General features: G+C 39.1%; 4 protein-coding genes across 5 annotated transcripts; 1 reads left to right on the top strand and 3 right to left on the bottom strand.

Annotated features, from left to right (window-relative positions):
* Positions 1-17412: 17412 nt before the first annotated feature.
* On the top strand, positions 17413-47221 carry slc1a2b (solute carrier family 1 member 2b). Its single transcript, XM_042412644.1, has 11 exons — positions 17413-17651; positions 36491-36630; positions 38354-38506; positions 38836-39086; positions 39439-39586; positions 39719-39845; positions 40096-40329; positions 40427-40621; positions 41577-41711; positions 41844-42108; positions 44049-47221. The coding sequence occupies exons 2-11, from the start codon at positions 36501-36503 to the stop codon at positions 44118-44120; spliced, it is 1710 nt and encodes a 569-aa protein (XP_042268578.1). The 5' UTR covers positions 17413-17651; positions 36491-36500; the 3' UTR covers positions 44121-47221.
* Positions 47222-50710: 3489 nt separating this feature from the next.
* Positions 50711-63551, bottom strand: cd44b (CD44 molecule (Indian blood group) b). The gene is made up of 8 exons (XM_042410588.1): positions 63319-63551; positions 55439-55604; positions 54720-54862; positions 54490-54555; positions 53128-53535; positions 52233-52313; positions 51966-52044; positions 50711-51765 (listed from the first exon to the last, which is right to left on the bottom strand). Exons 1-8 carry the CDS (start codon positions 63383-63385, stop codon positions 51552-51554), a joined length of 1224 nt encoding a protein of 407 aa, XP_042266522.1. The 5' UTR covers positions 63386-63551; the 3' UTR covers positions 50711-51551.
* A 7008-nt stretch (positions 63552-70559) lies between these two features.
* Positions 70560-102679, bottom strand: pdhx (pyruvate dehydrogenase complex component X). The gene is made up of 11 exons (XM_042412492.1): positions 102503-102679; positions 98273-98356; positions 95919-96019; positions 89631-89839; positions 88140-88238; positions 81191-81344; positions 80082-80229; positions 76326-76384; positions 74587-74745; positions 72363-72427; positions 70560-71477 (listed from the first exon to the last, which is right to left on the bottom strand). The coding sequence occupies exons 1-11, from the start codon at positions 102636-102638 to the stop codon at positions 71222-71224; spliced, it is 1470 nt and encodes a 489-aa protein (XP_042268426.1). The 5' UTR covers positions 102639-102679; the 3' UTR covers positions 70560-71221.
* Positions 102680-107784: 5105 nt separating this feature from the next.
* On the bottom strand, positions 107785-116282 carry ehf (ets homologous factor). 2 transcript variants are annotated; one of them, XM_042412494.1, is made up of 9 exons: positions 116236-116282; positions 113496-113634; positions 112783-113040; positions 111523-111567; positions 111336-111380; positions 111166-111228; positions 110957-111001; positions 110665-110860; positions 107785-108473 (listed from the first exon to the last, which is right to left on the bottom strand). In XM_042412494.1, exons 2-9 carry the CDS (start codon positions 113569-113571, stop codon positions 108374-108376), a joined length of 828 nt encoding a protein of 275 aa, XP_042268428.1. In that variant the 5' UTR covers positions 113572-113634; positions 116236-116282; the 3' UTR covers positions 107785-108373. The 2 variants fall into 2 exon arrangements, with proteins under 2 accessions (XP_042268428.1, XP_042268427.1); XM_042412493.1 differs by lacking the exon at positions 116236-116282 and having other exon boundaries at positions 113496-113691.
* Positions 116283-122367: the final 6085 nt, after the last annotated feature.

Raw genomic sequence — 122367 nt, 5'->3', positions numbered from 1 at the left:
ACAGATCAATTCCCTCCTCTGTGCTCAAATTAAATCAATTACTTCCATTCTGACCCTCCTCCATTATTCAGAAGAGAGTTTACATAGATGGAGGAGAAGCAGCTTAGTTTGCCCTCCAAAAGGGGGCAATAAAAAAAAATGCATTATTCTGTGTTCAGGAACAGCAAATGAAGAGCATGCCTGTGGTTGCTGGTTCATTTGGTAATTTCAAAATAATACTTTGAAGAAAATGAAATGAAAGAAAACACACAAGAAAATCCTTTTTTTTTTAAAAAAAAAAAGAAAAGAAAAGAAAAAAAGAAAGGCAATTTTAACGATGTGAGTGAGTCTACAAGCCTCAGGCAGGAAGTTCCAGAGCTGAGGGGCCCTGACTGAAAGCCTGTTCATTTAGTCTTGAACTGGGCTTTAAGGTAAATGAGAGCAGAGTTTGTGTTACAGAAAATCAAAAGAAGGAGCTGCAATGACTAAAAAGAGAGAGACTAACTGCAGAGCAGGTGCAGCATTGAAATCAACTCTGAAACTTATTTGTAATCAGTGAAGAGAGGCAAGTACATGGGTGAAAGGATCTACTGCAGTATGTTTGATTTATTTTTTATTTTTTATTTTTTATTTCTATTTACTTTTTTACAGCCTAGTAGGCAGCTACATATCGGCTTAAGGCTGAAAGATAATCTTTGGTTTAACCTTGAATATAAGGGATTGCAATAATCTGAGTGTGATAACATGAAAGCATGTACTGTATGACTTTTAAAGGTCTTAAACTGAAAAGACCTAATTTTTAAGATATTTTTTAGATTTAGGAAACATCAGATGAGTGGTCACTGTGAAAAATTATATTATGTTTCTGGCTGCAGGTTTGAGACATGCAGACAGGGAGAAAAGACTGTTCTGTGGAGTGGATACAGATTCCGGATGAAAAAAAGAACCAAATAAAGTGCTGTAAGGAAGAAAATAGAAGGAAGTGGTTGTTAAGAAACCCATGATAGTACCGTAAATGATGGAGAAGCCAACAAAAATAGCAGTTTTCTAGGGGAAGCATAAGACGGTTGGGGCTTCATCTCGGTGCATGTAAAGGGGTTGCAAAATATTGTAGTGATAGACTGCAATTTTTGTATCAAAATTCACTGTCTTGTGTTGGTCACATATTTTGTCATAACTGGTGGAGCTGCTCGTCAAAATCACTGCTGCTTCTGCCCTGCATCTTGATTCATAAAATGACCACCAGTGGATGTAACAATTTTCAAATCCTTCTTCTTTGAGCAGTATTATTAAACAAACTCAGATTTTAATCTGCTGGCACCAAACACTGTTGGTGTGAAAATTTTTAAAACTCATTACAGTTAGCATGCATTTCCCCTTGTCTTTTTTTAAAGATGGGTTGTGCTTAGACTCCAACTAAAGCTTTTAGTCTTAAGTAATGTCTGGAAGTGCTCTCTGTCCATATCAGTTTATCCTCTAGGATTCTCTAGGGATAAACTCCTTTACAATTTATTCCTTGATTCTCAAAACTGGAAAGAAACATCACTAATCATAGTCACATGATAATATAGAACAGCAAATATAAAGTACACTGAGGTTATGAGGTTATCTATCAGACACTTGTCTTTCACTGACACAGTAAAGATTACCTTTGTTTCTTTTACTGCAATTCCTTCTTTTTCTGCCCAACCAGTCTGTAACAAAGCTGCCAGACTTGAAAAGTGCTAAAAAGGGATTGCATAACACCTGTCTTGGCTTTATTTTACTCTCATAAATATTCTACTCAATTTCAAATTTTTGTTTATTACTTTAAAGTATGATTTGGACTGGGTCCAGAATATATAATAGATTTTCCAACACCTTATGAGCCTGAACATAGCCTGAGGTCATCAGAGCAATTTTGCTTCTTATTCTTCCCAGGTCTAATTTTCTGACCGGAGGCAGTCTGTGCTGTCAGGGCCATAAATCTGCAGTGTAGGGGGAATATGTAATGACTCAGATTTTAGGATGGGACTCTGTAATGATTTATTAGTTTTTATTTTCTTTCCTCCAATCTATCATTGTTATTTTATCATTGTTATAAAGCTGATAATATTGTTATATACTACTATAATTTTTTAGTGCTGTTTCGAAAAGTACCTTACAATATACTTCTTTGTTTTTCTTTGTCTTCCTATTATTGAAAATAATATATATTAACCAATTCATAACACTTTATACACTTTATATTAATAAGATCATAATTGGAATGCAAAGCTGCTACAGTGCCCTTTTTTCACTCCACATGAACAACATCAATAAAAGACTTCCTGTCTTTCTTCCACCCATTTACTGAAGTTGAACAACAGCTTAGTATAGTCCCATGTTTCCCAGAGGAGAGTCCTGTCCACTTGGGGCTGGGAGACAGTCTGTTCACAGGCCCTGGTTAGCTCACAGGGCATCATCAATAGAACCATGGGCAACACTTAACCAAAACCTGACTGGCCTGGGAACAGAGATGTAACCCTGCGCAAAGTGCCTGGATAATAATAAAAAAAAATGCTACCATGAGAACTCCATAGTTAACAGTGGAGAGGCGGAGGGGCAAAATACTTAACACCAGACTTACACAAAATGTTTAAATTTCAGTCCAGTTTCCCAGTTAGGCTGGTAGGCCCCCTGTGCTTTGCTCTCAGCATGAGGAGAGGAACCCTTTGAAATGAAATATTTTGGCACTAAAGGTCCACACACAGCTCTGTTGTTAGTATTCTAGTCAAACGCAACAATGTGGGAATGCTAATGTCCTTTCATTTACATTTAAGGGATAAGTTTGGCTCTATTTTCTTCTTATTGTCAGCAACTTCCACGAAAGACCAAAGCCAACTATCCATTAGTCTGTCTCTCAATAGATTTCTGACTTCTATATCCTTTTTGTATCACTCAGCCCTAAGCCTCTTCGTTCCTCTAACTCTTCAAAAGTGGTCACAAATGTATAAGTAAATTGGACATGGTAGTTTTCAGTAAATGTTACTCAAACAGGAGTAAATGCTGCATTTGCTGAAGAATGTTTTCACCCATGGTTTGAGACGTACTATATGTTTCACTAGTGAGTACTTACAGCACCAGAACAGGATTAACTCAATATAAACTGCATTCCCCATATTCATTGCAATGGATAAACATGTCACCCACTACAACAGTGTGCTTATTTGTGTTTTTAATGAAGGTGTATGGAGCAGATTAATAAACTATGGCTAAATTTATATTAAAGACCTTAATGCTCAAATCCGATTTTATCGTCAGATCTGATCTTTCTGTGTTGATGGTTCACATTCATGTTTGTTAGTGACATGTATCCGGCTCTGGTGTGAACACTGAGGTCCTAAACTGCCACACATGTGCAGATTTAACTGAAATGTGAGCTGCAAGCGTACAAGAATAACAACAATAATGTCATTTATGCAACAGTGAAATCATAAACATGGATGATATGGCTGTGCTAGTATTCGGTTACAAATTTGGCTAAGTTCCTTCCAGTTTGGCTTGAACAGAAGCTTCTCCATACATGTCCAATGAATTTGGAACTTCCTCGTCTCTCCATTGACCCCCATCGCTGTTGTTGCTATCCTCCATGTTTATTTTTAGCGGGCTGTGAAGTGCCGACACTGAATGATAACGATAGTCGGATAGTCAGAGATAGGATATGATCTAGGACCACATATGCAAGTGGCCCACATCTGATATGAAAAAATCAGATTGGGTTTGTTCATACTTCCGTAAAAAATCAAATCTGAGTCACTTGGAGGCAAAAAAAAATTGGATTTGGGCCACTTCTGCATGTAATGTGAATGTAGCCTTTATCAGACTTTGGCCGTACTGCTTGTTGGTAGGATCAATTCATTGCTGGTTTTGGTCTTAAGAAATAAGAAAGATATAGAGGACAACTAGCACTATTCCTTGAGCAGTAATGTATTTACTGCCCTCTGCTATTATGCCTCTACCATTTTCTCCCCATGCCCTGAGCAACTCATCATGCTACTCACAGAGCCATTGCTATTCTATCCCCCTCTGCCCTCTAATACACAGTATGAACCAATGATCAAAGAATTATTCCTTCATTACCTGCCATATATGGCTCTATAAAATGGAGGATAACTATTCATTCAACAGCCCTGAATAAATATACAACACACTCGTATTTCAACACACAAAGCAATTTTGTGGTACTGATGTAAAGCCCTGGCTCTATTTTCATCCATATGCAGGTGTGTGACTGAATTGCACAGCCAGAAGTGGCAATATGATTTATTATAGCTCTGATTGTTTGACTCCTACAGCGGCTGCAGAAAGGCTGCATGAATTCTGGCTGCTGCTACTGAACTGAGAAAGTGTGCGAGAGATAGGGAAGGCAGAGAAGGAGAAAGTGAATACAGAGATAGCAAGATATACATATATACTGTATATATACAGTATGTATATATGAGGACAGGTATGGTTCCTTTGTTCGGGGGGGCCATGACATTCTTTTGGTTTAGCTGTTCTTGTAAACATTTATCCCGTTCACCACCACTGAAGACAATCTTTCAAATTTACAAGGCTTAGCACACGGTTCAATACTTGCATTAACCTCTTCCCCCAAGGACCCTCCCCACCTCCCTGGGGTATCTCTGAAGACCTGCTGGCTTTATTACCCTCAGACATCCTGGTACCACTTTTTGAGGTTCTCTGATTGCTCCTGAGAGGCCATCACCACTAGCCTATGCCCTTTAGGGTTAGTGTAGCTTTTAAACTAGGGCAGGCCAAAATTATATACAGAATGCTGTATATAATTGTATCTTACCTAAACAGATTTTAAAAGATAAATCATACTGTTGTATTGTTAGGTAGTATAGTTTCATGAAAATCTCCACCATTATTTATGAGCAGTTCCCAAATTATAGTATCTGTACAGAGAGGACAGACTGAGGTGAAAATGGGCCTGAATGGCAGAAATTTATAAATCCTATGAATGGCATTGAGCATGTTGGTTGATTTGGGCCATTTGCTGCCCAATTCTTATCTGTGGCTTTTGGCATTATTGGGAAGGCATAGATAATGAGAAGTTGAAATAAATCCCTGTCTGAAGATCAGTAACATCTTTTAAATGACTTGCTAAAACTCACATCTGTACAAATGCTCTCTGTACATTTATTTGCTGTATTTATTTAATTTTAGTGCTGATTTGTTTCAAAATTGTTTTCCTATGTAAAGCACTTTGTAACTCTGCTGTAACGGCTCTGAAAGGTGCTAGGGTGCTATATAAATAATGTTTATTATTATTCAGCTTACTTTAGTCATAACAAGAAGTTGTATCTTTGGCATCATTGTTTGTTTTCTATTAGCCGACATTGCTGAGAAAATTACAGTAATTGCAAAATAGGTGGGGAATAAATACCCAGATGGGTTCCCTGCTGCTTTGTATATAGAAGAAAATCCTGGCATGTCCATGTTTATCCTTTACAGTGCAGTCTGGTATAATGAACTTGGGGCCCAGATGATTGTCCTTGTCTCATGGGCAAGCCAAATCCAAGGCATGGTTGGCTATTCCCTTGAACTCTAAGGAGGGCTTAATTGCAGCAGTGTGTAGCCAATGACCCAGTGCAACAGTCCTAGCCATAGTGCACAGTTCCTGCTACCTAGAAAATTGTACCAAGGATCAAAGTAATTGTAAAACAATTAACAAATTATGACTAATGCCATGCTCAATATCTTATATAATAATTGTATTCAAATCCAAACAATATCCACATATAAACTGTTGGTGCCAAAGGTGTGACTGTGCAATTATGTGACCCTCTTGTCATCCTACTGCCCTACACAACAGAAATGATATATTTTACATACATCACATGTGGGAAGTGCCTCTATCTTCAAAGGGAAGATGCAATGCCCAACAGCAGTCTAAATCAGTTTGCTGGTGTCATGCCAGATGCATCAGAATCAATTTCACTGGGTGATACTGGCTAGTCCAAGTGCAAAGCAGAGCTGGTGCTCAAATGAATTGAAAACCGCTTATTTTTAGGAGAGATTAGCACAAAAAACTAATCACTCCCAAAAGTGAGCCAAATCTGGAAGCCATATACAGATGGGGCTAGACCTACAGTAGCTCACATTTGATCTTCCAGTACTGAAACACACTGGAGCGCACCAACATTGAGCCGCAATATAGGCATAACTTAACAGGCTGCCTTGGGCAACATACTGCACAGGACTGAACAAGCAAAGAATGTTATTTGAATATTGTCTTTTGTCACCTAGAATACTTGCTACAATACTTGTTGTGATTTTGTTCATTCCTGTTATTTTATCTTAGAGCATGGAGGGTTTTTTTTTGATAAAGTACTGCAAAAAAACCTAACAATACCTGACATGAACAATAGACTACACTTAGCATTAAAATGAGACAATATTACAGGGATCAGGAGATAAACACAAGAGGCCACAGTCACAGTACTGCTGTGAGGTAACATGCATTTTGTAGGACTCTTTTGACAGACAGAAGAACCAACAGACCACAGAAGAAAATTGATTTGAAGCCTAATAAGATGTTTCAGGTTGCACTTAAAGTGTAAGTGAACTGCAACTTGTTATGCAGCCTGTGTAACTAGCTGTAAGCTTCTGTCAAAGAGCAGGTTTCTTCTATGTGTTTACTAAAAGTATGAATGTTAAATTGAATGTACTTTTGCATTTTAAGTTTACTTCATTTTTTGGTAGGTTCCCCAAAACACCCATATCCTATCACAAATTCTCTCAAATCACACTCAAAGTATGGGCTAAGGTAACAGGTTTTAATGGAGATACTGTAAGTAAAGACCCCCCTACACAGTGCAGAACATCTTGTCAGCCGGGAGGAAGCTAGAGAGGGAGTTACAGTATGGTTAGGAGACACCGCTATATCAATGGGATTCACTTCTGTAGCCTACCTGGGTTATTTTGGTATATAAAATCACATGTAACAATTGCAGGGAACACTTCATCAAGGACCTTGGACAAGACACTGAATGAACACCTGAAACACACACCGTGAACATGAGAGCAACTAAACCAAATGGAACCATATCAATTAGAACATGCTCATCATTTACATATGTATGAGGGTTTGTATTTTCAGTACTTCATCTGAGGAGAGAGGAGAAAAAGAGTAAGAGTAAGCAAAAGAATGACAAGGCAGGGGCTATCAGAGGGAAAGATTTTCACATCATCATCATCATTCCTCTGAAAGTAAGTGACTATGTTAAATTGGAGCCATAGGCACCTGTTATGTATTAAAATGGAGGAGCAAACTTGATGCATAATTGGTGGGGATGTCTGGGGGTCCTCCCCCAGAAAAAAAAGTAATTTAAAACACATTTCCTGCATTATTACACCACCTAACCTCTTGGATTCAAGAAAGTGAAGAAACAGCCATCTGCATTAGTCTAGATTGGTTAGATTGAGGGTGCTATGAAAACCAGGAATGCATCAAGAACAGTGTATAATCGGGTGGATCAGGGCAGGAAATGATTATTAGAAGAATGACTATTTCATATTTGAAATTATGTTCATAAAAACACTGTGTAGACTAAAATGGTAGTAGGTTGCAGGCTACTAGGCCATCTTCAAAGTTAAACAAGGACAATTTATAAAAATGAAATAGTCTTACAACACATCACAATATGATTTGTATAATTAAACCTGGTTAAACAATGTTAAACCTGAGGGTTGCTGTTCTCGATACTCACGAGACATCTTCAAAGTCTAACAACTGCAACAACATACAAACAATTTGGATGAATGAAATGGCCTCAAAACAACTATCTAATTCCAATTCCAGACACAGGTTCTAGTGGTAGCTATTAGCACCACTAGCTGGTGTACTTGTAATGTTATTCAGGAATGAATAATCATAACTTCAAAAGCAGTTTACTTAAACCTACATTATCTCAAATCAAGGACTATTTTAATGCACAGCTCAGAGGGTGATTTTTGCTCCTCAAGACTTAAAAGGGCCATTTTAGTTGAGGACTAAACCTTACTTCCCCTTAGAGTAAACTTGCAGCTCTCATTTACCCTGTATGAGAAAATGAGAGAATAATCATAATGAAAGCACAGGGCAGAGCAGCCGGATGAGAGATCATTACATGGAGCGATGTGTCATCATATTAAAAAATAATTCCATCCAAAGTCTGACTAAAACCGAAACTGAAGCAGAGTGCTCTGTTGAAGTATAAACAAGTACTTTCCACCACTGAACATTTGACTGTTTGTTAATTCAGACACTTTGGAGCTGTGAGGGAAAGCTCTGCTCTGTCTGTCTGTCTGTCTGTCTGTCTGTATATCTGTCTGTATGTCTGTCTGTCTCTCACGATGAGTTGGACTGAACCAACTCAAAGGATAGTCCGAAAACATCAGATTTTTTTATTACTTGTTTTTGTCAGTTGTTGAAAATTGGAAAATGATCATTGATATAACTGCTAAAATATAAACACCTGATTGCGGGGACTGTAAGATGATAAGTTTATTTTTAACAAGACAAAAAACGGGGTAGCAAAACCACAACTTTGCTCCCCCTAATTGAATAATGGGGATGCATTTGCTCCACTTGCTCCATTGCTCAGATGCCTATGACGGGAGCTACAAAAGTTCTTAAAGGAAAATTCCGGTTTATTTCAACCTGATGAAATTAACAGGAACTTTCCTTTATAGTCAAATTTCATAAACACTTACAAGAAAGATGCCTGCAACACCAGCTACGGTAACTTGAACCAGTTTAGCTGACTAGTACAGCTCAGTTAAAGTGAAATGATGTAACTTCTGTTTTGGCCGATACAGTTTACTTTTAAATGGTTGGGTGCGACCAGATGTCCTGGCTGAAAGTACGATCACACCTGTTCCTAAGAAACATGGAGTAAACAAAGATTCTGGGGGAAAAGCCAAGACACCAATGACACATTGCATAGCAGAGGATGGCTGAAGTGCATCACTTCACTGTTTGCCAGCCACCATAAAACATTATAAGATCAGGAAGGTAGGAAACCACAACAAACATTTTATAGGAACTGCAACAGCCCATCTACCGTAACTGACTGTTACAAAGCAGAAGAAAGTATTTATGGCAGAGGGTCAGCAGACCAAAAAGGAAGTGACAAAGGATGGATTAAGACAAGATTAATCCTTGGTCCAACAATGACATGATGGAAAGAAGAAAAGAAACAACGGCATTTCCAAACTGACTCAAAGATCTCATCTGTTTTACTCATCCAGTAATTTCAAACATAGGCTTCTGTTGTCTGTGGTTACTATGTTTAAGTTGCAGTTTTGTGTGGGGATATAATTTCTCTGTTATTACTGTTTGTCGCTGTGATTTAATATCCTAACGCTAATTTTAGGAAGGTGACGACTACAAAGTAAACTAATAGAGTTATTTCTTTATCAGAGAAACATAGGTGACACTAAATTACATAAACCACCTCTTATTCGAGCATAATTGGGTTTATTTTAGTCATAATGTTACCACTGATAGCAATGCACACATTGCCAAAAGCATTCAAGTAGTTTTCATTAATTTAGCAGCCCTTCAGTAAATTTCGGTTGTTCATTACTTATCAGCCATTGATGGCTGGTAGTACGTCAGAAGGTGTCTAGGTTTAGGTGGGGTGTCCTGTGTTTTAGTGTCCTAATAAAAACATGTAGTGATGGTTTAAAGTGATCATAATTTAAAAAATCCAACATACAACTTTATAAAAGATAATGATAAATGAAAAGACACCTGCAAGCTATTCCAGTCAGACAACTTATCTTTTCCTGGTGTCATGTTTCCCTCTTGTGGGAGTTCCTCCCTAATAGGACAGCTTCTGTATCATCCTGTCCATACCTGCTCATTCTGCTCCATCCAAGACTCCTGCTCAGTCACTGCCCACTACAAGCATTTTCCTTGTCTGCTCAATCTTGTCAACGTAATGTCTCTCAACATCTCAGTATCAGACAGAGATGTAGGTATCCTTGGAGAGACTCATTCCTGTATCTGATGGGAATGCAGCTGCTGCAGGAGCTGTTACTTTAATGGCCTTGTAAAACAATTTTCTAATGTGTGCTGAATTTACCACTAGATCACTATTCTTTTTAATCCACAGCTTGACCTGTATCTAGAGGTAAGTTTTTCATTTGAACCACTCAAGATTGATATATTAAACAGATGTAGTCAATAAAACTTTCTTTCTGTGATGTCACTTTACATACCTGCAATTATAGCCTTTACTTTCCCCTGTTCCTCGTTGATGGTGGCAAGGCTGCAACTAGAATTGGTAAAGCCTTTAATTAGTGTGGTTCACAAATACTGCCACACAGCCGTCAGTGCAGCCTGTAAGTGCACCGAACCATTCACCCAAGTGTTAGAACAGTTGGGTTTGATCCAAAGATGCAAACTTAGTGGAATATAAACTCAGTTGAATAGGTGCTCCACCATTCACTTGGCTTAGTTAGTGTCTGACTCTACGTCTTGGAGCAGTTGCTGTTATTACTCTCCATCCACTAATTCGCTTCCCAATATGCTTCAAAGGCATACAGAGCACTGACTTTAACATAACTGCAATAACAATAAAGTTTTACCTACTCTTGTGAGTGGTCTGATGAGCTATACTTGCAATATAGTGAAGGTGGGTGACCTGGAGTGCTGCTACATCACTATCAGGTGAAGTCTCCCCCACTCAAAAGAGCTCTTTCCTAACACATCAGTTTATGGGTTTTGGGAAGTTGGTTTCTTTGAGACAAAACATTGAAAACAGCAGTCTCCCATGGCAATGTCACAATATTTGATGACAAATCCATTCACTCTGACCACTCCCTTTGAGGTTTTGTGGATCTGTGACAATGTTAATACAGACCAGCTTGGAACAAACTGTTTGCAGAATGAGTTGTCTGACCACATCTGAAAGCGAAAGTGTTTCTTGCTGTTCAGAATGGCCACATTTGAAGGTGAGGTGAAAAGGCTGTCGTTATGCAGTAGATGGGGCGAGGCACAACAGTCGTTCAAATGGTAGTAATGGTGCACAATTGTTGACAGTCCCCAATAATCATCAAAAACATGAATGGTTTTACATTTGGTTGTAAACATAAGAAGTGATGGAAATAATGTGAAGAAGGAAAAGAGACCTGAAGAGAAATGTTCACATTCTGCCTACATTGTCGGGTTTGAGCCAAAAAGCACCTTGGATGAGGCACACTGACCCTGACAGACAACTGTCAAGATTCACACATCCACTAGAGGTCTTTATCAAGTTAATGGAAACTGTATACTGTAGTTGTTTTAGGTATTTGAACAAACAACAGATGCCATTATTTTTCTTGTGAGAACAGTGACCAGGGTCACCTTCAAGTGACAAAATATCCCTCCATCTGGTAAAATTAATTGTCAACCAGGCAGTATCGCTCAGCATCTTAGAAATATCACCCTGTCTCTGGAAAAATGACCCGCCAACCTGCCATCTTATACTTTTGTTCTGTCCTTCCCTTTTTCCTTTTGTCATTCTGATGATTGATATAAAACTATGTGCATGAATCTAAATTTCAGCTGTTGTTGATATATTTCAGTGTTTTACATTAGCAACTCTGAATTTTGAAGTTGGTGTCTCCATTGCTTTCCAAATAGGGGTCTTACACCACCTCATAAGCATTATAAATGGTTTAAAATCTATAAATATATAATATTATCACCAACAAGACTACCAAGAAACAGCAGGACTGTCCTGTCTGTCAGGTAATAAATAGTAGTAGTCTTCCCTGGAACTCTGTTGGTGCAAAGCCTAAGAGTAAATAATTTCCCTGGGAAATGGGAGGAAGAGTGACAGTCAGAGCACAGCGCTCTGAGATTTGTGATGCTACTGGCTGACCTGCATTACCATCCAGGCAGAGTGCTTCATCAACCCCTGTGTGTAGTAGGAAACAGCCGTGGGCAGCTGCACAAGGGAGAACTGGCAACAAACCTCTACAACAACCAAGTACACAACTTGAAAACAGATTTGCTCCACTGTTTCAGGACCCCCGGTCTCCATCAGATGTCCTGGATAACCTCTCATCTTTACACAGCAATGTGAGGACAGACAGTAAGTCTGAGAGAGAAAAGGCTACAGAGAAAGCTAATAACTGGGCCTCAAACTCTGATTGTGGGTGACTTTGTTGTAAAAGATGTTAGAGGCATGAGCAGTAACACGAAAATATACTGCTTTTCCAAGGATATGGTCTCTGACAAGACAGAAAGAATCCCACTTTGATTCAACTGATTTGTTGAACTCTTAGTTCCGCAGATACTGAAGCAGTTATCAGTGACCCTCTACCATCAGTCAGAAGAAGAGTTGAGAGATTCAGATTAACAAGTTAGGAGTAAAATTTGTTTAACCTATTTTACTTTCTCTGTCACCTGTCTGTTCCTTCTGCCAAGGAGAAGAGACAAGTGGAACCAAAACAACAAGAACACATGACACAATACAGCAGAAACCTTGAAAGAGAATCACCTCACTCCCTGTCTGAAGAAAGCTTAAAACATGAGGGACATCAGAACCAAGAAGAAGATTCTCCACCCTACATGGCAACTACTGTACTACCTGTGAGGATTCACCTTCTTCACCACCCCAAACCCTATCCAGGTGACCATCTTCTCCAGTCACCCTCCTACCACCTCGTGGACTTCACTGACCAGATTAAAGAGCTGGTTACTCCTAGGACCAAACTTCCCCCCTTCCCCCACTCATTCCCATTTTCTCTCGCCTTGGCACCCACCTCCACCATAGATATGTGGTCACATTAAATTTCCGTCTCATGAAACTCTTGAGACAGAAAAATCTAGACACCTCACTAATGAACTGATTATAGGCCCATATCAAACCTCCCATTTTACGTGAAATTATTGAGAAGGCTGTTTTTTCTTGGCACTGAAAAAACGTTTTCCAGTCAGGATTCCAATCACACCACAGTACTCAGTCTGCTCTTGTTAAGGTCATAAATGACTTGCACTTAAACACACACAGTGGCAAAATTTCAGTCTCGGTATTATTGGATCTCAATGCTGCATTTGACACAGTCAACCATAACAAATGGCTAGACAGACTGGTAAACTGGGTGGGACTTTCTGGCAGTGTTAAACTGCACAGTGCTAAACTGGTTTGAAGCCTATTTAAAGGACAGGGACTACTTTCTATATATCTGAGTGTACAAAAATTACATATGGAGTTCCCTAAGAATCCATTCTGCAATGTTAAATATTTTTCCATCAAAAAACAACAAATAACTGGCAGCAGAGTTGCCAGCAAGTTTCTGTAAAAGTAACTGTGTCTTGCTGTTGCTAGAATTAACAGTTTGCTACTGCTTTTATAAATACAGCATGAAACTATTTTTTTCTACTTTTATACTACCAAAAGGGTTAGCAGTTTATTACTGTTAATTTGTGCTTTTTTCACAAGAGGTATACTTACAGACTTTTACTGTAAGATGCAATACATACTGCTACACCACTGTGTAATTGACTAACAATGAGGACGACATGGAGTTTTGTTAATTAAAAAAAAATATCTGAACCTTTTGACTTCATAAATTACTCTTTGACTGTGTTGCCATCGAAACAACAGTAAATAAACATAGCCATTGGAAATGTGACTCAAAATGTTAAGAGAAATGATGCTCCAAAGCAGCTGAAGGCTTTGGTCAAACCATGTCTCACTTTATTAACATTTTGACTGAAGTTGCTCAAAACATTTGTACAAAATTAGAAAGTAATAGAAAAAACAAAGCATAGAGCTCGTTCAGGTAATTCAACTTAAAATTCAGTCATTTTAAAAGTAAATACTTAAACAAGTAGTGCAGTCTATTTAAACATTGCACACAACTAAAGACATAAAACATTATCAAAATACTGATGTGCTCCTCTAATGCATACTGTAACCAAACTGTCCAAGTTATAAGTGTGTATGACTGAGAAGTGAATGACTGAGGAAGTGACTGAGTGAGTGACAGTCACTCTGAGTGAATGAGTTAATGAGTTAGTTGGTTCACTGACTTATATGAAGTCCCACTCAAAGTCCATCAGTTTCTTAGTGGACTGGAGACACGAGGATTGACTGATGTCATCTTTTTCTGGGTGACTATCTTGGTCTTCTGTTACAGGACTTTGTCCCGTCCTGCTGTGGTGCTTCTTGCAGAGTTTATCCTTATGAACTACCTGAAAAACAAGAGTGTGAAAAATGTTTATTCATTAAGATAATATTAATAATACTTAATTTATGTATCATATCCATCCTTCAGTGTTGCATCCATCCAGGGATGCAAAAGACTAAGTTAGGGATATTTCTGTGAATTCTCATGTGTTTCACATAGGCCACTGTAGTGTTAGATTGATGTCCACATACTGTATCTGACATGGAAACATGCTGACAGGCATGAAAGAAAACAATCTCAGCAGCAACAGAGTGGTACACACTACTACACAGACAGCAATGGGATGTTATTTAAATAAATTTAAGTCACTTGGAGACATTAGCATAGTAGTAGATAAGGTAGGTAAAATGAAACTCATCATGTAATTTGGAGCATCAGAATCAGAAGTCCAGCTCCACTATGTGGTGTTAAACATGTTGTCTTGCCACTGATATGAGAGTTAAAAAATAAATAATAAAATAACAGTAATTGTTAAAAATGAAAATAACTTTATTGTGCAAATTTGAACAATGGATTGTTTGTGCAATAGTCAGTGCCTGCCACGGTGTCATACATCCATGCACAAGACATACTTGTACAGCATAGATGTAGGTAGCTGACAAGACTTAATTCAAGTCCCACGCGTTTCACATTCAGTCAGAATACAATGCATTTCAAGAAAACTTTGAGTAAATTTGAGCAAAGACAATCCAAAACATCAAGATAAAAATAAGTGTAAGTCAGAGAGAATCTCAAAGAATCTTGATAGAAAAATATACAAGTAAAATATTATTTTCTTGGATGTTGTCATCAGATCGGAAAAGTATCCAATCATTATCATATAGTACACTTCAAGTTGATTGGAAATGTAATGTATTTTGTTACCAAGAAAAGCAAAAAGGAACTCACCTATTAATTTGCTGGATGAAAATGGGTGACAAACTCCACTGTGAAGTCACATGTGTGCCGCCTTTCTGCTGTTAAGTACTTTCTTTCCTCCAAACACTCAATACTGTGAAACACCGTCATCTTTCAAATGAGCCATTTTATCGACCTGAATTAATGGTAATGTACTGCATTTAAAGATAACAGGATTATACTGTTGACATTTCGATGTAAAATAACAGCAATTTCTTACTCTTCTTTCTAACATCCACATGCTAAACTGAAGAAAGCATCTCAGGTGACATTTTTCAGAGTGTGATAGCTTTTTGACTTTTGATTGTTTCCCTTGCGGAGCGCACCTGACAAGTACCTGAAGAGTAAGCGCGTCGAACAAATCAATTTCCTAAACAAAGATAAGACAGAGATAATGTTTTCGGAGCTGAAAAAGAACAACTTAAAGTCAGTGCTCAGCTTTAATTGGTAATGTTAAAACCAAGCCAGAAATCTTGGTTTAGTCATAGAATATATCGAGAATTAAAGGGCTTGAGCCTGTGCTTCCAAGAAAAACGACCCTATAGCGCGTAAATTCAGTTGCCAGAAACAACCTATAGTCACGTTTAAGTGACAGATGCCATTTAGTGACTATAGTAGTTATGACTCAGAGAAGTAACGCAGTTCAGATGATGTCTGTATAAGGTGACTTCCTTATTAGGAGGTGGATGGTGGGTTGAGTGGATGAGTATATAGTTAGCAACAAAATGTGGACATTGCTGCAAGAGACCAGTGTTCGCTTTCTATTTCCGACTGTGAGTCGGGGCATTTTTTTAAAAAACGAAACATGGTGTGTACTGTTGTCATGATGACAAAGGTTGCATGACTTTAAGGAAGCAGTAACCACATTTCAAGTGAACATTTTAACCGAAACCATGATCTTTCCCAACCTCAACCAAGTGGTTTTCGTGCCTAAATCTAACCAGACCTTAATCACAGTGTTGTCACATTATAAAACATAATTATTTTCTTTAACAGTGATTTGTAATGGTTTTGGAAAAGCGGAAAGTGGCATATTACACTGCAGTGGGTCATTCTGAAAACACTTCAGTCGGTTGTTCTGGAGTACAGGTACAAACGACCTACAGTGGTCTTTTAATTTGGAGGACTTGTTTTTTACAGGATTCTGTAAAAAGTCGATCAGACATCTGACATTTGCAGCTGATGCATAACGCTGCTGCTTGTGTCCCCACCAAGAAAGTGGATCAGTTCTCCGATCTTTGCACTAGCTTCCTGTGTGTTAAAGAATTGATTTTAAAATATAGTAGCCACTGTTGGTTTATAAAGCATTGAATGGTTTAGGACCAAAATACATTTCTGATCTGCTGCTATATAATGAAACGTCTAGACCTCTCAGGTTGTCTGGAACAGGTCTTCTTTCTGTCCCCTGAGTTAAAACTAGACATGGATAAGTGGAAACACATATCTGGAGAACTTCTTTTAAATCAAGGCTTGAGATTTTTCTGTTTGCCTCTCCCTTTTATTAAATTTTCTTTTGGACTGTTTATTCATATCTCACACTGCACTGTAGCTACACTGTCATTTTTATTCTCCTGTTTAATCTGTTTTATTCTATTTTACCTTATTTATCTTCTATTTTATTTAACTGCTTTTAAATCCTATTTTATGTCTTTTTTTATATTGCATCGTGTTTCTTTTCTTAATGCCTTTTATGTTTTATGTAAAGCGCTTTGAATTGCCTTGTTGCTGAAATGTGCCATACAAATAAACTTGTCTTGCCTTTCATTCACTCATGACGTTTTACAGGGATTGACAGAGGCTATGGCAAGTGAAATGAAATGTAAAAATTCTCAAAGAAATTTGTACTTCAGTATAAGATGTGATTTTCTGTAGAACTGCACTGATAAAAGTTATGCCTGCAGTACAGGATATACTGATTAGAGATACTGGATGCTATTCAAGACATGAAAATGAAATGAAATCAGTTGAAGAAGGCTACACAAACCTATCAACTCCAAATTGGAAAATAAGGGAAACGGTTCAGAGGCTCAGAGAACCGGCAGTAACCCATTTGCATGTTAATTGCATGGTTTAGTTCATAGTTTCGTATTTTGTTATGGCGTCGTGCAACTGGGTAAATATTTCAGAAAAGAAAGGGCATAGCTCTATGGCGCTGCACCTCCTTATGGACAGATTTTGTGTCAACTTTGACGGTATTTGCAAACCAGGGTGTGTGAAAGAAAGGGTGAGAGAGAGAGAGAAAAGGGGAGGTAGGTGTAGGCTGCATCTTCAACCAACGGGGGTTGGCATTCCCATGCAGAGGAGACAAAGAAGGGGGAGCAGGCGGAGGTGGGTGGGGGAGTAGAGCTCCGAAGAGTGAGGTGAGGCAGAGCTCATTCAGTGGGATCGTTGAGCTGCGGAGCTCCTCGGATTTTACTAACAGAAAATCCCTCCGTTTGGTCTGTGAAGCGCTCCTGTCCTGGACCGCAGTGCGCTCTGCAGCTCGCTGTGGCTGAGCCTCTCTGAAGCGGATGAGACAAGACCCTGCAAAGGGACAGCACCAAAAACTTTTTTCATCGTGGTTTGGAACAAAGGTAAGATGCGGTTTTGTTTTTATTTTAACTTGCAAACAGGATAAACAGCCTACACGCGCAAACGGTGGAGATGATGTGCAGATAGACGGTGTGTCTTGATCATGACGTGGTTTAATTTGTTCTTTATCCCAACAAGTTACAGGTAGCCTAAATTAAAATAATTGCTATCATCGAGAAATGACTGCAGGTGCACCTGGAGTGAATATTTGTAAGCAAACTATTTCAAATACAAATTGAAAACAGCAGTTTGTTGATCTCCCTTAAATACAATTTTAGTTTATTCTTTGTGCAATATTCACATCCCATAGATACACACATAGATTAAAATGAGTGACAACCTGCAGCGAAAAGTCCCGGAGAGTAGACGATCAACAATGAGCTCGCGCTGCACATTACATTACACGGTTGAACAAAAGAGCTGCATTCTCTCACATCTTTCTTTTCACAAATTATGCTTATGTACTTAGACATGCGTGCATCAAGTTAAAGTCATTTGCTGTTCATTTAATGATGCAAGTCAACCTTAATGCCCCGTCAGATCACATCATGGGGAACAATCAAAATGCGTCTCTGTGCACATTTGTAGAGACAGCTGCCCTAGGCAACACTTTGGTGTCAGTATTGTAGATGTAAACTCCGGGAGAAACATTTTCTTCTCTGGTTGTTGTGTGTTTAATCGTGCCTAAAGCAGCCTTCTCTAAACCCTTTGCTTTGGTTGAGCGCAACGGTCCCTTTCTCTTCCAAGTGTTGGCTGTTTCAATGAAAAGAAAAGTTGCTTTGAGCTTAATTCGTTTAGCCTGTGGTGTTCAACTTTAGGAACCTATCCATGGGAAAAATTTGGTTATCAGCTCAATTGCTCAATTTAAAAATAGCCATTGTCTTTTCGTGGCAACACAATGAGTGTAATAAATCTTGGCAGCCAGGTGCGACTGTGTGTTAATTGCTTAACAGTTACCACCTGCTTCTGCATATAGTGATTTTGATGATAAATTAGTCAACAAGTTGCTTAGAGGTCACAAAGTGGCTTTGCTTTGATAAATTTGTTTGGGGCTTGCTCTGACAAATTCATTATGTAGATACATGATTATACTTGCTTACTCTGATTACTCTGTTACTTGCAGTGTTTTCTTTAGTTTATTTTCAGCATGTTGTATATCAAAGTGAGAGCGAATAATCCGTGGCACCACTATGTGTCCATAACACCCCCCCACACACATGAAAGCTTTACATCAGGGAAGCATTTTACTTTTGTACAGAATGAGAAAATGCTCCCGGAAGGAAAAACTGAATGCTTATTACCTTACTATCACCACCCACCTCTTGAGCCAATCGTTGCAGCCCTTTCCCTCTTTCATATTGAGCACACGCACACAGAAACACACACATACACACATTTTCCCAATAGCTCCATCAATGTCACCATGGAAACCAACTCTCTTGGCACCCACAGTTGATCGCCTTCAGCACTACTCTTGGCTTGTCATTTGAAAAAAAACGTGTAGCTACAGGGTGTGTTTGTGGATGCTTCTGTCAACAGCATGTTGATGGATGCAACCTGGTGAGGAGGAGGCAGTGCTTCTCCTGGACATGTTATCTTCCTCTGGTGGTCCTGGTGAGAGAAACTGGCTGTCCCATGTACATTGTGTCACACGGATGGGATCTGAAGAGGGCTTGGCCTTCAGTGTAATTGCTGGGAGAATCTGTAAAGGAAAGTGTCCATGCAGCTAATGCGTTTTGTCCTTTTCCCAGAGGCTGCTCTCCAAACTACTGTACTGTGGCATTCACTGCCTTACATGAATGAACACAACAGACATTCAAGGCAAGCTCACAATGCTGAAAGGCAGGATGAGTCATTTAATATATAATTGTATGTCCTGAATTTGTAGGGGGGGGGTTGGAATTTTTTTTTTTTTTTTTTTTTTTTTTATGAGCGTATATGTTTATTATGTGAGAGGTTACATGCTGTGAAAGGCAACCATAACAACCAATTCACTTAATGAGATTTCACATCGACATCAATGGAAGTCTGTTTGGGCACATTATGCATATATTTAGCATTTGTTTACAGAGAATAACATCATCAGTGTAAGAGAATTTATGCAGTGGGTTTAATCCGGGGTAGCTCCATTAATCCTTCTTACCTGCATTTGTTATAAAATAACATAAAACAAATGATTTCCACTGTGTTTATGTTTTTTTCCATATGCTATTCTAGGAAATATATTCTATTCAACATTCTCTTTTTGATTTTATGTAGTGATCAGCTCAAATAAGTTCAAAGATTTCAAGTTCATGCTGTTTATTAAATGGACTGGATCAATCTAAATAAATGCAAAATTATACTGAATTCTGTCTTAATAGACATAATAAGACATCTAAGTCTTTAAATAAAGTCTTTTAAATTAATTGTGTGATATCAGCATTTATTTACATTTGTTACAGCAAGATTAATACAGATGACAGTTTTTTTCTTTTTTTACTGTTTTTTGAATAAACAAGACTCAATGATCAGAAATGTACCAACCCCTCTGAGCAAAAATACATCCAAGTAGTTAATGCATACATACATGCACACCATACAGAGGCACTCACATGCCCAGACAAGACCCTGCAGCATCGCTGATCTCCTACTCGAAGTGAAACGAGTCAAAATTGTATTTCTCAGAAACTGTCATGCTAACCATCTGTGAAGATGCTGCTTTAATTAGGGTAGACATTGCTCAGGGTTCTCAGGGCAGAGTAGATGTTCACATGAACATGTGTGTTTGTGAGTGTGCTTTTGCTGTTCTACTGTAAGGGACACACACAAATAGGGGGAGGGTAGTTCTTGAGGTATGCAAGCCAGGGGTAAATAATATGGAAAGGAAATGGAAGTAACAGCACACTGGTAAAAAGAAAAAAATCAATATGCCCACTAACTGATAGCTTCTTCATTGACTGTGCTCTACTGGGGAAATTAAATTTGACCAATTGATCTCAACAGTTTTATGGATTGATCATAGTAATCTGTTGTGCTTGAGAATGATTAAAAGAAGAATCCACTGGATGGATTTGACTGGAATTGGTTGCCTTGGAATGGTAGGCCAGACGGCAAATGAGCCATCACCAGTGAGCTGGCATGAACTGATTGAAAGAAAATTACATTGACACTGCAGAATAAGCCGAAAGATTAATTGAATCCTATAAGAAGTTCAAATGTGTAATAGATAGAATGCGATAATATGGCCTTGTTTATATTGTGAGAAATACTTTTTAAAAAAACTCTATTTTTATGCAACCGGACAATGTAGAAAGCAGACAGTGTTTTCCCTCCTTTCTTCATAATTTGTACACTGCTCCATACTGTTCTTCAGTAAAGTTTAGCATCTGAGAAAAATAATAAAACCAAAGAACAATGTGGAAACACTTTTGTTTCTGCCAGACAAACTGAGATTTTACACTGCCAGAGGTGCAAGATAGAGTGGGAGAGTAACTTTAATATGTGGGAGTGACAGAAATAGAAAAAAAGGCAGTAAATTATAGAACTCTCTCTTTAGTTGAAACGAGATAAATGGCCAAAGGATGGAGTGAGTGAGCAGGTTAGAAGGTGAGGTTGTTTCCCCTCCCTGTCATTTTTCTGTGTACAGAGAGCTCTGCCCATGAAGAAGCAAAAGGGCCGCACAAGCAGACTGAAGATGCAGCATATGTTACCTGCCTGTGGCTTGCCAAGTCCAGCCTCTACTCTCACTGCTGCTTGAAAAGCCTGCAGAGTGAATAAGAGAGAAAGTGATGAAGACAGAGAGTGAGAGTGAGAAAAGGGAGGTGGAGAACAAGCTGGGAAAAGTAAAGGAATATGTAAAAAGAAGAGAAATGGACAGTAGATCTAGATAAAAGAGGGAGGAGAGGAAACAGGTGAAATAGACACCGGAATACAGCAATGACACATCTACAGAGACGTGTGTCCATGTGTGTGTGTATCCATTCATGGAGCTTCTCTGTGGTCTTGCTGGCAGTCTGTGGCATCTAGTGCTTGAGTAATCCTCCTGGGAACATGCTGAAGCTGCCAAAGTGCCATCCAGCTCCTCTTTTCACTCTTTACCACCCTCATGCTCGTCTATCTCTGTCTTTCTTTTTCTCACTTTCTCAATACTCCTCTTTTTCTTCCCTTAGCTGTTCCTTTCATTTAAGTCCCTCTTAATTACCTTAATATCACCCAATTTGTTTCTGCACTTGATTTTTTCCTGCATTCCTTTGCCTGTTCTTTGCTTTCGGGGCCTTAAATTGCGATTCATCTTCTCATCAACTGTATTACTGGTGTGAATCTTCCCAATATGAGGGATTCATGCCCTCTTTTTCGCTCTTGTAGTCCTGCCTATAGAATCAGTGTTTCGGTTCTCAGAGAGCTGAACAGAGTGAGGCCTTTCCCATGGGTTGACCAAACAAAGAGCCTGGCTCTCTTCACTTCTGTATGACTGCACAGGAACAGAAACACAAGCATTCACCAGCGAGTCTGCTGTTAGGCGGCAAAACGATAGATCTCCACTGACCATGGTCAAGGCACTTCTTCAGTTTTGCTATGAGATAGCAGCAACCATTAAACCGCCCAAATACTATGTGTTGATGTGTAAGGAAAGGAATATAAACCCCATTGATTCCTAGGTTGTCGCTTTTCAGTAACAACTTGTTTGCTTAAGATGAAGATTAATCCCATTTTCAACTTGTATTTCATCTGAGAATTATCCTGCATGCTGTGGAAATTTGATTTTCTATTATTTCCCCACAGCACAAGTAAAGAAAGCCACCTGGCAGCTGTCATGTGACAAAACTACAGTGAATAGAGATGAACATCCAGTTGAGCTGAGTTAACTTTATTGCCGTAACAACAAATGTTAAGAAGTCTTGTAGTCTCGTAGTGCCTGGCAGACATGACATCATCTAACACAGCATACTAATAAAACCGATTATATGAATAAAATATACTGAAAAACACAAAACTACTATACACTCAAAACAAAATAGACATTAAAGGTCCAAAGTTTTACAATTCAAGAGTTGAATAAACATATTATAAAGTGCAAAATACCATAAACAATTACAAAGAAGGCAATAAGCTAAAAACAAAATGTACCTAAAGTTCTTGATTGTCATTTGCCATGTTTGTAAGTTGTCAGATTCCATTACATTTATTCTTGTGACTAAAAATTTTCTGAATTTCAAAAAACAAAATTTTCTGTAATAAGATGTGATTTCTACTAGTTTTCGTGTGAAACCGAAGCAGCACATGTAACAGTGTAAGCACAACAAGAGATTACAAATAACTGTAAGGCCAGTGCAAAGACCATGTGGGAAGTTTTAGTTTGGTCTCATCTGGTAGACACAGGTCAGGATTCTCACACGCTTACTGATAGCCTGCCAAATACAGTACACAACCTGGATAAATTGCCATAGCTAAGCAAAGGAAGATAAGGGGGTTATAGGCCAAAACATCCTGAAATATAGATTCTACATAGACATACTGTACGGTTTCTCTTCTTAAATCTATAGATTTCATTCAAACTTTTCAATATGACTCAACAGAATCTCATAATTAATATCAAACATTAACAATTGCATTCTGGGTGGAAGGCCACAGAGAGGGTTGAGTCAGTGTTTACTGTGGTACAGTGAGGGCCCCATCCCACCCACCACTTCACCACTGTCCTCCTCCCCAAAACCCCCTGAGCCACCCACATCCCATTGGCACCTGCTCCATCAGAATTCAGGTCAGCAGGGGTAGTCACGAAATTGCTCAGAGAGTGATTGGTAAAGGGAAGGGGGCTGGACAGGGGGGGTCTTGTTTTGTGTTTTTCTCTTGGCACCAGAGACCATGCCACTGAGAACAATCAGCCCATTGTGCAGCAACAAAAGAATCATAATTAAAGCACATTAAGTGATTCGCTCAAAACAAATAGAAGACTTCATCTGAACAATTGCCCCAAGATGCAGTCTGACAGATTCACACTGGTGGTCAGATGGAGATATCTTTGGTTTATGTCACTGCTCTGTGAACTTTGTTTTAACACACAGACACAAATATAAAACAATATAACAATAAAATACTTACACTAGAATTTGAGGGAGATAATTCAATAAAAATAAAAAAAATGTAGATGTTTGACAGTTTTAAATACGGGACCATGTGGCCTCACTGGATCAAAAGAGCATTCAAAACATACTTAAAATATGTAAATAAGGATAGTGTCTGTTTTAACCTCTTTTGAGCTTTTTGAAAAAATAATTGTATCCTGCAGGAGTTGCTCTTGCTGCTTTTCTCCTCATGTCCTTTTCTAGAGTATTGCTTTTATGACCATTTCATAATGAGGATAATGCGAGGATCAGCGAATGGGGAATAAAGAGGAAGGGGATAAATAGAGAGAAAAAAAAGGATTTGATGATGCCTAGAGTTTCCATATGGTGACAGAGATGTGGCTAGATATCTTTTTCACATTTGATTCTCCTGCTGCTTCAGCTGAGGTCTAAGCTGACTGGTAACACAGAAAAAAATTAGAGACTGAAATAATATTTAAAATAGTTGAAATTTAAATAAACAAGTGTCATTGCCCACTTCATCCACTACCCCTCCCCGTCTCACCCACCTTCCTCTTCCTTTGCCCCCTTTTACTATTCCACAAATCCTCAATTAAGTGCGTAATGGGCCTCTGAGGCAGGTTTGTGTGCTTCTTTGTTCAGCCCTGGGGGATCGGCTGGCATTAATGTTCCTCTTGAGTATGTAAATAGCCTTAGTTGTGGGAGCGCGGAGTGAAGCTGCCACTTGTCCGCTTAATCGCGGAGAGCTCCATCACTTTTGGACATTTTAGGGAGCCAAAACGGGACATGCATGAGAACTTCAGCACCAAATACAATGCCCACACTCGGAGGAGTAACCTCAGCGCCCATGTCCACCTCCCACCTCTTCCGGAATAACCCCCTTTTGCTCTCTCTCTCCTGATTCCCTCAGGGCCCTTTACCCTCACCCCTTCCACCCCACCGTTCTCTCCCTTCTCTCCACAGCGCCCGTCACCCCTCCTACTCCACAGATCAGTAACCAATCCTCCCTCTGCTTGTGTGCAGCTCCCCACTGCTCAACCTATCCCATCCGGACAAACCCAGCTGATAGACCATACAGTCAAGTTTTGTTTACCTCACCCACTTGTCCAGCGGAACACACAACAATCCCCTTCATTGCCTGTTTGTCAGCCCCCTTTTCAGAATTAAAAGAGGAGAGAGAGATGGGGGGGGGGGGTTACAAAAACAAAAACGAAGGAAACAATTAAATTGCCCCTCCTCCCCATGAACCCTGTGCTAGCGGTTTCCCAGCTCTAGATTCTGTGAACTAACTTGGAGGCCTGTAAAGTGGCCCATTATTCTAGTAGGGGTGGCGTGTTCCAAGAGCGGCTTGCCTCAATGGCCGATGAACACAGAGAGGGTTTTGTTAGAGAGTTTTGGCTCACTACATTATGCACTGGTTAATTAGGAGCTCTATCTATCTATCTATCTATCTATCTATCTATCTATCTATCTATCTATCTATCTATCTATCTATCTATCTATTTATCTATCTATCTATCCATCTATCCATCTATCTATCAAAATGCATAGTATACATTTAGTTATTTATTACATAATAGCTCATCCCTAATTGTTTCATTCATCCTATAGGATTCAAAAAGAGAAAAGGTTTCTGTCTGCTTAAATTAATTTACAGTACATTTATCAAATCAGTTTTATATGTTACACATTGTACAGTGTCTGGCTCATACAGATGGATACTGACATCACTGGGAATCCTGGTTCCTCTTATAGTAGGAGGATTACAGTGAACCAGGATTTCGGGGAATTTGTGTTGTATGCCTTGTATCTCGACTGAAGGGGGTTTTACCATCCACTGAGTGGGCTAAGATGAGTGTGCTCTGGGGATTTGGCCGTGACTGGGATCAAACAGTGAAAATGTTGTTGAAAATGCTTTCGCCCAGAGCTTCTGAGAATGATTGACTGGGACTATAGGCAGGCTGTCATAATTAGGCAGTGGAAAAAGCCTTAGCGAGTGTGTTCACTCTCAATGGCATTCCAGTGCTGTATGTGACTGAAGAAATATTTAGATAGTTTGACAAAGTATGCAGCGAATAATGACGTGGAAAGAACAACAATGAACTGAGGAGTAGCAGAGTCCCCTCATGGTGTTTTCATGTGTAACAGCAGTTAGTAAAAGGCAATGGTTAGGTCTTATTTCTACAGTGTTTCTGAAAGAACAGTGTCAGCAAAGTGGTCCTGAAAGGAAAGCAGGCTTGCAGTGTGTAGAGGCCTGCAGATACACTGCAGGGTTAAAAAACTAATAATATTTTTGATTTCATGCATCACTGAAAGTGTTGTCAAAACTTCTGTTTCCTGCTCTCAAACAGTTGGCCAACACTTGGGTTCACACCAGGTTTTTACACCCCACACATTTTTCTAGAATCCTGTGTACTAGTAGTGCCTAGAAACAAGCCCAAACATGCATGGTTCCAAATATCTGCCTCTGATTAACTTTCTTCCCGTCAGACATGCACAGCAAATGGGTCACTCTTTTAGTTGACACAATATGTTTCAATTACAATGATATGTTGTATATGTGTGAGAGAGAAAAGGACAAAGAAAATCAGAGAGAAAAAGAGGGAAAGAGAGAGTCTGAGAATATTGAGGAAGGGAGATGGAAACTGTAGATAACATACACTCAATGAGACAGAGAGAGTGAGAGACTGACAGCTCTGTCACACTTCCCTGATTTCCTGTTATGCTTCCCCATTGTATTGTGGTCATCCTTGATGTGATGTGTTCTCCTCAGTGCAGATTCCCAGACTGTGAGGGATGCGCTTTGGTAAAAATAATAATAATTTTTAAAGCAGTACTTGCACTAAAAAGGTCTTTTAAACTAGATAATGATCATACCTTATAGGAATGTGGGTATGATAACATCACCATAGGCCATGTCTACATATGTTTCAGCTTATGTTTACATTAATAAGCATAGCATGATATCCAGCCAGTAGATACCAAATGGTACATATCCAAAGTAATTGTACTCTATAGTACAATAGTTGTACTCCATATGTCTAGAAATTACTGCAGGTTATACAGAGAGCAGTTTGTGGTAATGGCTGAAGGATCTCAGTATATAGCTTCTATACTTTTGTTACTTTTTCTAGAGTTAACTATACTGAATATAGTACAAATATTACCATAACACTTAAAGATTTACATTCAAATGTGTGCTTGAAAACTGTAAAAGTTTTTTCATTTATTTAGAGGTATTTATCTTTAGAGGTAGGAATGTCCTCATGACATACAGTATTTTTGCCTTTTGAGAAACATGTTAAGCTAATTTTAACTAATATTTATGTTTTTAAAAAATATCAGCGTTTAATACTTGTTTTATTTTAGACAAGTTTTAGACATGATCAAACAAGCACCATGTGAGACACTAGAAACTATATATTGAATTTCAGCTTTTAGGATGAGTAATGCAGTAGAAATGTGTGTGTGTGTGTGTGTGTGTGTGTGTGTGTGTGTGTGTGTGTGTGTGTGTGTGTGTGTGTGTGTGTGTGTGTGTGTGTGTGTGTGTGTGTGTGGCCGTCCGGCTTAGCTGGCTGATGTAATGAGCTGTGTGTGTGTGTGTTGGTGTGCAGGAATGCCCTTTCTGTCAACACTGCGGGGTGGTGTGAGGAGAGCGGGGCATGGCCACTGCTGCAGGCTGTACTCAGTCCCTACAGACTCCAGTGTTTAATTAGTGAGAGAACATCCATCCTCCTTAGTCCTCTTATTGGCAAATCCTGAGTGAGACTGTAACCCCCTCACCCCGCCTCAGATACCACAGGACTGGACCAACAGAGATTTATGACCAAAGACTGTATTTTGTGTGTGTGTGAGTGTGTGTGTGTGTGTGTGTATGTGCCTGCAATTGCATGTACATGTGCAGTGTTCACACAAATTTGAGAAAGGGTTGGAAAGTGAGAGTAAGTACATGTATCGTCTGCATATATTTAAATTTTAGAGTGTGGCAGGTGAGTCTAGTGATGTATGAAATGTGATTTGTGCAGTAATCTCATTTCACAGGGCCAGCTGCCCAACACAGATGTCAGCGCTTCATGTATCCAAGATATCCATGATAACCTGATAACACAGAAGCACTTCATATAATGTATATGTAGAGACACGCTCCATCTCATCCTCCACTAAAGCTGATCGCTTTAATCTGACCTTCCTCCAACCCTCCCTCTCCACCTTCACTTATTTTCTCATCTGTTTGCTGTCCTATTCTTTTGTCTCAGTCCTTACCTTCATCAGCCACACCTTCCCTTTTCCACCCTCCCCCCTTTTCCCGTCACCCTTCCCCTATACATTGTTACACATCTATCTTTATATGGCATTCTCGCTATTTCACCCCTCCCACCCTCTCCTCTGTCTACACCTCTCTCCCTCTGCCTCAGTCATTCCCCTCTCAGCAATGTAGCGGGTATACCATCGTGGTGGTTGTAGTAGGGGGTGGGGTGGTCCTGCCTTACTGCCTGATTTAATGAGCTCCTGTGGGGATCGGACCGAAGCCATCAAAAGCTGCGTACTGCTTTATAGCCAGCTCTGTTAAACAGATGCGCCTTTGCTAATGATTGTAGCATCGCTTCATATCCAACCCACATGAACACAGGAGCAGTTATAGGAAGAGAGAAGAGAGAGAGAATGCGAGATGAGTGTGTCTGCAATAGGTGTGTAACCCCTCTACTGATAGAGGAGGCTGTAGGGAGGTGCAGCAGGAAAATCTCACATGACTATGGATGATCTTCTTTTCTCTGCTGACCTTTCATCTGTGCAGCTTTAGGCAAACGAGAGGGGGATGGGATACTGGACCATACAGTAACAAAATCCTTTTGGTTACAGATTTAATGGAAATCACTGAAAACAGTCCAGACTCCTTGAGAATTATGGAGGAAAGAGTGAGAGTTATACTAGCTGTGGCATGAACACAACAAAAAAGAGAAGAAAAAGAGTAAAGAAAGACTGGACAGGGAGAGAGAAAGACATGTGGGGATGAGTACTGGATTATATTTGAGTTCTCTACTGTAGCTCTGGCAGTGAAGTGGGTTGTGGTTGGATTAGATGCCATCAGACTGAGTCCCTCTGCAGATATTATCCAGATGAATGGGAATCGCCCAATTCAGTCTATGACAACCACTCCCCAGCATAATAGGCTGTTAGCGCATAATTATAGTGGAACTGGTCACATCTGAGAGACCTATGCAGACTACAACACTAGCCTCAGGATTCCCAGAGGCTCTCTCTAATGACTGCCTCATTATGGACACAAAGAGTTGTGCCAAACAAAGGGAAACCTTAGAGGATGCTGAGGGACAGGCACGTATTGTTCAATCATGCGTCGTCAGGATGCTGATGCACCCTGATTGTAAAAGAGAATGGTAAAAATGGAAAATGTGTTGAAAGCATGAAAACAGCTGCGATGACAGTGTTACAGCTGTTATATAAAACGTATTAGGCATTTTGCAAATTGCTGCGCTTGATGGACAGTAGCCACAAATGAGACTGGTGGTCTTCAGTAGAATTGATATAAAACAAACACAGACACAAAAATCTGCCACACAAGGAGGATTTGCATGTGTGAATTTATAAGAGAACTTTATCTCTATTTCAGAGTAGTTTTAAATGCTAACCTCATGATTAGTTGTGATAAAAGCATCTCCTTCAGCAATAAAGAGTGTCAGGTTGACCTGTGAGGCTGTGTCACTGACCGTGGTACTGAATTGCTGCCCTGCTACCCTATATCTGTTTGGCAGGCTCAACCCTTCAAGAACAGACGGTCCAAAAAGCTTCCAAGTTAGCCTTTTAAAATCCACCTAAGAATAAGTTATTAAACAGCTTTAAAAAAAAAATCTCTCTGGAGCCGCAAAACATATTTGAGCCTATAATGAAAGTACCGCAGCCTATTAAGTCTAAATTAGCCTATCAACATTACTAATAGGTCTAAATGAGCATTCATTAATATGTTTTACCACATGTGGCTGCAGTGGACTATTTGTAATTATTTGGTACTTTAACTTTGTATTTCCATTACAATAATACCATGTTTTTAATTATTTGTTGATGACTGTAAATGGCTTGATTCTTTAGGCGTGATTATACTGCAAAAAAGGTTTTTTTTCCCTGTTCTCATAGAATAACAAAACTCCAACAATATATCACTGATTACATACTTTGCCTTTATAAATATTGCCTTAGTTCTGCCTTATTATATTTCAAATTTACTCATTTATTGTACTGAAATTATACTGTACATGGACACATTGTTTGGCATTATAGGGTCATGTCCTTTAGAATTCATTATATCCTTTTCATTCAAACTTTTATGCAATACCGATATATTCAGACTTACTACTCGGTAAGATAACATAAACTTTTCAACTTGGTGCATTTGAACTAATGCAGCATTGATTAGCCTTTTCATTCAGTCCAAAAATAGTGAGTGCTGTCATGAACTTGAGTGAATATCAACAAAAACGTGCTTCATTCAATGAGCAGTTCCTTTGGCTTTTTGCCAGTCTTTGATCAGACTGTAATCTCACTCTGGGGTTCACTTGGAAGCAGTTGAAGACAAATGTCAGGTGGACCACCGAGTGACTTTGCACACCTAAATTTGATTGGAATCACCCTCCTAAATTAACCAAACATAGAGGATGAAGGTTAGGTTCACCCACACTAATATAGCCTGTAATAAGCTTAGACTGAGTATGTTGTGTGTTTTCACTGAGTAGATTCAGAACCAGCTGAGACACATGAATATATGCAGACAGTGGACAAACATTCACACACATCACATTATAGGATTGTTTTGCACATCAGAGACAGATATGAAACACAATGTAAAAACAGTTTTTTTCTTCGTCTCTAAAGGAATAATTGAGGGAGAAACCGGTAGATAAATTTCATTTCGGCAGTTGTTGGAAATGGGAAAGAGGCAGTGTTGATTTGGGTTTGATGTTTGGGGTTGAATGGATGCAACATTTTGAGGCCATTTCCACCCACTGGGAAAGTTTCTTTTGCCTCGGTCCCTCTACCTATAGGATATATTGTTTCCTAGCAAGCAGTGCTCTTAAGAGGGTCTTCTGTATTGTGTCGAGCATCTGAAGAACAGTAGGTTACACTACTGATGGAGTAAACCAGATTTGCATGATAGTCCACACATTTCTCTATCATTATCTATCACTGCATGCATTCATCCCGAGAACCATCTAGGGATACATAATTGAGAGGCGTACAGTGACAAAGCTTCCCTTTCTTCAGATTCTGGAATTTATCTCCCACTTCCTATGCACAGCACAACCTGAAGTGTTTGCTGAGAGCTTCATTTGGGGGGGCTTTTTCACAGCTCCTAGGCAGCCAGTATGTGTGAGCCCATTTCTTCCCACTGCATGGCAAGTGGCTGCGAGGCCCAGAGGGGCCAGATATATCCGGAGCCTGGCCCAGCTCCAGTTGTCTTTACCTCACAGTATATTGTGATACTCGAGTCATGAGAACAGGCATTGGGCCCCTCGAGAGACCAGTGGGAAACTTGTATTCTCATTTACATCTCCCTCTGCGCTATCGCATGGATCCCAACAACCTGATTAGACAAGTATAACCACACAGTCTGTCTGAAATGCAAACTTGCTAATTATTATGTAACACACAGCTACGTTGTGTATGGTGTTTTATAGCAGAATGTGTGACAGTAGCTCATTAGTTATGCAACTCAGATATCAAAGTAGCTCAATTAGAAAAAAATAAAATTGTCCTTTTAAAGCTTTATTACTTCTTGGTCTATGAAATGCAATTTCTTAGATGAGGTAAAGATATATTGTGTCTATCTGTTTGCTATCTATCAAGCTGTACCCCATCTTTACATGGTAGTAGCATGTGTGTGTGTGTGTTTGTAGGCTATGTGTTTGTGTGTTGGGTGTGTGTTTGTGTGGCAGTGAGCTTCCTCTCTCCCCTTTATCCGTTTCTCTCTAAGCCGCAGGGTGTTGCTAGGACAACCCCTCGTGGTCCTTGCTGCATCGCAGCGGTCCTCAATGCCACCACTCAGGGAACCTCCTCACACTGGGAAGGCAGCATAAAATCGGGATAATCGCCGTCGATTATGGTACACAATGGGCTGCCGCTTGTGAAAGATTCATTCATCCTGGAAAAAGAGACTGTGGAGGGGGAAAGAGAAAGGGGCGTCTTGGTCCCTCCGCTGCTCTCCCACGGTGGGCACAGGCATGACATCAGTGGCCTGAAAGAGCTGGCATTCTGGACATGCCCACTGCCCTCCCCTCTCGCTATACCCTTATACCCCCCCCCCCCCCCCTCACCAGTTCGAACCCCCTCCTTTCTTTTCCTTGCCCCTGCCAGTTTGGATGCAGCGCTTGGCCGGGCAAGTTGGGGCCACAGCCACTGTTTGCGTGTGAAACAAAGCCCCTCAGAAGGAAGAGAGAGGAAGCAGAGAGCTTCACATGGTACCAGCCAAGAGCAAGGATGGCTGCCTCAGCCTTCCCCTCATAGGCCCCTCTTTTGGCTGAGAGGTGCTGGTGTGACCCCAGTACCCCCTTCTCCCCTAGTGTCCCTTTTACTCCCCCCGTAACCCCTTCTTCTCTGTCCTTCTCCCTCGTTCTCATCTCAAAAATGCTCCTTTTTCCCTGAGAGAGCCCTTTGAGTGAGTATGACATGTCAGGGGATTTAGGATGAGTGATTTCTCATGACACAACCTTTGCTGACAGTGATGGCATTCCTCTTGCTTTTGTTGTCGTGTTGGTCATTTGTTTGAAGAGGAAATAGCTTTCCAACACATTTCCCTAATTAGAATAATGTGATACTGCTCAATACAATGTGAAGTCCCATGCTGCTGGGAGACTAGAGGGAAATCAGCATGACACCATCCTCACATGAATCACGTTAGTCATTTGTGCTTTGGGGTTCAGTGCTTTGAGGTTTTATTGAATAGTGGGGATATATAAATCTATATGGTGGTGGTGTGTGTGGACACTATTTTGATATTATACTTAAAGATTTTATTAATCTTCCTTTTTTAAAATTGCATTTTTGTATTTTGTTTTGAATCTGATATTTTGATGATTGCTCTTGTGATAATTTGCAGAGATCACCTGATAATATATACACTTTGCTTTTTCTTTAAGCTCTTGGACCACAGTGGCTCCAGAGTGACATAATATGTTGCAGCATAACTGCAGAGAACAGTAAACATTAACCTTTCATCTGCTGTCCATTAGGATGTCCTCAAAGTCCCAAAACGTGAACATTACTGAGGTTAAATCTTCTATTTGTCATTCCTTTGTCATGGGCTACTTACAAAGCACTACTGTCTGTATTGTGCCATTAGCAGGCATCATCATGCTCATCTCCAGCAGCCTGGCCTTTCTCTCGCTATCCCATGTAGCTGGATGAGTCTGGGAGCATGCTCTCTGGGGGGATTACAGTGTCCAGGGAATGGAGGGACTCTGAGGGATTTGACTCTTAAGCTCAGATATTGACTCCTCCCTCCACTTCTTCTTTTTAGTTATTTATTTATTTCTAGGTTTGTTGTGTGTGTGTGCTCTGTGTGTGTTTGTGTGTGCTCTGTGTGTGTGTATGTGTGTGTGTGTGTGTGTGTGTGTGTGTGTGTGTGTGTGTGTGTGTGTGTGTGTGTGTGTGTGTGTCTGTCTGTGTGTCTGTGTGTCTGTGTGAGTGTGTGTCTTGGTGTTTTAGCTGGCTGTGGGTGGTGGTGTTGGTGATGTTGGTGGTGGTGGTGGAGTCAGGGGGTGGGGGCTGAGGGGGGTTTGCAGACATCAGGATGGGGCAATTCATGTTGCTGTGGCTGTGACTCGGTCGTCTGGGCTGTGTTGACTCGCTCCTCTCTGGATGCCTTGGAAGAGCTGGTGGAAAGCTGAGAGCTGCTAGCTGTCAGCAGAGCTCTGTTGTTTTCAGCCTCCGGCTGTACCTGGGAACTTATCTGCTGACATCTGGCAACATTTTGGATGGAGCAGTCGTGATCCTAGTAACGATTTCTTGTGCTGATTCACTCTTGAATACCAAAGGCTGGAGACTTGATCCTGGTCAATGTATATAGCACTTACCTCTACTCCACCAGAAATGAAGTAAGTACTTTACATTCCATTAACTCAATGACACTCTAATTTATGTTAAAGTAAAGAGTAAGCAGGACTTGGAAACTTCTCTTTTTTTAACTGACAGATAAAATGCAATCTTGGTTAATTTTTAACATCTTTCACTTTAAATTGTATGTCACCTGGGTTGACATCAACACAAGATCTAGTTTTATTAGGACCTTCATTAATTCATCATGGCTTTACAGTCCTGTAATGCTATTAATCTGACTAAGCTCTCAGGCACGATTAACTGGTTTATAAAATGATCCCATTAGAGACTGAGGAGAGGAAACTTTGCATGAGTGTGTGCATCTTTGTGTGTCTGAATATGTATGTCATGACTTTTGAGGTTCTGAGTGAATTATGAGGTTCTGAGTGTGGCTGTTAACATCTTTGTGGCAATCTTCCCAGTTCCATTTAACCCCTTGGATGGTTAAAAACTCTGAAGCCTAATATCTCAGAATTATTCTGCAGGGCAGAGAGAATGAATTCCAAGCTCATGGCATATTAATCAAAGCTAAAATTGTGTACAGCAAAGAGAATTTATAACATACAATAACCATTGTTATTTCCTACTGCTGTGAAATGACTCTTTGCTATACATTTTCATATTCATCCATCATTAAATTTCACACTCAAACCCACTCTCTCATCTGTCTCTGACTTGGTGAGAGAAGCGCTAATGAGGGGATCATGACAGAATAATATCCGACCTTGGTGACGTCCAACGTCTGCTTCCTCTCTCTCTCAGTGCTAAAAATAATGAAATGGAGAGAAACGGGAAAAAATTCAATTAACAGCTCTCATCACTCTTATGAAATGGGATTGCATGGTAATGCTAATTTTTCAGCGTTTTATTTCTGGAGTTTTACTAATTCATCCAGCTTTTATCTGAAGTATGGAAAGACGGCGAGGTAATGGTGCCGACTGTTTGCCTGCTATTTGCATTTATTTTCTGTATGTCACACTTCACTTTGAAATTAATAAGAGGAGATAGAGCTGGTCCATCTGTGTGCCTGGAAGCTGACCAGGTGGTCTTCCTATAGCCAAGCTTACAACACAGCGATACACAAAGCTGGGGGAGGTGTGTATATGTGTGTGTGAGAGACTGTGTTGTGTGTGTTCATGTGGAATTATTAGCGACTACTTACACAACAACAATAACACCATTAAGAGCCTTTTTGTTGCGAGGAAGTTTTCCAAACGCGGTCTATTGATTTGAGCTCCCTGCCTTGCCTTTGATCAAGTTTCAGCTTGAAAACTTGACAACCAACATGATTAATATCTATGAAGTGTTCTCACTTCATAGTGGAATATGGGGGGGAGGTATGAGGACAAAAAAAATTAACTTCACTATTGAGGCTTCTATTTGTGAGTCTTAGGCCATGAACCCCAGGGGTGAGGTGAAAGGTCAGAGTCACATTGTTTCCTCTTTGCTTTTCTGTTGTAATTCATCACTGCAGACATTTTCATGGGCAACATAGAGACATTTCCATTTCCTCATGGACAAAAAAGATGTCAAACAGAGAAAGACAATTTGATAAATTACTCTTGTTGAGTAGATGGTGAATATATAGAATATATTTTTTCTCACTTTCTTTGACAGAGTTATTGAACACCTGGCTTACTGACATGTGACAGACACAGCTGTCTCTCTTCTCGCTAACAAACTCATTCACACCTCGATGGGACTGCAGGAAACTGCTCTGTGCTGCCTGTAATGAGAAATTAGTTTTCATTCAGTTAATTGGGCTGTGTGACTGCACCCCCTCATTGTACAATTCTATTCAGGGTTTGTATGATTCTAAATGTACTGTCACGCAATCATTAGAGGAAACTAAGGGGAGAAGAGAGAGTAGGTATGAGAGTCTGAAATGGGTGTATAAGTCTGAGCATGCAATATGCTTTATCTTTCAGTTATTAATCAAACCTGTCCTGTCAAGTTGGAATTTTGTTTATCTACACTTTGAACCACCTTGTCCAGGAAAAAACTAAAAAACATACACATGACATGGTATTTTATATCATAATATCTCAATTTAAGGAGATTTGACATTTGAATTTCTTACTACTTGTGAATGTAGTGTACATAGCAACAATACGTTAAGTTAATCCATTCTGAAAGTTACAAGTCAGTCATATTATGTTTTAAACAAGTCCAAAATTAATTACAGAATTATCTTACAAACTGCTACTAAAGAAAAATACATACTCAGTTTTTAATAAACTGACTCATCTCAAGTTTCGCCCCCAAGGACTGGAATTTTATAAGCAGCAGCTTGTCGTCACTATACCATCTGTTGGATGCTATAGTAACCATGAACAGTGTTGGAGTGACAGCTTGCCAGCACACTTGAATGCTTAACATTTTTCTCATCATTTACTGTTTGCTTTTTAGGTATATCATGTTTTTCAGAGATATTATGCACATCCTGATGATCTGATTTCTGTATAATGGTGCTGTATTTTGTTATAGCGTTAACATAATGCTTTGTTCTTTCTCAAAGTGACTGCACATGACAGAATGTGACCGCATGATGTGTAATGACGCATAATGCTGTATGGCCATGAGTGCATTTTCGAAAGGGGTTCAGCTTGATAGCTTTGCATTTAATAAACAGTCCTTTCATTTTTTCTGTCTCTCTCTCTCTGTCACAGTGCCAACAGTATGCCTAAACAAGTGGAGGTGAGGATGCACGAGAGTCACCTGGAGCCCATCGAGGCCAGGCCTCAGTCCAAATGTGCCAAAATCTGCTCCAAGCTGTTCAAGAACCTTCTGCTCACACTCACCGTCCTCGGTCAGTAACCTTCTCACTGGTGCATCTTTCTTTCCTCCTTTTTTAATTTTTTTTTACTTCTGCAGGACCAAATATAAAGCAAGGCAAGCTAAAGATGGGCACCGACCACTGCTGAGCTCAGTGATCTGTTAACTCATAGCTCGATTTATGCAGCTTGCTAGTAATAGGAGGAGGAGGTGCCATCTGTGCTTTTTCAGTACCAGACAGCAAGAAGGGTGTCCTGACCTTCCCCAGCTTTGTGCCACCTGTTGCTATCGAAAGCTCTGAGCTACATTGGTCACCCAAACAGCCTCTGGTGATGCATAAAAAATATTGTCATGATAGCTCACTGGCTCACTGCGCCACAGGGGAAGATTTAATGAAAAAAAGGAAAGAGCACTAAAGTAGTGATGCAATATCTGGCTATAGGCTTTTAATCAGATTGGTGTTCAACCAACACATATCATTCATACTTTGTTATGTCTGACGACTATTTGGTCCCTCACAATCATTACCATCTTAAACGCAAAGGCTGTGAGCTGGTGAAAAAGTTTCATTTAGACATGTGTGTATCTGTATGCTTGCTTGCATGGATGTGTGTTTGTGTGAGCATGTGTAATGTGTACATCTCACCCCACTTGGCAGGACTCTCGCAAAGCAAGTGAGCCAGCACGATCATTGATCATCTGTCACTTGGCAGATAAGAGCCTGAATGGGAACACGCAAATAGACCAAAGAGAAGGCACAGGAAATCAAGTGCCATCCAAAACCATTGGGTGTGCAGAGTCCACAGGATGCTGCTAGACTGGAGGATAGACTGAAGCACAGAGGACAGCTTACAAAATTAGAAAAAAAAAAAAAAAGCTGGAGGGCTTTTGATTCCAGAGTGTGTTATTAAACAACATCTCGGGCTGTGTGATCTTTGGCAGTGGTGTGGAAGCAGAGGAAGTGCAGCTCCAGGGGAGGGATGCTAGAGATTTGTCTGGCCTGAGATGCACAGACACAGAGGCCAACCATCCCTGGCCTGGAAGGCAAGGCTGCAGGGGGGTTTAGAGCACACAGAGGTCATATTTACTTCCGGTGTAGGAACAGTGTGTGGCAGGAAAAGATGTGTTAGTTGGAACACACATGTGGCTTTATTTGGGAGTGACTGAACTTTCAAATGTCACTGTTTTCAGGCTGATTTCAGAATGAATGGAAGCTAGAGGATAGGTAAAGGTAGCAAAAAAACCCAAAACAAAATAGCAGAATATCCTACTGAGAATATCCTACTGAGGCACAAAGTGAGCCTGAGATCAGGGTCAAAAAGTGAAAATTTCCTTGAAAACATTTAGGTTTTGCGGGGATTACAGATGCTTCACCAGGGAATCTGACATGCTGCCTCCTCCCCACTGCTTCAAAGAGATCTGATCTTAATCCTTCACCAGCTTTACTCTCTCTTAGCAGGTTTCGGTTTTATCCCATCAACCCACTGTCTTCCTAAGGCAGACAGCCTCTTGTACAGCTCCAAACAATAGAACTGATAAGGCAGGGGCCAGTTATTAAGGCTTCTTTAAGGAGAAAATTGTTATTTAATAGATTAAACCGAAGCTCTTCCCAGTAGCACAAGATAGACCCATCATTTATGTTTGTTAATGTTTTATTCAAATGTAATATCTGACTTATTTTCCTTCCTGATTTCCTTCTATTTAAGCATTAAACACTCCCGCACTTTGACTCACTCACACTCCTTCTTGCGTCTCAGGTGTGATCTTGGGAGCTGTATCGGGGATGTTACTTCGTGTTGCCTCTCCGATTCACCCAGATATCGTCATGGTGATTGCCTTTCCTGGAGATATCCTGATGAGGATGCTGAAGATGTTGATCCTGCCGCTCATCATCTCCAGTTTAATCACAGGTGCACTATTACATTTATATGACATATTTCAAATTTTTTTCTGACGTGTTTGTACTTTATCTTTACACAGTCGATACTAGGTGTGACACCTTTTACTGCTGTAATACGGCTAAAAATACACATATCGGAAAGCCCGTAACCCTGATTCTGAAATATCAGTCATTTAATTCATCATGACATGCATCATGCACATGATCAAACACAATTATGCAGTCACCTAAATGGTCTTTGCAATCAGCCCTCATGCCCCGCAGTATTAAGTCAACATTTCCATTCAATAAGACCAAGTAATTACCAGGTAAACATAATCATGCTGGTTTTGGCTGCAGGTCTGGCCGGTTTGGATGCCAAATCTAGCGGTCGCCTTGGCACCAGAGCTATGGTCTACTACATGTCCACCACTGTTATTGCTGCTATCTTGGGAGTCATCCTGGTATTAGTCATCCACCCTGGCAACCCCAAACTGAAGGAGGGTCTGGGCGAGGGCATGCAAAACGATGACGTGTCCAGCTTGGATGCCTTCTTTGATCTGATCAGGAACCTGTTCCCAGAGAATCTTGTGCAAGCTTGTTTCCAACAGGTATGGGAAGACAACAATAAGATGACACATCTAAATGCTGAGATTGGATTTTCAGTGCATGTACTAAATGCCCGAAAAGTCTGAGTTACTTTGAGTGTCAGATGAATGGCATCACTTAATATAATTATTATGTGTAGCTCAACATCAAGTTAGAAAGAATGTTAAACTTATAAGTCTGAAAATGGGTAAGCTTGTACAGATTGCCTAGCCGACAAAATCAAGACATATTAGATTATAAAGATACACCAGTTTGACTCTGCTATCTGTAAGTTTGGTATCATAGATAATATCATATCTGACCCAGCATCAATCATCCAGTTCATCACTTATATATTTTCCTCCTTTACTTCAGATCCAGACAGTCACGAAGAAGGTGGAGGTGGTTGTTCCAGAGGACGTCAATGCCACCACTATGGAGGGTCTGCTGGCTAATGTTACCAAGGAGCCTCAGTACATTATCAAAAAGTCCCTGCAGTTCAAAAGTGGCATGAATGTTCTGGGTATGTATTATTTTCAGTATTAAAGTTACAAAATCTGAAACCTCTCATCTCCTGATTCCCTCATGCAATAGTCATCTCACCTGTCCACACTTGTATTCAAAAGTTTGACACGCTTATGATTTTCCGTCACAGGTCTGATTGGTTTCTTTATTGCATTTGGCATCTGCATGGGCAAGATGGGAGAGAAGGCCAGACTCATGATTGAATTCTTCAACATCCTCAATGAGATCGTGATGAAACTTGTCATCATGATCATGTGGTTAGTATCACTTAAGATGCCATCGACTCATTTTTTAAACTCATTTTGTCAGACAGAAATAACTATAAATGTCAAGTTATTTCTCTAGTCATTACATCTGAAAAGATGTAATTAATGTAAAGCAGCATGTACTTTTTATTCAAATCAAATGGAATATGTCGGAATATAACATTTTAAACTCTGATGGCTATCATTAGTTTTACTGACAAATGAAAAACCTAAACTAACAAAAAGATTTTCTTCTTGTCAGGTATTCTCCCTTTGGTATTGCCTGTCTGATCTGTGGTAAGATCATCTCCATCAAGGACCTGGAAGTGGTGGCCAGGCAGCTGGGCATGTACATGGTGACTGTGATTATCGGCCTCATCATCCACGGCGCAATCTTCCTGCCCAGCATCTATTTTGTTATCGTCAGGAAAAACCCCTTCACCTTCTTCTTGGGCATCTTCCAGGCCTGGATCACTGCTCTGGGGACAGCCTCCAGGTCAGCGCCAGGATGGATGGATGAATCGATAAATGGGTGCTTCTTAATATTTGTGCAATTAATAGAAAATATACCTTTTTTCTGCTTTTCCCTGCAGTGCTGGTACACTGCCTGTCACCTTCCGCTGTCTGGAGGAGAACTTGGGTATTGACAAAAGAGTCACTCGTTTTGTGCTCCCGGTTGGCGCCACCATCAACATGGATGGAACTGCTCTGTATGAGGCCGTGGCAGCCATCTTCATTGCCCAAATGAACGGTATCCACCTTGACCCGGGTCAGATTGTCACTGTCAGGTCAGAAAGCACTCATGGTGGTATATCTTTGCACTGAAAATGTTATCTCTTAATAATATTTGTACTGGTAACAGCTTATTTCTTTCTTCAGTGAAAAAATTATATTATGTGGTTAGTATCATTGCTTAAATCTGGTATTCTTACTTGTTGGTTTGGACAGTTTAAAGCCCTGGATGCCCTTTGCGATATGGGATATTAATGTTGTGTTGGGAAATCTATCGCTGTATGAATTTATGCCTCTTGAACTGACTTGTCTGCACACTAAACTCAGAAAAGCTATTTTTAGTCTTAACAGTAAGAATTGTAAAACCCAATATTCAAAGTGTATGTAATCTGAGCCCTGAGGAAGCAGTTCGGCAAACCCAGTTAGCTCTTAATAAATAAAAACAAACACATCAGTGGTGTAGAGGCATTTAACAGTGAACAGAAAAGCCTCCGTGGCTCAAAGCAGCCTCTTTAGAGAAGAAATTTACTGTGGAACAAATTAACCACCAGGAGGAGGAAGCAACAACATGTGCCAGTGAAGTGTCTCATGCAAAGCAGGAAGACAAACACCAACCACACACCGTTTCTCAAGCATCTGTCTGTCTTCCCTAAATGCTCCTGCGTTAATAGAAAGAGTTGAGGATGGATGACCTTCAGCCTGACATTTTTATGGCATATCAATCCATGGACTCTCAAATTAAACATCCCATCTCTCACATTTGAACCTCTCTTCATGTGCAATGAAGGACCCACTCGGGTGCTCTTCTGCTGCTGCTCTTCACACAAGCACCATACACAGAGTGAATGTCTTCATCTGTAGCTGAGAGGTGTAGAAATTTTTTCCAAAAGTGCGTTGCATTCACTGGTGTCTGAAGATTTGCGGGGTGAAGAGTCAGTAGTGGAGGATGTGGTTAGGTTTAGTGGTTTTTGAGGGTGTGATTGATTGCTGCTTTGCTGTGTTTTCATCCAGTCTCACAGCCACCCTGGCCAGTGTCGGAGCTGCCAGTATTCCCAGTGCTGGCCTTGTGACTATGCTCTTGATCCTGACTGCTGTAGGCCTGCCAACCCAAGACATCAGTCTGCTGGTTGCTGTCGACTGGCTGCTGTGAGTTCGGCATCAACTATTAAGACAAAAATATATTTCCCTTTGCTACATTAGGTTTTCTGCAAGTCCCTCCCAGTATTATCCACGCTGAATAAAGTATGCCTCTTCCTATCCTCAATTCTTTCTCCACAGGGACCGATTCAGGACCTCAGTGAATGTGGTGGGTGACTCCTACGGTGCAGGCATCGTGTACCACATGTCCAAGGCAGAGCTTGAAGAGCTGGATGCGCACATGGCTAAATCTGACGACATCGAAATGATGACAAAGACCCAGTCTTATTACGATGACATGAAGAACCACCACGAAAACAATTCCAACCAGTGCGTCTTAACCGCCACAGCTACCACAATCTCTACCGCCACTGCTAACAATTCTGTCGTAGTAGATGAATGCAAGGTACAATTAATGCTTACAGACATAGAGACTTGTATATAACCCTCACTTTGCTGTTGCATGCTCACCCTGCACCTTTTCTTGACTCTCTTTGTTTTGTTCATTGCATCTTTGTACATAATAATGTAAATACATCCACTATTATTTTATGACAGAAGTGAAACAAGAGAACAGAACAGAGAACAGATGCATGTGTATGTATGTATTTCATTCTTCTGGAATAGCAGCTTTTGTGTTGAGCAAATGTCGAAAATTTTAAAGCACTCATGCCAAAAGGTTTCCAAACTAAAACAAACCAAAAATTATTCTAAGGCATGCAAATGTGGGATAAATCAGTTTTGATTTTATGCTATTGCCCTATATTTATCTTAATCTAATGAATATAACCTGCTGGGGATTGGCTGTAACTCAAAAGGCAGAGCCAGATAATCCTCATTATGACCCTGAGGAATTATTTAGCAGCCTTCCTCTCTATCAAAAGTTCACATCACATCCTTTTTCCAAAAAAACCCCTTGATAGGATGTTTTCCCTGATCTGCTTCAGTTGTTGCAGAGACTTTTCTGTCATCAGCTTAATATCCAGTGTTTTTCATTCTGCTTTATCTAAATGCGGCTGATTTTAATTGTTTAACAGGTTTATTTCCAAGGGGTCGCCCTTTGCTGTAGGGTTTAAAATACAGAGAGGGAAATGTGTAGCAGCTAATTAGCAGTTCACATATTCCGTATACACATTTACCATGCTGTCACTGAGCCACGTTTCAAATTTTGACACTGGCTGTTTCTACCCATTGTGAGAACTGTGCTGTGAAATTGAAAGCTGTGCAGTTGCTCCCATAATGTAAAACACAATGCACTTTGAATCTTGCATTTGAATGTATTCCAGCCTTGTGGAATAATATACGAGAGTTGCTCCCTGACACACACACACACAGGCACACACACTAGTGGAAAAGGTCTACTGATGAGCCTGTTCATTTATTAAAGGATGAAAGGTGTTGCCTAGCAACACTGGCAACCTGTCACACAAGCAATTTGTCCATAGTAAAAAGTTATATCCTTCTTTCTTAGTCTCCATTTATTAGCAGACATTTACATATAAATGTGACACAAAGGCTTGCTATTTGCAGTATCCACAATGTCTAATTTTTTCTGTTTTCTTTTCTGTTTGCCTGTAAATAGCATGACTCACATTTCTAACCCCCTTTTTTAAAGATGCAAACCCACTGTAGAGTGCTTGCAAAATAGCAAAAACATAACAATGCATTCATTCTAGTGTTTTTACCTTGTTTTCTATGTAATCTGTCTATTTTTGCATTTCATTTATTTTTATTTCATTATTATTCATTTGTATTTTTTTACCGCCTGTTAAGTTTTTGTTCATCATAAATGTGTGGTCTGTTCCCAGGTCAGTAAATGAAACTCCACTCTTAGGACTACCATAAGCATGATCATCAGTGGTCATCCAGGAGTTCCAGTATTCCTCTGTAGTGTTTTGCATGTTGCAAAACAGCAATGATACCTAAGAAACTGTATTTTAATTGCCAAAGTACCATCACTACAGCACCCAAAATTACAGAAAAGAATGTTCTAAAAAGTATTACGGCTTTACCGTAATAAAAATGTTTACAGTTATGTGTGTTATCTAAAATATTTATTTCATCATATGGCTTTTAAAAACAGGATAGGTTTGATTGTTGAATTTGAGATGACATAGCAACCATAAATCATAATCAACAATGCTTTATGAGCTTTGCAAGCCTGATTGGGATGCATATTTGACCAATCGAATTGCTTGGCTAAAACAAAGTAATATTACGTGAGAGTGCTGAATCAAATCATACAGTGTTACTGTTAGCTCTTTCATCCAAAGAAAGATGAACTGTGCTTTTTATTTGTCTGTGCCTTGGATCCACTGTTTAGATGTCCCTGCTAACTGCTTACAGGTAACCTCAGCCACTAACGGCTCTGCTGCGGAGTGCACGCTTGTTGAGGAGGAACCATGGAAACATGAATAATGGCAGCACAGAGATCCCCTGCTCCTGGGCTCCACAAGCTTTCCTATCTGGTGAAAAAAGAGTGAATGAAAAAAAAAAGTCACATGAACAGAACTACTAATTGTTTTTTATGTAGTTTAGTTTTCTTTTTTATTAGTCCCTTTAAAAAGTTTTTGTAACTGTCTATCTGACTGATAAATAATACTAATTCACTTAACCGTGAAATGATAACAGAGGTATACCTGTTAGAGCACAATTATGTCCTATATAGCAGATACTTGCACAACATACTTCAAGGCTTGGGAAAGGAAGGAAGAAAAAAATGTTAGATAAGATATTCCTAGCAATACATCCTGGTTCTGAGTTTATAAGATAAGAGAAGATTAGTATTTGGCTCTATAACATGAGATGCACTGAGACCATCTTGAGTTTCATGCAGATGATTCATCATTCGAATGCCAGAGGATGAGTGGGAGTTAGAGCGTTAATCATGGCAACCACTATACTGTTTGTACTGAACTTCCTTGCAGTACATCCCTGTCAGTACCATTACAGTGTGTGCAGAAGGCCACTGCTTTTCAGCACACTCCTTCATCCGAGAACATAACTTTCAATTCTTAAACTGTCAGAGCCTTTTGAAGTGCGTCTGATCACATATGCATTTGCCCAGTATTACACACTATCCCTGAGGTCCAGTAAACTAATGAAAGGGTAGGAGGCAGGGAGAACAATAACAAACAGGAAAACCACGCTGAGCCTCATAACCTACAAGCACAGTCACCACAGAATTATAAAGCACAAATCATACCATGGAGCCCATTTCTTTATCCCCACCCCTCCCACCCCTACCTTTTTTTTCGTCTACTTAAAAAAAAAGGGACTTTTTTTCTTTGTGGCACCTGTTGAGTGAGATAGAAAACCTATGTGTGTTTGTGTGTGTGATAGAGAGAGAGCTGGGGTTAAGAATATGACCAAGTCAATTATAGGGACCATACAGGCAGAAAATCAATCAACTCACAGAGGCCTTTGAACTGCCTCCATGACATCTCAAGCAACACATTTTTCACACATCAATGTCCATTTGTAACTGGCTTGATATGGCCACCCTTTCTGATGAACTGTAAGCCTCAAATTTAAAGCTAAGAAAGTCACTGCCCTAAATATGAAACTTTATACAATATTTTGACCTTTTCCAAAAAAAAAATTTAGTGATGCCAATGAAATTAAATTAGGGTCGAAACCATTTTTGTGAAAAGAAACAACAATAAGTAATTGACAAATGTGAATGAATTGTAGCACAAAAAAGACATGATTTAGAGCACAAACAAAGCTGATGTGCCAATGAGCTCCGTGGCATAATCAAAGTCATGCACATTATCGTCCCATGTCGATACTGATCTTACTCCAAGTTAAAACAACGATGATGACAACAGGAGATACTCAGGCTTATATATTTACTCCTTTACAGGGAAAGAAGATATTTGATGTAATCCTAATGTTTACTTGCTCACAAGAGTAATTCACTTCAAGAAAATGGCCTCTTAACAGCACAACGTATGAAAGCTTTGACTTCGAAAAACGATGACAGTTTACCGCAACGGTCTTGTTGAAAAGACAGCACATACAGTAAGCACATACACATGTTCTGACTACATTCCAGTGGTTGAATGATGCTCAACTTGTGTACTATTTGAAAGCACAGATGTGGTTATTATTGAACACTGACAGAGTACACTGAGTGAACCACCAGATAATTTTAAAAAAAGAAAGGAGGAAGAAGTAGTGCAGCACTTGGCTGTCAGATGGATTCTTGGCTTGCACAAACAGAGACAGATCATTGATGTAACACTCTTTGGGGAAGCTTGGCAGCTTCTTGTTTAGCCAGACCTAAAAAGGTAAACAACTATATATTTTAGCCACCAGAGCTCAAGACTGTTTCTACAAACCCTAGATGCTGCAGCTGTGTGTCCATATTGGTGAGAAGAAGTTTAAGAGAACTCAGAACAGAACAATGGGCACATACATTTACACAGATCATGCCAGAATCAGGTAATAAACATATATATTCCTCTCAAAGAACCAAATGGCTTAAAAATATCTGCAAACACGCAAACAAAGCTGGACTACTGGCTGTTAATCTTTTTTAGCCTGTGTGAAGGAGAGGTGAATATTCTGTAGTGTGAGTGTGGATATGATTTCTTTATCAGTATTGTGTACGTCTCTCTTGTCTTGTTTGTGTTTTATTTGTGCTTAATGACAACCTTGCCTTGAAGATGTTCACTTCAAACTGTACATTCAGTTTGTTCACGACAAATGCCAACTGAAGTAACACTAGGAAACTTAACAGAACACTTAGTGCAGCACTCTGTCCTTTCTAGTTCCTGAAACACACTCTCAGAAGACATCTTTCACTTTGCTTGTTTTAAGCTTGGCTAACAGAAGTGTGCTCTGATACACCGCACAGCACAGACTGATGCACACATATGCATACACACAAAAATAAGCATGCACGCATACACATACCAGTTTTTTTTCCAATGCACACATATGAACACACACACACACACACTCGTAAACACTCTTAAACCTCAAAGGTCACTACATTTATAATTGTAATCGGCGAGCTGCAGAGCACAGCACTGACAACCTAACAGGCCCTTTGAGCCTGATCTATTTACCTTGTGATCTTCAGGAAAAAAAAAAAAAAAAAATTCTCTCCATTAAGGAGACAATGCAGACCATAGTGTCACCGATGGGGATTGAGTGTTGAACCACTATTATGTTCAAACTCACGGTTTTAGAAGCATGAATAAAATAAAATGATGATTATTTTTTTGCACCACTATCTTAAAAAGCATGATATTTTGAAGTGCCTCCTTGCACTTTGTGTATATATTGTAGGTAACAGATGTTTTTTTTTTTTTCTTTTTGGTTTGTTTTGTTCTTTTTTTTTCTTTTGTGGGCATTGAAATGGTATGTAGGAATATAGTTTCATTGCTGTGACATTTTAAAATGTAATCCTCTAGAAAAAAATATCATCTATGTCCTGAGTAAAATTAGATTAGACGAAATGTATAGAGAGGAAATCGTGTTAATAAATTGCTTGTTTTTTTATTCTCTAATAGCTGTTAACTAGTTGTTTTACTTACCTGTCACACACCAATATATAAATATCATTTTTTTTTTGTATCTAATGTAAGCGTTTTGAATGTTTGTTCCATTAAGATATAAGCAGTGTGCATTCATTTTCATTGTACATAAATAAATATATAATTGTTCTGTTCAGTGGCAATGCAGAATTTTCCGGAAATTACAGTGATCCTGACGCAAACATTGTTTGCGCTAAGAAGAGAAAGATAGAGAGTGAGAGAGAGAGAGGAGTGAGAGTGAGGGGACGTTTCTGGTTTGACAAAGGGGGCCAACATGAGTTATTTGGGTGGAAATTACTGTGATAAAGGTTGTCGAAAAGAGAGACAAATAAAGGAAAAGGTCAAATTTGCCCTGTATGTAGGATAGAGAAAGGAATCAAACAGCCTAGTAGTTGTTACAAGTGAAAGAACAAACATCAGATGTATTCAAATGCCTGTTCCAGCATAGAGCAACATTCCTCAGGTGACTCATCTGAATCATTTTGTCATTTCAATGGAGAAAAACCGGCTTTAGTCTCAGGCATCTTTGTTTACCTGGCACATGTGCATTTATAGCAGCGAAACATGGATATCTAGACCAAACAGTCAGCTGGCTGCTTTTAGATTCTGTGTTAGCCTGTCTACATGCCACATCATCATCACATCATCACACAATGCAACCTAATGAGACATTAACATCATGGAGGTTCATAGATATACACAGCTGAACTGCCTTTTTTCCACTTGCCTTTTTTCGCTTTCTACACAGAAACTATATGCACGCACAAACACCTGGAAGTTGCTGAGCTAATGGTACTGATTACACGGAAAAATAATTGGCAAAGTATTTCAATTAAGGGCCAGTATATCTTCAAGCTAGTCCTTTTCTATTGAAATGTGTCTGTTTTGAAGAAACTCCTAAACAGAGCTGATAAACCGTCTCACTCCTGCCAACAATGTGCTTTCCTGATCTTACTTTTCTAAGCCTTCCCTCTTTGTAAAGCTGTTGTAATTTTGATGTAAAGGCAGAGCGTATGTGTCGGGGAGATACAATATTGAGAAAAAAAAGACAAAAAAATACATGAATTCTTTCCTCGGTCTATGGTATACATAAAAATCTGTTTCTACATATCAATATGTGTTGTACCTTTGGTGTACATATACAAATATAACTAATAAATGTTGATTCATAACTAATATTGGCTGCTCTTTGTTTTTTGTTTTTTTGTCTGTATAAATGTGTATCTTGTCACATAACTATCATACGAAGACACAGATGCACACACTCACACACAGAAACATTTGTCACATCTGTCTCTGTTGCTCTGTTTGTGTAACTCCGAGTTTTTACTGGTGTATTATTCTTAATAACATCACCGAATGCATTTGGTACTATCTACCATTATTTGGAAGAGGTAGGGGCTTAATACGCTGAATTGGACAAAGAACTGTTTACTGGCTATTTTTTAGCATCTCCAGCCTGCTTTTGTCATTTATGTTCTATTCCCAATGCCACTGAGGAAATGAGTACTGATCAACAATTTTAAAGATGACACACATACGGAAGAAAGGGAGAGCTTTGCTGCAGGCTTGTGAAAAGTGACGATATGTAATCTAGAGTTCTGGAAAACACAAAGCACAAACGTCCACACTAATCACCCCCAAACACACCCAATGACGTGTGTCCCAAAAACATTTGTTTAGCATAAAAGTAGGAATGAGCACTAGAGGTGATGGTCCAGGACATTATGATGCTGCACCATTACTGCACAGGAAATGTCAATTAAATCAATTTTTCAATAATATTTACAGTAAGCGGAGTGAAAACAAATCCTAAATGTATACCCTAATTGAACTGTCTTTACTTTATTAGCAACTTAACATTTGAAAATTGCACTTTCCAAGCATTATTAAAATGTTAAAGCATAGTTGTGATTAGTTATGAGACTAGTGACCTCACCAAAGCAAAAACAGCCAAAAACAAGATATAGATTGTATCTTTGCCAGAATGTCCATTATTTCTCACAGCTGATAAATATTCATTAGTCTCCAGTGAATCACATAAAGAAAAAAACATTGTTAAAGCATTAAGTTCATGTAATAATAGATGAGTGAGTACACCAGAGAATTGATGTTCTTCTCAAAACCGAAATCACAGACTATATATTTGTCATTTTTGGATGGCAGCATTACGGCTGAGCAGCTGCAGAGCAGTGTTTAATGACTTCATGCACTGTATAATAAACGCATACTAAATAAACAGGAATCCTGTTCCTTTGTATGTTGTTCAAAGAAGACAGTTCGGCTATATTGCATGCAGCTTAATGCTGTATGGAAAGATGCCATCTCTATCTTTCAAAATGGCTGTCTTTGTGTCATTCTTTGTATCCTGTGCTAACATATTCTCGCATCACGACCCCAGTGCCATGGAAACCTCACTTCCTCTTATGTGGGGACAATGTAACCACTCGCATCCCCTGTCATGCCATTCATGCTCTCCCTTTATCTTCACACATACATAGCAATCAGCGAGCAAACACCACATTCCACTACATCTCTTTCTATATACATTTATTTCATTCGTTCATGACTTTACAAATCTTTTTTTTTCAGCGACATCTTTTGTTAATTTGTAATAAAACTTGCCTACGCTAGAACATTTGCTACTTCTCCTCAAAATGAATCATATAAGAGCAAAAGCAGGAAATAACAGAGAACAAGTCAGAAACATAAATCTGTTTGCAATCGCTGTATATAATTCGGCTTTACATTGAAAACCGAGAAAAATGATCTGTCACACAGGAAATATTGATATGACACAATGTATGATATATTTCACCAATGAGAAGGTCAGTAGAAAAAAAAAAATGCAGCATTTTGTTTATATGTGTGAATGTACAGAGTAACTGGCACATTGAGGCCTGGGTAAGCACACAAGCTTCATTCATCAATCCCCCCCGCCCCACCCTCCCCTCGTGAGCACACAGAGAACGTTGTCACAGCCTCTTTTTTTATGAAGAAACCTTTTACATTGCTATGTGTTTACAGCACATGGGCCCCCCATTATCATATGTGCCACTTCCTTCAACATCTAAGGCTAAGCCGCTGTCACTCACATGTTGAGATTGAGCTTAAATCTTGCACTCAAAAACAGATTAATCTGCTATAGATACTATCCAATTCTGTCTTTTGCTTTTTTCTTTTTTCCCGAATCAATGTACACACTGTGTATATAGCATGTATATGTCATCATTATTATTCTACTTATCCTCAGGATAACATCAGGGACTCGATATCACCACATTCTCAACTCAATATAAATGTATACCATATTTACTGACTTCAGTGGTGCATAAACTGCACAGATTTGAATGCTATACATCACGTTGATTCATACAATATCCACTCCACTTTGACTATTGCAAAAATCCATTCACAATTGTTTACCTGATAGGTACTGTTTCTAATTAAATAACTCTCAAAAAATGACACATTCCTTTATTTAAAAGGGATACAAAGCCCCTTCCTACTGAAAAAAGCACTGGCAGCTATTGCTAAGGCATTTCCAAAACATATACTTTATATACAGAGACCAAGAAAAAGGGAATCAAAGCTGCATAAATTAAGGTAGTGACATCCCCAGTTTCCACTCCAGTCCACAGGCAATGTCTGAAATATACACAAGGTTACAACAATAAGCAAACAAAACAAAACAAAATCAAAGGGTTGTTTTGCTTAATTTTTTTTTTCTATTTTTCAGTATTTCAAATAAAATAACTCATTAAGATTCAGTCCAGTTTCTCGCCATTGATTGATCATTTCCCATTTTGGCCGATAAGCCTTACACTTTAGGGCTTCACCAATTAAAAAAAAAAAAAAAAAGACCCTCACCACCCCCCCTCCCTTTAAAACCAGTGCCTGTCAACCCCCGTCACCAACAAAAAATACAACCACATTAACACAAAGAACTGACACACATCACATTCACAACCTGCACCATCTTTTACCTCCATTCAGTCCTAACTAACTTGGCATTCCAGACAAACAAAATGCTGCACATGATGGTTTGAAAGACCTGATCGCACTGAGAATCAACAGCTTCAGACCTAGTACAATACTTTGTACTCCAACATTTCTAAATAACACACACATCAGCCCTGTCTTCACAAACACCCTTACCCACTGTCCATTCAGTGCTGGCCACCAAAATTTTATGGGGCCCTAACCCCCCACCCGTCCAATCTCCCAACCAACTCCTCACTCTGTCCCTCCTTCCCTGTCCTGTCCTCTCCTACTCTGTCCTGTCTGCCTCTACGCTCCTCTCTCACGCCAGTTGTTCTTTATCTGGTGACTCCTCTAGCGTGATGACGGTGAACTCTTCTGTGTTGCCGTTCTCCTGGATCTTCTCCTTGTTCATGAGGGTCACCATTTCCTGCTCTCTCTCCTGGGCGTGGGAGCTGGACGCCGATGCTGCTGCACCGTTCCCCTCACCGCTGTCTTTGGATGTGATCATCAGGGTCTGCTGTTTGCCACACCAGCTGCAAGAGCACATTCAGACACATTTATTTATTATTGATTTCTTTTTTACCATGCCTCAGTCAGCAGCAAAATATGTGAAAATTGGAAGGCTGGCTTTTGCCTACTGTGCACAGTAAGAAAGAGAAACAGGGGGGATGATTAAGTCTGAACCATGGTACACAACAGCACTATTAGTGCAAGACAATAAGAAAAGTCATACCTGTTTCTTTTGGCAACAGCTGCACACACAAGAAGAATAGCAGCGACTGCCACTATCACTCCAACGATTACCAGCCAGTCTGGAAGGAGAAATAACAAGCCATGAGTCAAAAAGAAATAAAAAATCACGGTCAATAAAGAGCGGATCCAAATAAAAAACCTGATGTATTGGTAGTGCCTGTGCCCAACATGATGTTATTTGACTACAATTATTATGGACTTCAGGGTGTTGGATGTATACGTGAAGTACAGTAACATGGCTGCTCACTCGTAGAACCACTGTTGCCCTGTGGATCAGGCTTAGGCACGACAGGATCCATCTGTTTTCCGCCATTAGGGAGATGTGGAGCTGTATGTCAAAAAAAACAAAAAGGCAAAAATTTCAGTCATCTCTCATAAAAGTTATTCAATGACATATCAAACTTGAAAGTATGCCCTGTCACCAAAATTTGCATATTTACAACATAAAACTTTATTTTTTAGGATTTCTTTCTCTTTAAACTGCCTTTAATCGTATGTGTTTTCATCAGTTTTTGAGGCTGCAGGCTCCAGATACTCAAACTACGTAATGAGAAAGTTGTTTGTTCTTTTAAATGATCTCCATAAGATTATATTTCTAGTGCTGTTATTGTATGAAAATTGATTTTGGAATTTGATTTGTGGAATAAACTGATCTGTATGCAGTATACTACAGTTCATGCTTCAATGACTTTAAGACACACTTTTAAACATTTGGTGCATTTGTGGAATGAGCTTGATTGTAATTCCTCTGAGGGGCAGAGAGACAGAGGCCTGTTTTATAAAAAGTCTACTTTACAGCTGAACTAACACAAGGGGGCGTCCTGTGTTCTTAAAGTTACTTCAGTCCTCCCAAAACCTGTTGCATCTGATGGCATTATGTGCTGCTTTTAAAGAATCTCTTTAGGCTTTTAAAATACAAATTAAGTACTGGCATTTAAGTCAATTTTCTATGATTACATTTTTGGATATAAAGGACTACACCAAATAACAGCAGTCTTAGAATATAAATTTGCAGTCAAAAAATGACAGAGTTGAATCAGTATGATGATACTGATCAAATTCTGCATACTAGTGAGCTATAATCATATACACATCTCTACTTGGGCTATTTGTAAGTTTATCTGAGTCTGAGTTTATCTTACACTCTGTTCTGGCATCATCAACTTTAGGCACCATGTTCTCATCCATATCCTGTCTTTCCTCAGGTTTTCCAACAGGTGCCGTTGGAGAGGCTGCTTCCTCCTCAGAGAGGGACGGCTGCATCCCAGATCCATTGGGCTGATCGTATACTGTGGGAGTGAAAACGGGCCCCGCAGTGCTTTTCTCACTCCCTCCAAAGATTTCCTCCCTAGTAGGACCCTCCGTAGAAGCCTCCTCTGGACTCAGCTCCATGGGAGTGATGGTAGCTGATGAGGTCACCTCCCCAAGAAAATTCTCTTCAGGGGTTAATGTGGGGTTTGCTCCATCACCATCAGAAGCATCCTCAGGTTGTGTTGCTGCCTGGCCTGCTGCTCCTGTAGACACCTGTATTTCAGGCTGTGATGAGGATTCTGTGGAAGTGGGTCATACATGGTTACAGTCACAACTTTTCTTTTGAAATGTTTTGTAAGAACAGACATTTCTTAGTAACATGGCAGTATCTGTATATAGCTATCATATTATCATCTTGTAAAGTCTGAACACATTCTCCTTTGGGATTCTTTTTCTTGTCATGCAATATTTATGTTACAATAATACATTACAATACATATTAACATATATTAACAACTCAGCTCTTCTCTTTCCTGATTTTAAGCATGCGTCTTAAAATAAAAATAAAATCTGTTCATGAAAGCATGACCCTGCATTGTTTGATCTTTTTTTTTTTAGTACACTGTGTATTTTGTGCTTTCAATTTGTTGTCACATCTGCATGTAAGCACTTAGTATGTTAGAGCATTCTTTTCATCATTATGCATTCACAAATCATCATCCTGTAATTAAAATACTACTTTGTAGGGTAATACACAGCTTGATAAACTGCAATGAGGCCATGTAAAGTGCTACCGCTGCTCAGGTACTTTCCAGGTTGTGCAACTGTGCAAAAAATAATAATAAAAGGGAAACCCCAGTGGTTGGGAAACTGATCCTTAATTAGTACTCAGGGCGGTCATAACAAGTAACTTCACCCAAGAGTCTACTTGTTCAGCCAGAGAAAATTTGGGTTAACTGTATGTCCCACCTTCGTGAGTGCCTCAAATAACATTGCTAGAAGCTGAGAGGTTGTTGGCGTTGACTATCGAGGTGAGATCATTTGGGAACTGAGGTGTTGTCTAAGAAGTTTCACTTTGCTTTCTTTGCTTAAAGTTTCAGTGCTTAAATGTTGATGGATTACACTGTTTTAATCTATTATTTCAGATCCTTTGTTTTTCAGTTGAGACTGGTGTTTAAACTTTGCGTATATGGTGACAAATGGGGAACTAAATGTATTGAGTATGGTGAGTGAACTGGACATATTTTACCAACCTGGTTCATCTGTGAGACCGTTCGAAGGATTTGAAAATTTTTTGGCACAGTCCTCCTCAGGCCCAACTGGAACATGAGAGAACAGGAAGAAGTAGTGAACAAAATATAGAAGCAAATAACAACAAGTCTATGTGATGCAGACTGTAAATTTGCATGACACTTCAGTCACACTATTAGCGTTGGCTTGCACAGATAAAGTGTAACAGACCATTCATTGTGGGTATAGTCACCTTTGTCATCATAGCAGTAGGCATCAAGGCGTTCTCCATCAGTTACATGTGAATTAATAATTAAACCCGTCATGTTCTTTCCACAGTTTTCATGGTGTGTGTGTCTGAGGATGGCAGAGCTCCCATTGCCGATCCAGCCGTGTCTGAATGGACGCAACATTATCATTATTAGCAGCTGCATTTTAACAGAATTTGTTGCAACTTTTGTTGATACAGAATGCAATCTGTCTCCAAGTAGCCAGATCTAAACACACTACATCATACTCAAAACTGAGTCAAATTGCTGTCAGACTTAAGAACAAACACAGTTGAGGAACAGATGGTTGTTACGTTCACATGATTTCTACCACATGACAAACGTGCGTAACCGTACTGTCAAACTAGAAAACCTTCTTCCTCTTTTCTGGTTTCATAACTTTTGATGAAACTTCATGATAGTGACCAAGTGCATTTACAGTTTAACTCCAGTTCTGGGATTCAATTAGGATTTCTGACTGTGAATAAATGATGTTCCTGATATATTTTTGAACCGAAGAAGAATCAGTATCAGTGTTGTCAAAGGAAAATAGATTTAAACTCATGGAAAGATGTTCTTGAGAATCTTTTGGTCCAAAATGTTCCACATTTTTATTCAACAACCATTGATAAAGTATTTGATGAAAAAAAGAGTCCTGTGAATAAAGATAAATGTAATAATATGAATTAGACAAAGGTTTCACCTGCAGGTTTCCATGTTTTTAGCATAGGCCTCTTCGAGTTGTTCTGGACTTGCAATTGTGCTTTCCTGTTGCTCACACACCTTTTTAGCCATGTCAAAGGTCAGGGAGTGACGGCTTTCTCCCTCAACCAGAAATACTCCAGCATAGCTGCAGGTGCGAGAACTCACTGTAGGGAAAGATGAAGGGGGAAAAAGTAGGTTCAGTGTCTTACAGGATTTATAACAATTTAGACACAGTGAGGGTTGCTTATATTTGAATACAACATTTTTAGATGAGATGGGAATTCCACTCAGTTGAGAACAAATCTAGCACTTCAAAGTTGTTTTTTTTTAAATGTGTGAACAATCAACAAGTAATTTAATAGCAATTAAAAGATAGAAGATAAAACTGAGGCTGCTATAATATTACTGTTATCACTGACTTGTGGGACAATATGTACATCCAATATATAAAGAAGTAGAATGTTTTAGACAGATATTTAGCTCATGAAATAATATACTACAATAGGGATCCAGGTGCTGTGGGTTAGATAACTGGAATTTATTATTTGGCCTTGATTTATATATAAGGAATACAGTTGAATCAGGGTAAAAGAAACAATGGGCCAGCTGGGAATCATTCGGTAGTTTTAAAAGCTCTTCGCTGCTCATTCATATTTTGTTTGCAGGATATGTATGGATCTACAGTGATTTAGACATCTTTGTACCTTTTTTTCTTGACTAAGGTAACACAACAAGTCACTCAATTAAACTTTCATTCAGAGGTTTCACTCACTCACTCACTACTCTGAGACACTGTCCACATTTCACAGCCATACCATGTATGATAAGCAAAGAATTGATTTAACCATGTGTGGTGTGTTTTGTGGCTGCATTATTGTGTGAGTCTTGAGATAATGTTCAGACAAACTGTCTGGGAAAGAAGAACTGAATCACCATGTGCTGGGCAGCATCTTCAGTCATCTTCAGTGTTTGGCCCTCAGGCCCTGCTGAGCCAAGGAGGGATAGACAAAGGTCCACACACACAGACACACACACAGACTATATGTGCATGCACACACTATACTGGCAAATAAATACTCAACTGGGTTATCACAAAATGTAGTTTCACTACACTGCTCATCACACTAACTGACCACTTTCTTAAAAAGATGTTCAACTCAAACAAAATGCAAATGCTGCACTGCTGGTGGAATTTGATGGCTGAAAAGATCACCTCTAGCATAACTTGCTCAGTTGTGCTAGAGGTGATTTACTTGCTCTTTGTAAAGTATGCCTTGTTAGAAGGTGGTAACCAAACTTTCATTCTAGTTGGTCCTCAGTAGCCAATATTATCTGTACAAAGGGAGATTAAAGTGGTAATCCTCAAAACTTACAACTTCTTTTTTTTTTTAGATCAGTGACAGGTTGTGCAATACAATCTGGTCAGTGGTGCTCACATGTGATGTCAGTCTACAGTATTTGCTTAAATTTGGTTGACTAAAGGAGAAACATCAGGGAAATTACTTTCCCTCGTTGAAATGAAGACTAAAATGCAAAATAGGCCTGGCAAATGAGCTATTGAACAGGCAGTAGTGTGTGTACACATAGATCTCCCCATTCAAATAGCCACATGTGCAGCACACACATGCTCTCCACACAAATAAGATAATTGCTGAAAGTGGCAAAACATAAATGTCAGAGTTTAAACACCTGGGGATTTTCCTGTTATGAGCAGGTGAACATTTGCATTGACAATGAAAAGAGAGAGAGAGCACATGGGAGGAGTCTTGTGATATAACTATGACACACAGTCCTCACACTTATTATTTACCCGTGACTTTGTCTCCATAGTCACACACACACACACACATAAAAGTTTAGTGCATGAGAATTTTTGTGAAAATCTGTTCAAAAGTTTTGAAAGCATCAAATTTTAATCATGTGAAGCTACATTCAGATGTCATGGTTGCAACAGAAGTTATAAAATTAACCATTTATTATGCAACCAGTTGCAGAAAAGTTGATCAGGAAACTGATGTGTTCATTCTATAACGGCTTAACAGATAGTTGTGACTACACAAAATAAAAAGTTACACTGCATGAACTGTCAAATATCAGTGTATTTCATATGCTATATTGATTTAATACAAACACAATTTGCAGTAAGTAAGATCCTTCACCACAGACACCACAGATATGTCATGCATAGAGTTATTAAAATCAGCACCACTCATGCATAGAAGACACTCATACTCACACTGCATCTGTTTAGTGCTTGTTTACATGTGCTACCATGGCAGTGGATGCATGGGTTGTGAAAGATGTAAGTCACTCAGTTACAACATCAGACTTGTATGGTATAAGACCCCACATATAATATACAGTACCAGTCAAAAGTTTGGACACATTTTCTCATTGAAGGGAATGGGAACTTATGTCCAAACTTTTGACTGGTACTGTATATTATAATTCTTGATTGCTAGTCTTCCTGCAATGAATCCTGGAAAATAGGAAGAAAAATATAACATTAAAAACTATAATGTTTTTAATTTAGGATTTTCAAGAAACATATTGGAACTATTCCTAAAGTGAAGACTGAATAAATACTGCATAGCTCTATCTCACCTAGTTGATTTTGCTCACAGGACCAAACAAAAAATATACACTACAAGTTGAGGGAGTTAAATGAAGAAATCATGCCAGGGCACTAAAATACACTTACACTTTTTTTCTTTTCTTGTAGCTGCAGTTACAGAACCATTTGTGCATAATAGTGAAGACCTGTAAAATCTGCTCATTAGCAGTAATCTAATACAAATATCCTGCAATCAATATTACATTTGACTGACATTAAATCAACTCTATGGTACTTTTTGTAGTGGTTTGTGTTGTTGTTGTTTTAGATTGCATTATATTGTACATTGTCTGCCCCTGTATATGCTCACATAGTAATCACATGCAATACTAACAGACAAATTGTTCAGTTAGTAAAGAAGAAATGCGCTGTTATGCAACCAGCTGCACTGGTTGCACAAGGTTGCATCCTGAATTTGACTCTTGCATTGTAGCATGTACAGTAAATGTAAGAAAATGTTAAACAATACTTTAAACAAAAAACAATATATTGATTTGAATTTTGATTATATTTGATTAGATGTGAAATCCCAGACTTTTAAGTAAAACACCTAAACATTTAGGAAATTTGCTAAATAACAATTTGTTATTTTGTAGCCACGTTTATCACAAATCTAACTTCTAAAAGACAAAATATGATTTAAGCCCCCCACTTTTCTACTAGCTGTTATGAGTAAACAGAGCACTAACAGATGCAGGAAGTTGAGCTGTCTGCTATCAGTGGCAGTTTGGCAACAAGAGTCAGTGCCAATACTTGGTTTTGTTAGGCAGTTTCAGTTCTTTCTTTCTGTCTTTCTGGGTTTTTTTTTTAACCACACACAGACACCTGACAGAACCGCGGCACATGCTGCCACATGGCACAGTGTCCCTGAAAGTGAGCTGAAAAACAAGACAACAGTCTTGGCCTTGCAAAACTGCCCAGAGAGATCAAAGAGAGCACAGCTCACCATCAGTAAGCTGAAAAGGGGGCTGACATGAATCTAATCATTAGTATGCAAAGGGAACAGTCATGGGTGTCTTTATACAGTCCAGAAGCCTGCTATGCCAAGGCAGTGATTCTCCAAAAGGCTCCATTGTCACCTAATGGAGTTGAAACCAAGGAGACTGCAAAGTCTGGGTGTACAGAACCTGAGAGAAAGGGAGCTCTTACACAGTGTCTTGCCAAAACCTCCAGCTGCTCTAGGAGTAATAGACAAGCCTGACTCTCCACTCTCACTTCACTTTCTCTATTCCCATCTCTCTTTCATTTTCTCTTGTTTTCTCTCATTACTCTCTGTTTGTCTTCTCTATGCCAGCAATAAAGAACAAATTACCCCCTGCATGCAGGCGCACACACATACACAGAGAGGTGGATCACATGCACACAAACATACTGACATTGGCTGATAATCGCTAAAGTTATAATGTTTGTAGAGCCATGACACAGCATGGAGCACAGTGAGAAAACCAGCATGCTCAGTATCTCAATGTCAAGATTAATAAGAAACACAATACTGGCTTATTTTTATCTGCATTTTTCTCTTGTTTTTCTCAGTTACACTTTGCTGATAATGTTTGAACGAAACTAAAGTCAGTCCCATGCTTAAACAGAGAATCTCTTGTTAATGTCCCTGTAGTCCACAACTACTGTATCATCATTTTAGCCATAGTTCATCAGCTGGTTTGGAGAGAGGCGTTGTCACCATCACTCCCACAATGCTCCACTATCTTCCATTATCACACCTCAGTGAAGTTGCTCTGTCAGCAGGCATGTCTTTCCCCTCAGTGGTTACAACAAAGGTCCACAGGGCCAGTGGGACAGGTGAAACGTGAGATCTGGTGCAAATATGTTTGTGCGCACGCACACACACACACTGACAACATTACCTGAAGGTCACAAGAAGGACTCTCATTATCTGATTTTCTCCCTAATGTGCAATTTGCTTGCTCTGCCTCTTTCCAACTACACCTCCACCCATTATATCCACTTTTGAAAGTAGCCCTGCTTTCACACAAATACATCTATTTTTCTGCTTTCAATGAATCTAAATAGATAATCTCCTGTAAGATAAAACTTGACCTCCAACATTCTTTTTAAACATTCAGATTTGAAGGTAAAGAGGATTTTAGTGGAAATGACACTTTGAAACATTCCTTGCAATGCAGATCTCCTTTTACTGGCTGCTTTTGTTTGGGCAATCAAACTGTCAGCACATATGATGTGTTTTACAGAAATTCCTACCCATAGCGTGCCCTGGTAGCCTACTGGTTAAGACGCTTGTCACCCAACCACCACATCCGTGTTTCGATTCTGGCAGCTGGTTCTTGTATCTCTCCCTCCCCTTCATTTCCTGTTAACTCTCTCCACTGTCGCTATAATAAAAAAAAGGCACAAAAATGCCCTAAAAATATATAAAAAAGATTCTTTTATGTGATTTAATTTGTGTTTTCTAAGCTTGTTTCTTTTTTAAAGAAAAAGCTCAACATTCTCAGTAAAATGCATGGTCATTTGCTCGCTGATGGTGGTGAGCCTAGCTAGCTTATGATAAAGACTGCAGGGAAACAGCTAGCTTGGCTCTTTAAATAGCAAAAAAATAAATAAATAAATAAAAACAACAAAAAACCATACTGGCACATCTAAAGCTCCCAATTAATATGTTTAATCCACACATAAAAAAAGGAAACATAGAAACAAGACTTTGGCCCGCGTGAGGCTAATCGCACCCTGGCTCTGTTTTATACTTAATGTAGGCTTCAGACTTGAGAGCAGCATTGATCGTCTCAACCAACTTTTTTGCAAGAAAACAAATTACTGTATTTCCCAAAAATGTTGAAGTATTCCTTTAAAGTAGGATTTGCGTTGTTTTTATCTATTATATATGACCTTTCAAATTTATGCTTAAAATCAAAGAAGTACAATCTTCTGTTATGGCTGTTGATATGGTGTGTTTGGAAATCATGTGCATCATCGTGCAGGAGGATGTTTGTACATTACAGCATGCTTTCAAAGCAGATTTCCCAGGGACACAAAGACTTAAGTGTGTATGAGGAGGGAGAGCAGACAGGGGGAGTGTCATTAGGGAGCTTATAACTAACAAAAAGGTTTTAAAAAGTAACTAGTAGCTTTAACAGCACACAAAAAAGTAGACAAGGACTGGAGTACAAGAACCCCTGCACTATTCAGGACAAGTTGTAATGCAGATGTGGGGCTGGGTATAGGAGAGAAGAATTTTGCAAGATATTCATGCAGGGCCATTCTGGTTTGAAGAGGAGGGTACAGCAGTGAAGGAGGCAAACACGTGTCTGAGAGTCTCAGGTGGCAGGAGATGGTACTCAGAGCCCATACAGGCACAAGCCTTCTTTGTAAGGGCCCAGTCCCAGTCCACGGGGCCCCTGACCACCCCTGACCTTGAAACATGACACGGGCAAATATAGGAGGGGTCGTTATGCCAAGGAGGCAAATACGGCCACATTTGCAGGAAGTCCAGCAGTCGTTGGCCCAAGTGCATGCGCTTTTGTATGTGTGTGGGTGAGAGAGAGGGAATTTCTGTGCATAGAAGTGACATTAGTGGTAGGTTTATCGTCATGCCTGCTGTCTATATGGGAAACTCCAAAGATACAAGAACACTAAGCTTTTAGATTAGATAAAGTTAATGGGGTTTTTTGGATGTGCTGACTTTGTATATCTCTTGATCAAGATCAACAGATTAATCCCTTACCTAGTGTTGGAGACAAGAAATTGACCAATTATCGAATTAAAAGGTCTCACAATTTGGTGATCATCACTCTCTTCAGTCTCACGATCAACTAAATTATTGAAATGCAGTAATGAACTTGAATTATTCTAAATGGGTTTTTATTGTGTTTCTTGCAGAGTTCACATAGTTACATATGAATTTAAATGGATTAAATCAATACACTTAACTACTGAAAAATATATAGAATTAAAATGTCTTTTGGCATTATTAGTCACTACTGTATTAGAGATGCCAGTAGCCAATTGTACTCAAAATGTTGTTTTTTCCAGACAATTTTCATCGAAGCATACATGCTCAAAGATGCTATTGGGTATACAGACAGCATTGTAAAATCCCTCCATAAATCTCATCTTGGTTTATATGAAAGTCTCGCCTGGCCACAGGTTCACGAGTCCTGCTCTTAATGATGTGCTTCAGGCGAAACACAACCACAGGTTTAAGGTTCAAAGACAACGTCTGGACCAGGACGAGTAGTAACCACCGCAGGACACTTCTCACCAGACACCAATTACTCTCCACACTCAGACGTAGAGATACATGCGCAAACACACACACACACACACAAGCTCACAACTCCACAGCACACAAGAAGCCTTGTGGGGACAAGCACATGTTGAAGCACTGGGGGAGTGAAAGTGGGTCCACTGACCTCTCTCCATCTTCCTACATACAGTGTACATACAAGCTGCCTAGGTAATCTCTTATTTACCTTTAAATACTGGATGCTGATTGTTCTTTGGCGCAGTGCTATAGGGAGTCTTTGTGAGCAACCTCACCACCACCTCCTAAGGGAATGAGCCAGACGAACCCAAACCTGTTTGATTCAGTACCAACTTCACCTCCAGAGATATATTGCTCCGAGCAACAAATCCAATCAAAAATCTTACGCAGAAAGCACATGTGAGAAAGAGACAAAGAGAAAGAGGGAGACATTGAGGGAGAAAAGCTAGAGCGATTGCTGAACATCCTTTGTGTCAGAGAATAAAGCATTAAGCATGGCAGACTCCAGCTGTAGCAGCACAGCAAAAAAAAGGAAAAAATCATCTCTATTCTTGAGTATAACTGGAAAAAAAGGACTGCTGCTGAAAGCTAGACTGATCATCCAAAACCCTAATAAATAAGGTTCACTTCCCAGCGTGTGAATGTGTATGAGACACAGAGTGAGTAAGAGCGCCTGTCTCCTTTGTGTCTATCAGGAGTCTCAGACTGCCAGACGTAAGCCTGTCTGTGCTGGTGTAGCACACGCTCTCTAACCGGCATCCACTCATCCATTCTACAAGCAGCAGCAGCAGCAGCAGAGCACAGCCTCTTTCTTTCACTCTCTTCTCCTTATATGAATGCTCACTCAAATTCTCACCAAGGCTCAACAGGGGAAAAAAATAACAATACTGTCTGGTTCTAAAGTCTGGCAACAAAGGAGTGTCGGCCAGTCAGCCAGGCAGAATTTAGACAGAATAAGGAAAAAAAAAAAAAAAAAAAAAAGCTCAAACAAAGAGCCATCCGCCGGGTGAAAGCACAGTCCCCTCACCTTGAAGTTGTTCTGACCTGGAGGAGGCCAGAAATCCAAAGGTGACCCCCAAGAGAAGAGTCCACATCCTGGGCAAAACGTCTGGTGATGGCTGGGTGAGTAGCTGGGAGTAAAGGTGTGTAACAGCTCTCCTGTGGTCCTGTCTTCCCTCTGCCAGGAGTGACGGGTGCTGTGTGTGTGTGTGTGTGTGTGTGTGTGTATGAGAGTGTGTGTATGAGAGTGTGTGAAAGAGAGAGAGAGTGAATGAGTGAGAGAGCAGTAGAAAAAACAAAAAACAAAAAGAGAGACAGACAGAGAGACAGAGAGAGAGAGAGAGAGAGAGAGAGAGAGAGAGAAGAAACCTGGTACTGTGAAGGGAGTTGCTGTGAGTGTCTGGTAGCTGCAGGAGCTGACTCAGACTTTGCCCAACTTTTCTATTCTCTGCCTGAAAAACACAGAGGCTACTGGCACACACATGCAGAAGGGGAAGAGTGGTTCATGTGAGCACACACCCTTCTGCCTCTCCCACACTTGCCCCACCTCCCCTCCCGCCCCACCTCTCACAGCCTCTCTTGCTCATTCTCTCCCCTCTTCCAGCCTCTGACTGCCTCCACAGTTTGTAATGGATAAGAAGAAGGTGATCTCTCCTTCTGTCTGGCTGCTTATCCTTGTCTGCCTCCCTCCCTCCCTCCATGTCTCCCGCTCTCCCCCTCTTCCTCTTTTCATGTTCCTGACAGCAACACTTTCTGAAAGCCCATCTGGTCTTTTGTTCAGTCCTCCTTACTCCATTTTCAATTCATCTGATTTTCTTTTTCTCTGCTCCCTTGCACTCTCTCGAGCTGTATGTCTCAGTGTGATCCCGTGGCACCAACTGAAAGGGGTCACATCCATTTCAAAGAGACAGACCTCATCTTCAAGTTTCTAAAGATCCAAAACATGGATGAAAAAGTCTGAAACATTCCTATGTGTCTAACATCTATTTTTACCTGCCTTGATCTTATCGCACAGATTTGCCAAACATACATAAAGCCACCAGAAAAATATAGTTAAGATGTGAAAGTCACTACCAGTAAACCTCTGTATACTATGCACTGGAATGAAAACAATGATGGCCATGAAAATCTGTTCTGGCAAAGCCTCTAGCTTAGGAGCCTACAAATATAGAACCATGCTCCATTGCAATCTGCAACATCTAACTATGTCCCACTTTCCTCGTGGGAAACTTACCTCCACTCTTACCTTGGATTGAACATTTCACCTCAACAAGCAATGGATGGAGTCACTTCAGGTTTCCGGAAGCTCCCTTGACAACATTTCATGTGTTGTTTGCATGTGATTGTGCAATATCTCGATTCTTAAACAAGTGTGATAAGAAAGCATGACTGCTTAATTCTGTGACTTCCTTACCAACCATGGATAAAGAATGTCTAATGGCTCAGCATGGTCAGTGACTTCATGGGAACAGCACTCAAACTGATTTGACCTGGCCTTTCAGTTGAACACAGCTATTATTACGCTCAACTGCTTATGGCATTTAAATCACAGCATTTTCAGCTCATTTATATCCAGATTTGACAAAGAGGGAGTATTGGGGGTAATGTGCGAGTGTGAGACCAGTTTAATGCAGGTTGGGGCCACAGGGAGAGGTGAGGTTATAGTAATCAAACTACAAAATATTGTTTTATTATAATTTTTACATTTTTGAGAGTGGCATGCTGACCCAACTCATATGGACTGACAGCGTTTAATACAGTGACATGGCAGCATTATAGCTAATCTGTGTGGTACAGATTACCATTGCTTTCTCCTTAAGTGTTTTTACCAGATGGTTGTTTTATATTATTTTATCCCATCATTTTAACTTAATTTTATCTTATTTTTTCTTGTCTGCTATGATTCTCTGCTCTTATGTTAAGCATTTTGTGTTGCATTTCATGCATTAATTGTTGTATATAAATAAATTTTACTATTATTATGTCATTATTACAGATAAAAAATCAGGTTCTGGTATTGCTATTTTCAGCACTGACTGTTGGTAAAGATCTGCTTTAAATAAATCATATTCTTGAAACATCATATCAGAAAGACTTGATGATTCTGACACTAAAAATAATGTGAATACAGATTAGTTGCTGTAGGTAGACATGCTTTGCAAACAGAGACTTCTTACTTCATCAGTGAAACACAGGAAGTAGAGATGAAAAACACCTTCAGCTCCATCACACAGCTAATAATAATCCATAGATGGGACCTCAAACAATGCTGAAGACATTGAGAACAATGTACTCCCAATGGGTGCCTATAAGAGCCCCTTGACTTCCTTTAGCCTTTACTGACCTCCGGTTTAAGGCAAACCACTGATTAGCACTCCAGGTCAAGTGGTTCACAAGAGGCCATTAAAAACAGAAAGGCTGAAATTCTTTGAATAAGTGCAGGAACTAAGATTAAATTAGATATTTCAATTTAGAGAACATATTAAAGATAAAATTAAGTATCTACCCTGATTCTGGATATGATTTTAGACACTGGCTCAGACACATGTATCTTTGCTGATGACTCATTTCACACACACACACACACATTACACCCCAGAAATAAGGAACAAAAAGAACACCACGCATCAAAATGATTCACACATACTGTCATTTCCTGCCCCACTGATACAAATCTCTTCCTGTTTAGTTGTTGGCATAGCAACACTGATGCAATATAAACAACAAAACAAGCGCGTTTACATCATATAAGAAAAAAAAATCTATAGGTTGTATTTGGTTTGAGGTTTAGTTTTTTTTCATATAAACTACACTGACTTTTTTGGTATATGTGGTATATGAAATGTGCTATATAAATACAGTGTGCCTTGCCTTGCCAGATGTGATTAAAAAGTTAAAAATAATGTAAATATGTTTAAACTATAAGTGATTTCTAATACAATCTAATAAGGTAAACTTAGAAATCCAGACACATAGAGTGAAAAAGAGACAGAGGAAAAAAACTGACAGTGACACAGAGACTCTAAAAACAAATGATTATCCAGCCTGAGTTAATTTCCCTAACAGAACAATGTCTATCCCGGTTTCTCTCTCTGGAGAAACAACATTGACACAAACTTTAAAGACGATCCTCTCCTTTAATGAATAGCTGGGTCAATGTGTAACATTTGCTGTGATTGATAAATCTCTTTTAAAACAGCTGAACATACACATGGTCCCATGTAGGTTCAACTGATTTAGAAAAAAAGACTAACTCAGTCAACACTCCAGTACGATGGAATGCACAAAACTCTCAATCACTGTCACTCTATACAAGTAAAATAAACATGTTCACCCTAGTTGAACTCAAGTATTCATATTCAAGAACTTGAGTGAACATAAACATGACCTAAAAACTAAGTGGGTTATGTTTTGAGAAAGATTTAAAAGAGGCTGCAAAAGGACAAGGGAGCCTATTTGTCTGAATGTCGGCTCAAAAACTCACCAAACAGTTAACCAAGGCTCCAGAGTTATTATCTGGCTATCTTTGCTGTATGACGTTATAGCAGCACAAAAAGAAAAACACCGGAGTCGAACAGCTGTATACTGGGCATGACTGAACCTTAAATTAAACATCAGACAGCTGACTCAGCCAATACGCACTCAGAGGAGAAAATTTTTTTTTTCCATGATGGTTAGTCAGTGAGGACACACACACACACCCTCATCAGATGTCCTTGTGGTTGGGATTCCTCATGGTAATGGCCGACTAATGGCAACTCCTCAGCATTCCTGTTAGGCAATGTGCCTTTTTCCCCTCCAACTACCTCAGTCACTGGAATGCGACTAGAAGAGATTGCAAGATGACCATATACGTACAGAGCAGCGAGATGAAATCCATCATTCACTGTCTAAACATCCAGTGAATTTGAATATTTGTGCAGATGTGGTGTACTGAGATGTGTACATGTTGTGCCATTACTAAAGCATAATATTTGTAGCATGTCTAGCATTATGTTTTCACACATTTTAATCTGATCCACCACAAACAGAAGTTGTGATATCTTCAGATTATTGGGCAGATCTTTGTTTGTCTTCATCAGACAGTTCAGTTTCCTGTTTAAACTTCCTGTTGACGACTATTGAAAGCAAACAGATGTCTGATATATCTATGTTGCTGCCTGTGCTGGAGGTCTCTGAGGAAGGTGAGGGAGGCTGTCAGGAGTGTGTTGGCTTGTTCAATGCAGCAGCATCTCGGGCTGAATGAGCTATCCCGGCGTCACAGGAGCATGACTGGACTGCTTCAAAAGGCCAGGCTTTGTGCAACGACAACAAAGCAAGGGCCTTGCTTGTGTTTGGGTGCTGGGACAGCAGAGCGGGCGTGTTTGGACAGTGAGTGTCACAGAGCACTGTATAGCCAACTGGAATGTCCTGTGTCATCCCCCTTCTGGGTCGTACTCTCAGTCAGTGCAGCAGTGATAAGCCTCGGTAATCCCACAGGTGAAATATTTGCAAATGCTGTTCGGTGTCTGGTTGATTGACACATGCTTCCTTTCATAACACTCAAACAAGATGCCTTTAGATGTGCGACAAAGGAAGCTTTACAAAGAAATTACATAGAGGTCTAAATGTAGTATAACTCAGACAGAAGGAGGAAGTGGAAGTGTGAGGTAGTAGTTTTACAGTAGGCTTTACAAGACTGCACGCCCATTAAAAGACGACTGAATAGAGAAGTGCTGGTAGTAAGGGAAAATGGGGAGACCAGAGGAAATCCTGTCAACAATGGTTGAACAAACTTGAGCGTGAGATAATGTGGATGAGAGCAAGCCTCTCACCGACGCTGGTGATCACTCACAAAGCCTGTTCACACAAATATGTGTCTGTGTGTGTGAGACAAGAGAAAGAGACAGGGAGGCACTCCTGAGCAGCAAAACAGACTAAAACGGCCCATTACCGCATGATACAACCATTAGATTCCTTTAATATCAGAGATAACAAGTAAATTATTCATTATTGAGTTATATTTTATCCTCCGAAGAGTAAATGCAAAGAAAAATCTTTTTGAAAGGCCAGGGACTGTTAATACAAAAAAAAAAAGGTTCCAAGCTTTGACTCTATTCTTACCCTTTGCCATTTTTTTTTGTCAATCAAGAGGGGCTTCCATCCCCTCAATGGATGTGCTGTTGAAACCACACAGACATGGAATTCAGACCACTTATGTTCCCTGCATTTGGGCCAACAAATTCATCAGACTGTGTATCAGAAGGACGTCCAAATATCAGCACAACAGAAGTGCACACTCGCCCACTTTGGTCACCATAGCAACTGCCTCCATCACTCCGCACCATGCTGTGTGTCCATGAGTCTGACCTACACGCCTGCCAGAGCCCCCACACTATCTTCAAGACCCTTGTGTGCAGTTCATCAAAAACCTCTGCGGGAACAAATCTGATTCCTTCTGTCTGATGGCTCTCTTATCCAGCTGTTACGCATAACAAGATTGCTGGGCAGAGATTGGTGGGCGGCAGTCAGAATGTCAGCCTGTGACAGGAAAGCCAATGAAATGCCAGAATGTGTTTTGCTGCAGTCGCAGAACTGATATTTGGAAGGGCATTGTTCAACCGCTCTGCTTAACAGCCCCAGTACTTGTCAAGTTGATAGTGAGGTCTGATATAGCAGGAAGTCCTAATAAGGGAACACAATTTCACCATCTTGACACATCATACCAGTGAAGTGAACATAATAATAGAAAAAGGATATTGCTTCAACTTCAATGATATAAAAAATATTAGGTTTTAAGGATACTGCATACCAAAGACACAAAGAGGCTTTGATCTAACACAAACATCTCATTAGACTAGGAGGCAGGGTAGCACAAGAACATGAACATTTCTAAGAACATTTAAACGTGGTTGCCACAGGCTCTAAGTTTAACAGTGTTTGTTTGTCAGCTTGCTGCTGGCGTTTAAAGATTAGATCTGCCATATCATCTTCTGCATGTGTGCAAAAAACATAAAATATCCACACAAACTGTAAAGTATGTGCACACATTCATGTTCATTTTCTTCCATTTTGCCATGTGATTTATAATAACGCTTATACATTGGTTTCACCTTCTTTAGCAGCTGTGTCAGTGACTTGATCACAGGTTGATCTATGAAGCTACTGTATCTCTGCCAGACAGCTGGTGAAGTTGTGCACACAGATAAATACCCGCACAATACTGTGGTTGGATTATGAGCACGGCTCACCAAGCAATAATACATTCGTTTTGAATAAGAAGGAGATAAGTGGAGATGAGGAAAAGGATTAGTTTGGCTGAGAAGAGATGATGTCAGGTGATGGAATATAGTCTCCAATGTATTGTAATAACTAAGATTTAACTAATAAAACTGAGTGATTCACAAATATTAAAAGAGAGAATGTCAGCATGCTTGTCGAATCACAAACACATGGAAGACATGACATGGCACCATTTCTGTGGTCTCCTCTCACTTTTTATTTGAGTGTACTTTCCATCACCGTGGTAACTAGCAAAGTGGAAGGTGCATGTGTGCAAACGGCAAGCAGAACAGTGGGTATACTGTAGAAAACAGCTGGGTTGTGCCAATTGCCTGCACACACCCCCCGTCCCTATGTACCCTGGCTGTATGTGTGTCTCCTCAGCAGAGAATGCACACATCTCTTATCTGATACCACAGCAACCACAGAACAAAATGTCCTCACACCTCAGTTGCTGAAATGTGGTGGTTCAGTGAGTGAGGAGTGGCAGTAAGAGCAGAATAACAGGGGAAAAAGGCATTTATTGAAGTTCCTATCAGGCAGAGACTTTCACTACAGCCCTTGTCATAAGAACTGAAGAAAACTAATCTTTACCGTGACCACCATGATTTCCAAATGTCTTGGTTTGGAACTTCGTTGTCTTGTCAAATAGAACAAGTTTGAAATCAAAAGTTTCCTCGCTTCAGTAGCTTTGTCCTTAATCTCTAAAAGAAATAGTACCAAACCATGCTTATGCATATGTAGGATAAGCTCCACTGACTGGTGCTGATACATATGTAAACAGCTGTTCTGCCCAGGCTTACAGCAAAGATAAGCATCTGCCAACAGAGGCTGACCTGTATACTCAGCTAGCAAATTATCCTAATTGGCTTCTATGAAGTAATTATTATGTAAACTCTTTAGATTCTAATTAAATAGAAACAGACACACACACATCTGTGGTTTCTCTGGTAGCTGTGCTACATCTTGAAGGTAGGAGGTGGCGTGTTTTAATGAGGCACACAGACATTTCAAGGTTGAACAGAGTTTTATTGGCATCTTAAGACACCAGAACTTCAAACGGTATTTATTTTGTATACACATAGACTTAGTTTTCAGGGATATCACAATGTTTGTTTTAAATAAGTTAAAACATATTAACATGACTGATTAATTTGACTTTTGAATTTAGTTACAACAGGAAACGGTTCTTGTGGATTTACTCTTATTGGAAAGTGAATTGCTGTTGATGTTCGGTAATAAATATCTGACAAATGTACAAATTGCATGTGTATTAATAGTGACACAGAGCAGATGCACTGGCACTGAAAAATAGAACTTGAAATGGAATCACTACTTTATATATATACACAAACACTGGTGTGATAGTACAACCACCCTGCGATGCAACGTCTGTCTTGCTATTATTTGGCACCACTGCTAGAATCCTCCACCACTCTAGCAGAAGCTTAGTTTAACTCCTCCAACACAAAGCCTGGTGATTATCTGTCAAAAGCAAGCCACGAATAGAAGTTTACACTATGTACAAGACTACTTTGTAAGCCATAATGCGAGGATGAATAGGAATCAACTTTTCAGAACTCTCTGCTTGTAGAGGCATGAGACAGGCTTTGTCATGCAGGTGTTTGTTTAGTCTTTCCAGTGTTTTAATACAACTATATACTACTTTTTTAGGCTAGGGCCATGCGCTGTGGTTGTTCTAGGTTGGCGCGGAACTTATCAAGAAATCGTGAGGCCAATTCATCATCCACTAGCCGTCCGTCACTTGACAGTGTAACTGTCATCAGCTGCTGGCTGCGCAAGGTCTGGTCTTCCTCACACAGTTGTAACTCGGTCCTGGAGGTCCCGATGGCGAGGATACACGCCTGAGGAGGGTTGATCACGGCGCTGAAGCCACTGATACCGAACATCCCCAAGTTAGATATACTACCATGGAGAGAAATGGAGGAGGGAGGGAGGGAGGGATGGGATGGGAAGAGAGAAGAGACAGTACACATATTACATCATTAGTCAAGCTCAGCAGGGGAGAAAATACATAAAAATTAACTAAGCAGACATAATGTTGGTTGTAAAACCAGCTTCCTGATGCAAATTCATAGAAAAAGAACATTAACACTTAGAGTGAGTGAATAAAAAATAAGAATATGAATTAAGTGTATAAATATAATATGCTGTGAAGATCTTATTTTATACAGTATATAAAATGGAACATTGATCACTAAAGATTAAAACAGCTGTAACAGCTGCCAAAGCTTTTCAAATGATGTGTATGGTGAGTAAGACTGACCCTGAGGACAGTTTGCTGTTAGTCTTAATGAGAATTCTAGCTCAGGGGGATGGAAAAACGAATAGATGAAGGGCGTACACATATATCCTCAGGAGGACAAAGAGAGCTGCGTCTCCACATGAATTCATCGCTCCTGTCTGACACAGAAACCCAATTTATGTCTAAATGACACCATTAATTCTAATGAGTTGAAAAGCCTCCCTTCCACTTTTCTGCAATTGATGGCACTGTAACTGATAGTCCTTGTCGCCCAGGACCACAATCAGTTCAGTTCTGCATAAAATGTAGAATATGTATAATATATTGACTGTGAAACCAGATTTAAGTCCTAACATCCGGAATTTATGATCACTATCTTTTCAGTGGGCAATACAGGAAATTGTGGGACAGAATTAGGTGTCAGCTTCTATTTTCACTCATCAAAAAAATGTGTTTACATTCGTTATAAAATGTCATAACTTTCCATGCCCCTCTTCTTTCAAAAACACATGGTGTGTGTGTGTGTGTGTGTGTGTTAAGTTTACCTGAATGAGCCTCCCTGGTACTCCTCAGGGAGAAGCTTCCCATCTCGAGCCTTCTGGGCCAGCGCCTACGGAAGAAACATTACATATCACTCAGACTCTTCAGCTTGATTTCAGAAAAGAAAGGATCCAAGCAAGCTATTAGACAGGATACATGGAATACACACTAATAAACACACACCCACATGCTACGTGACATTTAAGACAAAGCTAATGTGCAAATCATAACTGAGATAGTGCCAGAGCTCCTTATTTGGCCATGTGAATGCAGACATAAGCACACACAGTATTGTGAAACAATAGCTCAATAAACCAAACAAGGAGTAAAATAGTGCAGACAATGTTTGACATGAAAAGCTGTTAAGACCATATGGGCATATTTCCTCCTGGCAAAGCTGGATGTCATTGATTATTCAGACTAAAAATGTAGAATACTCTACAGGTTCTGTTGTACTGACAGGATACCTAACCACGTCTATGTGACCTAAACAGACGTCCAAAACAACTAACACAAAGTGTTAAAAAACCTGCCAGCCACAGTTTTACCATTCAGACCATTTGGTGAAAGACTACAGGGGTCTATTTTCAAATATCATGTTCAAGAAAATGATTATATGTCCAATAGCAAGCTGAGATAAATGGAAACTATCAGACTGCACATTGCTGAAATGAAGAGAGGGAATTGACAACACCCAGAAGAGAAGATGAGACATCTGGCAAGGAAAACGAACGCATTACTGCAGCCAACTTCTGTGAAACCGTGTTCTATCAGAGCATGAATGGGTGTGACAACCTTGGAGAAAACACAGGAATCTTCATAGATCAGTATAAAAATAAATAAATAAAATAAAATAGGGCACTGAAAAGGGATTTTTTATAAAACTGCAAATTGTTCAAGGTGTGTCGAACCGAAATGAAATACTGTGTGAACATTACTAATCTATGCAACCACCTGTTATGGCAACACAGCATTACTATCAGTGGTGAAGCACCATATTCACAGCTAGTTCTTACAGTATAGCATTAATAAACTAAGATGTCTCTCCAGACATACAGACAACACTTCGCAAGCTGAAGATATTGCAATATCTGTCTGCATGAATTTAAGGCATTAAAAGCACAGTCATAAATGCTGGAATCTGAGTAATAGTATGTCTAAAATCCAATTACACACACATTCCCTCACTTAATCAATATCACTTACACTCACAGACACACTGTGTGTGCCCAAAAAACTCCCACACATACTCTCGTCCCTGTCAAGTTGAAACTGATATCGTTGCTTCTACAAATACTACTTCGGCCACTGTTGTTACTATTACTTCTGCTGAGATTCAACACTGTGCCGGCGAACGTTGTGTCATTTAGTTTGAAAGCAGTGTAACAGTCTGACAATGCATTATGTTTTATGGAAACAGCCTCGAGTCTACCATGCTTTCTGCTGGTAGTTGCTGAATCAAAATATATCTTCACGAAGACATAACAGGCATGAACATGGGCCTTGAACGCTTGGAGAATATTACACCAGTCCACTACTGGTGAGAGACATTAGGTTAATTACCCTCAGCTTTAGAGATTCATCCATTTGGTCTGTCTGTGTGTCTTTACTGAGAAAGACTCAAGATGTGTGCATATACATGCATATCAGATTTTAAGCGTGTGTTCGTGTGTTTGTGAATAAAACTGTCCCCAGCTGTTGACTGCGAGCAGGAGAAAGAACTGACCATTGTTGCTCTGTACTGCATCTGTGGCCCGTGACAGCTGAGACCGGAAACAGCCAAAATCAAACTATCCCAAATCTAATCACTTATCTACGGATCTATCTAGGTGTCTATTTTGACTGTGCATGCTCTGATGTCTAACAGGGAAAAAAAAAAGTCTATTTGGTACAGAGTTAGAACCAGAGGGCATAGATGAGTGCAACTCCACAGATGCCCACAGAGTTTGTTTTCCCATACAGTCGGGCTGCAGCTAAACCTCAGCTCCCTCATCTATTCCCACGTACAAATCAACAACAAGCCTCCACATTTTTACCTCAAGTAATACACTGAACGCCCCCACAGCCTGGAGTTATAATCTAACAGCGAAGAAAGCATGAGATAAGTGCACTTGCAAGATAGCTTCAGGAGATGACTCTCGCAAGAGGGTTCACTCAGAGCATATTATCACATAAAAGTTCATAATGTTGTCTTGTGTCTTTCATTCCCCTTGCTCCTGTGAGTTTTACCTTCGCATTAGTTGAGATCTCCTGGACCCCTTTGTTTGCAGCATCCTTGATGATGGGGGTAATGAGGCCTTTGTCGGTCGCCACAGCGATTGAAATGTGGATTGAATCAAGTGCGCGGGGTCCCTCACCAGACCAGGTCACGTTCACTTCTGGTATCTCCTATAGATTAAATAAAAAGTCAGAGGACAGCCCATAAGGGGGATGTAACTAGACAAAGGGAGATAAACTGAAAGACAAAGTATTATTAGCCTCCCTGCTGTGGTTACACAGTGCTTACATGCACTTTATGAGGGTGGAGAATGAAATGAAAAACTTAAAATACCAAAAAATATGTCATTTTCCACAATATGACCTACAGCATGTACTATAAATTCATTATGACATTATAACATTCAATTAAGTCTGTTTATTACAGATTGATATCTATATGTAGATAATCTGCTTTTAATGAATTTGATCTCAGATTATCTACGAATAGATATCGAGCCTCGATAAAAGGTTATTCTGGATACTAGTTTGCTTGTTGTATGAACACAGAAAAAAAAAAATTCATCTGCCTACATGTACAGCTGAACACATGCCAATGCACACCAGTTGGTTAAAAAGATGAAAAAGAAACGGCCTCAGATGCCACTTCCCGATGGACTTAGGTCACCTCAGGGGAAAGTACAGTTGCTTTTGCCAATATTCTGACATTACAGTGTTATGCAAGTTCACAGATCTTAGTTCAGTGCAGAATCCAATTCAAAGAGGTAATTCTGGCCATCTGGTACATTGTATGAACAATACAACATAGTGTCTGGACTATGAGACAGCCATGTCCCACTTTGGCATTTTACACTAACATTAACCTGGAAATGTATACAATTAAGGTCTACATTCCTAACATTCAGTCACACATGACATAACATCCAGGTTTCTCAGTCACTGTTATATAGCATAGGTCATACAGCAGTGTTTCATACATCTGCAGTCTGTATGATGGAATGTCAGACTCCCATGACCTCTGGTACATGTAAATGCTTATGACCGACACATATTCACTGAAACAGATACAAAATTTCACGATAAGAGGTAAACATAAGTAAGTGATGGGCAATGTTGTCCTTATCAGATGCTACTGAGACATTCCTGCCTGGAATAACTAAATTACCAGAGAACCATGTCTATTTTTAACCACCATTTCTTTCCACACATTCCTGAAATTAAAGAATGTTATCTCTGTTTACAGCATTTAGTAAAAAAAAACAAAACAAAAAAAACTAAACGCTGTAAACATGCATGTGTAAGATATTTGTCTCTCAATTTTTATTTCCTTTAACTGCTCGGGGAAGTTGTTGTTTTGGTGATTTACTCAGAATTTCCATCAAATGACAGAAAGCAGAACAAAATGACCTGATTAGTTTTTCCCATTTTAAAATAGCGTGACTTTTGATGTCAGCTGATTCCCCATTAGCAACAAGGAGAAACAACAGCAAAACCTTTTTGTAGAAGTAATATAAACTTAAGTGACCAAGTGATGCTGCCATGGAAATCACTTACAGTATGGACTACAGTATGTCTGTGTAAACAGGCTTTGTTAAGCACTGGAACACCATATATTCATAGATATATATACTTGAATAGGATATTATAAATACACGTAGTTAGGGGATGAAAAAACAAAAAGTCTGGCTTGAAAGACAAACAGGTTAAATGAACAAATTACACCAAACTTAGAAATTTCAAACAATACTTACTTTAAGTGTGACAGCAGCTGCCTTGATAATGAAATCATTGACAGACACTTTGATCTGTTCTGAAAAGACAAAGAAAAAACAGCTTGTGACTCTGGAAGCTCTTATAAGAATCAATTTGATTAAGGTTATGCGACAGCTGGTAAGCGGTAATCTTGGCTGCATGGTTTGAACTACAGACATGTACAAGGTGACAAAATATTGACATGTGGACTTATAAGACTTGTGAAATGTCATTTGCAAATAACCAAAATGTGATACAACTGAATCCCTTAGAATAAAACACATCCTTTATCTTGGTCAGAATCAGTCCCCCTCTAGTTACTGTAATTTGCTCCACTCCCCTCTCCGTGTGTGACACCAGTAGGCCGGGCGGGCTTGGCCCGGCATTGCTGCCAACTCTTACTCTTGTCCATTAGCACAGTACCAGACAGTTATGAATGCTGTGAGCGGGATGATTAACGAGCTAACCGTGAAATCGTGCTGCTCCTGAACAATGAGAGTCCGCAAAAACAACCGGGGAGAGAATCCCTCAGTACACACACAACCTCGCTAATAGGTCTGGAATGGCCATCCCATTTCCTCCATCACAGAGACAGGACCCAGAGAGATTTACTGTTTGTTTCATTGCTAGGCAAAATTAAAGTAAATAAAGCCAATTATGTGATAGCGTGTTGAACTAAATGTTTAAAAATAGAAAATTGTTGAAGCACTCTTTTTTATATAAACATGAAGAACAGGCCAAAGTAAGCATAGGTTACATTTTAGGCATCCATGAAAAGCAGCCATTACAGATAAATATTTTCTTGGTTGAATGTGACCAAATGATAAAGAGTGACTCACAAACAATGTTCCCTTTCTCTGCTTGTGGTGAAAACCTCCCTCTACCTTAAACACACACATTCACATCCTGACGGCTGTTGCACAACAAGCTGCGGTTAGCTCAGTAACAGCTGCTTGGAAAGTTAAACAGCAGCTTGCCAAAATGTGAAGGAGACACACTAGTTCCTGCTAGTATTCATATCTGTATGGATGCACCAATCTCTTTTCTTCTCACACATCCTTGTCTCCAGAGTCATTTAATACTTTTCCACCAACTTTTGATGTTTTACTTTATCTTTACCTTCTCTATCTTTATCTACTGTCATGTGTCACATAACAATAAAGCCCCACTCCAGCCGGTGTTACTTGGTGTTTAACGGTTAACAGTCTTTCTCAACCAGACAATGGGGGTATGATTAATAGTCGGATGTAATCCATTACCATGGCAACCAGATTGCCATTCTAGCACACTGTCGATGTGTCAGAATGTTAGTGATATCATAGCCTAAAATGTCCACTTACTACAGCATTATAGACTAGGTTACATAACAGTAATTGAGATATGTGAAATCAGATGATGGCTTCTTCATTGATGGCTCATCTATCCTAAGCAATGACATCTTGCTTTATTTTATAGTAAATGTCCGTAAATTTTCCTCCTCGGTGGCTAGGCTTGGTTCTATGAGGATGCAAGAGCATGCATTGCACCCTCAGTTTAATATTTTGCACCATCAGTTGAAATTTGAATAATGAATGCCAAGTACAGCGTGGTAGGTCTTAGGCGCACGGACTGTGTGGGCGTCTCCATACGCGCCTGCTGTTTTGGTTCATGTATCTGCAGCAGGGCAATGTGCAAAAGGGCTGAGTGAAGGTGAATATAGATCAACGGGTGTGGTGATTAATAAATTCTCTATCTAGCTAGTCACATTGCTGCTCTCAGCTCTGGGACAGTTACGTCTATCACAATTCAATGTGATAATGACAGCTCGACAAACAGAAAAGCTTTTCTTCAGGAAATGTCTGGATGGTTCAGAGCGTCACGACATGAACACACATCATCACAAATTTGCAGACTGATTTACTGAGTTTCCTGCTTTAACCAAATTAAACGTTATTTTCGGTGCTGATTTTGGTTGGAGAATGTTTAATTGAAATAAATTAGTTATATTTTAAGTATTAATCTGTTGTTGGAGCACATCTGCAGCAAGTATTTAGTTTGAAATGCAACTTGATACTGTATCAATAGCCTGTGTGACACTCACAAAAACAAAGGGCTTTTATGAAGATGACTTTAGTAGCTACAGTACACTGAAGGGGGACTTTAAACAGTGTGCAGATGACACCAAAGAGTCAACACCCTGAAGAATTCATTTGAAACACTTTGAACCAGAGAGAAATGATTAGTCTGGTAGAGTACTGTACTGTAACTCTATGGAGAAAGGAACAACTATCTGAATGAAAATTTGACTTTTTTTTTTTTGAAAGCAACTCCAATTTTTATCAAATTACTAAACTTGTTTATTGATAATTTCTAAAGTGTGAGATGAGCCATTTCAAGCTAGCAGAGGCGGCCGTCCCACTAGTAAAAGATGGAAACTGAGAGATCAGAAATTGTTAGATTAGAGCTATATACCGTGTATAACTAACTGTAGGTGTCTTATCAAAATATCAGCTGCCTTATGTTGTGCTGCATGGTTTATAGAAACGCTTATTTGTGGTTGTATGCCTCTGCCAACCAGTCAAGTTGCAGTCTACATCTATGTTTGTTGAGACTCATAATATTTGTATTGAAGGAATTTAATAAAATGTTTTAAGTGTATTTTCCTTGTATGTGTTCACATGCTTAGCCAATAACGCAGCTTCTGATAGAACACAAAGTTGTAGCCATGACAGTAGACAAAGCTTCGGATATGGATGTTGCTTTAACAAACTACAAATTCTAAAACGTGGATGCTTCACACACATCTTCAACCCGGCAGCACAGAAGATCTATACAGCCACCACAGTTTTAAGGTGGACATCAAGATTAGTGTCACCAATTCCGTATCCGACCAAATGTGAAATATGGTCACAATCTCCCCTTCTGTTCCTGAGTTATGGCGTTGAATAATGGCCAGAAAAGTGTTTTTGCAGAACATTATGATGTCACAGTGACGTTGACCTTTGGCCTTTTGGATATAAAATGTCATCACTTGATCATTTTATCCTATTAGACGTTTGTGTGAAACTTTGTCATAATTAGCATATGAATTTTTGACTTATGGCCAAAAACGTGTTTTGTGAGGTCACAGTGATCTTGACCTTTGACCACCAAATTCGAATCAGTTCATCCTTGAGTCCTGCGTTCCTGAGATATCGTGTTCACGTGAATGGGACGGCCGGACAACCGGAAAACATAACACCTCTGGCCGCGGCTGTCGTCGGCACGGAGGCATAAAAAAGAACAGATGTGATCAGTGTCAGATTTGGGTGTTTCTGAGATCCCCCGACACACTGTTCAGCCCTGTGGAGGCGTTGGACTTCTGGGTCTTATTGAACCTATAACCCATACAACATGTGAACTCTTGCTAACCCATGCAGAGTTATTCTTAGACACAGGGGATATATGTAAAACCATTTTCAAGGAGAAAAGCCATCATGTCTGAGGAATGGTAAAGAGGTGTGAGTGTGGTACTTCAAACCAGAGGGACATGACTACCCTGACTGAGCAGATATGTACCGGAGCTTCTTTCAGTCCTAAAGACTGTCCTCTTTGTCAAATTAGCAGTCATGTGAAAACCCTGAAATTCTCATGTTCATGGAAAAGTTTCCTTCCAAATGTTACAGTCAGACATTCATTGAAGCACACGATACTTACATGTGTATGTAAAGAATAGTCCTACAGTAATGTGTACACACACACCCACACCCACACCTGCAGAGTCTTGAGTTTTTTACCTTTGGCTAAGTCTTTGCGAAGCTGAATGACGGCAGCCATGTCACAGTCAACAGAAGCATAAGCATGGGGGATGGTGGTCTTCGATTCTGTTAGTCGTTGAGCAATGACACGGCGGACATTTGAGGCCGGGATCTCTTTGAAAGTGCCCTGAGGAAGACAAGAAGGAAGGAAGAGGTTGTGAATAATTGAATGAATAGAAAAGGGCATTTTGAGAGACAACAGGGAAAAAAGGGGACAAGAACAGGAAAGATGATCAGTCTATCGCTGTCCATATATTTCTAGACATATCTCAGCTGCCATCAATCACTAAGAAAATGGATGGGGTTAACGAAGTAAAGATGCTATTGACAAGATTGTTACAATGAATTAATGATTGGTTAGGATTGACTGATTGATTCTTTAAAGCATCTTGTTATTGTTATAGTCTGACATCAATAGGTCACATTTTACAGCATTCACAATCATAAAGAATAAAAATGAATATTGTGCAAAAAAACAACACAAAAAAGCCATCAACAAGAATTTAACCAGAAAACCAAGATAACATTTGTTGGTTACAATGGTTGTGGCATACCAAAAGAAAGATATGATATATGAGAAATTATCAATCATTTGACCACAGAACTGTGATACCAGAAACAATCAATAACCTGAACGACCTTCATACTGTGCACATTGTTTGACCTATATGACCTTTTTACCTTTACAGCTATTATCCAGAGCACCTTTTATAAACTGTGGAGTGTTTTCTAGTAGTTATGCTGCTGTAAAATATGCAGGACAGATTTATTTCCAAGGACCTCAACAAAAGGAGGTCAGTGACAGGCTCACTCTATGGGAGCCTGTCACTGGCAAACAAATACATACAAAGACAAGACTCCAAGAGTCAAGATGCTTCACAGTGCTATGGTAGCTAGACAGGTAAGTCCTGGAATACTCAAGATAATCATTGGTCACACTTATTAGGGCCATGACACAAGCCCAACGCTGGAAGATGGGCTGTTGTTGAATTGCTGTGGCTGACAATATGTAATTTCCTAGCACTGCTACGAAAAAGACACTGTGAAATGTGTGTGTTAAATAAAGAGATAGTGTAAGGAGTGCTAACCGGAGCTCCTGGCTTCCCTGGTACAGATAGAGGTGGTATGTTGGGTCTGCTGCCTGGAGATGGAGGGACAGGGACAGGACTCGGGGTGGCTGGAGCAGCAACGACGGGCGTCTCTTTGGGGGCAGGAGACTTCTTCAAAAGATTCAATGCATCTCTGTTGAAGTAAAAACAACCAAACAAAAAAAATTATTATATAGTAATCTAAATAATTTGTATACAATAGAATGTCATAATTCAATATTATACTCAAACAAGACAACTCAAATATACCCGCCCACTGTCTGCAGACACCGTACATAGGTTTTATTTTTAGTCTGTATTATTGTAGATCAATGGAAAGCAACAATTTTATCCTAAAGTAAACAGAAGTAACTCTGGAATTGTGACTAGGCCGACTGACGTTTTCCATCATGGGGATAGGGGATAGAGGTGTGGATGGAAATAAGAGGGGCAAAATGCTGGAAATATACCTGAACCACTGTGACAGTCCACACAACCAGACAAGCTCCCACACATTAGAGAACTGTCTCCAAACTTGAGCAAATATTATAACCGGATGATATATGGAAATGTAATGTATATAATATGTATATATATGATCATTAACATTTACATAAGAACAATACTTTCCAGCCCCCTCAGGATAGTGGCTATGCACCTCTTCATGATATACTTTGCAGATAACAATGACATAATGCTTTCTTGTCAATTTTATTTGGGTCCATCTTTGTTGAATTGCAGATGTAAACTGTCTGATTCCCCACATTCTCCTATTAAACAGATGAACTATGTTATTTCAAGTCCTTGAAATCCTTTCTTTTCATCATGTATTTCTTCTATTCTGCAATTTATTGCTGACAGCTTAATTCTTACTGTAAAAAAAACAACTATATGAAACAATTTCGTTCTGCGTGAAAAGTGCTGTCATTTCCCTATTTTGCTTTGACCATTATAAATTAAACAACACAATGCATGTACAGTTGTATAAAACAACACAATGCATGATGTAGAATAATGCATTATTCAGCTTACAAGTCACACTCTGCTAGTTTTATCTGGTTTGTATTTGTGTCAGGTTTCTGTCCAACAGAGAGGTAACTTTCGGTTATCCTCCGTGGCCCAGTGGATGAACGTCACGAGAATCATTTGCCAGTCACAAACAAACCCCATCAGCATAAGGCCAGATCAGGTGTCAGCGGCAGCAACGGACACATTTATTCAAAATCTTGGCTTCATAACCCCTCCCACTGGTATGGCGAGCCACGGACATTCCTACTTTTCATATCAGCTCTCTCCAAATGCACAATAATAATGCACCAGAGACTAATTCATGTTTAGTACAGACATGTAGTGTAATATTGCGTAGATCTATGTCACACTTTATATATCCAAAATGGGTGAATGGGTGGTAACTTGAGGTATTCATTCTAACTCAAGCTCACAGTAAAAAAAAACTGAGTCAATCAATCAACTGAATCACACTCCTAAATTGGAATTATATGAATTATCGCATCTTGCCCTGTAAGAAACATTTCTCTGTATTAGGTCTATATACATGAAGTGACTGCTGTTTCATAAAGGTTGTAGAGGGAGTAACCAAATGATGTGGGTCAGGGCACTGCTGCTTTGATTATTGATTGACAGGGAAAAGAGAAAGGTAAAGAAGTAGGAAATAATGTTGTACTGAGAGATATGCCGTAGATTATTTTCACCCATTAATTTTGAGCTTTGCAGGGAAAGAAGTGGGAGGGGCAGGTATCAGGTGTGCCTGCCTGAAGCTCTGTGGTTCCAGTTCAGTGCACTGAGGTCCACCTACCCGCATGCATTACATCTTTTGTCTAGATCAGCTGCCTCTGACCTCACCATGTAGTCGGGAACAGTCTGGGCCCCACAGCTATTTTTCTCCCCCTTTTCTCCTCTCTGAGCTGCATCTTTTTATTTCCTCTAGCACACTAGCTCCTCCCTTTCTCTCACTGATAGGAGTATTTGTTTGTGAAAGGACTGAAGCAGCTTGGAAATCCCCCGGCTAACCTGAGAGGACCACATTGAATGTTTAATTATTACAGACCACCAAAAAAAACCCCCCAAAATTTAAAAATATTATAAAGACTTATAATTGAATGTCTGTTGCTCCTTGTCTAAGAGGGGGGCAGAGCAAGAGAATGAAAAGGAACATATGTATGACATCAAACATTACAAGTTAATAATGAAACTTAAAAGGAAAGTAAAAAAAAGTACAGAGTTGTGCAAATTCTCCTATAATGTATTAGGAATATCCTTTCCGTTTCTGTTGATGATACAAGAGAAAGTCAAGTCAACCCAACCCACAGTGGCCACTTGACGATGACACCATAGATACCTTTTGTGTAGCTCACAGGCATGTGCTTTTCACACCGACCGTTTATACTCCTACTGACAGCTGAGGCAAAGGAGCCTCTGAAAGACTGGGAGAGGGTGACTAGAATATTAAAAAGGGAACGAGGCAGTGCTCACAAGAACATCGACACACACACACACACACACATATAATGAGCACGAAATGTACACAGACACACATGAATAAACGTTTGTCTTCTACTGCCACCTAGGACAGGCTAAGGAAGAGGATGTGTTGTAGGCATAAAAACTGCTCCGCTGGATGAGTGTGCAGTATCCATTTTTTATCCACATTAAAAAAATGAAATGCAATAACAATCTTAACTGTGACTACTCCATATATACCATGCTTGAAAAATAATTTGATTGTGGTACTTTGTAATTTTACAGAATGCAGCCAAAGAGAAATGCTAAAATAGTTCATCAGTACTTCTCACTTTGAATGCACAGCATTGAAAGAAATTGGCTTGTAAGACAGAGCTTTTCAGCCATCATAATACTCATTCTACATGTACTGACCTGAACTACCAGCAGGAAAAGTAAAGTAATACTTGCATGGCTATGAGTTTGGGAGTGCAATGTAAAATTGGTAGGGTACTATTTTACAATAGTATCCTTGCTGAAGTTTCAAAATATACTCTACTGCATTTCCTAACAACAAGTACATAAGTGAAATTAGAAAGGTTATGATGGATGTATACTGTCACTTATTGGTGACGAAAAACTATTAGTTGTTAAATAAATACATAAATAAGCTTTTTTAAACAAATCAAAGAATACATTGATATACTGAACATTTTATTAGAAATGTAATGTCCTATTCTCTCTATATAAATGATGTATATGTCTTTATATGCACTTACAGGGTAGAGGGTAGCGTCATACAGTCTTTTTGTCCATAGTAAAATGTTAACACTGGGGTATGGCTGACAGTGATTTTAAAAATCACTGAAACTTTCATCCATCACTGCATTAGCATTGCCTCTTGGCTAAACTATTCATGACAATGATAACAGATTAGGGGAGAGAGGGGAGGAAATGATAGAAATGTGTTTCTTTGTACCCTATTTTAAACCTCGTATGGCTTATGTAACATGCTCTGATCTCATCCCTGGGTTGCGTGACCTCGGTCATTCATGCCCACTATAGAGGGGCCTCTCTAGAGCAGAGGGCGGAATGGGAGGGGTACCCTTCCCTGGTTTCAGTCTTATCTGATGTGCCAAAAGGACAAAGGCAAGGAAATCAGGTCTATTCTGCCCTCTTGAGTGAGCTTAGTTTATGTGAAACTATTCTCCCAAGGAGATTTGGTTTCAGTTCAGTCTCACAGCGTACCTATCCTATAGCCTATACTGCATACACGCACGATTTTTGGCATCAATTTGCTTACTGAATATGTCCCAAATCAGAACATTTTTCCCCTCAGATTTTGCTGAATAGACCACTTCCTCTCATACCTGCATCTAGTATGTTCCATTGGCCAAGGCCTTACTTTACCATAGTTGTCACTGGCTAACTTGATTCAATCAAGTCCAACTTAAGTCAATACATTTTAATAAAAGGGGCCATTAGAATACCCAAATCAGTGACTGTCTCACCAAGGATCTATGAGTGAATGACAGTTTGTGACTTTTATGCCACAACAGTAGACCTGCAGTCTGCAGAGCTTTGGTAAAAACATCCCACCAGTTCCAAGATCACCTAGTTCTGTGGCTGGGCCATTGGTAAAATGTAAAGAGATGTTTCTTTTTTTGTAAATACATGGTACACCCCACATATTACTGGTTTATTAAAAGGATCTCCCAACATAACATTTGTATTCACCTGTGTCCTTTACTCAAGTTATGTATTTGACACCTGAACTGCAAAGTTATACCAAACAGAAAAGCCAAGTAAAAATATAAAGCAAATTTAATTGCAAGCAGCCATGATCGGGGTCCAAGCAGATTGCGAGCATCTGGATGTTTGTTTGACTTAATATGACCTCAATAAACACTTGAAAACATAACACATGTATGAATTGCTACATTGGCCACCTGGGGATTCAAACCCCGGGCTTTTGTATTCCCAGAGAAGGTGACTTACTGACTGTGCCACTAGGGAGACATGGTGTCACACACATTCCCACAACTCGATGCAATGACATCACATGTGCAAAACTGGGGTATTTCTGTCTATTTAAGCTTAAAAAATTCACAACAATTTAACTGTTGGGGATAAAATTCTGAAAAAAAAATCAGAGATCAATAGAAGTGCTCAGATTTTTCTCAAGTATATTGTAAAATATTTTGGTGAAATTGGTTTAAAAATGTGATGAAATAGAAAATGTGCTTACAGTACAAATTACAGCAAGATACTGAATATCACTGAAGACTCATTGTTTGAACGATCTGAACACCATTTGAAACACTTGATATATTGTATTCAAAGAATTTCTGTGTCAAATTTCGTAGCACATGGATGAAGACTGGTGGAGATATAGATGTTAATTGATTTAGCATATTTTGAAAAATATAGAGTGACATATAAATATAGACTTCTGAATTGACCATAGGTTGCAGTGAGACAAACTTTTGTCACAATTCAGTGGATGTGCTGAAAAAATTTCAGCTCTGTAGGACATACAGGTGATTTATTTTGATTTTTTGAAGTTTGGAATGTGAAATGTCTAGAAATTTAGATTTGCTGTAATAAGCCACTTGTTCACTGATCATTACCAAATCTTATGCATTAACCGAGTCATCACCCTAGATCATGCAAACCAAATTTTATACGAATCCATGCAGCTGATGACGAGATATAAATTTTTCACAGTGATAGTATATCCCAGGACTGTACAGCAAAGCTCTGACCCAGCATCCAAACATGTGCAGTTTGGTTATAACAGCCAATTCTGATTTATGAGTATTGATGTAAAATTGAACTTAAGGACACAGGTTTAAAAATGTATAATTTCAAAACGGTATGGAAGATCAATAATCCCAAAAAGTACTTTTTTCCTGCTCCCAAATTTGATGCCAATTGCTCAAAATTTGTAGGAGGAGTAGCGAAAAAACAAATTTGGACAAAATTCAAAATGGCGGAAAATCTATCTATGCACAAATGGGTGTGGCTTATTTGGATATATTTTCTGGATCCACAGAATCTGGAGGGGGTGGGGGGGGGGGGGGGGGGGGGTTGTGAGACGTATGGTTCAATAATGATAATATTAATCCTAACAAATACAATAAGGTTCCAGCACACCCCTAAATATGCCACACACCTCCTCTAGAGTGTTTGCTTGATTTCAGCATCAACCTTCCTTTGTGAAGACTTTCTGAGCTAATCAAGCAGCTTAAGTGGCAGTAAGTGAATTGGCAAGTCATTCATGCAAATGTCCATCACATGGTTTAAATGAAGTAACGGAGCAAGCATGTCAAATCATGGAGAAATAATTAAAACTGCATTACCAATTAAATAATTTAAACTTCACAGCCTAGAAATCATGTTGACACCTATACAGCACAGAGCATGCTCATGTTTATGAACAAGGCAATTCACAGCTTTACACCTGAGGAAAAAGACACAACGACTTTTGAAACTGCCTTCTCTTAATTGTGTCCCCTTTTGCTGTTTACTAAAGTTTGCCTCTTGAGTTTTGATTTGTCATTTTCTGTTGGCAGACAAATGAACATACCTAACACAAGACATCTGTGAAAAATACTCCTTTCAAAACTGACTAAATTAGGAGGCATATGAGATTCTCTCAACCGCAAGCCCCTTTTGTTATTGAGGATTCTTTTTTTTTTTTTTTTTTAATATAGAGTGTTTATCTTGTCAGAGGAAAGGCTTGTCTAGATTTCAGTGAGTTATTGTTATTTACTGTGTTTGGATTAGTCTAAAGCTTTATATATTTTCCTTTCACTGACTAAGACACATATCCCTGACAACATATGGTCTGCGTTTCTATGGTCACCAGTGGGTCCTGGAGACTGGGTTGCTATGGCGACAGAAGTCGCTTAATGAGATTCCCCAGCAGGATGTTAGGTGGGTAACGAGAGCATTCAATCAGGTCCCCACTGACAGCAGGTGGCCATTAGAGCTCCGTGTGTGTGTGTGTGTGTGTCGCTTCACAGCTTTCTATAGTGTGAATTTACCACATAACAGATTAAAGTACCTGAAATCTTAACCACCTCTTAGTCACGCATTTTCACTTACCTTGTCTCTCCCACATTTTTATTCACACTGCCCACACTGTCTCTGACCTGTCTTGCTCTGACTGACATCTCTTTCCTTCAGTGATATGGTGGAAGATGGACCCTTTCAAACAAGCACCCACATCACTTTCTCAGTAAACAAATGAACTACAGCATTGGCAGTGTGAGAATGTGTGCATTTTCAGTTTTTGGACAGTTTGATTGATCTGTGTGGATTATCCTTTTCTTATCAACACTTTATTTTTGCAGTAACATAGTTTGACAGTAAAGGTACTGCCAGTAAAATCTAACATTCCATACCATTCATCATAGATCACTTTCACCCCCCCCATAGGAGTATGTGACAGGCCTTTAGGGCTAACTCATTAATCCATACTCACTCCTTGGTGATAAGTCCTCTAGGCCCAGTGGGTGTGGCCAACTTGGGGTCTAAGCCATGGGTGTCAAGGATGTGTCTTGCTGCTGGGCTCAGTCGTAACCTGGACAATGAAAAGGGAAGGTAAGGCGTGGTTTTAGTTTTAAAAACTAGATGCTTTTACATGCATTGGCATTTAAATGCAGGACAATGTCAAATTCCACCCTTATTTCATAACTCTTAAAAGAATATTAGCTTTGTGGCTCCAAACTCCCATGGTTGAAATCCTATTTGTCTGACAGCATACATAATGCTTCACACATTGTCCTCTTCAAATGCTCCAAAGTGAACTTTGGCAGCCCACAAGATTCCGTGCCAGACCTACTCTTATAGTTCATCTTGGTGGTACCCAAAAACAAAGATATACAATGTCAATTTTCACTAATGTCAACAATCTTAAAATCTACATACCTGTACATATAGCTATCTGCATACATTCTGATAAAAGACTATATAAGCAGGCCTCATTTAACTTTAGCTATCAATCACTACTCTTTCTTTTCCAGTCTCGAGTTAACAAATTTAGTGTCAGACTTCCCATTAGTTGTATTCAGGTTGACTTCCTTAATATAGCCCATTCTAGTATCCATCTCCTAATAATCATGCTTACTGCAAACATCCACCTTTCATCTTTCAACCCTGTCAAGCTGATGTAGCCAAGGTGCAAATCTGAATACATAGTTCGGCTCAGCGTTAAATGTTTGCATAACAAATAGGCCCTGTTTGTTTTGTGGCAGCTCCTTTGCTTCCCACAAGACTATTTATTGTGTAAACAGGGGTAGGCAGGATCTCACACATTTCGAATGTGGACAGAGAAAGATCATCTTATTCAGCATGTTAGATGGTGGTGGACAGAATGTGAAATGAACATGCTGTATTCTGAAATAAGAGGAAAGGGTCTCTTTAACAGTAGCTCCTACATGTAGTTTTATGCTACTGAATATTGTTATCCATCTATGCCAGGCTTTAATTGGCTATGCAGTTAACATTATACAACTCAGTGACCACAGCTGGTGACATCATGGAGGTCAACTGGACAACTGGTTGTCTATGATAATAATAGTGATCAAAATAGTCTTAACAACCACAATGCCTTCAGCTCTAGCCACTTATTCCAAAGTACTATGGACTTTAAAGGTTAGCTCAGTGAACAGAGTTGTTTTGTAGCTCACTAACTACTCAGTAGAGTAATTTTGGAAGCACTTTTAAAATGAAAATCTGTTAACTAGCATGACCTGACGTTAATGTTAACATTGGACAACTATTTCATTTGAACTTTTTTATTGGCGAAATGATCGGTTCTCAGGCTGAAACAGAATACAAATCTTAATTCTGTTGATGAGGCACAATTTGTAAGTTTAGATGTCCACAACCACTGCTGCCCAAAAACTCTGAACATCTATTATGGCCGCAATAGGCAAGGAAGTGAGTCAATAGACAACTAGGGTTCACTTACGGTCCTGAGGGGGCTGGTTTTGGTGGAGGAGGTGGAGAGGGAGCAGCAGAGGCCAAAACTGGGGCAGCGGCTTCATGTGTAGCAGGTGGAGCTGCAGATGGAGCTGCAGCATCTGGAGGGGGAATCTCAACCTGCTTCCAGTCCTGCCCTTCCTCCACCATGACGGCAATGAGGGTGCCCAGGCGTACGTTGCGACTGCCCTCCTCCATCTGTAAAGAGCGTGACAGAGACATTTATACAGTAAGGGGGGGAATTAGCCAAACGTGTTCATTCACTTCACATGCGCAGCTAAGATTGCTAGGATAAAGGTTAAAGTCTCCTCTGTTGTATGGTTGTGAAGCAAAGAACACAAAATAGTTGAAGGGAAGGAGATACTGAAGTTAATCAATTGACCGATGGTTATTGAACAGATAAACCGTTAGACGGCCATTGTTTGGGGACCTCTTGAAAAATGACAGTCATCTCATTCACTTCAATTTCCATCATTCCATTTTCTCTCGCTGTTAACCTGACAAAGCACACAAAACACCCAACTGAGCTGGAATAGGCTCTTAGAGTGCAATGGATGTGTTTTCATGCTGTTCGTAGCTGTCAACCATTGATTCACTATCCTGTTATGCAGTAATCCAAATCCACTGCAAGCCTCTTGCTACTCTCCCCAAGCTCTGCGAGGGTGTTGTCCTTCAGTCAATATCGATCAGTCTAAATGAAAGGCCAGGCACAATACAGCGGGTTGGGCTACTGCAGTTCATCTCTTTTCAAAAGGTATCCACTTAGTGAGCTGTCTCTTGAAGGTATAGCTCCATACAAGGAGATAAGAGAAGAAGGAAAAAAAAACCCAAAAAGACATCAGATCCTGGCTGTGCTATTGCTTTCAATCGTCCTGCATCACCACTGATCAGCCGAGAGATGATAACCTGTAATTTTTAACAATCAACTAAATGGAAAAAAAAATATAATTGCACATACAATGGTCCAAATTTAGTTCACCAACAGTAAAGCCATTAGTTTGGAGACAAACCTATCAGCATGCCCCACTCCCACCCCCTCTCTCCAGCAAGCTTGTAAAATCAAAGCAGCACTCCAATAATCATATCCACCTAACTGGAAAGAACAGCAGAATATATGAACACCTGCGTTCACTGGTAGACAGCACTGCACCTCAATGCTTATTCTGTGCTACTTTATTTCAGCATATACCCAACTGTTCTGTAGCAAGGTTATGGAGATAAAGATACAAAGATAAGCTGAATGGTCCACATGAAATGATTGCTAAAATAGGAATTCCTTGTCATCACTTCATCAAGCTATGTTAAAAGAATAATAAGTTCACCTTTATGTCTAAGTACAAGTTAGTACACACCACCGTTACTGTACAGGTTGTGTAGTACTCCTCTGGCAACAGCTTTACAACACAGACGAAAATAAATACAAGCCAATTGTAATATTAAATGTTTTTACATGACTAATATTAAGTCCATTGCTATCATGTTTCCCTGATCCAATTGTTTCCAAAGGCAAAAGTTTGTACAGTACCAGTCAAAGAATTGGACACACTTTCTTATTCAAATGAATGGGACGGTGTGTCCAAAACTTTTAACTGGTACTGTAGGTCATGTTTTTTTAGTGTGTGTGTGTGAATGCTCGTGAGATTAGCTTGTCTCTCGTCTTGCTTCTTATGCTCAGAATATCTACAGCACCTCTCTCGGCCAGTGAGAAATGATGGATGAGGGTAGGGCCTAAGGGCTGCACAGGAAAATCTGGACTTCTGTGAATTTCCACAGAGTCCTTACCTTCAGCCCCAGTGGGATTTTTTTCCCCACATGGTAGAAACACAATAGGTTTACCACATTAACGATGGTATCATGACACAAGCAACTACTGTATGTAAGTAAAATAACATCACAATATACAGCAGCAGTATACAGTATGTGTCACTGTTTTCACATATTATTTATTTGTGTATATTTTGTCATTATTTCTTTCTTTTAAATCGGATGATCTGTTCAAGAAATAGATTTGAAAGTACAGGGTGACCGTCAGTGTAATAGAACGGTGCATCCTACAATTGTTAGTTACCTTGTGAATTAAATTCTGTTTTGCAGAGGACTCCTTATGCATTATGTGTTGTTTACATCCGTTCCACCTTCCCCCTCCCAGGGGGTACCACCACAAATAAATCCCCAACCTGTGGGAAATGCTATCGAACATTTATCCTACCCCTATTGTTCTGTAGAACCGTGTTAGGCCTAATATAAACAGCCTGATTGGATCTATATCTAAAATACATCCAACTGCAATATTAAGAATAGATTATCTTGATGACCAAATACCATTACAGTTAGTTTTAAAAGAAAAGAAGACAATTTCTAGTTGAGCAAGAAAATAGCAAGTAACTGCAAGGGAAGTGGAAGTTTTGAATCTCATGACAAAATGTTTACACAAAACAGTGGTTTCATGTTAAAGCTCATCAATAGAGGTAGCCACACACAAAAACACTGAAACAGCAGGACTTGGGTGGATCCTAGCAGGAAAGTCCCAGGAACCGCACAGTGTACAGTATGTATGGTGAATAGTTGCATTAATAGATGCCTACACTGTAGTGGTATGGGGCTCAACACTGCCATCAAATGGTTACAGAACACATTAAAACCTATGGGAAGTGTAAATGATGCTAACATCTCAACATTTGCAATGGTTCAAGATATCCTCTGTGTATGGTTTCACTTGTGTCTAAAAGATGTTGCTGTCAGAGAATAACTTGGAAGTGACGTTCTGTCTTCATAGTGACCAAAAATCTCATATGTCATTTTAGGAGGAATACATGTTTCATCTTCACATTCAGATCCTTCTGTGCCTATATCTGGACTTGTATGCAGTGCAGACTTGGACTATAAAAATTTTAAAGTATAAAATAGCCTCTGCGATTAAACTGAGCATGACTCTGTTTAGATACTAAAACACACATTTTGGGCCAGATGCAATTTCTTCAAACAAGTTTGATATGATCCTGTCATAACGACACTAAACATTTGTGATGTAAATGTGAATTCTACATTCAGTAACCAAAAAATTGTTGAAATTAAACTTGCAGTGACTTGTTCTACATGAATGGGTGACCAATTCTGAATGAATGAATCAGGTAATGTATGAACTCTGATCTTCATGTCAAATCCTCACAGACATCTTTTCTCTGTTGCTTAATGTGAGCAGCCTTATGACTGTGGATAAAGGCAGTCTTAAGGGACTTCTCTAAAGCCCAACAGCTTGGCTAATGATATTACAAAGTCAGACTAGACCATTTATGAGCTTTAACCCTCTTATCACCAAACAGTTATCATACAGCCATAAAGTACACGCCCTCTGAGAGTCTTAACAGCTCAGTTACCATGAGCTTAGCCTCCACAGCTATTAACATTCCTATTAACTATAGCAGATTGTTGGTTGCTGCAGCTGTAGAGTTGGTCATTTACATTTCATAAAACTTAACCAATTTAGATATGTCAGTTGTTACAGGGGGTATATAGATAGATAGTAGATGTATAAACAGAGCTGAGCACAAATAAAGTCAGGTGAACCCCTGCTTTGTGGTGTTTATTTGTAATTGGAAGATGAACTCAGTCTAGACATGTACCACAAGGTTTGTCTCTGATCAACAGAGCATGACAGATACTGCAGAAAAAGGATTGCAGCCACATCCTACGTCTTAACGACAGGCTGCCAGTTCAATGTAATCCCGCACATAAACACACAAAGACACAATTCGAACCGCAACTCAAGAGTCAAGTCATTCCTTTTGAGCATGATGTTTGTTTAGCTTACTAAGCTGGAAACCATATAACTGCAATGCTATGAGTTTTACTTGTCAAAGAACCTTCATCACAAGTCCTTTTTCTCTCCCATATTTTCTATTGCTATCCACCCTCTGATTCATCTAAAGTCAAGATGCCATGAAAATAACGTGTCACCTTAATTCCAACCAATGCACTGCAGTTTTTTTTTAAGATAATAGAAATATATGGACTGTAAACTAAATACAGCCTTTTTAAAGACTACAGGCAATGTACTCTCATCTTGAAATTCATTTGGTAGAAATTCTGCAAAGAAATGCTACAGGCTTAGAAAGTGATTTATAATATCAGTTGATGTAGAGGACACATGGCTGTTGGTGTTTAAATTGATCCCCTGGATGATAGCATGTGAAGATGAAGTGAGGATGGGGAAGGGAATGATAAATTGGAAACTGACAGGTTAGCACCGCGGAACATGTCGGATATCTTCATCAAATTATCCATCTATTTATATATCTATCAATCCTTTCTGCCCTTGAATTCATTATAACAATCATCAACTCATTCACATTGAACTATCATCTGATCTACCTACCGACTGGTGTTCTCCATTCAATGCTTCATCTTTACATACATCTTGAACACAGAGAAGTTTTTGTGCATCGATCTATCTTCAAACACTGTATCTCTTTCTACAGGCTATGATTGATTGCACCCGGGGCAGATTTTACAGATTGAAGCCCTTAGGTCAGGGCAGAGCAACGTAGTAAGAGTATGATGAGATACAGTAATCTGTGCTCACAATGCTAGTGCTCCTACCCCCAACCTCCACAATCCCGATATGAGCAGGATCTATCCTCTGTTCTCTCAACCCCAAGAGCCATGGTTGAAAATTGGTAGAGGGCCATAGTGGTAGTTGACCCCCATAAATAACCCCTGTAGAGAACAGGAAGTTTCACGTCAACTGCAGCCTGTCTAGGCTTTTGGCCACGGGCAGGTAATTATGGTAGCCTCTAAATTAGAAACCTACTGGGTGCTTACAGAGCCAGTATTAAACCTCTAACAGCTAATGTACTCTGACCCAGACACAGTGGATGCCATATTGCCAGTGCCATGGAAGGGGAGTGTACAAATCTCTAATATATTGCTACTAGCTGCTGTTTTTCTTATTAACTACACACATACACTCTTTCACAGAGAGCGAGCGAGCTAGGGGGCTTATCTAATACAGACCATCTTTCTCTGCCAGTTTCAGCTCTAAAGCCCCTACCCCCAATTCTTGGGTGGTTGCTATGGAAACTACCTCATCCCCACAGTAGCTAAGACAAGGATGGAGTAAGGGAATGTGGAAGAATGGAAGGAAGCAAGCAAGCAAGCAGAGAAATGTAGAAAAAAAGAGGTACAAGCGTGTGGTTATCAATTGACAATCATGCCTCTGATCATTAATCTATGTAATAAATGATAATTTAGCCATTATGTTTATGTTTCTGCACGGAAGAACAGAGTAATTTCTTTGTGGACAATGTATCTATCTGTGTGCACATTGTTGATGTGCATCTGCTGGTGCAGAATGATTGTGTATTGTTTTTTGATAAGGTTGCGCAAACACACACACATCGCCTAATTAAACCCTGCTCCACTCAGGCTTCACCACAACTTGAGCATGTCCAAAATAACACGGCCAGGGAACATGTTGTATTATCAGATATGGCACTCTCTGTGACATGGAGCACAGGTTTTGTGTTTTTTTGTTGTTGTTTTTTTTTTGTTTCTTGTGCGTTCAGGACACTATCCTCCCTCAGTTTTTAAAATAGGGAAGCTAAGAAACATGAGTTACATCTTGTTTAAACTGCTAGGGAAATAATGACCTTCATTTCCTCCAACTTCACATTATTTTCAGATTTCTTGGAGATCAATCAAAATACGAAAGAAGATAAAACATCTTTATCTTTCTGTTCGGGGGGACGAACATGTGGTGGAGTACTGATGAAAGACAACCGATGGCTACGTCTTTGGCAGCCTATTAAAAATTCAAACAACTAAACAGCACAATGGGGGGATGGAAGGAAAGAAATATTTGTCACTGAAGACACCTCGTCAAAGCTTTGCTGTCATTGTACAGGGAAAACAGATTTAACAAGCGTAGCCAATTAGCATAGGAAAGGACGGGACCCTGCTACATGCACACAAACATACTAACAGTACTATACTATATGTAAATATAAACTGATCTCAAAAACATAACCATAACAACTGAAAATCATTTACTTCACATTATTTGAAGGCATAATAACAGAACTGAAAACGGAAGAACACTTGTCAAAAAGTGGAATTCAAAATCCTGCGACCAACACACATTTAAATAGACCCTAAAATCTCTGTTTTCATAGGAAATGCATAAGAAATACTCAAGACTTATGCAAGTTATTTGCAAACAAATAACCTAGCAGTAATCGGTAGTAATCATCTGCAGAGGAAGATGTTTTAGTTTACTCACCAAGATCTTTGCCAAGATACCGTCGTCATTAGATTCCATGGTAACAACAGCCTTGTCAGTCTCAATCTCACAGAGGGCATCGCCTGCTGCCACTTCCTCACCTGCAGAGGTAAAGGTAAACATCCACAAACTTTCAATGTAAAATTTATTTGGCATTTTAAGAACCAAATTCCCAAGCTATCTTTATGTTATGAATTGGGGTTCTGACCTTAGTTTAAGTGCAAATAATTCATTTCAGCTGTGATTAGAGATGCATGAATCATAATGACCAGCAGAATGTTCAAAACAATTGCTCTTTCACTGGGGGTTTGCACACAGTAAAAACAAATTGGTTGACATAAACATCAAAGAATTCCATTAAAGGGACAAAAAAGTTATGCGGGAAATATCTGCTCTGGCTTTGGCCTACTTATCAAATGAGGGGCCTAATCAATGTTTCATGGGAAAGAATGTGAGATTCGGAAACGCGGTGTGTCTGATAGAAGCAGAAATCTTTGCCTATCCACAGAATCCCAGATTCCCAGTGGTCCACCACATGAGAGAGCTGGAATATATTAGCATCTGCTTATGAAAGAGGTTGGAAAGTAGGAGCCACTGGTTCAGTTCTTCCATGCACATAAATCCATTTTGAGCATCACCAGTTTGTGCAACAACTCAAATGGGCTACCAATGGACAAATACACAGAGAGATGGATTTATTTGTCTGTTTGTCTCCCATTATGTCAGTTGTACAGCTCAATTTTACATGAAACACTTAGAAATCAATGATAATGCTGAAGGTACCAAATGTTTCGGTGACATTCTAGCCCAGAGAGAGAGAGAGAGAAATAGAAAGAGAAAAAGAAAGAAAGAAAGAAGGAACAGGGTGGGTCATTGAAAGACTGGATGGGGATGGGTGAGGGGGAAGGTTGAAAGAGCAGAGGGAGTATTGACGTTGGAAGCCCCTGAGAGCAAGGAGTAGTGGAGTCAAGATTGGATTTGTATGAGGCTTTAACACTGTATGACCCTAGGGGTTAGGTGTGATGTGCAACATTAAAGATTAAACAGGCGACCCCAGGCCTTTTCACCTCTACTCTACCAGAATGCAATGTCCATGACAACAAAAAAGATAGTTAGACTACATATTGTAGGTACGCTGGGCAGGGCTATATTAACATACATGACCTGCACAAATGAATATATTGAATAGAAAGGGAAACCATTCCAGATGGATGTTTCAGTGTTGAATCATAATTCAAGAAGCTGCAAAGTAATTTTTTTTTTTACTACACCACAAAAAGCATTAGTGGTCGACCAATATGGGTTTTACAATGGTTGATGCCGATTCTTAGAGAGCAGGGTGACCTATGGCCAATACATAATGCTGATATCATATTGGGTTTTTTTTTGTTTTAATAATAAATGAGACACAAAATTGCTGAACTTAAATTAGCATTTATTTAACATTAATGTTATTCTTTGCTTAAGTAGATCTGCATTCATTTTAAATGAAAAATGTTTACAGGTACTACACATATGTACACAGGTATTCAAAAAACTAAACTAAAAAAAAAAAACAACTTATGTATGAAAAATAAATATTTTATAGTGACCACTAAAAAATCACTTCCCACTGTAGATGTGATTAAATATATTTATGTCAAACAAAATAAGCACTTTTTATAAGATCTCTTAAAACCCCATGATAAATTCAGTAGCATCAACATGTCTTGCAAACACAAGAAAGTAACACACCAGATGTGTTTTCCTTGTCACTGAGAATTCATAATTCTTTTTTTCACTTTCTCACTTACACACACACACACAAACACACACACACATCTCACCCTAAGTCACAGAAGCACATGGCAACACAGCCAGCGAGCCAATCAGAATTCAGTATGCTGCCTCCTGATAAATGAGAGTGTGGCTGTGGTGCCTGGCTGAGCAGAGCTGCTAAGCAGTGATGAATAGTGACTGTTGTGTTTTCTTGAGCCAATCAGCCACCAGAGACCCTCAGGTGCAACAGTGCTCGGGCCTTTGCCTTACAGAGCAATATGATGTCATTGAGAAAATGATTAGTGCTACAGTTAGTCCATCATTTCGGGGAAAATAACTGCTGAGCTTTTTGATCTGATGAATATAGATGCATACAGTGTTATTGCAGCAATCTGGACAGTGAGGGAGCATTCAAATGTAGAGTTGCCACAGTGAGTGGGAAAAAATTACATGTGAAAGAAAAGTGACGCATCTATCCCTTTGAGTAACACATGAATACACACAGTAGTTTTAGCAGGTTAGTTAGAAGAAGTCAAGCAGAGCAGCAAGGTACTGAGAGCTGGCAAATGAAGTCTTATGTCATATGTTTATTTTACCTTCCTTCTTCAGCCATTTGACTATGTTTCCCTCCTCCATGGTTGGGGAGAGAGCTGGCATTTGCACTTTGAGTGGGGCGACACCTACAGGATAGAAAGAGAATAACACACAATTTACATGGAAGCATTAGAATTAATAGAAGTCATCAGTCTTAAAACTAAACTGGAAATATTTCCATGACAATCACGTTCAGAAACATCCTACAGGCAGGTCTTCAACGTCAACTAGGATATGTGTATTTGAAAAAAAAAACACAGCAACACACAAAAACAGCAGCAGTGGCAGTGTTTGATTGCAGCAAGGCCTCAGGGGTTCAACATGTTCAACTGAGCAGCAGAGCACAGGAAGAGACAGCGCCGCTATGAAAGAAGAACGCTGGCAGGTCACTTCTGTAATTGTCGATCCTGGCTGACACTGCACCAGAGGCTACATATACGCTCATATTCTTGCAGGCCTTGGAGCCACAATCTAAGACCCCCGCTGTCACCAGCTGCAGACACTCAGAAGGCCAAGGTTCAACTGGCTCATGGCACTGTGTTGGACACTGGGTCGAGCTTATTGTTCAGACATGGCACACTTCGAGAGGAATACCCCTCTGTTTTGTGCACTATATGCTCAGTGAACTGCTCAGGTATTTCAGATAATTACGGTGTATAGAAGGATAAAGTGAGTAATGAGTGAGTGATAAAGATAAATGAATGAGGAGGATGATGAAGGGGTACATATGAAAGGGTTCTGTCAATGTCTTCTGAGTGTTTTTATATGACTCAAGCAATTCAAATTGTTGGGCAACCCAGAGAAATGTGACCTTGGGATATGAAGCTGCTTGTACAAGCACATATTTCTTAAATACTAGCAGCAATAACTAGGCGTAAATAAAATCACTGGAAGCAATACAAGTTCAAAAAATGAAATTCTAAGCTATCTTTTAATGTCTCCAAATTTTATAGTAAAAATGATCAATCCAATCCAATAAAAACAAAAATGAAAAAAATGATTTTATATATATATATATATATATATATATATATATATATATATATATATATATATATATATATATATATATATATATATATATATGGCCCTGTATCCCTGTATAGCACACTATTTATGTGGTACACATCTACTGAGCTGACCTTTCATCTCAACAATTTAAAATGAAATCAAGTAAGACCAATTCACCCAAAAACAGATTAAAGATTCAGGCACCAGAATAAAGTACGTCACTGATGGCAGCATATTTTTTAAAATTAGAGTTTTTAGAGGGCTTGTAGGGCTTACAACATTTGTTGCAAGTCAATAAACTTCACTTTCCATAAAGGCATGCAGACACTGTAGAGCCCATAGACTGTAGTCATGTTGGGTGCTGTTGCCATCTGCTGGATATTTGACAATGTCACACAATTTGTAGTATATGAATAGGACTAGTAAATTCCTTAATATCAACTTATGTGTTACCTAAAGTCTGACATTTTGGTCCAGTATCTGAAAATGATTAAAACCATAAAATGTTGAAAGGTATGCATCTGCTTGTTTATGTGTGTGTGATCTGTATGTGAGAGATCTGCACTACATCTGAGTCTTTTTCTCACCAACAACTATTGTGCTTGCTGACTGACTCAGATTTGGAATGGAGCCATCATTCTATGTAATTACAGACACCTGTGCTTTCTCTGCTATGACAAGGCTAAATGTCTATCATAAAGATGGCCCATTAGGTTGTAAACCACTAAAATCATGAGCAGCATGTTATGAGTCCAATATTCATAAATAAATACCACATTTCAAAGAAAACCCATTAAACATTCACATAACTCTTTCAGTTCTTAACATTCTCCCTACATTACCTCGTATTACCCGTTTTTTCCAAAAGCCAATTATTTCTGCCTTGAGCTCTTTGACTTTGACTATTACTCTGCTGAAAACTGGCTTTCTGCCAAACAGTTCATGAGCCTTTAAAAATGAAGTTATAAAATAAAATGGATAAATAGTAATTCAAACATTATTTCCAGATCTATGAACCAGTATGCTGCTGTCAGACTCTTTTGCGGTACTATCTATCACTATCCTAACCTGATTGTGGCCATTTCCTTATATCATTCACACTTTATTTAAAACAGTACTGCAGTGCAGTCTGGTATTAACTTGGCCAGAAGTCATCAGATGAAATGACTCATGATCTGCCTTGAAGCCTTTAAACATCATTCATCTTAATTGTGTTGCAGTTCAGTAACTATTAATCTAGTCAACATTTTAGACAAGATTATGGTAACGTGACCACAGAGTCCAATGGACCTTTTCCACATCAGATATACTGTCTTACCATAGCAGGAAAAGCACAGATGGAACTAATAACATTAATGATGGCTGTTCCATAAAGTGTCCCAGGAAGCCATGCCGATGAACTAGCATGCTAATCTAAATGGAATGCGGTTAATAATGTTATTAGCTTTGCCACTGTCTTACATGGCATCATGGCATGCCAGAGCAGGAAAAGCACTGGTATAAACACTAAAATTAATAAAGACTGAATTCCATTTAGCTGCTTTGGTTTCAGGGTCCTGATATTGTGCATACTGGCTCACTGTGGCACTGTCATGACATACTGAGACACTTGAATAGAACTGAGACATTTTAATGATGTAACGTCTACGCTTTTCCTTATATGACAAGTCAGGATGTCTGCTGTAAAAAAAAAAAAAAAGAGGCCTGTTAATCTGATCATGTTGCATCTCATAAAGACTGCCAGATGTCACAAAAGGGGGATTCTCAACAACACTGACTGCAGACAAATTTCATAAGGCTTTCTGTCAGAGAAAATAAACATATCTGTGAGTATGACGCTGAAGTTAGCTTCTGAGTCACATCTTCTGATTCTGAGTTAGGGGAATAGTTAAGGGAAACATAAATATTGATATTTAGCAGCTCATTATATATTTTTGCACCACTTACACTTATGAAAGAGTGTTCAACATTGTAGCAAAAGCCTCAACGCTGTTTAAACCCCCTTTCAGATTTGTGAGACCCTTATTTTGCTTATGAAAACAGAAAAAAGGCCGCTTTCACTGATATTTCTCCATTCAGACCACATTAGACCAGATCCAGGTCAAAAACCACTATACTTAGACCTTTCAAATCTGGACTAGATTAACAAGGATACTCCAGAGCCATCATTAATCTGAACTAAATGTCTATTATTAAGATTTGATGAGTCTAAGTATAGTGGTTTTTGATATGAACCTGGTCTAATGTGGTTCGGATGGGATAAAAAGCACTGAAATCGCCCTTTATTCAGTTTTCACAACAGTTTCAGTTTCACACATCTGAAACTGTGTTTTTGTTAATCTAGTCCAGTATAGTGGTATAGTGGTTTTTGACCTGGACCTGGTCTAATATGGTCTGGAGGGAGAAATATCAGTGAGATCGCTCTTTAATCTGTTTCCATAAGCAAAGTAAGGGTTTCACAAATCCGAAACTGTTTAAACAGCGTCATGGCTTTTGATATGGCGTCTAACACTTCTTCTCATAAGTGTAAGTAGCCTGATGAAAAAACGGAGAAATAGCTGCTAAATATCATTATTTATGTTTCCCTTAACCTAACCTTACACACCGAATCGGAAGCTAACTTCAGCATCGTTTGTGAGCGATATTTATTTTTAAATAGCCTATGGTGCAAGTAACCTTCAGCTGTGTCGTGAGAGGCTGTTTACTCGCAAAACTGACAGACTTGGACTGAGCTGTGTATGATGCTTGATGTTTGAGGACCACACAGTCATCTTTATACACTGTCTATGTTGAAGACTAGAGTAATTTGACTCTGACAAGGCTTGGTTACCCTCCTCTACCATCCACACTCCTCAAAACCTCTCGAAAATCCACAACTATGTTAAACCGTAGTTTATAACCGTGTTACAGATGATTGGTTTCATGTTGTTTTTGACAATGGATGCGTGTCGCTAATCTGTGTGTGACATTAACGCCTTTACAAAGGAATATCTATCATTTATGGACCCTGCTTTGCTGTAAAATAAACCTTGACTGTTCAGACTTGACATAGCTGTTCAGACATAGCAGTGCTGTTCAACGGAGGGACTATCGTGTTGTGGAAAGCTACAGAGAAGTGATTTAACTCACTTCAAGATAGATGATGATAGTAAATGTCAGCGGTCTGTCCTCCGCACACATAACGACAACGCCTGTCCTGATATTCAGCTGTCAACACTCACCGAGGAGCCATGATGACTGGAAGAAGTGTCTGGCATGCTCCTGCCCCGAGTGCGTGGCCCACAAACATTTGTTAAATTTAGATAATTTGAGGCCAAATAAAATTCCCTGACGACCCAGACGCAGGGAGGCCGCCATGTTGTCGTCCTCCGTCGGTGAGACGCATCCATACGAATGCCTGACAGGTAAAACTATACAAAGGGTGAACACATAGCATTATTTTTAAACTCAATTTATTTTTTTAAATTAAGAAAACAAGAGTTGTCAACCATATAAAATGTCGAAACATCATCTAAAGAATTGTGATCAATTTAATGAGCAGGCTTAATGTAGCTCTCTTTGGGTCCTTCGAGGGCCTTTATATTGTTTTTTCTCCTTAAAACTTTATTAAACAAATCGCATATTACAAAACAACATACAACTTGAAACCAGAGAACACCAAACATCCATTGTGTACACAAACCCTATACAGTCTATGACACAGACACGACATGAATGACGCATCATAAACATAAGAAAATAAAAGGAGCAAAGGGAGCAGCATTAATTAATAAATAGTAAAAATACATAAAGATTTTAAATAAATATATATAAACACATATTTCAGAAGTGTTGTAAATAATAGCACAGTTTTAATAGCTCTAACATTTTTGGAAAACTTAATAGAGTCAAAGTACCTCTTTAGCTCAATTTTAAAACCAAGCAGGAGGGGCCTAGAATCATTGAATTTACATTTATGTATGTAAAATTTAGCAAAAAGGCAAATAAGACCAACATTTCACAGTGTGGATGCTAGACCGGAACAGATGCATGCGTTTCATTGCTGGTTTCACAAAGGGCACAACAGGTATCAATGTCGTTTTGTATTTAAGAAGTGATGGCCTTTATGCTGTTCCCTAATCCCTTGTGCCCTGTGAGCTACTGCCCCCTTCTGGGGGAGGGTCAAAGGCTCCTGCACAATGTAGTTTAAAATCTTTTAAACTTATATTAAATCCTCTGTTGTATGTGGGAAAAGGCTAATGGTCATAATTAAACTTCCTTTACACTACAGCCCCAAAGCTCACTGTTTAATGTTTTTATTTTATTTATTTATTTTAGCCTGTTTACTGTTCTTTATACATTTTGTAAGTACTCTAAATTGTTGTAGGCCTATGTCTATACCATGTCAGTGATATATTTTACAGTATACCGGTTTATAAATTGTATATAAAGTAAATTTCTTAATTTGAATATGGAGTATACTAAGTGCCTTGTATTTCTGGCAGCTGAACCTAACTAGAAAGATATATGCACGTTTTTACATACTGTATGCGCATATATATTTTATATATAGTACTTTGCAAAAGTTTTAGGCACTTTAGATGTTTAAATTATTGTCCTTTATGCAATACCATCAGAAAGGTGTCTGATCTGTCCCAAATTTACTCTACAGTATGACAATGACCCCAAACATACAGCCAGAGTCATAAATAACTAACTTCAGCAACAGGAAGAACAAGGAGTCCTGCAACAGATGGTGTGTCCTCCACAGAGCCCTGATCTCAACATCATCGAGTCAGTCTGGGATTACATAAATAGAAAGAAGCAACTGAGACGCTTAAATCCACAGAAGAACTGTGGCAATTTCTCCAAGATACATGAAACAAACTACCTGCCAAGTACCTTGAAAATTGTGTGCAGGTGTACCAAGTACCAAATTGGTGCTGTTTTAAAGGCAGAGAGTGCTCACAACAAATATTAATTTCATTTAAGTTTCTTCTGTTTACTGAACTTTGTATGAACTTAATTGATAAATAAAAACTATTAATGGTATTATTTTTGAAAGCATTCTCACTTTAATTTTAGTGCCTAAAACTCTTGCACAGTACTGCATGTAAATGTCATATTACAAATTTATATAAGCCCAAATGTTAAGCACTGATGCTCTTTTATTACATTCAAAACAAATCCTGACAGCTTAACTTGGGGCCACTTGTTGGTGCTGTGTTATTAATGGGTGAAAATGTTTAATATACAAACAAAAACAAATATAGAAATAATAATATCAAGAGAATCCTCGTTGTGAATTTTTTTTAACTCAAACAATTTGATTGGTTTAATTAGGACTACATAAAATTTCACTTTGATGGAAACAAACAAAAACATATTCAGACAAAGAAAAGGAAAGAAAGGACATGTTCTCCAACACCCTGTGCAAATGCAGTGAGTGATATTAAATCTATGATTTTTGTGAGGGTGTGTATAAACAAGGAAATTGTTGGGTGAGTAAATGGTCAAAAGTTCATAGGGAAAAAACATTAATGGAAAGTCAAAAAAAATCTGTGCAGGATATGGGCCTAAAAAATCAAGACATTTTCAGCATCATCAATACTTCCTCATATTTTGGTCTCATCAAAAATGAAAAGACAGGACTGTAAATCACACTGCTTTACCAACTACAGCGTCTTCAGGGATGGTTTCTATTTCAAGTGATGATGAACAATGCATAATTAGTTATTTGATACCTCACTGCTGAGTCATCACCAGTACATTTAAACTTAACTCTGTGCTTCTTTTGTGTATTCACCTTTACTCATATGTAGCTTTTTCTTTCATAAGATTATTAAGTCATGTTTTATTTCAAAATGGGCAGTGAACTGTTACCCAGTTCCCTACAAAGTAAAGCCACATCAGTGACGCAGCTCTAATCTGTCCAACTCACAGTTTGGTCTGAATGCCTCACAGGTCCATTTGAGTGTGAAGCAAAAATGATAAGGGAGCCTGATAAGCTGGGACTGTGTATCCGCTGAGGGAACACAATAGCCCCACTGAGCAGGCACGGGACCAGACACAAAATCCCAGCTGGCTGTCTTTATGCCCATGCTTAGGCTATCTTTCATCACTTCCCTGTTCTTCCTCCAGCATCTATCTGATTGAATTAATGCACTCCCTTTTAAATAATAAAATGTCCTGTGTGGCTCATTCAAATCTGAAAATAATTTTGCGACAATAAGAGATAAAGGCAGTTGTGAACAGATATTCCACTGTTTTTTTGGCAAAACAAAGGCAGCCATTGTTTAGATAATTGCCAATGGATAATTTCATCCACACATGCATTTTGTTGTCATCTTCCTAGACAGTTGTCTCAGCTATTGTCATTATAATACAGTTTTTGTGCAATGAATCCATTCTGTTAAAGTGAGGCACATGGATTAAATATCTCTTCTCAGGTGCCTGTATGTGTTGTTGTTCTTTCCCAGATCTATTACAACCGGTTTGGGTGCATGTTTGTCTACGTGCCATCGGTGCCTGCTGCTTGTGCCCTATAACCAAGTGTTGTAAATACTTGTTTCGCTGGTTTAACGGTGTTTTCCCATATTTCAGAGAATTATTCTTTATCTTCTTTCACTTACTGTTGATTCTCAAGAACCATTTGAATCAGAGGACTCAACAAATCACACACCCACAGACACAACTCCTCACATAGCCTACAGCATTACGCATATTAAAGTTGCTTGATTTGAATCAGAGTTACTGGTTTTTTTAGCGGCCGTCATGGATCTTCACATACTGTGGGTATGTAAAGCCTGTGTTTGCATTCATAGGGCAGTGGTCTGCTAGGAAAATCAAGCACCTGTCTCTTCGCACTGCAGAGGTTAGATCAGTGTAGACACATTTGCCTAACTGTCCACTTATCTTCAGGCAGTCACATCAAACATGTTCCCATATCACAGCTCATAGCAACACTATTCAAAAGTGAAACTAAGGCCAGATTTTAGATGTGTATGCCTCTCTGTGCCTCTGATGATTTGGTGGAAAGTTCATCTATCTGTGCTATAATAATATTCATGTAAAATACATTGAAACACAATTAAGTATTTTGATCTGTAGCATTTGGAAGGTCACAGTTAAATAACACAATCCTATTCATCATGCTTTACTGCTTACTGTTTGTGGCAACTTAGCACTTGCAATTTGCGACACTGATCATTGAGAACTTCCTTTTTTATAGTTCATTGTTTAAAGATTTAAGACTTACATAACTTATAATCAAAAGTTTTATTTTATGCAACATTAATGTCAGCTATAGTGTATATATGTCAAATTAAAAGCGCATACTAGACATGACAAGTGCTACTCTACAGAAACTAAAGTATGATTGTTCTATGTAAAAAATGAAACAAGACAGAATCTAAACAATGGAATATGATGGATATGCACTCAAATTTAAATTGCATTTCTTGCTTGTTTCATGTAATACATTATAACAATATAGCAATCAGTAGCTATTATCTCAGTCCAATCAGGATCAGTCACTGACTATATTGTCTCTCTGCTCGCAATTTTCTTTATTTCATCCAATTGTCAATGGAAAACAAAATTATAGCGGACTCTTTTAATCATTAGCAGTTTCTTGCTACCAGAAAGAGACGCTCTATTAATGTTTTAGAAATTCCATCAAGTCTGATAGTAGGGTCAGAGAATTAGATGTGTCTGGTTCTTGATGACATAGCTGCATGCTGGCAGCTTATATGTCAACTATATTTATTTGTTATTTCCTTTAGCTCACATCAAGATCCGTCTTTTCTGTGACATGGATGACAGTGAGAGCAAAGCAAAAAGAAAAAAAAAACTGAAATGGATGCTAAGTGGAGAGGGCAAATTTTGAACCCATCAGGAAAGATAATAGCAAAATGCGGTGTCAATCACTGGCACACTATGTAAAGAAGGGTTACAAATGCAAGATAAATCAGAGTGAAGATTAGACACGGATTTGCTTGTGAACACAGGCCAAAGACAGAAGTCTTTTATTGACACTGCTTTTATCTCGTTGGCCATCAAGGCCCAGTTAGTCATCTGTTGCCTGCAGGAACCAGCATGGCAGCAATGGCACGCACTGGCAAACAATTAACTTTGTGGCATTTCACATTGTCACGACAAACTGACATAACCTGCACTATCTCCAAGTGCACAGCTTTTCAAAGTCAAGCTTGTAACAGTTTCAAGACTTATAACTGTGGATCTAATTCACACTCACACATATTGATCAAGTCTGGGCAAGTCTGAAAATGCTGATTGACAGGAATGGTCAGCTATTACAGAATAATATTTCATGGTCTCAAAATAATTGATTTACATAATGACACAAAAAATGGCATATTTTGACAAAATGACTCGTAAATATAAAAACAATGACAAGCTTTATTTGTATCAAACATCAACAAACATTTATACATTTTCTTTACAACTCAGTGAAAGCAAAGGATGAAATGAACCAAATAAGACAAACCATACTGTTCATGTTTATAATTTTTCTCTTGTTAATGCATTCTAGTATTTCATTGCTGCATTGTGCTTATGGTCTGTTTTTTTTATCATTATAATGTTTTTTTGTTTTTTTTATACAGTGATCAAGCATCCTTCCCAAAGGACACTTCACAGTGTCAATGTCAAAACACATCCAGCATCCAGCCTGTTTTCCACATGTATTTCAAATGTTATATCAGCATGTGTTCCTTTGGGACTTAAAGAAAGTAACTGATTTGATATAATATGAGAAAAAATGTTTTATTTAAGCTTTTTGACAGTTTAATATTATTTCTTTTTTGAGATCTTATGTAAACATGTATGTGAAGGTTGACGGCTGATATAATAAGCAATGTTTTTTGTATGTTTTTTTTTTGTTGTTGTTTTTTTTTTTGATAAGGCACAGTAAAGAACATTTCAGTGCAGCGTCACAGCAAAGGGATAAATTCAAAGAAAAAAAAAGATACAAACAATGATTAACAATGTGTAAACAGTCCAAACATGTCTTATCAAAAACAGTCAGTAAAAACTACAATAAAACATCAGACATCAGACAACATCAAAGAAAACATAAATTAATGAAAATGTCACTTCTCTGACTCCCTCCATCCTCTCGCATTCCTTCCAAATTTGTAAACCAGTCTGCGTCCGTCTACTCGTTCTAGGATTTCCCTCTTGTAGTAATATCTGTAACAGAAAACAGATGGACAGACCATAAATTAAATTCAAAATGAAGTAATTACAGAACATAGAAACTATTGCAACATGCATGGTAGTATACTTTTGTAATGCAGTCTGATTAGGTGAATTATTCTATTTTTATTTTCAATTTTCTATTCTGTTTTTGCTCACATATCTAATAAATATGTACTGTAAATGGAATTATTTATGGTGCAATTACTCTTGTCAGTGTTTCATAGGTGAAATTAAATAAATTGTTTGACATTTTGGGAAACCTTGGCCAAGAAATAGTTCCTGCACATAACTTCCTGTAAGATCGCAAGTTGCTGTCTTTGCGTTTCAGTTTTTGCACAGATTAAACAAACGCAGTATAATGTGTTAATTAGTGAACTTTAGAGGTGCTGGCAGGCAGATTTTTCACCTTTGGACAGAGCCAGATTAGCTGTTTCCCTCAGTCTTTATGCTAAGCTAAGATAATTGTCTGCTAGCTCTAGCGTCATAGCATAAAAATATAAAACTGGCATTACTCATCTAACTACTTGTCTATCAAAAGCAAATACACACATTTTCCAGAACTTCTTTCCTTGTTTTCCCCACCCTGTCCATATATTCCTGAGTGACTCAACAGCCACAGGTAGGTAAAGTGGTAGATTATTATTCTTTTATTACAGAAGAGCATTAAATTACAGCAACAGCTTTTATCAGATAACCGGAATCCTATTATGTGTTCTCATTTCAATATGCGATAAAAGTATGAGGGTGTATGCATCAGCTATTGCTGGCTAATTTGATTGATTATTTTAGCTTTTTCTCAAGTTTTATTATATTATTACATGTTCCTGCAAAATCCTCAACAAATTGATAATGGGTAATGGGCGGAGATTCATCACAAACACACTGCAAAAAACGAAAAAAAAAAAAAATCAACAGGCCTCAGAAGAGAGGAGTTAAAAGTTACTTCAGCGTCTTTGTTGTTTTGTTAGTATCTAAAAATATAAAATCTCTTCATTCACTGCAAATTAATTCATGTGTCAAATAATGTTCTCAATATAGCCACAGTTCAATGAAAGTAATTCAAATGAAAGGAACAATCTGAAGGAAAGTTAGTTTGGTTGTTATTTTGTTGCTTTTGTTATTCATAACAGAGAGCACCAATCTGTTTGGTGATGCCATCAAGCTGCAAATCCTTCTGCTGCACCACAGTAAATAGAAAATCAGCTTTGTGGTCACACTGACAATACCTGCGGGCACATTTTGTAGTTCCCAGTGGTTTGCACTACAATGAAATTAAGCTCATTAGATTAGCTCATTTGAATGTAAAGCTGTGACTATTGCAGCAGCCAGAAAGATTTTCTGAGGAAAAGGCCATTTCAGTTCATTTGGGAGAAAAGTGAAAAGATGACAAAAAAGAGCCCATTATCAGTGATGGGGAATAGTGGATATGTGTTTTTAAGGGTGATTTTAGATGTGTAACTCTTAATGATGTCACCAATAAACATCTGAAGTGGCTTCAAAGTACATTTAGTTGTTACAGTATGCTCTTTTCAGTAGCAAGTGCATTATAAGCTGCTTAAGTAAATTGGATTAGAAACAATGCAGTGTGAAATTTCCTACTCAACATAGATTTTACAAGCTATTGCCAAACTAAAGAAAACGCCTGTGTAAATGTAGGATGAAAGCACAGGGAGTTTCAGTCTCTTTGAGGAAAAGTGAAGAAAAAGCAAAGTAACAATCTGCATGATAACACTGAGTGCTCACCTAGCAGTGTGTTGCCTATTAGAATGTAAAAAGGAGAGGTATAATAAGCTAAAGCTACAGCCTACTCCTTTTCGGTCAATATTTTTTTGTTGATTTCCTTTTAATTTAATGCCTTATTGTTATTTATTTATTTCTATGTGCATTCTTTTTGAAAAATTGTTCATAATGACCAAAATAAATTACCACTACTACTATTACTACTAATCACAGTCTCTACTGCATACACTGAGGAGCATTGAAATCAATGCCATGACTTTTGGAAGATTCAGAGTCAGTATCTAAAGCAATTTTTCCCTCTACTGTGAATAAAATACTCAACAATTGATAACTTGACTTTACTTGCAGTGCAGTGATAAACCATGACTGTATGTGTTCAGAGTATGCAAACATGAGGTTTTGTATTTGTGTAACCACACGTATGATAGTTGTGCAGGTATACCTCATTGCACGACTGAGTTTCTCATAGGTCATGCTGCTGTTATTCTTCTTCTTGCCCCATAACTGTGCCACTGCCTCTGACTTTAGGAAGCGGAAAACCCCCTCTGTCCGATCCTCCCATTTTATCAGCCCTGGGTTGCGCTCAGGGTTCAGTAGAATGTCCCTGATGAACTCCCATAAGTGGGTCCCCCGTGGGTCTGTTTGGAAAAAAATGTAAATTTAACGGCAGGAATAAATATGTCTGTTCAGAAAAAAAAGATGATAATATGTAAGTATACATTCGTCTCACTTACTGTGTTTTTTGACCTGATGCGGGCGACTGTAAGATCTTTTTATGTCTGAAAAACAGAGATCAAATTGCTGATGAATCCTTTAATCTATTTATTTTTATTTGTAATATTTATTTTGCAGCTCCATGGAAATCAGAAAGTGTGAATATGTGGCATTGCGGACTGGTTTTGAGATAAGGTAATAGTCATGTCTTTTGGATATATCATCTTACCAGGGCTAGAGGGGGTGGGAGAGGCAACAGGTGCAAGGGGGTGGATCGAGGGGTCGTAGATTTCTAAGTTGACAGAGAAAAAAAAAAGACTCAAAGTCAACATTTCATTCATTTGATACATGATCGATTTAAAATGAAACACTGGTGGCAGTAAACAGCAGATACAGTACCTCCAGGGGGATAGCTGACATCTGGAAATGGACAGGAAAAGTCTACTGTAAAAGAAAAAAAGGGGTAAGTGGAAGCAGGATGTATTATGAATTAATGACTAATTTCATTCATCAGGACAACTGTGGGCATATCAATCTGTTTTGTTTTTGGTTTTTTTGGCTAATAATTTGTTGGAGGGACTCTTACGTTCTGGTTTGAGTTCCAGTTGCCCTATTTCCACATGGTACTGTCCTGTGCAGGGATGAGAAGGGAAAAGTTCAGAAATTGATTATTAGTACAAATGAAGGAATACAATTTGTCAGTATTATGTAATATCTAGCGATTGATTAATCCCTTCCACATTCATGTTGAAGCATAAAAACTATTACTCAAAGCACTGCTAAAAGTATTGAGAGCCCTTCTAAGTCCCTTCATTGTATATAACATTGTGACAACTTAATAGATTGTATAGGAAATGTATTGTATTGCTTTATGGCATATGCTGATATGGTTTTACAGCCCAAAATATGGAGATGCTGCTGCATTGCAAACAGAACCACGAAATTTACTATTTCCATATAATACCAGATAGTAAAGGGAGTGAAAGATTTCCTACACATTTATCTTTTTTTAATTGTTCTTCAGGATAAAAACAGGTAGAGCCATCAAATAATCTTTTTCCAACAGGAAGCAAGATGGGAAATGCAATCTAAATTTTCATAACCACTAGCATGAACAATACCCATGTGTCCCATGACCTTAAGTTTTAGTGATAATGATACCCAGGTATCACAGTCAATTTGACAATGATATTTGACGTTTAAAAATGTAACACTTTGTCCCAAGAAACTTAGCTGGTCTCTTACAGCCAGCAACAACAATAGCAGCATTGTGCTCTGGTTTGATTTCCCTTGAATGTCTCCATAAACTGGAGGTTAAACCTGTTGTGCCTGGTCTAATGTCATTGCTGTTGTTTTGAAATGCCATCAACTACAGCCGTTAGATAAAACATGCTGTGCTGATGTCATTCACCACATAATGTTAGACAAGGATCTGTATCATTTTATCCCTTGAATTTCCTCTACACCACATGCTACTCATAATAGTTAAAAGCCCACAGGTGAAGCCTCAGATGAACTCCAGTTTCTATACAAACCCTGTTCCCTCTCCCAAACTCTAATAACAAAACTGTAGATGAGCCAATTCTCAGCTTGTTTCTTAGCTTTGCACCCCCTCTGTGCTTTGTTGGGAGACCCACTCTAGCGAGTGCAAACAACAAATCCATCATCTTCCTTGTTTAAAGCAGTTTTGCCCCATTACAGCACCATGCAGTGCGACCCCTGACCAGCTCTGTGAACACTTCATCAAGACCTCCAGACCCAACTCGAATCACCCAGCTTCTCCTTTATTGGGACTAATCATCTTCCTTTTTTCCCCCTCAGCCCCCTCTCAGACTTTCAGACGCACCGCTCCACTTGAGCTCTGTGAGGCTGTGGAAGAGAATGGGTCCCACACTGCCTGCAGCACGGATGAAGTCCTGGTAGCTCAGGCTGCAGAGCTGATGGCCGTCCATATCAAAGTTTTGGAAGGGAATGTTGGAGGCATCGATCTGGTGCATGTCCATGACCTGCTGCAGCCACTCCCACACCTGGTACTTACTCCAGAACTGAGGCTGGGAGTCATGAGGCCACAGTCGACTTGTGTAACCAGACATCACCATTGGAACTGGGGACAAGCATAGAGACAGAGGGCAAAAATTAGCAGGAACTTTAGAGTGAATTAATTTTGTTTAAATGTAAATATGCATCTGATGAGGGAAACATGAATTCCATTACAGAAGGTATTTATCATTAATCTACAGAACAGTTTACTAAACGAGCTGTTGAGATGCTTCTCAGTCGGGAGCTTTCAGAGCTCTGGGCTCACCAGGTGAGCAATATATCAGTTACTAATTGTTGAATGAATTTCATTTTGAATTGCATCTTCATAAACAGAAAGATAACCGGATTGTTGAATAGAGAGCAATCAGAATCCTTCAGCAGAATTTCTTGGGGCGTTTTAGGATATCATTCAGACAATTTAATTAAGTGATTTATGTTAGTGAAGAGCACATGCATAATACCAGGAAGACATTCAGTAGGCCTTATCAAGAGTGTATTAGTGTTGGTCATATGCCTCACCATCAGGGTAGGAGTTAGTAGGGCCCCAGGTAGTGGTCAGCTGACTGTCCAGGGTGGTGGTTGGAGTGACGCTCATATTGTAGCCGCTACACTCTGATGTACCATGGCCCAGGGGCTGTGGTAGGAGAGGAGTAATTTACTGTATGGATAGATTGAAAATGAAACAATATTTTTTGCAGCTTTAGGATATTAAATGTAACACAAAACATATTCATAATCTAATGGTTTCATTGTAACTGTAAAACTGTACAACAAATATTTACAAAACACTCTGGTAATATATGAAATTTGATAAGTTTGTTTAATTCAAATGAATGTTACGAAACTGGATACATTAGTTGTTTTGATAGATTGAATGTATTTGCTTAATAAGCCTTCCATGGGCAAACAAGTGGCAAAACAAAGGTGTTCAGTGTTTGCTCAGTGTATGGGGTGTGCGAGCTGTTCATTAAACACACAAGACTTAGGACAAATTGGTGAGTTAGTTTTTGTGTTTTGATCGAGGCTCAATGTAATCTGTCAGTTTTCCAATCCTAATGTACTTCATATTGTAGCATCATCACTTCAGTAAATGCTCAAAACATAAACACGTTGCTGCTTTTTGAGTTACTTATCTGTATCTATATTATGTCATTGTATTTTCTATAAGTAACTTAATGACTTCACTTCTGTTTTGCACCTCCGTGAGTTGATTCAGTGTTTAGGACAGGTTGCTTGCTCTACTCATGCTCCTCTCATGCTTCAAAGTTTCAGTTTAGTTTACAGTGCTGTTTGCATCCCATGTAAATATAGCTTGTCAGAATTTCAGCAGCCCCACTGTTTTTCACTCTGAGTGCTAGAGAAGTCTTGCGCGTCCACAATGGCTGAGTCATGTCTGTCACTTTTAACTGCAACAACCGGTTCCACGTTACTCTGTTAAGTTACATGGAATTAGATTCTGAATGGTTGCGACATAAGACTAACATGCCAGTGACTTTTTTCTACTCATTTCAGTTCAAGCCATTAATATTGTCATAAAAATACACCACTCTTTTACATTCTACAGTCTATATATAGTTGGTTTTGTTTATGTTGCTTACACAATCAATCCATCCTGTCTGTGGTGCTATTTTACAACCTTTAAACAAGGCTTTATTGCTTTGGGAAGTGATATAAAATGTAGTTTCTTTTAAAATTACTGGAAACACTGCTGAGTTATCATATCATAATGAAACTGTCAAAGGTCAACACAACATCATTTCATTATGATATGATAACCACCTGTTTCAGATGGCTACACAATGAGGCTAATTCTTTACACAGTGACCCACTTTTCACCTGTTACCTGGAAGATCACAGTCACACCTTTATGATGGGTCATAAAAAGAAAGTAACAGCTTATACCAAACCCTGTCACACATTCTAATAGGACTTTTCAAATGCAATACTATGCTGTCTACCTGACATGTCTGTGACATAAAGATGGACAACAGAATCTTAAACATCTGGCAAATCAGATTTATAACAACTTAAAGTCGAGACCCCTGAATGAGATTTCCCCAGGAGATAGGTGACACATGCTGCCATGCCAAGGTAGATCAGCTCCTCAGTTGACAATCTGCCAAGTCTGCTCAAACATTATGCTGTGTGTTAACCCCTCACTGCTGTCTGCTCCTGCCAAGCAGGCATCAACAAGGAAGCTAGTAGTTTCTGTCAATACAAAAATCATGTAGAAGAAAGGAGTGGAGACATTATCACAGTTAAGGGTCAATATCCCGTTAGCTAAATCATAGTAGGAAGTCACTCTAGAAGCCTTTTTGATGACGTGCAGGAATCAACAATGCTTTACTGAGGAGGTTGTGCCAACAACATCATAAGACTGTTGGTTTCATTTCAGCCTCAATGGCCTTAGAGTAGCATTTAACCTGACCAGGTTGGTATTTCTTCTGTTTTAATTCTCTTCGTTTTATGCTTTACTTTTTAAAAACTTTTTTTTTTTAGTTACTTACTTTCTTTACTCTAAATATTGCTTTTGAAACCAGCCCATAATTAAAATTGAGGTCGATGCCCTGGCATTAAATATGCAACCTGTCCGTGACACCGACAGCTTAAACAGACTGAGGAGGTGCAGTGTTGACAGTGTGAGAGTGTACTGAAAAATTGCGAGTACAGGAGAATATATTAAAGTTAATGCATTACAGTGCATAGCATTAAATAAAACTTGTCAGAAATTTAATATTCTCTCAATAAATGTCAGCAAAAATGTCTTCAAAATGTTAATTTCCTTGTTTACACTATTCAGGGTTCCATTTTCAAAACACTACACTCAGTGTCTCAATTTTACTGATTTCCAATAATGTATGACAATATATCTTGATAATCACACTGTTAGCCTGTTAGTCATGGACTGACTGTATAACTGGAGATTACAACAACAGATAGCTGGAGGTCTAAACGCACTCGGAAAAAAATTCACATTACTGAGATACATAAGATAAAACAAAAAATCTTTCCATACTTGTATAAGGAATATGAGAAGACTGGGTTAAAAAGCCAAATGAATGCATGTTAAAATTGAAAAAATAAAAAATAGATACATTTAAAAATATATATATATATATATTGATAATATATATTGATAATTATATGATTAAATGCCATTAAAACACATTGAGCCTACAAAAACCAGCCCGCAGCTCCATTATATGCTCTCAGTCGTTTTGAAAATCACTGGTTGCCCAGCAGCAGTATAGCAGCCTACCAGAGCAGTAGACTGGGGTCCGATCAGGCCCGATAGAGGTCTCACGTAGCTCCACTCTCAACTCTGCTGAAAAGAAATCAATTAAGTTCCTGCAGATTCCAACACACTAGCGGACTAGTGTTTACAGTGAAGCAGGGTGAGTTCTTTTGCGTCCCAATTCTTTGGATTAACAGATGAAAGCATGCAGACACACTAGGTGCTGCCCCACCACAATGGGTGTTTTATCCTCCTAACTTCCTTATCCTGCTCCAATTGGCTACCTGTTCATACCAGGTAAGGTATTTGCATAATGCACACCCACACACCAACAATTCACCTCCTACACACATAGATATAAAACTCATTCACGGCACACACACACACACACACACACACACACACACACACCTGACATAACTTTTATATTCCCTTTTGGCATTGCTCCCTCTCACTTACTCTCTCCCAAACACACAAACATGCACTTACTCAAGCAGAAAAGCACACACTCGTAAAGAGACATATACACAGGCATTGATCCAAACACATTCAAAGCCCACAGAGGGAAACATAGCTTAAAGTCATTGTTCATATTGTTGCTTAAAATAGTGTTTAACCTTTAGAAAAAAGAAAAAAAAAAAACATCCCCTGTGTTATAATGTAGCACAACATTTGTTTTCCTTATTTCATCATGATGAACGAGGTGCTGACAGTTTAGGTAAGAGGACCTGAGAGAATTTGTTCCTTTTCCTTTTTGAAAGTCGCTGGTACTGCATGGTAGAAAAACATTAGTGGCTGTTTGTTTGAAAATACTGTAAGAAAATGCCTTCATCAGGGTAACACATTTACAAATGTCTCTAATTTTCCACTGTGCCTTTGTTCACACACAGTGGTCTCTTTCAGCCTTAAGTTTGCAAATTAAATTCGCACTTTACATCTGTTTGAGGGATGATCACTATCTGGGACAAATTTATTTTAGTCTCACTAAGAGCTATGGATGACCTCACCACATCACAATCAAATCAAACTTTAATCAGTTCTTTAAATAGCTCCCACTGAAATGCGGTGATCCACAGGTGTCTAACTAGAGATTGACAGATGACAATTAGCTTTGGTATATGCATTCCATAAATCCCAGTGAGCCCCAGTGGAATATCAAAAGCCGCTTTATTATGCGTGAATTGTTTGCCAGCGTTCATATATGCTGTACTAGTTTCTTGTCAGGTATCATGCATTTCCTTTTGTGAAATTCACAGGATGTGCTGTCTTTGAAGAGGGCATCAAATAATACTGTACATGACATTTTAAATTGAGTTAAGTCATGGCCTGAACTATGATCCAAAAGATAAAATCATCTTTCCATTCGCAACAGCCACTATGCTCTTCAAGGCTGTACTAACAAAGACAGATAGTCAATGTGAAAGTAATTACTTTGTTTTTTTCAAATTCCGCAAAACATGTTTGTCCTGTTTAGTTGTTTGTTTTTTTCCAGTTCATGTAAATCAAATCCAGAACATGTATTTCCAAAATGAAAACCGGCTAGGTTAAACAATCAGTATCCATACAGAAGTAAATGTGACAAAAAAGCATTTTTGCTGAACTTTGTCACCCTTTACACCCGCTGTTGCTCTATACTGACAACAATCAGAGGGAGTTCAAACATTCTATTTTTGCTTGACGCCAATTAGGGTTTGGGCAAAACGTAACATCTTTGATCTGAGATCTAAATCTGATCTGTAGCATTGTACCGCTACAGTACCTCTTGGGACCAGAGGCACTAACAGTATGATGTTGATAATTGAAGTGACTTTGAGCAGGGTTGAACTGCATAATAGGCTGAAGCAGGGAGACGTCTGCCAGAAAGTGTCAGGTTTCTTTCCGAGCTTCTTCAGCAGAGTCGTGCGGAGGGGAACTAGAGGTGATGCTGAACAAATCAGCTCAATTAATTTGGTCTCAAATAATATGGATTTATTGATGCAATCGCATAAAACCAGTCCCGAGTCCTAAATCTCTGATAATTTCAAGAAAACTAGAATAGAACATGCATTACTCTATTAAACAGCATGTCATAGGCTAAAATTGATGGCCTTTCGTCATTTCACACATCCCTATGATCAACATACTAAGCTTCTGTGCTCTCCATAGTTCACACTGAGCACACTTTGGGAGCTCTCTCTGAGTGTGTGTGTTTGACTTGGACTCTTGCCCACAGCTCAGCCTCAGAGGTAATGAGGGAATTCAGTGTTAACATGATTATCTCTGTGAGTTCCCCTCACCTCCTCATGCACACCAGATTGCTACAGTCCTAATGGTAAAACCCAGCACTCCTGATCTCCCTGCAACTTTCTGACACCGTCCTACCCACACAGATTTATGGATAAGTCGCCTCTGGCCTTCCCTGCAGCCTGTCTGCTGCCTATTTGTAACACAGGTGATATTTTCTGGATTTTTTGCAGCAGTTCCCCATCTTCTTTCTAAAGGGTAAAGCGCCTCCAGGGTGTAATTTGGGACCTAAGCCGCGTTTGGTGCCGTCCCACTGTGAATGCCTGACCAGATTTTATTGCAGTAAGATTAATATGCCCATCAGCAGTTAACTGAAGTCACACACTTCTCATTATGGCCAATGGTTTGGCCTGCTTCTCAAATTCTTTCTTTCTTTCTTTCTCTATCACACTTTTTTAAAAAACTTTTTTTTTTTTTTTGTCATGTCACAAGGAGAGCCTCGTATTTGGCATCTCATTTCATGGATTTTCGTTCTGCTTTTTCAGGGTGGATGTGGGTCGACATATGCAGAGGTCCACTGGGGGAATAGCAAAAGGGAGAGACAGAGTGGGAGAGATCAAAGTCTGTCATATCAACTCCACTCTGCGTGAGTCAGACTACTAACATCGTAAGAGGCACTGAAGACATCCTCCCAGACACAAAAAAAATGTCATCAAAATGCTGGAATTATAGACAGTGTCATCTATTTTTAAGTAGAGAGTCAAGTAGAGGCTTATGTCACCATCCAATAATAGTACACTACTGATCCATTTATAAAGAGGCTTATAACTTGCTTAGTGGTACTATGAAATGTTAATGCTTTATTTGAGGATGCGGTCAAAAGTTTATGTTTGACAGGAAAGCCTGTCAAAGCTGTCAGTCAGAAGAAACAGACAAGACAGGAGGAGGGTACAGTTTGCATGCTCTAATGAACAGGAACTTATTAGCAGGAGTATGTCTATTACTGTCCCACTTGCCTCCCCTCTTTCATTAGCTTCTTATCACGCCCGTTAGTGTCATCTTTAATACTTCACATTTTGATTAGCATATGATCCATGGGGGAAGAAGGAAAAATCATTTTATTAGTGTCAATTACTGCTACAAATGACAATTTCACTGCCTAAATTGTAATTGTACGTTTCCTCCCTGTCAAAGAACAGAAAAATGAATTATTCACAATCCTCTTCCTTTCTTGTTCTTTTGAACTCCTCCGTATCTATTTGCTCAGCTGTATTAATCACTCTGCATGGAGAACACAGGTTCTGCATGTCTCAAAAATGATATGTTCAGATGTGGGAGTGTGGGTTCATGGCATGAATCATGTAAAAATACCTTTTGACCTGCACAGTGTCCACAAGAGCTTGACTACACTTGATAAGGTAGTGTTGATTTCTCCTCCACCCATAGGTGACACTGTTGTCTCATACTGCTGGGATCTCTGAACGCAAGGTTATGTGATGAGTGAACAACACAGATGTGATATGAGAACGTGTAGGCAACGACATGCGCCCTGACAGTTATTGACTATGATGTCCATGGATGCTGCTACTCATATGGGTTACAGTAACCTGCATTCATTATCAGCTCTTACACAGAGGTGTGGGAAGGATACACGAGAGACAAAGAGAGATGAGAGACAAGACGGAGGGACAGAGATGATTCCAACGAGTGCAGGAGTTGTTTGTGGTGTCATAGCTATATTGTACTGCTCTACCACAACTAGTGGCAGCCCCTTGTGTTTCAATTAACACATCCCGGAGATGGACCACCAACACAGCTCTTCCTAGGCAACAGTGACTGCTTCTTCTTCTATGTCCCAACTACTGCAGGTACAATACATCAGTGAAACATACTGAAGGTGTAACCTCCATCACAAATGGACACTGTAGTATTATATGAACTTCCAGTGGACCATGGAGATTAGTATAATTACTTACTTGATAACAATATATTCTTGTTGTTAGGGAATACATATCTGATGTTTGCAATTTGTAGCTTTAGAATCTCAGAGCACACAAAAAATGATGTCAAATGATTCCACGACTTGACATTATAATTTCATTCACATGAGTAACAGTTATTCTGATTTTCCAGAGGTCATAAAAATGTAGTGAACCATGAAACATTTGACCCAACATATGATAAAGCTGAACATTATCTTTATCTGAACTACTAAAAATGCAGATTCTCAATACAGTATGTACTGTAGACACTTGTGTAATCCACATTTTTCATTTTTATCTAAATAAGTTGCATTTTTGAAAATGCTTTTAAATGACTAAAATCAGAGGAATATATTTGACTATACATTTATTATGATTTAGATATTTGCTGGGATTACTGATTAATTCATAAACTGATTGATAGTTAATAGGTAAATGTGGATAGATGGCTTAATCAAGAATGTCTTGATTTATGGCTTCATTTGTACTACCCAACATTTCAAAATATTTGGTACCATATGCTTTCACTTATGGAAACTCATGGAAAACAATCACTAAACAGGATTTGCATGTGGAAATTTCTGAAGGTCAAGAAGAATTGATGGGTACCAGGCCGTGTACATACCAGATGTTGTTTAGTACAGCACTACAAATTTCCATAAAAAAAAAAAAAAAACCTACAGGTAGGTACTGATACTGTTATAGGGCTCACAACTTGCCACCATCTGAGTGAAATCAGTGCTGAAAAGAGAGTGACAGTGGATCGGACATAAAGGTGCATGAGCTGTCTGATTATGTAATGAGTCAGGCTTTGGCAAGGCTTATTGGTATAGTTGCCATGGAAACATACAGTATTCATCTCATCTTTGTCCACCCCTTATTAAATAAGGCACCTATGGCACAGGTTGTCAGTAAGCGAGAACTGAATAAAATGTGATGAGTGGATAAATTTTGAAGGATCATTCTAGTGAACCAGAATGTCACATGACTAGCAATAGGGTTGAAGCATACTGTCAGCTGAATATGTAAGCGGGGGGCCAGTGGTCTTGGTGAATTAACTGTTGTGCTTTCAGAGCTATCAACCTTTTCCTAACATTTCTAGATACCCCTTACTGTGTGCATATGATTCTGATAGTATGATAATTAAGTAAAACCGCATGTTGCATGGCAGATTAATCAGTTTTGACCCCCCCCTGCGGAGTTAAAGCTCCTGTCATATACTTCAGGATAATATTTTGTAGTTTCACACACTTGAACGTGTGAATACGAACACGGCAAAGCAATAGGATTCAGAAAACAGCAGGCTCCCATGATGAAGAGGTATTATATGTGTCATATTTTATTGGCGAGGAAGAAAGCAGGGAGCATGATTTTTAGTTTCTCTGCATGTAGCATTGATATCTATCACATTGTGGGAAATCTTTTTACAACGCAAGTGGGCACTCACCTCCCATCTGGGGGACTGGACAGCTAGGCCCCACATGTGGTGAACATTTTTCCAGTGAAACAGAACAACTTGAATTGCAACATGATATGAAGGTTAAAGAGGCTGATGTGAGGTACTGTGAATGACTTATGCGGTTTGGCAGTGTAGTTCACAGTTTTGACCTTTTTAGTGTTTTGATGATCAATAAGTAAACATGGCACCTTTAAGCTGATCTAATATAATAAAATATGTAATGAGTTGCAGCAACTGTTATTGGCATAACTATTTCTCTTCACTGGATCTACTTTTGGGGTGATACCACACAAGTTTTTCGCAATTTGTTCAATTAAAAAGAAAAGTCTTCGGTAGAGGTTTATTAGACACTTTTTTTCCATGAAGTTCAGAAACAGGGCTCAATAAATACAGCAATAGCCAAAAGTAGCACCATTTCTTCAATAATACAACAATTTGTGTTTGAGTTTTATCTTTGATCTGTGTTACAGTTTCATCATAGTTCACATAGAA

The sequence above is a fragment of the Thunnus maccoyii genome, chromosome 5 (genome assembly GCF_910596095.1).
Source record: "Thunnus maccoyii chromosome 5, fThuMac1.1, whole genome shotgun sequence".
Taxonomy (NCBI): domain Eukaryota; kingdom Metazoa; phylum Chordata; class Actinopteri; order Scombriformes; family Scombridae; genus Thunnus; species Thunnus maccoyii.
The sequence above is the reverse complement of the archived record's forward strand: the minus strand, read 5'-3'. Positions and strand labels throughout refer to the sequence as shown.

Bases quoted from the DNA above. Each gene is read 5' to 3' on its own strand.
- pdhx (XM_042412492.1), bottom strand. From the start codon at position 102,638: ATGGCGGCCTCCCTGCGTCTGGGTCGTCAGGGAATTTTATTTGGCCTC. The intron at 81,345-88,139 runs GTGAGTATGGAT...TTACTTCAACAG, and splicing joins AGAGGACTTATCACCAAGGA to AGATGCATTGAATCTTTTGA. The intron at 80,230-81,190 runs GTTAGCACTCCT...TGTCTTCCTCAG, and splicing joins CAGGGAAGCCAGGAGCTCCG to GGCACTTTCAAAGAGATCCC.
- ehf (XM_042412494.1), bottom strand. From the start codon at position 113,571: ATGAGCGTCACTCCAACCACCACCCTGGACAGTCAGCTGACCACTACC. The intron at 113,041-113,495 runs GTGAGGCATATG...GCTTGTCCCCAG, and splicing joins TACTAACTCCTACCCTGATG to TTCCAATGGTGATGTCTGGT. The intron at 111,381-111,522 runs GTAAGAGTCCCT...TTTCTTTTACAG, and splicing joins ACTGGAACTCAAACCAGAAC to TAGACTTTTCCTGTCCATTT.
- cd44b (XM_042410588.1), bottom strand. From the start codon at position 63,385: ATGTGGACTCTTCTCTTGGGGGTCACCTTTGGATTTCTGGCCTCCTCC. The intron at 54,863-55,438 runs GTGAAACCTTTG...GCGTCCATTCAG, and splicing joins AAAAACATGGAAACCTGCAG to ACACGGCTGGATCGGCAATG. The intron at 52,314-53,127 runs GTAAGATAAACT...TTTGACATACAG, and splicing joins TGATGATGCCAGAACAGAGT to CTCCACATCTCCCTAATGGC.
- slc1a2b (XM_042412644.1), top strand. From the start codon at position 36,501: ATGCCTAAACAAGTGGAGGTGAGGATGCACGAGAGTCACCTGGAGCCC. The intron at 39,846-40,095 runs GTTAGTATCACT...TCTTCTTGTCAG, and splicing joins CTTGTCATCATGATCATGTG to GTATTCTCCCTTTGGTATTG. The intron at 42,109-44,048 runs GTACAATTAATG...AACTGCTTACAG, and splicing joins TCGTAGTAGATGAATGCAAG to GTAACCTCAGCCACTAACGG.